Below are 144,179 nucleotides of genomic sequence, written 5' to 3' on the forward strand. Positions count from 1 at the left end.
TCTGCTATCTTCTTTGGCTGAGGTTTTTTCCCTTTGTTTGGGGTAAAAACTCGCACATCCTTTGTTACGTTCCAGACTTGTAGATTGGGATTTCTTTGTTGTCTTCCTGTCCCTTTATTTTGAAAGTCCATCATTTTTGTTTCTTTATTAATCCTAACTTCCTGCTTCTGAGTTTGGGTCCCTACACCCTTACTACTTGCTAGAATTTTTTATCCCTTATTCTGATGTTGACTATCACCATTAATGTTTTCTCCTTCATCATTCAATACTTTCAACTCTGGATGAAAGACAAAACACTCCATCTCTGTATGCCCTTGAAGCTTGCAAGTTTTGCAATACTTTGGCATATAATTATATTTTATGTTAATCCATTTTGATATGATTTCCCCCAAACTAGCCTTCTTCACTCCAATATTAATTCGTTTGGGAAAATCTCTCGAAAGATCAACCTCCACCTTGATCTTGGCACAACTTGGTCTGGATTTGTTTTTAGTTGCCATATCCACATGTAGAGGCATTCCAATTGTCTTAGCCATAGTAAATAAGGACTCTTGAACAAAGAAATTAGGGGACAAACCAGGAAACGAGATCCAAGCCAGTGCTGTGGTTGTTTCTGCCTCTGGATTAAACCATGGTTCCCACTTAAGGGGCCTCATCTGATAGAACCCATCCTTGGCACGAAGAAAGTATGCAGGTTTTGACATTATGTGTACGTAATCCTCCATGGTGGTGAGTCGAATTAAAACATATCTATCTCTTAAAAAATCTATTTTGCATTCTGCCTTGATCTCATACTGAAGAGGCACAATTTTTCGTATTTCCTCTAACTCGGGCCATTCGTAAGAGAATTTTTCGATGACAGCAAATTCCAAATCTTCTTGTATTAACATATTATCCACTTCTTCTTCATCCCATAAGACTGTTGGTTCACCATGTACATAAGTTATGTCCTTTATGGGAATAAAGTGTTTAGGTTTGGCAGTTTTTGGGGTTAAGGAGTTCAAGTACGAAGTTATTACAAGTACTGGTGGTGGCTCTCCACCTGGAAGAGGCGGCCATGGTACCCTCCACTAGGTTTTAATCGAATATAACTTATAGTTAAATTGTTTATTTTGGTGTAAATATACAAGTCAAGTGCAACAATTGTTTCAATTACCGTCTTAAGTCTCAATCAAGAATTAGTTTTTTTTAAAAAAAATTCTTTAATTTAATACATAATTATTTCTTAAATATTCTCCAACTATTTCTATTAATCATTATAAATATTTATTATAAGAATTGTGATTACATGATTATTTTAAAAAAATTTAATGGTTATAGTGCGGGTATATTATTTTAAGTGAAAAAATTATAGAAAAAAAATTCTGATGAGTTGAAGCTAGCGTTTGACCATAAATTTTCAAATATTTTTTGGCAAACATTATTTGGGTGAAATTTCACCATGTGTTTGGCCATAATATTTGGGAAACGTATTTCACTTTTTTAGAAAAATTATGATTTATATCCATAAGTTTTAAAAACTATCAAAACTAACCATAAGTTTGTATTACAAGTCAGTTGGATCTTCGTTGTAACAAATAACAAGTAGTGTCCATGACACTGGAGCAATGTGGTAGTTTGGAGTGCGTGCAACAAGAATCATTCCATACATCGTGAAGTAGACAAATCACATGACTTTGTTATCATGGGTCGATTGTTCATCATTTTCATCAACAACCATATCGTCACTGTCATATTCACTGAATATTTCACCACTACTTTGGTGTTCATATAAAAAATTATGTAATACAACGCAAACAACTACTATAAAGGGAGTTTTAGTAAAAGATAAAAGTTTGCTGTAAAATTTAAATTTTTAAAAGATCCCAAATAATGAGATTTGGCACAAATACTAGAATAAATTAGTGTTTAGAAATTTGGGATATTTGCCAAATAATGGCAAATTGTATGGACAAACACTATTTACTAAATTTTTGCCCAAATATTACTTGGAAAATCTATGGCTAAACGGGTCTGAAGTTTTTAGTTCACTCAATAAGAATCGGACAAGTACTAAATAATACTTTAAAAATAAAAATAAAAGTGAAAATTTTATAAATGATATTTATTAAACTAATATTTTCAAGTTATAGCAGTAGAATAAAACTTTCAAATTATAATAATAAAAAATTTCAGCTTGTAATATTTTATTATAAATTTTTTTTTTTTTAAGTAATTGTAAAAACTCAGTTTTGAAAAAAAATAAAAAGATAAAAAAGGATAAAAAATCGAATTTGAAAAAAAGAAGAAGATAAAAAACGGATAAAGGTGTATTAATTAATTTTGAATTCATTGATGATAATTGTTAATTGGCATAAATTTAGGAGATTCAAACAAATTAGGAATATTTATTTTGCTATATCGAATTAAACCACATGCTCCACCACTTGTGCAGTCACTCAAATTTGTTAACATTAATTAAAAAATCAGATTTTATTCATTTTGTTCAAACGTTTCTCTCTCTTCAATTCTTTTCTTCAGAATTTGGCGTCACTCACGAGTAGATCCAAAATTTTTTTGTTGAATAATCTTTATTTTGTTATAATGAACAACTTCTTATCTATATTAATTAAACATGGTGGTAGATGGCATCAATCTGGTTAGTATTCTTTACGATTTATTGTTTGTATTTGTATATTACTGAAACGTAAAAAAAAAGGACAATGAAACTGTAAATGACAATTTTTTATTTTGTTTATGTATACTAGATTTAAGTTGTGATGTTTTTTGTATGAACATTATTTTGTTCATAATACGTAATTATTATTGTGAAACTGGAGTTAATGTTGGTACGGTTGTGTTTGTTATTTATTTTTTTGGTTATTTTGTATACTGTTTATACCATGGATTTGTGCGATATTGGATTAATATCTGAATGATTTGAGCATAAGTGTATGGAACATTAATAGTATTAGCGTTGTAAAGTTATTAAATTTGTGACAAAAAAAATGTATGAAATGTGTTGTAACATTGTTATGAAACTGATATTTTTTTAGTCAATTTGATAATAATAATGAGATGGATTCGGTATGCAGTTTAAAATTATAATATAGGATACTATTTTTTTCTACTAAATATAAATAAAATGTGTAGGTTGGAATGAATTTGGTAGTGTATTTGAAATGATATTGGTATGAATAATTATTCACTATTGTGTGAAAAATATGAATAAGAAGTATGATGATTTGTATGAAATTTATATTAGGTTGGTATGAAATTTGAATATAAATACAACACATGTTTTTTATTTTTGTGTTATGTAAAACTGACTGTGATTTCGTAATGAAACAGGGAAATATCATGCGCCAACACAATGATGTCGTCAAGTGGGTCACAACAAGAAGACATGTTCAAATTATCCTGCGCCAAAACAATGATAGTTTATTTGTCTAAACTATACAAAAAAATTATTTTATTTTGTCTTTTAGAGTCATATTTTGTTTTGATTTTGATAATGTATTCATTGTTTTCCAATAATATTTATTGACAATGCATATTAAATATATATAGAATTGATATCAAATGCATTCTAGCTAAGTGTTTAATAGTTCATAGTTTATACAAGATTCATTTAGTAATCATACCAATTGCATATTGCTGAAATCAAATTCATGTCAGTTTAATATATAAGGTATTGTTCATATTAGTGAACATTATATAAGGTAATTATGATATGCATTTGGTATGCAACTGAATAGCCACTGATATTATTTAATGTAATTTAGCATGAGTATTAATTTTGTATCTAACTGGTGTCCTACTCTAAACAAAATAAAACAAGATGTAATTGATGTTGGTGCAAAATTTAATGATCGTTGTTTTAAATTGTCAAATTCATTTCTTCCAGTATTTATACAGATTGTATACCAACTTCATTGATAATATAAAACAAGATGTAATTGAGGTTGTTGCAAAATACAATGATCACTATTTTACATTGGCATAATTATTTCTTCAAGGTATTTATACATGTTGGATACCAACTTCATTCATTTTTTTTATTTTTTTTATTTCTTGTGTTAGAATATGAAGTAGAAATCATGTATGAATTTGGATGCCAAAAGTATACAGTTTGGATACTAATTATAAGACAAAGTTAGTTCATGAACTCTAAATTGGTGTTCGTTTTGTTAGACACTATTAGTTCATGAACTCTAAAAGTTGAATTCAATTGGTATGCAGTTTGTATATAAATGTTATCCCGAAAATTATTATATTCAATGTGTAATTTATCTTTTGAATGGGGTATCCAATTGGTATGTTGTCTGTATATAACTAGTATCCTGAAATTATAATACCTAATCTGTAATTCATATGTAGTTGGTATCTGACTAGAAGAAAACAGTGGATATTATATATCATCAAATACTTAAACTGTATCAAACACAAAAATATAGTCCAAAAGTTTAAAAAAACTTGTAATTCTAAAAAGTCTAAGTTGCAATCAACTATCTCAAATTAGATCTTTGTGGTCTTGGTGTAGGATAATTGCTGGTATTTGGAGCATGCTCTTTTGCTATGCGATGTCCACCAAATTTTCTAGCAACAGTTCAAGTTACTCCACTCTCACTGATCGCGCCATCATTGTTCTTTGTTTTTCCATAATGTCATATGATTATGGATACCTTTGACGATGGTACTTTGCATCGATATCAACATAATGCATATCAAAAACTCCATTATTGATGTATTCAGCAAATAGACATGTGTACAAACCACAATCACTGGAAAATTTTTTGAAAGAAAAATATTTTTAAGAAATAAATTGAGTTAACTTTTCATTCCACATATTATTCATGTTTCATTCCACATTCATATACATAAATTTTAGTAATACATCATACCAGATTTGAAAAAAAATTCACACCAATATTATTGAAACATCATATCAGATTCATGTGCACTGTGGCATTTAACAAACTACTTTCATAAATTTATCCAACTACAATCAAAATAATTTTCAAAACAACATTTAATATCAATTTATACCAATTTCATACTAATGTTAAAAATTGAAATACATTAGTGGAGAAATTGAAAAATAAACCTTCCTATTAGAAAAAAAATATCAATTTCATAGCAATATTAGTCATAATTCATACAAAAAAGATTAATTTAACAAACTGCACTAAAATCACCTAATTGGGCTACTGATATCAAACAAATTTCATACCGTCAAAACACATTTCATACCAATTGCATACCAATATTAAATCACATTTCATGCCATATTCATAAATCATATATTAAAGTCAGATTCATATCAAAACTATTCACATTTCGTACAAGTTTCACACCAATACAAGTTTCGTACCAACAATATGCATAATATAATATATATTTTTTAAAACCACTAATTTGAATAATTTGAAAATAAATTAGATATAATACTTACCCTAACCATTTTTTTTTTGCCTTTTTTGGATATTGGAATTTCTGAGTTCTCCTTCGTTGTTGCTCTTCTTCTTGATGATTTTGAAGACTTACCAATTTCGATATTTGTTGTTTTTTGCTTTTTTATCTTACTTACGAATTCGAATCCGAATCTGAATTAGAAAGTGGCAAGTTTATTAACTGCTTTCTCCACATTGTTCGTGTGTGGATCTCCTCCCATCATTGAATCATATACATGTGGAAGAGTTTGCTGATTTTCTTTTTGAATGAAGAAGACGAACGTTGAATATGGTGAGAAAGAAAAAAATAGTTCTCTATAAAAGACAAACGTGAGGGTGGGGGTGTGGGGTTTGTGTATGGATAAAAGAGAAAAGTGAGGGTGTGGGTGGGGGGTTGCCGTGTGAAGACTGGAAAAAAAAATCTATAAAATGGTGTAAGAGATAATGACAATTGATTCTCTAATATTAATGTTATTCCTGAAATGGTGTAAGAGATAATGACAATGTAAAAAAGGAAGATGAATCAATGTAATTTGGCGTGTAACTGTAAAAAAGTAACAAGAATCAATGTAAATCCCTATAATTGTGTAAGAGATAATTATGATGTATTCTTTATTTAAATAATCTAATAATGATATAAAATATTAATTATTTACTAAAGTAAAATCTAATTGATTTATAAATAAATAGTAATATGTTATAACCGGTAATTAAACTGTTATAAGCAAGAATTTTTTAAAAGTAGAATTAAAATCCGTAATATTATCTCTTAAATGTGTATGTGGAGTGATTTTTCCAAATAAAAATACAATTGTAATTTGTTTCAAGGGTATAAAAATGAGCGAAAAAGGTGAGTGGTGGAATATTTTTAGCAAATAGGTGGATGAAAAGTGTTTTTAGATTTTTCCTATAGTTCAACAGTATTTTTAAAACTGTCAATAGTTCGGGGACGAAACTAGTAATTCTTGTCAAGTTCATGGGCATTTTCAATACTTATCTCGTCTATTTATTAAGAGCACTACACTCTCACAAGAATTTGACACCACTTGCTATGGTCATGTGTATTTAAATTTAATTGATCAAGTAAAAAAATGCTTTTAGAGCTGTCAATAGTTTGAGGACGAAACTAGTAATTCACGCCAAGTTCAAGATTATATATTCATCACTTTTCTCTTTTTCTAATAAGCGTGTAAAAAAGGAACGTGAAACATAGATTCTTGATTCAAATACTAACTACTTCCTCCAAAAGCTCCCACCTTTGCTCCCTTGATAACTCGAACTCCTTTAAAGTTGGAAGTGAGACGCGAAACATAGATTCTTGATTCAAATACGTACTAACTACTTCCTCTAGAAGCTCCCACCTTTGCTCCCTTTATAACTTGAACTCACAACTTTAAGGTTGGAAGTGAGACGCGAAACATAGATTCTTGATTCAAATACTAACTACTTCCTCCAGAAGTTCTCACCTTTGCTCCCTTGATAACTCAAACTCACAACTTTAAGGTTGGAAGTGAGACGCGAAACATAGATTCTTGATTTAAATACTAATTACTTCCTCCAGAAGCTCCCACCTTTGCTCCCTTGATAACTTGAACTCACAACCTTAAGGTTGGAAGTGAAAGGTACTTACCATCTGAGCAACTTTCTTTTGTCAATGGAGTATAAAATTAATGCAGCAGTACACAAATAGGAAAAAATTTATCATGGTAGAGGCCCGCCCAACCAACAAAAGGTGTCTGAGGCTCCATTTATTTTTTGACACATGGACAAGCTAAGTGGGCCATTTATGTACTTTTCTACTTTAAAGCAAGAACTTTCTACAACTAACAAGAGAGAGAAAATATATTTACACATAAATTGAGTTGAACAAATATAAAAAATGCAAGAAAAACTATGTGTGTTTGCTACTTTTTTTTAATCATAATTAATATTATATTAATTTGTGGGATTATACTGGATATATTGTTGTTGTTGTAGTTGTATGTTAGTTTGACAAATTTATTTTGATATGATAATTTATTTGTGTATTCATGTTGTGTTTTTTTTTAAAAAAAAAAAATCTTTCATAATTATTGTGATTTTAAAATGTAGTCATTTTATTTTAATTGTTACGATCTGAAATATTGATTGTTAGCTTATTCTTAAATTAGAACTTTTGAAGGAAAGTAAAAAAAAGTTAATTATATTATTATTGTGGGGATGATCGTTTAAAACAAAGTATCACTACTCAAAGAAATAATTTTTAAAAAGTAAAACTTTAAACCTAAACTAAAATAACAAAAAGTAAAATAATATTTATAATTAATATATATCTTATCAGATATAATACAATTCACTGAATAATTATAAAAATATAATAACAAATGACCGTACGCTTCATATTTTATACTTGTTGAATGCTCATTTAATCAAATAACTTTTTTGAATTTTCTTTATAACGTTGTTTCTTAAATCAAATCATGGTCTTGTTAATTTTATTAAAAATAAAAATTACATATTTTGATGTTCAAACTAAATGTGTATTTTTTCTAATAAAAAATTATCGTTTTCGTTGATGTTTGAAAAAAGTTGACATCCTCGTTGATGTTGAAAAGAAATAAAAAATTAGTTTTTCAGATCTTGATTCTCTTTTCATATCTAGCCATTTTTAATTAAAATAAATTATTATTTCACAAATTTAACAATAATCATACAATATTTTTTAAAAATTAAAATAAACAAAATGTACTCGAGAGAATATTTTAAATATTATTTTATTAAAAAATTTAATGATCAAATTGTAATGATGATAAATCGTACATTCTACATCAACTGAAATTTTACACAAATTGAACTAAAAAAATGTTATTAGGATAACGATACTTTTTAAAAACTATTTCTTTGAGTAGTGATACTTTGTTTTAAGCAATCAGCCCCACAATAATAATATAATTAACTTTTTTTTTTACTTTCCTTCAAAAGTTCTAATTTAAAAATAAGGTAACAATCGACATTTCAGATCGTAACAATTAAAATAAAATGACTACATTTTAAAATTACAATAATTATGAAAGAATGCTTTTTTTAAAAAAAAAAAAACACAACAAGAATACACAAAAAAAATATCACATCAAAATAAATTTGTCAAACTAACATACAACTACAACAACAATAATATATCCGGTATAATCCCACAAATTAATATAAAATTAATAATGATTAAAAAAAAGTAGCAAACACACATAGTTTTTCTTGCATTTTTTATATTTGTTCAACTCAATTTAAGTGTAAATATATTTTCTCTCTCTTGTTAGTTGTAGAAAGTTCTTGCTTTAAAGTAGAAAAATACATACATGGCCCACTTGTCCACTCTATGTGTCAAAAAATAAAGGTCAAATACATATGCAGACCCTTAAATTTGTTCATAAATTTCATTTTGGCACTCCAATTCAATCTTGTTCCATTTTAACCCTTCAACTCCAATTTTTATGTTCCATTTTGACACTTCTTTCCAAAGAATCAACAAAGTAGGATGTGTGTACTTCACATGCCATTATTGTGTTAAAAAATAATGGATGAACATCGTTTTTTTTTTTAAATATATTTTTTGTAGAGTTTCTGTACATTATTGTGTGAAAAAATAATCGGTGAAAGTGTGTTGGTTTTTTTTTTTAAAACAATTAGTTAATTTAAATAACATCACATATTTTTTTTTCATATCTAGTCTACTTGGACTAACTCAAATATCAGCTTTCTAATTTTTCATTCAACTAAATACGAGTAAAAAAAACTCATGTTCATTGCTAATTAATAACACTACAAAAAAATGTTGAAACTCGATAGACTTCGTTGGGTTGTCATTGATTTTTTAAGAAAGAAAATCGATGCACTTTCATCGGTTATTTTTCACGCAAAAATATAGGAAAACTCTTAAAAAGAAATTATTACTTCTTTTATAAAAAAAAATGATAATCCGTCAGTTTTAATTTTTTACAATAATTAACGAATGATCTTTGATTTTTTAAAATGCAAAATTGCAGTTGAATAACATATATAGAAATAAAGAAATCATAAATTTAGTATTTTGTGTTAAATGGTACATAAAAGAAATAGAGTTGAAGGGTAATCTTTTATTATTTTTTAAAAAAATACTTTTTTTTTTGTCTTTCACTCTCTTAGAGAATGTGTGATGCACACTCTCTGCCACATCACTTAGAAGTGCCAAAATGGAACATAAAAATTGAAGTTGAAGGGTTAAAATGGAACAAGGTTAAGTTGAAGTGTCAAAATTAAATTTAGGGACAAGTTTAAGGGTCTACATATGTGTTTGGCAAAATATGAATGGAGCCTCACACACTTTCTGTTGATTGGGCCTCTACCATGATAAAAATTTTCCACAAAAAGGCAAATGCATGTTAAAAAAAACATGTCATAATTAAATAAAGCCACCACTTCCAGGAAGTTGCTTGAGACATCGAAAGACAGAAATATTTGTAGGGTGAGCATCAGTCTACAATTGAGCATAGGCTTATGAAGAGTAATTCCTAAGCATTGCACATTCAACTCATAATGACAACAAACATGTTAGTAATATCAAATTCGATGTCATTTATTCCTGCCAAACTTGCTTATGGTTTAGTGTGGCATATACTGGTGCTACTTGCTAGCTAGTGGAGTATCGTTCCGTTACTATTATCAAAGTGACCTTTAACTTGACTTCAACGGTCAATTATGATCCTTAATTTTGAATATGCACATGTAGACATTTAAACTTGTAAAAGATTAAATAAATAAACACATTTGTTTTATGTGGTGACAATACGTGGCGATTTTGTGTCCTACATGCATGACATCATACGTGTATTATCCCACATACAACGCGTGTGTCTATTTGTTCAATTTTATACAAGTTTAAGTATCTACTCATACACATACAAAGTTAGAGGACATAGATGTCAACTGAAGCCAAGTTAAAAAAACATATTTATGTATTATGTCATTTAATAATGTCGCGAAGTATACGCAGTTTCACTATCAAAGCATAAAAAGAAAAAAAGAAAAAGCTATTCATATTATTTTTTATTAAAGTTTAAAATGTTTGTAGTGGAAAAATGATATTAGAATCTGTTTGGATGAGTTCAGGTCAATTTTCATAGTATTTTTTTTTAAGAAATCAAATTGATATTCTAGGATATTTAGTGAAAGCCAAATAAATTTTTGTTTAGAAAAACTAGTTTGATGATTTTCTTACAATTAAATTATGAGTTAGGGAGGCATATTTCATAAGAAGATACCAAATCGAAGTTGTGAAAGAGATTAAGAATTTTAATGATAGCGTATCTAATTTAAATAAGATTATTGTGAATGATTGGTATCTAAGGATCTCTAAACACCATGTTGACTCATATGACACTTATTAATTTCCTATAGTTTAATTAAGGAAGAGATCTAAGTGGATATCAAAGTGACCACAATTGCCGGAACAAACTTGATAAAATAATTAAGAATCCGTTTGGATAGGTTTAACAGCTGTCATTATTTTATTTTATTTTGGATTGTTTGGTAAAATTTAGAGTAACTTTTATGCCAAAAGCAATAAGTTAGGATGCTCAATTTATTGCTTTTGTTTAACAATTGTTTTGCTTGGATTAATATGATAATTCCTTTTAGGCGGAATGGTCTGGTGAACCCTTATACTTGTATCAGTTTGTATTCTGAATCCTTCTACTTACACCTTTGTCATCTGGACCCTTAAACTCAATTAAAATGAGACTTTTAAGCCCCTCCAACCATGTGTGTAGCTCACTCTCCTTTATATAATTGGCATGTCATATCCACATCAGATATATTAATGCCACATCATAATTATTTCATAACTATTTTTTAAAATTATTAACCAAAATTATTTAATAAAATGTAAATTAATAACATTTTAATTTATTATTGGCATTTCTAATTCTCCCTATTTCACGACCAAAAGAAAGCTATCGCCGGCGGCGTCGCTATTTTTGCCGACGAAATCACATATACTTTCTCCCTCACCCATCTTCATCTCCGCCGCACACCATCACTATTTTTCTTTCCTCCTCCAACCTCCACAGTAACAACAACCTAAACCATTGCAAAACCAGATCTGGCCACCGCACAACCAGATCTGGTCAAACTTTTCGTAATCCTCACACCCCAAATTGGTTACAAATACAATTTCACACCAACCTATGCCGTGAAACTCGTCGAAATCTACCCATTATAGTTTCTCCCCTTCCCATTGTTTCATGGCCCAAACCATCGCCGCCGTCGCCATTGTTGTCAGCGAAACCACTCATATTCCTTCCCTTACCTGCCTTCATCTCCGCCACACGTCACGACCATTTTCCTTTCCTTCTTCAACCTCACAAAACCAACAACCTAAGCCAACACACTAGATCTAGCTGAAAAATAGATTGTGGAAAAAAAGAAAAAAAGGGTTGGGCAAGGGATGAATATGGCTGAAAATGAGGTGTAATGGGGGAAGAAGAAGGAGTTTTTTAATTAATGGTTTAAAATATTTTTTTTAAAAATAATTTTAAATATTTTTTAAGTAAAAATGCTCCTCACTCGCCTTAATAGGCGTGTAGTTACACATTTTTGCCAACTCAGACATCTTTCTGCCACATAAGCCTGGTCAACGGTCATAGGGGTTTGTTAAATTGTATTTTATTGAGTTTAAGGGTCCAGATGACAAACGTGTAAGTAGAAGGGTTCAAAATACAAACTGATACAAGTATAAGGGTCCACAGCCCATTCCACCTTCCTTTTATTATAAATACTTCATCTGTCCAATAATAATTGTTTATTACATTAATTTGATATAGAGATTAAGAAGCCGTAAACAATAGGAGTAGTTTTACCCTTATTAAATATAAATTATATAAACATTGAAAATGAATAGTAATATTTAATAACAATGGCAAAATAGACACAAAATGATAAATTATTTATTGATTTTATAAATTTGGGTTATTTTGCTGAGATACTTACCATGTAATTTCCCAAGTCTACTATAATAAAGTCAAGTTCCTACTTTTGGTTTCTTCGTCAAGATCCTACTTCAAGTAGGACCTTAGCCATACTTTTCAAATATTTTTTATTTTATTTAGAATTTGTGAAATCGAAGTTGAAGATAAATTGTGTTTTAGTTATAAAATAGAAAAGAAAATAGTAGCTCATTTGGAATTTATGAAGGTGGAATTGAAAAATAGATATGTTATACTTTTGAAATAGATCATTTTCGTGGCCTAATAACTTAGAATAGGTCATCCAATGGATCAAATTATCTCTCATAAATTTAAATATAACATTCGTGTGTCATAAAAGAAACCAAAAATTGAATCTCATCTAATCCTTTCACAATTGGTTAAATTGGCGCAGATGTGGTATTCCAAAAGGATGCCAGAGGATATACCCGCCTAATCCTTTCTTCATCGAATTTATCGCATTGAATTTGCCTAGCGTGATTTACAGTATGCAAAATTTTCCTGGAATTTCTGATGTCTTTTCTTATATTAAGTATATATAATATAAATAGTGGCCTAAACTAAGCCATTTGTGTAATTGCCCATTTCTCCTGCAAATCCGTCCTACAAAGTCCACCAATTCCATTTTTTCCGCCATAGAAGAAGAAGAAAATCCCCAATCCACCATGGCAACACCACCAATCTTCATCTCCACCGCCACACTCCACACCCTTTTCACCCACAAATCCCTCGTCGACCACCTCCAATCTTCCCTCCCCACCTTCACTTCCACCATTGAATCCCCACTTCGCCATGCCCACCAAACAAGCCCTTCTACCTCTCTCCTCCTCATGCCTTCTTGGTCTTGTTCCTCTTCACTTCCCTATATCGGAGTCAAGCTAGTCACTTACCATCCCAATAACTCAACCCAAAATTTACCTGGGGTTCATGCCAGTTATGTTCTTTTCAATTCCATTACAGGACAAACTTTATCCACTATGGATGCCACTGAGCTCACCGTCTATCGAACTGCTTGCACCTCCGCTTTAGCTTCAAAATTCTTATCACGACAAGATTCCGAGACCCTTTTGATGATCGGTGCAGGTACTTTAGCTCCGCATTTGATCAAGGCACATCTGACAGTGAGGCCAAATTTGAAGAAAGTGATAGTGTGGAATAGAACTGCTGATAAGGCGAAAAGGGTGATCGAGAATTTGCAAAGTGAAGGTGGTTTTGAAGGGGTGAGTTTTGAGAGTAATGGGTCTCTTGAGGAGGTTGTGGGGTTGGGAGATATTGTGAGTTGTGCTACGAATTCGGAGACGCCATTGGTGAAGGGGAAGAAGCTTAAAGAAGGGGCACATTTGGATTTGGTTGGATCGTTTAAGCATTCTATGAGGGAGTGTGATGATGAAGCTTTGAAGAGGGGGAAAGTGTTTGTTGATAATGAAGCTGCTTTGGTAGAGGCAGGGGAGCTTGTGGGTGCATTTGAGAGAGGGGTAATTACAAAGGATGAGATTGTTGGGGACTTGTTGGAATTGATCAAGGGAGAAAAGAATGGGAGAACAACTGCTGAAGAAATTACTGTGTTTAAATCAGTTGGTTCTGCTGTTGTTGATCTCCTCACAGCTCAATTGGCATATGAGACTTACATGAAAAGTCATTAACTCTAGTTTATTAGTTCTGTTCTCATATATTCTGTGTGGTTATACAAATAATAATAACAATAATAAGAGAAGATAAAGGCATATTTTCTCTGTAGTGCTTGTTCTATGTCTCAATAAGGTGGAAATGCAGTTTAATGTGGTATCAAACAGCCTTGACATCTTTTTATTGAAGTTTGTGATATGAAAATGTTACCTCTAACTGCTAATGGCATACGCTTCACATGAATCTAGCACAACAAAGAATTTTTTAAAAAATGTATTAACCAAAATTGCATTTGAATTGAACTTGAGTAGAACAAATTGAGGTTACAAGTTACAACAGTAGTAAAGGGAGAACCGAGTAGTTATGAACTCTACTGAAGAAATAATTCTAATGGGATGAATCAAAGAGTATATATTCTGTCTATATACAATTTTGAGCCAGAAGTATAACAAAATCTACAGATTTTTTTCTTCTCATGATTCAGCTTGGTGAGTTTCTTTCTTTTGATGTAACTTAGGGTGGACCCTTGGATACAGCAGATCGTTTAATTGTCTTTCGGCACTGTACTCCGAGGTTGCCTGTAAATAGAACATTCTATTACTATTTCCACACAGACTTTGAGCAAAAGCAATGGCACTAAAGAATCAATATGTGCTATGTTTTCATGGGGTCAAATTTTTTACTTGCTCAGATGAAAACAAAAGAGGTACTATCTTGGAACTTGGAAGTAGCAGAAAGTGATACTCAAAAACCAGAAAAGCTATAGGGTTTAAAATAGCAAGTATGAGAAATATGTAGAAACATCTTGCACTTCTATCCATTTGATTCAGAAAATAAAATTCCAGATACCCTGTAAGTGGTTTTACATGAACGCTAAGTCTGAATGTCAGATCCGTGTCAAAGACATAGTAACCCACATTGACAGCAATTTGTTTGAATGCAGCAAATATGCAGGGACACTGGAAAATGAAGTTCGAATCTCAAAAACAAAACATAAGTACTATAAGTATCATACCCGCTTTTTAAAGGAAAACCGCAGTGTCTGAATTTGTGCTCCAGAGCAAACTCTTACGTCAAAACCAAGGCTGTCTACACCTATCAGAACCACTTCCTGTCATACAAGACAAAAAGAAATAAAACGAATTACTCGGTGGGACATCACACTAAACAGTGATGTGGTTCAAGTCTTACAGTTCCATGTTAATGCATCAAACACACTGCAAGAGGGTATGTTCTCGTATTCAAAAAATAAAAATAAACAAATAAGCAACAAAACATCAGAAACAAGAAGTTAAATGATGTCTGCACACATGTGTAAGAGTATTTTATTCACAACAATAGCAACAAAGCAGCAGATTAGTTTCCATTTCATCAATGTATGGAACTAACAAAATCCCTCGGTTGTCTACTATAAAAAAAAAGATGGGTCCAATATTTGGGAAGTACCTACTTATGCAAGTTAATTCATCATTAGAAGGAAAAGGTTTGGGGAAAGGGGAGAAAGAGTTGCAGCTTTTGCTTTCTACTATTTTATTTGGCTGTTGACTGATGAAAAATGCGAACTATTTGATGGATTGTAAAGCATCAAATCTTCAAAAAGAAGGGAAGACAACAAAAGCTAATTATCTAGAATATAATCTAGGGGCATTGAGATTGGTCTTACCTCCACTTGAATTCCCTTGCATCTCCAACAGAGAGATCTGAGAGCCTGCGTGGTTTTTTCTCCTACAGCTTTAAGCCGTGATATAATATTGGCAGCCGAATGAGCTATTGCATCAGGCCTGGCTTGACAAAAATCTTCTAACTCAACTAAGATCTGTGCACACCATTAGAAAACATAAAATTGAATGACATGAATACTGAGGGTAGATTCACAGGAATCTCACAATTGCAAAATTTGTTAAGCTTTTCTAAGCCATCAAAAACATTCTAGTGTGAAGAATTGAAGATGCAGGCATGACATATAGCACACATGTGAAATACAAAAATAATGTGGATGATAATGACTAATGAGTCACTGTATTCATGTATATTAGCTGATTTGGCACTGACAAAGAAAGCATCCCATGGAACTTGTCCACATGAAATAGCCTGGTAGCCAATCTCAGAGCGCATCACCATGTCATCAAAAGTCTATCATGACACAGAACACTTCCAGTTCTGCTTCTGGTGTTAGATTTAAACTAACTTTCATCTTTGCATGTAACAACTGCATACAAGTGAAAAGAATACCCTTTTCTCAACTTGTTCAGAATAATAGTATGCTCTTTTCTCGTGATATTTTTCTTTTTCGACTTAATAAATAAGGTGTCACACACTTATATATGCTTCCCGTGCCACCCACTGTAACCCCTCTGAGATTATCAAGTCCAAAATTCTCTGTACTTAATGAAGATAAGTTTTGGGATGACACAAATGATTCAAATAAATTGCACCCAACGGATGCAGATTCATGCAATGCAAGTATTGTAATGCTGATCGACAAATTCAAGGTTGAACCTCATAAATGATGAACCTACAGAACTTACTTGCTGCCCATGTGAAGAAATTAACTGAATTTTAATCATCTCTAGCTTGTAAAATGAAGTTCCATTTCCAAGGGTTTCATCCTTCTCCAATTCCTCTGGACAACTTGGGTTATCTTGCGAAGATTCACTTTCATGTGTGTGGCCATTGACTTGAACACTGCCATTTTGCTTATGTTCTGCCACTTGTTCCATTTGTTCTATACCAGCATCGTTTGATTCATGTTCAGATATCTGCTTTGGAATGGTGGTGTGATCTTCAAGGAAAGCTGGCCTTAGAAGGCCATGAATAATAAGACCTGCTGGAGGCTGATCCATAAAATCTATAGGATCATCTGTCACAACCTGAGCAGCAAATATAGACCACAAAAATAAATGTTTGATTACTATTGTCCATGGCAGATACAAAAAGTTATATGCCACACATCTGGGAAACTAAATATAACATGATCTGCTGATTTTACTGAATAGGAACTCAAATTGATAGTTCTCACTCTTCTAACTACATTGCATAAATCTATCACAAGGACAATTACCTCACTAATTTGTTGGGCAAAGTGTATCGGATGAGAAGATCGCATCGTCTCTAATGTAGCCCAATCCTCCAAGTCAGGATCCCCACTCTGATCTTCTTCATCGTCAAGAACAGAAACCCAATCCTGCGAACAAGTATATTTACCAGTAATGATGGACAGAATAGCAGTTATATTTGAAAAGTAAACCATTTAAAACCAGTAATACCGCTTCATCATCATCGTCATCATCATCATCGTCATCATCATCGTCATCGTCAATGTCGTCTTCATCATCAATATCGATATCCTCGTCATCAAATTCATCTATATGGTAATCAAGTTGGGATTGACCTGATGACTCCATCTCACTCTGCATTTCGGATGTATCTAGGCCAATAATTACTTCCTGCATTTTATTGGAAATCAAGTAAGCCTTCGGAGAAAAGCAAATACTTTACTTATAGTTTATCTATGGAAGTTGCCATCCGAGAATCCCTTTTATTTAACTTTTCATTAGAGCGTTTCCATACAATTATGGAAAGTAGAATTATGCGGATTGATGGTAGGTTTTACTATCTGGGTGTAACACAGCTTCCTCACATTTTCTTAAGCGTTTCTATTTTATCTCTCAGAAAGAAAGAGCTTTTAAAAGATAAATTGGATTTACAATAAAGTGATAAAAGCAAAGTTCCACTTTAGAAACCAATGCAACAGAAGAATCTTTCCATAGGAAGATGGTCATAAAATTCATAATCAAGATACGACCATAATAAAAATAATTTTCTCTCTTCTGATGGATAACTTGTGAAGCATTAGATTTGGGCTTTATGCCTATTAAAGACCATGAGTTGTTATGTCATGGTTCATGTTTCCTGTATTTATCAAAATAGGGAAAATGATCGTGACATAATAAGGAAACTCAACAACAATTTAATCAGAATCATCAAACAGGAAAATGCCTACGTGATCTGGAAACAGTTATCCACTTATCCCCAAATGAAGCAGAATCATTTGAAAGGACCCAGTGGTGGCAGTATACCATGTCAAAATCAATTGCTAGAAAATAAAGAAAAGCAAAATAATACATCATTTAAAAAAATACAAAAACACCTAACGATGAAAATTAACTGAATTTCTTAGTTTAAATGTTCCATACCACAACGTTTTCTTCAGTTGTCGGATTTTTCAGAACGTCTTCGTCATTCTTCACTTGGAAGTAGACATCTGATAGAAAGGGAAAGCACAAAAACCTTCAAGGATTGAATATGCCACAGAACCAGTAAGAAGTAAGAAGTAAATTATTAGCCTGAGTAAAATATGCTAATAAAAAGAATTGTGCATCTTACTTCCAAGTTCATCAGTTGTGTAAGGCAAATCTGGCCAGAAAATATTTGCACGCATTACATCACTGATAGCACTTGAAAACATGAGTGTTGCTTTGCTATTTACCTAGGTATCAAGTGATAATAGCAATATATCAGCTACCATAGACAAATAGCCATAATGATCAGCAGCCTAGATTATATTTGCTCATGAGCTACAAAGAATATTGATGACTGAGATCCTGTGGACAATGTCCTGTCATTATAGTTCGTAAGATTCCATTTCAGACGATAAATAGATGCCTGTGAGCTTCATTGACTAAAAGCATAAGACAGGAAAGCATATTGCATAGTCAGCAGTAAATTCTATTCTTTTTAAGTTTATAAGGGGAGGAAATAATGTGTTTGTTGCAAAAAATCGCGGGTTTAACTGGCAGGAGAAGAATTAACTTAAGGAGTTAATGAGGTCCAGCCAAGCCTACATCCTTGGGGCAGAAGCAGAGATAGTTTTCTATTATGAATAGAAAAATAGTACAAATATCTCTAATTACAACCCCTTCTATAAAAATCCCAATGGTTTCTGCAAACCTACAAGGACATCTAACAAAATTTGGATTCACAAAATTCAAAGCACAAACAACAAGTTCACTATATCACCGAAATTAGCAAGCAACAATTAGAAGGCAAGATATACCGATCAACTCAAAGCTAATGTGTTTGATGAATAAGTTTCTTTTGCAAAAACATCATTTTTTAACCTCAATAATTGTCCTTGTACATTCAGCTGGCTTGAGTTGAGCTTCCTCATTCTCCATTAGTTCCGGCTCCCCAATGTCCTCAGATGGATGATAGCTCGACTGCTTCGCATTCTGTTTTACTGGCTCAGAACCCGAGCTGAAATGATCCTTTGCAGTTGCTTTGATTCCAATTTTTCCCTTGCACATTTTTCTTCCAGCATAATTATCCGTCAATCTTCCAAATTTATCTCTGCAACACAACTCTCAAATCAATAAAAATAATATAAAAATTGGGGGCAGTATATGTAACTGTGCAGCAAGCAAGAAGTAGTAGTACCGAGGAGGGATGAAGAAGCTGGGGGAATGAGATAACCGGCGGGAAGTGGTATCGAAGTTGACGGCGGAGAATCGGAGGGCGGCAGCGGTATGTTTTACGGTTAACATTTTCCGAATTGAAACAAAATCAAAGCTAGAGAAGTGCTGGAGTTGAGTATAAACCCAGCTATCTACTCGGCCGTGTGGTTCTCTCTCTTTTATCTATCCGCCTTTTTCTTCTTCTTTTATGATGCCTTGTGCGATAAAGATTCCCTGCTTACTTATGTACCTTCGTTACCCACTGGATATTTTACATGGATCATTATTTGTCACATTTTACTCGTATTATCATTTTGAAAAATCGACAATTCCTTAACGTTGTCCGTTAGAAGATGTTAATTCTAAAAATATGGATGTTAATATTAAAGATGTATGTATCATGTAAAGTAAGTCTCGTTTATTATAAACATGTTAAGTAAAGACTCCACTATTTGAAGTGTTAAGTGAAAGTTGATTGTCAAAATGGTCTGTCATTACTTCTTTGTCCTAATTTATGTACTACAATTCTTTTGAATTTTGATCATGAATTCAAATTTGATTTTTGTTTCAAAGCCTAAGTTTTAGTTGAAATATACTTGTTTATTTTTTTTATTTCGTGGTTGTTATTACACTACTAACATAGTTATTTGGCAAAAGTCGACTCAAAATCAAATGCACTATCAAATACCAATTGCCTCCCTAAATTAAGACATGACAAGGATAATTTAATTTAAAGATATTTTTAACTATTCGTTTTTATTTTAGTTACCGGGGCAGTAGTCAAAAGACCAACACAAAATAAAAGGCAAAAGCGGCAAATGAACCTCACAAATCCTACGCCCAATATATTGTGAAAGTTGGGGAAGCCCATTTCTTCTGATCCAATACTATAGGTCCAACATCTTAATTAATCAAGTCTGCTCTTACAACCGGTTAAATCATTTTCCTTCGCCATTCTTGCGAGCTTCGAGCAAACATCTGTGGAAGTCGAATCGAATAGGAACTGACAGAGAAGAAAAATGTTCCTACGGAGGATAGCAAGGCCATTGATGATGATGGCGAAAGTGAAGGAAACAACAGGTATAGTAGGTTTGGAGGTAGTCCCAAATGCAAGGGAAGTTCTGATAAATCTGTACCGGAAAACCCTAGAAGAGATCAAGGCGGTACCTGAGGACGAAGGATACCGCAAGGCAGTGGAAAGCTTCACCCGCCACCGCCTCAATGTCTGTGTGGAGGAACGTGAATCTGAAATGATCGAGAAACGGCTTGGTTGTGGTCAGGTTGAAGAGCTCATTGAAGAAGCCCAAGATGAACTCAAGCTCATTGGTCACATGAACGGTTCGTATAGTTCTACGTTAAATTCTTCCTTTTCACTTCGTTTTTTTTTCTCTAAATTGTATCTGCTTTGTGAATTAATGATCGGATGCAAGGGAAATTGAAGTTTTAAATTTGTCGGAAGGGAAACAATTGCTTTTATAGAATGGTTGGGATACCAATGATATTATATGAGAGTGAATGCTGTCCTCTAAAACCTAATAAGATGAGTGTGATTGAAATGCTGATTAATTTGGACAAAGCTTGGGCAACATTATTCAAGATAAGTAAAATGTAGCTATCGACCCTTCAACTAGTGAAGTAGTGAGTAAATCACCGTGTTAAATGGAGCATTGTGCCGCTTGGTTAAAAGATTACATTCCCGACCAGATTGATCCTTTCTTTTTCAACAATGTATGAATGCATTTCCAAACTGACAATTTCTTGTAAAGGTTCACTCTACTTAAGAACTCATTAAGGATCAGTAGTGGGAGAGAACAAAGAGTCAATCCCTTCTCCCAATAAAATAACTCTCCCTGCGTTTGTTCTCTTTTCTATGAGTATTTGGAAGTTCCTTGGAATTCGTTTTTTACAAAACGATGAGTGTTAGAATATGGTGTGATTCATTAGGTTACTATTTAATATGCATTAGGCAAATGCAGCATATCACACAATTACCTTGAATAAGACAGACTCCTTTGGAATTGTGTCCTGACATAAGTATGATTTTGTTATAGTAAGGCAACCTTACAAAAATATGCAAGTGCTAAGAGATTGTTCTATCATCAATGCTCACTGCCTTTATATCCAATATCATCAACCTCTTCCTTCTTTTGGAAAATCCCCTGCCATAGACATCTACCTTGCTCACACTTCCTGGCAGGCCTTCATTGGATCAATGTTTCCTTGTTTGTCATATTTTCCCTTTCTTTATTCCTTGAGAAAGCTATTGAAACAAACCACTATGATTACACTCCGGAATCTGGAAACCAACCTGATAGATTAGCAGCTTCTTCTGGAAAAATATTGTTGGAATTCAAGTGAGTCTCACATTGTAACTGGATCTGGAAGGCCAGAAATCTAGCCACTTCATCTTCTATAGAGTTAAATTTTCTTGAAATAAGAAATCCTTTGTCCTTCCCTGCAGAGATAGAACTACTTATGTGGTAAACAGATTATATGCTCTCTTTCCTTCAAATTCTGTCTAAAATTTGTGTTTATTTCTTTTTGACATGTTGAAAAGAATAAAAAGAAGGGAAAAGGTCAAAAATACCCCTCAACTTTGTTTTATTGGTTGATTATGCCCTTACCGTTAAAACGAAGTTATTATTACCCCTGTCGTTACCAAACTTGTCACATGTACCCCTCAATTGGATGGAAAATCCCAAATTAACAAAATTAACCCGATTTATTTAAATTAACCAATTTTAACCCGACTCGACCCATAAAATGATATAACCCATCTATGTTCATCTTCATTTTTAACCTAATAATCTGTCTCCCTATTTCCTACTTCCTACTGTTCATCTTCATCACTTCCTTGAGCTTCAAATCAAACATTCTTCTTCGCCTTCTTTTCCGTCTTTTCCGCAGCTCACGTCTCGGGCATCATTATGCCATTACAGGCATCTCTTCAATACCTCATTCTCTTCCTTAGAACCTGCCCTAAATCCGATACTTCCAGCAACGTTAAATTTGAAATCTCATTAACTATCGCTGATACTCTCCCTGATGGAGCCAACTTTGATTCGTGAGCTGATGTTGTGAAATTTGAACTGATTAACGGTTTAGTAAAGCTGTAGAAATGGGTTTCAGAAATTTTTTGAATCTTGGACTGTGGAATTGTGAATGCACATAAGGTGTTTGATATGTGGAAATAGTTCTGGAATGGTGATACAATGAATTAGAAATAAATCGATTGAAACATCTCATGATTATGGCATAAAAGCTTCTGACTGAATCGCTAGGGCTTTGTAATGGTGCCAGAACAGTGATTACGGCGACGATGGGTTTAATCGTTTGGGAAGTAGGAAGGTTGGGGAAGTTGAGGATTTAGGCTTACTTGTATTTACTTAATCCCATAAGGTTATGGAAATGTTATTCATGTCTTTAAAAATGTATTTTCCTCCATTATTTTTTGCCTTTGATGTTTATATCAAAAAGATGAAGATGAACAAAGCGGGTCATATATTAGATGGATCGGAATCGGGTTAAAATTGGTTAATTTAAGTAAATCGGGTTATTTTTGTTGATTTGGGGTTTTCTATCCAATTGAGGGGTACATGTGACAAGTTTGTAGACGGCAGGGGCAAAAATAACTTCATTTTAACGGTAAGGGTATAGTCAACCAATAAAACAAAGTTGAGGGGTATTTTGACCCTTTTCCCTAAAAAGAATGGAGAGTGAGGAGAGTTATTGGCTAAAATCATCCCTCAACTATGACTCAAATCTAATGTACATCCTTATATTATCTAAGTGAGCAAAAAACATCCTTATACTATCCAAAAAATAACAAGAATCATCCTTCAATTTATTTTTGTTAAAAAACTAATTGAACCAATAAAAAAAATCAATTTGGTCATGTCTTGGCCACGACGAGAATATCAAAGTTGCCTAAAAAGAATAAGGATATGGATCGGAAATGAATCTTCCATTCTCTGAATTTAAATTTTGTGTGTTGTTAGTTTATATGTTTTTTGCATCATCAAGTAAATTGACTTGCAACAATACATAAGTTTTGAAATATTTATACAGTAGGTTTCGATGGTTAGAAAGATTATGTAAAAAAAAATCATTTTAAAAGTATTACATCCAACTATTTAGGGATTTTCTTTAATAAAATATTTAGGGCGTATGTACTATATATACAATGCAATTCGCATTTTATACAATGTACAGAAATGCTGGAAATTTAGTGAAATTACGTAGGCGTTTAGTTATGAAAATAAAAAAATAATTATTGTATTTGAAAATTTTGAAATTGGAGTAGTATTTGGCCATACTTTTACAAAGAATATTTAGAATTTGAATATATTTTGTCTAAATATGATTTAAAACCCTCAATTTCTAAAAATAAAAAAAATCACTTAACTTGACTAGCTTAACCATGTGTACATAATTCATTCAACTGGACACATTTTTTGTTGGTGGCGTGAGTTTCTTTAAAAAATAGACAGAAGGATGAATCTTGCAACTTTTTGGATAGTTCAAGGATGTTTTTTGTTCACTTATATAACACAAGGATGTACTTTAAGTTTAGGTCATACTTCAGGGATGATTTTAGCCAAAAACTCAGAGTGAGGATGTGGTGGTCAACTATTGAAGGGAGTTTTACTTTTTATGTGAATTAAAAATTTTATTAAATACTTTTATTAATAATAATAGCACCAAGTAGGTGCCCTAAAAGCTTTGCAGAATAAGTTGGATACAGTCTCTTTTGAATATGCCAAAAGTCTAGCAAATCCAACATAGCATCAAAATCATATACATTTCTCATGTACCACCAAAATTTCAAAAACTGCAAGCTTCTGTATCTGAAACAGAAAGCTGTTGTTGCACTTCCTTCAAGCGTCTTCAATTTTCTCCTGCCACACTGTCCAACAATTACACATAGGAACTGTCTTATACAAGGTTTTTATCTGCTATGTGATCCTTTGTCCCTCTCAACTGAGTAGAAACTTCTTCAGGGGTTCCGCATTACACTGTTGTACCCAAAAAGTTTAAGTTACACCGTACCTGTCAAATTTGAGTTCAATGCAAAAACAATTATTTTGGTTCTCTTAGATATTTTCAAACATATAACACCTATTGCCAGTTCGAAATTTCGAATATACATCTACTGCATAAGGTGAATCCTCTCTTCTGCAGACTGTCTCGAGTTAAGCAATTTTGTTAATGGTTATCCAACCTAAGCAAGCCTCCTTAGGGGGTGCTTTTGTGTTCCAGATTCTTTCTTTATCCATGCATTATTAGTCCCTTTCAGCAGGAACTCGCTGTGAATCTGTCCTCTTGCCTTGCCCCCAAACACTTAGTATCTAAGTCTGAAGACAATTATCTTAGCCCACCTGTTTACTCAAATTTTGTATCAACCTTCCCAGTTCCCACCTTTTTGTCTTGAAAGTTTCTTCTGAGTTTTATGCTTTATCCATTCCATTTCTGCATTCTGCAAATGTGGCTCCATTATTTAAAACAAGACTACATATCAGGAAACAACTTCGTCCATGTTGACTGTTCCATTCATGTCCTGCCATACTCCTGCCTTTTGCTATTTCCTACTTTCAGTTTTACCTAGTTATGGTTCGCCCAGATAATTAAAAGATAATAACTGATTTGTTTTCATGGTGCCACTCCATAGGATGTTATTATTGGTCAAGTTTTGGGGTGGACATCGGTCGTTTCGGTTCGTTTTGATAACATTTGGTTTGTTTTTTCCATGTTCGGTTCAGTTTAATTGGTTTTAGGCCTGTCGAATCAAGCATTTTCTTGACCATAAATGGGTCTTAGAATTTAAAAATTGGAAAATGAAGCAGCGACTAGGAGTATCGGCAACTGGTAAGGTAGTGTCTTTGGTCATTGGTAGCAGAGGCACAAAGCACTGAGCGTGTTTTTCTTGAATACCCAAATGCCCACACCTTGAATCTTTTTCCACTTTCTTTAAGGACGAATAGAGGCTTTCAAAAGAATTTGAGAAATGCTAAAGAAGAAACTGAGTACATTCTCTAAGGGTAAATAACGAAAGAACCTGAAATACTCTCAAAATGGCAGATGATGAACTCTCGTCCTATGGAATCTTTCTTTTACTTCACCTTCTTCAATGCCGCATCTCTGATATTGTTCATGATTAGCACTATGGAATGGACCCTAGGAATATTATGGATTTGGGTTTCGGTGTGGGCATTTGGTTTTGGGCTGAAAGTTGGAAGCACCAAAGGATGGTTTTGAAACATAAAAAAAACTGAAAACCAAACGCATGAAAACGAAATTATGAAAAACATATACTGTGAACTGGCCGAATGCACCTAAAACCCGGAATTTTTTATTGGTTTTTCGGTTTTATGCCTGCCTCTATTTAGTGCACAATTGGCTCTACATGCCTTGCTTTGTTCAGATTATATTTTCCACTGCTCTTCCTCACTTTGAAACCTCCTTAGCTATTTGAAAAGTAAATTTTTCTTTTGTGCCCCCAATGTCTTCACCGTAGTTTCCCGTTCCCTTTAGATTTAATTACTGATGACCATTTCACCAGATGCATCTTGTGTCTTTGAAAAATGATTTAAACAATTTCCTTTCATTTTTGTCTAGCTGCTTGCTTCTCCACACTAGATGGCTGGTATAATAGTGACATTTAAGTATACAAATAATCCATCCAACACACAAATTTATTCTTCCTACGTATAAGTAGTGTTTTTAGGGAAGATAGTTTTGGTCCAAACTTGCAGTAAAACTATGCCGTACTTACACTGCTTTCCAGAAAGGTAATTTTCATCAAACTCATCATTAACACAGCACCATACTTTACAGATCTTGAATAGTATCTCTAACCTCATTGGAACTACTTTTAGCCAAATTAAAATGCAGGCCAGAGACTGCTTCAAATATGAACTGCACCACTTCAAGATACTTTCTTTTACATTCATCTGTCTGCTTAGAGTGAGAGCATCACCTGCATATACACTGTGGGAAATTTCTATTATATTTACATACACTACCAATTTGGAAGCTTTTCTCAATGAAAACCAAAAGTGTGATAGGTGATCACTTCGTTTCAGTCGTCTCTGTAAAGTGAAGAAACATTATGGGGATCTGTTTATGAGGTTGGAAGACCGATGGTAGATATACAAACTTTTATCCATATCTTCCCATAGCCCATTCATTGCATAGTCTTTATTAGGAAATACCGATTTACATAGTCATAGGCTTTCTACAAGTCCAAATTGTACACAACTCCCCTCCTTTTTTCTCATCTTTGAGTTTAATGTCTCATGTGTGACAACTGACAAGTAAAGCATATAGTATTTGTCTTCCTTGGCTGAGTGCATTTTGAGTACCTATGATTATTTTCTCTATCACCATTTTCCTTTCATCGAAGATCTTTGCCATGACCCATCATTTTATATGATCTGCCAAATAGACTTATTGGTCTGAACTCTCCTAGTTCTGTTGCTCCTTGAAAATTAAGACAATCGAGGAAGCATTTGGGCGTTTAATATAAGATTCTGACTGGGTAATTGGGAGTGACTTGATATAAGATTCTGACAGCAAAATTTGACCAACTTTATCAATTCCTTGAGTTGAAGTTCTTTTGTCAATTGGAGCTGCTAAAGATATATGTTATTATACTTCCCTTTAAACCTTTGAATCACTAACATTGTAATGCAGAGGGGTATGGATTATGGAAGTTTAATTTTAAAAAGTTATTTTGTTATGCAGAGTGGAAACCTTGGGGTATTCCTGATGATTATGAATGTGAAGTCATTGAAAATGATGCTCCAGTACCAAAACACATTCCGCTGCACCGTCCTGGTCCTCTCCCTGAGGAATTCTATAATACAATGGAGGCGATTACTTCTGGCAAATTGGATGCTGGTTCAAAGAAGGATGAACTAGCAATTTCATCGGGCGACTCACAGTCAAAGTAGGGTCTGGCTTCCAGAAGCTCATTTTGGTTATTGATCAATACATGCAAAGTTTTAAAACTGAACATGTGCTACTCTACCATCCCTGTTTTCTTTGTGGATCTTCTATACCTGTTTACTGGAGGTCGTGGACACAAATGCTTGAATCATTGGTTAATAAAACAGAAGTTCCTTTTTTTTGGGTGGAAGCTAGCAGACAGTTGCTATTTTCTTTTGTTTGTAAAAGCATCAACATGGTGTATTTGTTATGAGGGAAGTCATTTTCCATGAATAATATATCTTCTAAACAAAATGTTTTCTGGTGTGGTGTTTGGTTGATGAGAGAAAATACTTTATGAAAAAATGTATTTTATAGATAATGATGATATAAAATTCTACAACTCCTAAGAGAATGGATGAATGATCAACTAGTCTCTGTCCTCATTTTAGGAAGAGTTTCTGAAAGCCACTTCCCGTTTTCTTTTTACGAGCTTCCACTTTCTTTTCCACCCCTGTAGCTTCTTTTCTCCACTGCTTTTGTTTGTTCTTAATCAAAATGGCATTCCTTTTCCTGTTGGGTCGAGAACAATTCTCACCTATAATTTGCTCACGATGAAGGTGATATAATATTATGGGTTGCACTATTCACCTAAACACGATATGTATTAGTCTATTTTATATGTATCTCAACTTATTATGAAATTGGTGTAGTTAGGGATGACAATGGGCGGTACGGTTTGAGTTTAATCCGTAAAATTTTTAATCTTCCCTGCTTTGCATAACAATTTTTTTTATTTTTCAACCCGCCCAACTCCACCCTGCATAGAGCCGCCCTGCATGAACCTTGTCCCGCATAATTTTTTTAGTATTTTCTTTTTCTAGTTAAGTTGATACTAAAAATATAATCATTTTTTCATTAAGTTGCATTAATTTAATAGGATAGTGACTTAAAAATTTATTTCTTAGAGGTTAATTGTGAAACATGTAAGAAATTGTATTATTTTTTATTGAACCCTTTTCATTTACTATCTTGAATATTTTAGTAGCTTTAAAGAAATTATCTTAATAAATAATGGTCTATCACTCTTATAACATGTAAAAAGTTAAGATTAAGTTTGAACCAACATAAAAGGGATAATTGTACAGAATGGCAAACTTATAATCTAAAATAAATGGAGTAGCTACTGTTTGATTTAATTGAGCCCCGTAGCAAACGTTTGCCAGTCGCCTCTCTCCCTCCAAATTCTCACTTGCCACTCTCCCTTTCTCGCTCGCTCCCTCTGTGCTCGCCTCTCTCGCTTTATACAACAGAATTGTATAAATTGCGTTTTTGTTTGTATAAAGCGAGAGAAAATTGTATATACATATGCAAATACATATATATTCGTCTTATACACTTATAATTATACAATAAAAATATTTCTCTGCCCAGTTCGCTTTTGCCTTTCTCTCTTTCTCGTTTTATACAAACACAGATTATACAATATAATGTAAAATTTATGTTTGTATAATGTATAATTTATGTTTGTATAAAGCGAAAGAAAATTGTATATACACATGCAAATACATATATATTCGTCTTATACACTTATAATTATACAATACAAATATTCCCCTGCCCAGTTCTCTTTTGCCTCTCTCTTTTTCTCGTTTTATACAAACACAAATTATACAAATATAATGTATAATTTATGTTTGTATAAAGCGAAAGAGAGAGCGATTTTTGATATACAAATATTTTTGTCAACGATTTATACAAACGAGAGGCTAACAACAATTTATACAAATGGCCTGCCAGCGAAATTATACAAATCTAAAGAGGAGCCAACAAATTATACAATTGCTTCTTTTTGTATATATGTATAGCGAAATAGACATAACTTTCAATTGTATATGTATAGCAAATTATACATATATATGTTTGTTATGGAGTGCAATTATGCAAACTTAGCTATAGCATACAAATATGATTTTTTGTTTGTTATATGTGAAAGTTACTCAACATAAAATCACATATACTCACAACCCGTTCCACCCCACATTAGTTTTAAGAAAAACCACTTCGATCTGCATGCATCCCGCTCCGCTCAACCTTAAACCCGCACCCGCCCCGCATAGTCTTAAACCACACCGCCCCGCATCCGTCCTGCCCCATTGTCATCCCTAAGTGTAGTTTAATCAACGTTTTTCTTGCTTTAAATTTTAAGTTAGTAATTCTATTATCATAAACGGATACCTATAAAGCAAAATTTATTTTCGTTGTCTGTGGATTATGAGTTAAACTTATTACTTGGATCATGGATGAGGAAGATAAGGCGTCGATAGAAGAGGCCTTTATTAAGTGAAGATTACAAGCTTACTTCCACAAACTATTGAATGAAAGAAGGGGACATAAATATTATGCTAGGTAATTTGGAGCACTTTGGAAGATATTGAGATTTTGAGTATTGTAGGTGTATTAAGGTTAAAGAGGTTAAACGTGCTATTAGTAGGATGTTTAGGGAAGAGTGACTAGACTAGATGAGAACAAACAAGATATGAGTATTTGGAGTATGAATTCAGTGATGCAATGCATGAAGTAGACGTGTAAGTGAGATTTGACATACAAGTCATCCCCTAGAAAGATAGTTTCAAGTATCTTGGGTCTGTAATTCAGAAAAGTGAGGACATCAATGATAATATCAAACATCATATTAGTGCAGCATGAATGAAGTGATGCAAGCCTCCAGAGTCTTGTATGATGAAAATGTATCACCAAAATTTAAAGGTACGTTCTGCAAAGTGGTGGTTAGATCGAATTTGTTGTATGAGGTGGAATGCTAGCTAGTCAAAATTCCATATTCAGAAAATGCATGTTGAAGAAATGAGGATGCTGAGGTGGATGTGTGAGTGTACTAGATGCAATAAGATTATGAATTATGAAGATATCTTAGATAAAGTGAAAGTGACCTCTATTGTGGACAAGATGAGAAAAACGAGATTGAAATGATTCAGACATGTGAAGAGCAAATGTGCATGCATCCTAGTGAAGAGGTGCGAGGTGTTGGATATAATAGGTATAAGCAGAGGTAGAGGTAGGGTGAAGAAGTATTTGAAAGAGGTTATTAGGCAAGACATGTTGCAGCTTCAGATTGTCAAGGACATGACTATAGATAGAACGGTGTAGAGAACGCGTATTAGGGTAGAATGTTAGTAGGTACTAGAGTACGTGTTGTCTTGCTTTTCAAGGGTTTAAGTTTGTTGGTGTTTGTCGTTGTACAAGTCGTAATCTTGTAATCCTTTCTTTAGATATCACAATTTGTTATGTATTGTGTTTCATTTATCACAATCTTTTGTAGTTGTTGTTATTATTTTTGTTTTTTTTTTATAGGTTTTTACACTGTTTCTCTTAATAGTTTTTTGTAGTTTCTTCATTGTTATCTTCCTTTTAATTCTTGAATTTGTTGTACTTGAATCAAAGATCTCCAAAAATAATCTTTCTATATTTACGGAATAGTGATAATGTGTACATTTATAGTTCACTAGTATCTATTATCTACCTTTTTAAACTCATACTTGTGAAATTTCATTGATATATTATTGTTGGTATTGTTGTAAGATGTGTTTTTATAGAAGAACCAATAATATTGATAAAAGAGCTTTTTTATTGAAGTCAAAAGAGCAAAACCTAGAATGATCAATGAAGTTTCAGAAATTGATTGCTTTTATATTTTACTCCCTCCGTCCCTTTTTAGTTGTCCACTTTAGAAATGGCACACAGATTAAGGCAACAATGATTAGCACAGTGAAGTTACAATTTTACCCTTATGACAACTTTTCACTTCAAAATTACAACCACTTATTTGAATTCAAGTGAAATAAATTGGAGGGAAACAACATACACTTTTACAATTTTCAAGAAGTGTAAATAAGGGTATAATAGGAAAAAATTTGTTGTTCTTTCTTGATTTGTCAAAATGGACAACTAAATAGGGACAACTAAAAAAGGAAATATGGACAAGTAAATAGAGACGGAGGGAGTAAAAAAAATCTAAAAGAGGAAAATGACAAGGTGGGGGACCTTTGATAGAAAGCTGTCAATATAGACAGACAGTAGTACTCCAGGGAGACTTTGAAAAGTAAACAAGAAGGGAAATGCCGACATTCTTTTGAAAAGATTAAACCTTTTAATATATATACTACTATATATTATAATTCAACCATTAATGTGAACATATAAAAGTCGTTATGAAGCTAAAGTATTCATCACTCATCTGCCAAGTGAGCAGAGTAGAAATTTTGTATAGTAAAAATAATAGGTTTTTTAATATACTGTTAATTATTTATTTATTAGATCTTCAATAAATTCTTGTTGACATAATATATAATTGTGTCCTTTAATTTATTTTTTGCTGACATTTAGACTCTCAAATTTTGAGTGTATACAAGTAAAATTTAAACTTGTATAAAATAAACGAGTAGACATATATGTCCTTCACATCCTACATATTGTCTTACATGTATTATGACGCGTAGGATGTATGTGTCTACTTATTTAATTTTAATTTATATAAATTTAAATGCTTATTTATGCACATCAAAATTGAAGGGCATAATAAATTCGAATTAAAAGATACAGTTATATATTATGTCATTTTTAATTGTGAAAGAAAGATACTCCATGTATTCTTAATTACTTGTCCACTTATTAATTGACACACCTATTAAGAAAACAATAATTGACATAGTGAATTTAACATTTTACTCTTATTAAATATGAAGTGAATGAATTAAAAATTTAAGATTTTCAAAAAATTTTACCTTTTTCAAAATTAATTAACTAAGGATACAATAGGTAAAAAATAATTGTTAACAAATAAAAAGAGATAAATAAAAAAGTAAAAATTGAGCAAGCAATTAAGCACTTACTCATAAGTCATAAGTTAGTGTATCGCATAATTTTCAACTAATCCTAATTCTAGCTAGCACGTTGGAATTGGAGCAACAATTGATGGCTTAATGTGGTGTTTGTTAGGAATCTATTTTTTATTTTTTTTGGGTCAGTGTGAACCAATTAGCTTTAGTGTTTGCTACAATTGGTACGTGTGAACGTAGCTTAATTGATTGAGATTAGGTGCTAGATGTCATCATTATAAGAAACAAAATACAAACCCTATTATATCATTTGTGAATTTATATTCATAACATAATTCTAATTGAATCTTCTGTTTCACCCTATTATCTTTTTAATTTCAAAATTAAGTTCAATTAAATCTATATCCAAACAATTTTAAAAAAAAAAAATTACATCCACTAGGAGAAAGAATTACGAATCAAATTCACACCAACAAAATAAAAGTAAAAGTAATCAACCAATTAACCTATTAAGATCTCGAGAACACTTTAATAAGTAGTCTCTCTTTTCATTTGAGGTTGTTTGGTTGAGTACATAAAAAATAATGTTAAAAATGATATATTAGTAATGCTGATCATATTTCTTATACTGTATTTAGTTATGTGAAATAAAAATAACATGCATTACATAACTTCTAATGGAAATTACTTCTTTACAAAAATATTCTTCACAAATATAATGACAAGAATGTGAAAAAAGGTTTTAATGAACAACTGTAACCATGTTAATACATGTATCAAAACTTTTTATATTACTAATACTATAGATTTTTATGTATTAGTTATACATAAATTTAAAAGGTAAAACAAACAAAATATGAGAAAAGACATAAAGTTACATCGAAGCTGTCCCGAATTTTCAAAAAGGCACCTAAACTATGCAAGCGTCTTATTACCCCCCATAACAATTCTGAACTGATATTATTACATTATTTTTTGTCCACCTGGCATGGAGAGTGTATGCACTCTCTTAAAGAGCGTGAACAAATTAAAAAAACGAATATAATTTTATTTTTACAAGTATATTGCTATAAAATATATTTTCTCATTTTTCTTATTATTTTAATTTTTTTCCTTATTATTTTTTTCTTTTTCTTCCTTCCTTCTCCTTCAAAAATTCATTGTCATCTTCATTGTAGCTTCTCACTTTCAATGTCACTCTTTACCGCAACTCCGCCTCCCCTTTTTACTACTATTAGTTTAACTCTCTTCAATTTTAAAATTATATCTAAATATTTTATTACATTTCGAACAATTGATAAACCCATTAGATTTCAAGATGATTAGTAGGTATTGCTTAGTTTTTTTTTATCCAAATTTCAATTAAACTTTTTAAATTTTTGGAGAAATCTGATTCTTTTAAAATTATCATTTCTAGTTTTGAAGTTATATGAAAATGAGATAAATTAATTGATGATACCTTCAAAATTTTGATTTTTCTTAGAAAAATAATTAGTTTTGTTATCAATAACTCAACAAAGTCTAGAAAATAGTATAATTTTGAAAATAAATGAATTTGACCAAAGAAGAAGAAGAAAAAAGAAAGAAAATGGAGGGGCTCAACTTGACGTGGGTGAGGTGAGGTGAGGGTAGGAGGTGAAGAAGAAAGAAAATGAAGGGAGGGATTGCTTGAAAGTAGGTGTGGAAGATGAAGTAGAATACAAAATGAAATTAAAATTAAAGTAATAAAATTAAAATAAATCAAAAAGTAAGAGAGAGAAATAAAGAAAAACTTAAAATGAAAAAAAGAATTATATTTCAAATTAAATTAACACATGTCATACAATGATTGGTGTGTGATAACACTTGCCATTTAAAATTTGGAATTGATCGAAAAATGATGTAATTATATATCTTTGGAATTGTTTAGGGGGGGTAATAGGACACCCGCATAGTTAAAATGTCTTTTTTGAAAATTCGGACAACTTCAGGTGTCACTTTATGTCTTTTCTCATAAAATATTAATGATACACAAAACTAATGCTCCCTCTGTCCCAATTTAGGTGACACTTTTCATTTTTTGAGAGTTAGACAATTTAGGTTTGATCGGAAATTTGCACATGAAATTTTCAATTTTTTTGCAATGAAATTTATATATTTTTAGACTACGTAAAAAATATTATAAGTCACAATAATTGATATTCAAAATATTTATGAAAAACTTACTATTAAATATAAACTTATTTAAATCTCGAAATTAAAAAAGTGTCATATAAAATATGAAAGAGGAAGTACATATGTAATTTTTTCTAAGGGAATATTGTATGAAATAGCAAACTATTAATTCAAATTAAATGTTATAGCCATAGTTTATTTTAATTGTAATTCGCAACAAACATCCCCTTTTTTTGCCATCTGATTCGGTATACAATTAGTCATTTTATATATTTTGATATAAAATGCGTTTGTGTTTGTATAAAGCGAGAGAGAAATTTATATACAAATACAAATACATATATTTTCGTCCTATACACTTATAATTATACAAATATAGATCTAATTATACAAATTACAATGTATAAATGAATTTATACAAAACTGAACAATTTGAATAAAATTGGATATTTCTAACGAATTATACAAATCAAAAGTTTCATAGTAAACATACAATTTGCTATGAAACTTAATTACACAAACTACAATTATAATATAAAAATATGATTTTTATGTTTGTTATTTGCGAATGTTTCTCTCTTTTTAATGCACTTTCCTAAAAATTTCACTATTTGACTCATAGTTGAACCGATTCAATAATAGCTCAATAGACACGACTCAGTCAAATACTGTGAAGTTGTAGTTTTTAATTACAAGTAAACGAAGACTTGAGCTGTGTACACTGTACAGTCTTTAAATATTCCAATAATCATCTTTTAAAATCCCCTCCAATTCCATTCATTAATCATCCATTCCGTTCATCCCTTTTCCCTCTCTTGTCCTAGAAACTTCTTCTCATCTCAATTCTCATCCATGGCGTCCGATCTCGTAACTAAAGCTAAAGAAGCATTCATCGACGACCACTTTGAGCTCGCCGTTGACCTCTACTCTCAAGCCATTGCTATTACTCCTAATAATGCCGAGCTTTTTGCTGACCGTGCTCAGGCCAATATCAAACTCCGTAACTTCACTGGTAACTTTTTTGTTAATATGATCCCTTTGCATTCTCTTTATGTAGGTAACAAGAACAAACATAGGTATACTCTGTTTTTTTTTTTGGTTGCGTAAACAAATGGATCTCTATGGCATGCATTTGTTCGAAGTATTTTGGTGATTGTGATTAATTTTGAGCAGAAGCTGTTGCTGATGCAAACAAGGCGATTGAGTTAGATCCGTCAATGGCAAAAGCATGTATGCGCAAGGGGTGAGTATATCAATCATTTCTATTGGTATGCTTCTGTGTGATAATGACATAATCTTGTTTAGAGTTCTCCACTGGATTTAGTTTTCTATAGCTTTATTGTTTGGTGCAGGGTAGTGTTATTTTAAAAATAACTTCACGTGTTAATAGACTTAAATTGTGATTGGGATAGGATTGGAGTGAGATTTTAAAGGCATCTAGTTTTATAGAATCCCTAAATTATTTAACCAGTGGCAGAAGGAAATGTGCCTGAGTAGAGTGAATGGATTTCTATGATTATGGATCCTAATTAATGTGGTGTTGAGGTATGATGATGGTTGTTAGTATTGTTAAATTTCACATGTTATGGTCTTGTTTTCTTGAGCTGATAATGTTCAATTAGTCAAGTGCTAACTTCAAACCCGGCTGACGTCGGATTTCTAGGCCATTGTAATTCCTGGCCATATAATCATATTTGTCATTCCATGATCTGTTAGTTTGTTGCATGTAAAATGGCCTTCATTCTTCAATTTGGGTGCTGTTGCCTCAATTTTTACCCACAGCCAACCTTGATGAGTTCTCTTTTTTCCGTTTATTGTTGCAGTTATGATCATTGCTTTGACTGTTCTAATTTTCGGTAATTAAGTAGGAAAAGGCAGATATATCTTGTTGTGACAGCATCTGGATACCATTGTTGGTGTTTCTTTCATTATATAGCTTTTATGATGTCGTTGAATTGATTTTCCGGTTTACACTTACAGTTTGGCCTGTATGAAGCTTGAAGAGTACCAAACTGCAAAGGCAACTCTGGAAACTGGTGCTTCTTTAGCACCAGGAGAATCAAGATTCACTAGGTTAATCAAAGAATGTGATGAACACATTGCAAGTAAGGTTTTGCCTTTTGAGTTGAATTCCTGACTATTTGCACCAACACTGTCAATTCAAGAATCAAAGCATTCCATCCTTGCTGACTAGTTAATATATTTTAATGCATATCGTATCTTCTTCAAGGACAAGATTTCTGCTTACTGTTTGATATAAACTGAAGCAGTTCTTGTCTGTAACTTATCTCGAAACTATATGAGTCTTGTTATGAATAAATTGGTGATGTTTGCTGACTATATTCAGAGGAAGCTGAAAAATTGCCTAAGCATGCAACAGTTGAGACCACAGAAAGTGTTGTCCCTCCCACTGAATCAAAGTCATTAGATAATGTTGCTGCTGTTCCAAAAGAGACTCAACTGGCTTTGAACTTATCATATGAAGGAACACCTGCTGTCAAACCGAAGTACAGGTTATGTCAAACCCTTCGCCTTGTTAGGAGATTCAGCATTAGTTATCCCAAATATTAATCTAGAAGATATTATTTGCTTTTTTAATATAAGAAGATGTGGTATTCTGCATAATTCTGGTTGAGTCCCCAAGAGTCTATGGAGGTCTAATATAAATTAACTGCAGGCATGAATTCTATCAGAAACCGGAGGAGGCGGTGGTAACTATATTTGCCAAGGGCATACCTGCCGAGAATGTTTCAGTTGACTTTGGCGAACAAATAGTATGTTTTGTCATTTATCTCTTTGAGATATCTTTTATTCTATAATCGACTGATGGATCATATTCTGCTTTTCCGTTGGTTTCTTTCAGCTTAGTGTTAGCATTGATATACCTGGCGAAGCTGCATACTCTTTCCAGCCTAGGTTGTTCGGTAAGGTGAGATTGAACTTAAAAGATACATCTGATATTTTCAATACAAATGATATCTCTTAAGTAAATGATAAGATTGGTAATGTTGGTTGTTGCCTAGATTTTACACAAGTAACTCAGGTTATGTATATTGTGATTTGTGATGGTTTCTTTTTTTATAGTGTCTGAAGCATCGGCAGTTTATGACACATAACCTGTGATCTGTTGGTCCTTTTCCGATATGCAGATAATACCTAAAAAATGCAAATATGAAGTTATGTCTACAAAAATTGAGATTCGACTTGCTAAAGCTGAATCTATACACTGGACAGGCCTCGAGTATACTGGGGAAACTGCTGTAGTGCAGAGGCCAAGTGTGTCATCAGGTACCCTTTCACATACTTCTAAACGAATTATTTCTGGCTTGCCGACAGGCTGCTACCCCCTTCCCTTTGCTCTGTGTTCATTAGCTTCATTCATTTTAGTACATCAAGTTCTTCTCTGCAATTAAGGACAAGTTACCAATGACTTCCTATAGGCTATACATGTTGTGTTGTTTGACATCTTCTGATGCTAAGCTTACTTTCTGTTTCTGCATTTGACAGACAGCCATAAGCTTAGCTACCCTTCCTCTAATATGAAATCCAAGGATTGGGATAAACTAGACGCTCAAATGAAAAAAGAGGTATTGATAGTTTTGGCTGGTCTCTGTTATAAATCCTTTATTGATTGCCCTCACTGTTTAGTTTTTAGTCATTTGCCGGTGGTCTGTATTCCAGGAAAAAGAAGAAAAATTGGAGGGAGATGCAGCACTGAACAAGTTTTTCCGAGATATTTACAAAGATGGCGATGAAGATGCAAGAAGAGCCATGATGAAATCATTTGTAAGTGCATTGCTCGTTGAATACATAATGTTTGATTTGTCATTATTCTAGAAAAGGGGTCTGGGAGGGACGGAGGATTTTTATGGGGACATTTGACTCGAAAAGAATGAATTAACCGAAACAAAAAGTTTTCTTGACGTAGATAGGAATCTCTGACTTTTAATTCCTTTTCTCCCTTTTACCGACTCACAATAAGGGGCTGCTTCAGTTCTTGCTTGCCTTTATCGCACAAGTAGAGCAAGTAAAATTTGTTTTTAATCTGTGTTCTGCCTCACAGGTGGAATCTAATGGGACTGTTCTGTCCACAAACTGGAATGAGGTTGGTTCAAAGAAGGTGGAAGGAAGCCCTCCAGATGGCATGGAGCTGAAGCAATGGGAAAACTAGGAAATCCAGTGACTGTTTTCTTATTTCCCTTTTTGTTCTTCATTCTTGGTACTGGGTTGTCGTAGAATTTGTCCATAGTTTCTAGTGTAAGATGGGCAAATAGAAATTTTGATCTATGGGATATGGCAATTTCCTTGTGAACTTCCCAGTTCGCCACATTAAGGCTTGGCTATTCTGTTCTCTAGATATACCATTTCTTGCGTTCTCCCTGCTTCTGTGTTAGCGTGTATAGCCGTAAAAACTCAACAATGAAATAAATTTTTGTCATTGTGGGAGCAAAACAAGGAAGTGAAATATAATTTTATGTCATGAGGTAAAAGCATTGCATGCTCAAAAGATCATTTAAATGAAATTTCATCTCATTTGATATTCTAACACTATGAGCTGTACATTTAAAGCGTGGTCAGTGTAATATGGAATTTCGATATACTATTATCTTTTGAGGTGATATTGTAATTTTGGTAGAACTATAATTCTTCTGTCTGCATGTGATAATAATAATAATAATGGAGTAGCATCATCATAAGATGTTTCCTTCACCAAGAATCCTTTCCTCTGTATAAGACAACTTTGTGCATTAAAATTAACATAACATATAGGGTACTCTGATATAAGTGCATTAATATTAACCTTAATAAAAAAAAAAATGGAGTCCTGAGAGCATATTCAAGAAACTCCAAAATATTTGCTCCAGTAATCTTTACTTTCACCAAAATTTGGCAGGAATAAGTGAAAATATTAATGATGTTTGTAAGTGGTGTGATTAAACAAAGAAAACGTTCACACATGCCAAATTATTAGCATTATCATTATTATTACAAGAAGAAAAAGACAAGGTTACGGCACAATTGACGCCGTGAAGAAAGCATTATTCCAAAGTCTCAATTCGTTCTCCCATTTATACTCGCGCAAAGTAAGTCGAATAGAGAACTTTTTTTTTTTTAAAACGCAAAAGGTTATGCACAAAGTGTTTGTATCAACTATCAAGCCACTATGTACGCCAAAATAGATACATCATACATGTGATGAAAAAACGGGGAGTTGATTATAAGGTGGAGAATAAAATCTTCCCCAATAAAGTGAGAGTCCTAATACTTAACTAATTGAGTTACTAAGATACTCAATCCATTTAGTACTCTTCTTAAATAAAATGACAATTTTATTATATCAGACTTTGAATATAATAAATTTAATCCTTTAAAATATATATTGATAAATGATTATAGTTAAAAATAAACATACATCATGAATAAATTATTATTTTTTAAATTAAACAAATAAAAGTGAATATTTATTTTTAATATAGTAAAATTGGATAAAGTGAATATGCGTTTGTGCATACACTTTGTGAGTCTGATTTGATTGACTTATATGCCAAAAGACATAAGTTAGAATTTTCAACTTATGACTTATTTTTATTATTTTAGTTTTAAAATAAGTACTTATAAACATTTTTTTTTAACTTTATTCAATTACCTCCTTACTGCTTAAAAAAAACTGACACTTAATTAGAATTAATTAACATACGTCTCAATTTATTAATAAGTTTACAGCGTAAACATTAGGTGGAAATAAGTATTCACATACATATCTTCCTTTCCATTCAATTGATTTATATTTACCTATAGGCTATAAATATACATTATTCTTTTCAACTCTTAAATAAAACTAATAAGTTAAAATATAGGGGTTTTTTTTCCTACCATTCCAACAAAAATGTCCAATCAATTTTCTCGAAACACAAAAAGATAATTTCCGTTCATTGATTTGCGTTATTTACGAGCCACTTGGTTCGGTAGCAAGCCTCAGGCTCGTAGCTCTCTTATTTAAGGCGTTTTGATATTTCATCATTCCCACTCATATTCAAGCGACAGGAAAATCTCTCGCACTCAAAAAGCGCCCTTTCGTAACAGCATAAACATCCCCATTGCCGGCGGCGAACCGTTCTGAGATCGGAGGTCAACGCGATGGCTGATCACGCCGGCGAGAACGACTCATTTGTTGATTCGGTAATGGACAAGGTCAACGATAAGTTGCACAGCCACGATTCTTCGTCGGATTCTGATGACGACAAGGGCAAAAAGTCGCCGGTTAACGCTGTTAAGACTAAGATCTACCGCCTTTTCGGTAGAGAAAAGCCCGTCCACAAGGTTCTAGGCGGTGGAAAACGTACATTACTCAAATCTCTCTCAGTATTTATTTTAAATGCAGATATATGTAGGTTATTCAGAATGTCTGTGATTTTGATTCATTTTTAGATGTATTCCAAACAAATTAATTTTATCATTAGTTTACTTCCAGATTCTGAAAATAAACCTCATGTGAATCAATAGGATCAATATTGCTTGTTTAAATCAACTCGATAGCGTTTACCATATAAATCTCTTTATCTGTGAAGTTCCTATTGAATAATTTTTTTTGATCATGTGAGCGTTTTTTGTATTTTTATTTTCTTAGAATAAGTAAATTCTTTATTGAATTTATTTTTGGTTTCTCGATGTTGAACTGATATTATCGATTTGAGTTTCATCACGGTTTGCTTCAAAATTTGGATCTTTTTCCTAGGTTATTTAATTGTTAATTCGCTCCTCTCCTCGTTGTACCATTTTAGTGTTGCAAAGTGACATAAAACGTTCTTTGGTTCAAAATGGAACGGTTTTGTTTTTTTAAAAGAGGTTTCCATCCACAAAAATATTTCATATATATGAACACTTTTTGCAATTTTCATTGTTGCTCATATTGGACCCTAGGAAAAACAATATAGACAAAGGTTTGTAGCCACTTAAGCTTTGAATTTTCTTTAGAATAAAAGAATATATGGTATGAAATCTGACTTTCGCAACATGGATTTGTACTGGCAAAAGGAAAAGCCAAGGATGAAAGTGCAAAAACTTAAGGCGGTATATGATAGCTTCATTAAAATATCTGAGACGTATTTGAGGGCTAAGTAATTTCCTGCTGAAGAGTTGAATTTATTCATGAAGAATTTGTTTGAAAAGGACAGAGCTGTTTCTTTTTAAGTTGAAGGATGGAGCTGTTTCTTTTCTGCAACTGCTTTTCTCTGTATTGGGATTTGGATCTAAGGGCATACTGCCGGAGTTTGATTCGACTGTGAAATATAGTGAGACTTTTGCAAAGTTACCTAGTTTTTTTTTTTTTTTTTTGTCTCCACTGGGATTTGAACCTAAGACCTCATAGTTCTCAACCACTTCATTGACCTGTAGGCCCCATCCTTGGGTGTGACTTTGCGAAGTTATTAAGTTTTACATTAATGACTTGTTTATTTTGCTTTAGCTTGGAAAGCCTAACTCCTTCATCTTCTATGCTTCAGTATCTCCTGCTAGGCTCTCTAAACGTATTTGTAGAACTTCTGTGACCACCAAATCTGTGTGCTTTTACAGAAACCTTCTCTCTTTGTATTTGCTTGTTTATGTAAATACACTAAGTATGTCCTATGGATGACAGCCGCTGACATTTTCCTATGGCGGGACAAGAAAGTTACAGCTGGCGTGCTTGGTTTTGCCACTGTTATCTGGGCTCTTTTTGAGTTGCTTGAATACCACTTGCTCACACTTGTTTGCCATATTCTAATTGTTGCTGTAGCAGTACTTTTCCTGTGGTCCAATGCATCCGCGTTCATCAACACGTATGTATATTTTAGTAATCTTTACTTATCTGTCCATCTAATATTTACATGAAGATTCACATTGAAATCTGTGACCAGGGCTCCACCTCAAATTCCAGAAGTTGTTCTACCTAAGGATATTGTCCTTGGTGTTGCGTCTGCATTGAGGATTGAAATCAATCGGGCCCTTGAGATCCTACGGGATATTGCATCTGGGAAAGACTTGAAGAAATTCCTTGTTGTATGTGCATCTAGCTTTATAACCGAAGTTCATAGCTTGATAGTTGTTTTAAGGCTCAAGTTTCTTCCCACTGGTTCACCTATTTGAGTTTTATGTTTCTCACAGCATAGATGTTAAATATTCGACATTGTACATGCAGGTCATTGTTGGCTTGTGGGTAGTTTCTATATTGGGGAATATCTGGAACTTCCTCACCTTGTTTTACATAGGTAAGTAATTAGTTTTAATTTTGCTAACTGGGACTTTCATATTTTTCAATGCTCACTGTGACCATATTTGCTTATTTGATTCTAATTTGCATCCCCCTTTTTCTCTGCATGCAGTTTTTGTATTACTGCATACTGTCCCTCTGCTCTATGAGAAGTATGAGGACAAGGTCGATGCTTTTGCTGAGAAAGCAGAGGCAGAGATCAAGAAGCATTATGCTGTTTTTGATGCCAACGTTCTTAGCAAAATTCCAAGAGGTCCACTTAAAGGCAAAAAGCAATAGAGACTAATAAGTCATGTTACTATGTTCATATTGGAGTTTTCCAGTTTTCCAGATCTTGCGACTCCCTTTGTTAGAGCCCTTTAGTTACTGGATTTGCTTTATTACGCAATTTATATTTAAATGAGAATGGCAGTTTGTGAGGTAGTTTTGATTTCCACATTTAGTTTTGGCTTCCTTTCTAGTTAAATTGTGAAAGACTGCTGTATGATCTATTGGCAGTCATGGACTGCTTTGCCATATTCAAATTTGAGTTTTCAGCCCTTCTATTGAATGATGGTAAAGGAAAATACTCGAGTTGCAATTTTCACTTATGCCAAGTTGAAACACATCTTTGGTTTCCTAAGATTCGGTGCAGTTACATTGTTAGCAACATTTGACATTTTTCAGAATCAATAGGTGAGAGATTCTCACAAAATGTTCAGTGTAATGTACATAGTGGCACCTATAATTGCCAGTCTCCTTGGCAAGGGCTCACTTGAACTTCTCAGTATCAGTTACAGTTCCAATTTCTGAACAGGTTTCTTGTATTTTCTTCACACTAGTAGGACATGCTTCAAAAACATGAAATGGTTTGACGATGATGTGGTGTCTTTTCTGAGATAGTCTATTTACTCCAAGTGTAGCGATGTTATGTTAAAGCATCAAAATGTAATCATGTTATCCTGGATTTTTTTTTTCTTTTCAAAAAGTACCTTTAGAAAAGGGAATAAATGAATTTGTAACTAGGTATTTGATCGAATTCGAGATGGAACAACTTCTTGAAAAAATTCTTTTGCACCTTGTCCTTTATGGGTAAAGATTTTTTTTGCCACTACCATACAATATTTATTTTTACGTGGTGATAAAATAAGCATATCCTTACCCATAGTGGACTCAGGATTTGAAACTCACGGGGGCACCATTGTTTTAACATAGATACTAGCAAAACTTTTAATGACAACTGAGGAATAATGTTAGTGTTCAGTGTAGAGTCAAAATTTCATCAAGGAGTTCAACATATAAACAAGTAAACACAAAAAAAAAAAAAACCAAAGGAGATTTGATCAACATCTACCATATAAACATATAAGCAATATAATTTTCTATCAAAGGGGATTTGGATGAACCCTTCGATCCTACTTGGCTCCACCTCTGATTGTGTCAGACTAGTCATTGGTGGTGTGAGTAGGACGAAAATACAAGTATATATGTAGGTTAATATGGGTGATTGGGTTCTAGTCTAATACTTAGAGTTTACCATTGTTGAAATATCTAAGAGTGGTAACTTAGTAGTGAATGATGTACAAAATGTACGAACTATTGTAGGTTCGATTTCACGGTACATCGATTGCATTATTTCAACTTTTAGCCTCCATTGTTATTTGATAGAAAGCCTGGAGGTGAGGCATGAAAGATGTGAGACAAGAAAGGAAGTGTAAGCCAGTTGCATATACAATATTGTTGTATAAAAGAGTTCCAATTTTCAGGAATGTAGTTTTTTATTTGTTTTAATTTATTGAGTTTGTATACTTAAAAATAACTGTACACTTATATTCCAATTTGTTTATTTTGACGATAAATGGATCACACCAAGGTAAAATCCAATTATAAGTTCATCTTTTCCAATTTTGACAATCCACAGCCAATTGGGAATTAAAAGATATAGTAAAAAAGAAATAAAAACAACAAAAAGGAATAAAACAGAGAAACCAAAAGTGTGCACAAAGAAGAACAAGTCACTCCCTATGCAGCTTTGTTTACTGATGGATAGAAGCATAGGATTACATTAGTGTAAAGGATAGATATGCTCTATATTTTGGACGGTAAGAATGTTGATGTCTGAATAGTATAACAAATGATATACGTATATCATTTACGATAATTTAAGAGTAGATTTGTCTTTTTCCCTTAAACTTATAACTGAAACACATATTTAAGTTGTGATAGTATCAAACAGAAAAAAGAAAGTAAAAAACTATGTATGAGGTCTATACAAATGTTAGATGTTTGGAGATACATAATACATTCATTAATATTAGTCTGAACTCTCAATAGGTCAAAATTAACCTTTCTGATGAGTTTTATTCAGTATACATCTATAATTTATGTTGACTTAATTACCTCCCTCAACTTCACAATTTAATAGTCAAGACTAGGGGTGTATAAAACCGAACCGAAAATCGAATCAAATCGCAAACCGAAAAAAAAATTCGACTAGTTGATTTGGTTTGACTTGATTTGGTATTGGAAAAAAAAACCCGACTATATTTGGGTTGGTTTGGTTTTAACTAAAAAAAACCAACCCAAGACCAAACCAACCCGACATTATATATGTAATTTTAAAATTTATTTTATACATAAAAATAATTACTTTGATATAATTTTAAAATATTTCTTATACTATTTCATAGTTTTTATCTTTTAATTTATTATTTCAAGTTTAAAACTTAGAATTTGAAATGGTCCAATAAAGATGGTAGTTCATATATGTTGATAATTATAATAAAACTTAAATCAAAATCAAATTAATACGAATGCAAAAAGAAAATCAATTCAACACTAAGAATGACAATAATATTGAATATTTTTTCTTTAGTTTTACATTGGTTTAGACAATTAAAATACATAATCTAATTTTAATTTTTCTTAAATATTTAGTAATGTAACTAATACTTATTAAACTTATTTTAGCATGATTTAGTACTTTTAAATTATGATCATTTTCATTATGACTTTGCAATATTTATTTTATATGATGATTTCATTATTATTTTTTATTGAATATTTTAGTGTCATCAGTACTCATCTCATATTTTGTGTTATTTTCTTAAGAAACACCTTAGAGAATTGTATTTTGGTTGGACTAAAGAAATATTTGGAGCACAAGTTAATCGTATGTTTGTATGCAAACTTTACCGAAAAAATCTAAAAATCTGAAAAAATCCGAGGTTTATTAGTTTGGTTTGATTTATAAATTTAAAAATTCGACACAATGGTTTGGTTTGGTATTTGAAAAACCCGAATCAACCCGAGGTTGAAAAACCCGAAAAAATCTGAATTTTATTAGTTTGATTTGGTTTATAAATTTAAAAAAATTTACACAAATGGTTTGATTTGATATTTGAAAAACCTGAATTAACCCTGTCATGTACACCCCTAGTCAAGACCCTTGTAGACGCTAACAATCCACAAAAATGTGACACACGTACTGCCACGTGAACTTTCTTGTTTGAGATTCTTACAAATCAATATGGTTTAATGGTTCATAGATGATGATTTTTTTCTTGTAAAATGATGGAAAATTTTGTAAGACCCCTTGAACACATAAATTAAATTGATCTAATTGCAAATAATTTGTTATGCTTTCTCCTTTAAACTTTTGAATAAAATGGCAAAATATAAGGAAAATAAATCTATGGCTCGGAGATGCTTAGAGGAATTTGACTCATTACAAGTAGCGCGCGGATGTATACAAATGTGAGTTCACTGTTTAACATAATCCCGTGTTTTAAGGTCATAAAAATCGAATATAAATATAATTAAATATCTATACATTTCAGAATTTATTATCTCAATTCAAAATTCACATCTAAAATTTGAAATCGCCACACGACTCATAACTCTCTTTCTCCAACAGAAATAACACATAATTTATTGTATTCAAATATTACTTTCATTTAATTTCCAGTTCTACTGTTATGACTTCCAGCCTACAACCAGCCCATTTCAGATTCCACTGTTAGACTTGGTCATCGATCGTACGAAGGAATTCACATTCAACTTTGTTAAGGTAAGCGTTTGATAAACTCGACTTTTAAAGTTCTTAACATTAAAGTCACACTATATTCGAAATTAATTCTTTACAATTTGCATATTAAGATAAGATCTCATGAGAGATTTAAGATAAAACCTTTTCTTGTAATTGGCACAAAAACGTATATAAAATGCTGGATTAGATTAAACGTATAGCTAAAAAGCTACATCCGCCTCTAATCTTATGTTGACTTATCTTTTTCGAAATTATTACCAAACTCAATACAGTATTATTTTATTCTCCGTTTCTAAAGCATTATACACCTGTATTTGCGTGTTTAACTTATAGACAACATGTTTTCCCTTGTTTTACGTACTTAAATTACGGTGCAGCTCCTAGGATTAAACCTACAGCTAAGATCCTATTAGGATTAACTATATAATTACTTTGTTTAATTGTTATAGTTTGAGTTGATATATAATATTTAATTAAATAAAATATTTTTTTAAAAATTTGTGATCATAAATATATGATATAATTTTTTTGAAATTTATAGTTTTAAATATGTCATTAATATTTTTGTGACTATAAGAAGTTATAGTACGTTACCGCGCCGTCAATGATTTTTTTTTTGTTTTTTTCGATTGGTCATAATCTCAAGAAAAGCCGTCGATTGCCCTAATGAACCATCTTACACTTACTGCTGCTACTATTTCGTTATTTTCTTTATAATTAATTACACTTGTAATAGTTTAATGATTTTAAGTTATATATTTTAAAGTAAATTACGGCGAAAGAAATGCGGTTCCTAGAACTAAATTAAAGTGGAAATTCAGTAGTACATTCATTGTACAAACTTATTTTGGACGCAGTTCATGCAGAAATGTGAATTCTTGATTTTTATTAATTCAAACTCTGCCTGAATATGCTTTTTTGATGCATTCTCAAGAAAATGTACACAATTAAAAGGAAAAAATAATAATAAAAAATTGCTTTTGCAAGTTAAAAGATTGAAAGTGAGATCTCTTGACCTTTTACGATTTGAATAGAAGAAAATAAGTTTTTCACATTTTAATGAGTAAAAGTAAAAAATCTCTTATAAAAGGACATAAGTCTAAAAAATGTTTGTAATATACTTAACATGTTATAAAAGGTTATTTGCCTTATTTGTCCGAAGTTCTTTAATATAGTATTCTTTTAAGGCCATTGATAGTGTAAAGAAAATATTCTTTATATAATCTCAGTTTATAGAAATTGAACTTTTAATTATATGGTCCTTCATGCAAAAATTACAGTGATCATCTCAAGAAATTAGTTAAAAGTTGTGATTGTCCAAATGAACCATCTGATTAGACGATCGAGGTTGCTTAAATGGTAAATATCCTTCACTATTAACCTTAAGAAATCGTTTGGTATTAGGGATAGGGTAAGATATTCCATATTCTAGATGGAGATTTTTTTTTATTTATTTTTTTGTTTTCCAATTGGTGTCCGGTACCCACATTGGAGCCTGACTAAATCCGAATTTGCGCCGGGAAGTCCCACATTGAGGGGTAAAGCGCTCCTTAACAAAGGCGACTCCGTATTCAAGGGGAATCGAACCCTAGACCTCTTGGTTAAGGATGAAAGAGTAATTACCACTCCACCACAACCCTTATTGGTGATTGAGATTGTTTTATCTCATCTTCAAAATGAATAAATTAGTCCATAAATTATAATCCATATACGTATTGAACGACCACTAAAATTATGAATTTGAGTCATGGTATATAGTATGGAGGGGCTCTTTCAATACATTACACATATATTGTCGTGTTTGACTTAAAGATGTATCATTTTAATGGTTTGGTGTATAATTAGTGCTAGGCAGTCATTTAATCGACGGCTTAAAGATGCTTTCCTTTATTCCAGGCCGTCTATTTTTTTTATTAATATAAATAACAATTTGACTTTTGATTTCCTCATGTTCCTTCTTCATTCTATATATATAATTTTTAATGCAGCTAAAAAAAATATATATCATTGTGAGCCTGGAATTTTATATCATATCACTTTTTGTGTGTATGTATATTTTATATGGAGCTGAAAAATATATTGGAGTATCAATCAATTAGTGGGGGCTCTTATTTTGTTTAATTAATACTATCAATTGGTTTCTATTTTATATTGTAAAAAATAATAATTATGAAGCCATTTGATATTAATAGGTCGGTTTATATTATATTACGTTATGTTATTACTCGCTTTTTTGGAGAATTCTAAAGTAAATTATTCTGTCGAGAATCTCCGTTGTGTTTCTGTTAATAAAATTAGATATGAGTGGGTAGCCAAAACTATATGTGAGTGGAAATTCATGACTTCATTAATTTTACTTACAAAAAGGACATAAATATAAATTATTACATTTGGTTAGACTAATTTAGATTTACTCTAGGTAAGCCTACCCTCTAAATTAATGAATACTATCGTAATGTGTATCAACAATGTTGTTCTGTTTTATTAGCAGTCAAATGTGTCAAGAGAATGGAAGACAAATATTCAAGCTTGTACCTGCTATTTTTCATTTCTCTTGGTTTCATATGTTTACATTTTTCTTTTAACTAAAAAGGATATTATTATCTTCATACATGGCAGCTGTATCCATAAAAAATATGGTGTGTGCTTCCAAGAACATAGCATGAATCATCCTATTTATATATAATGCTTCATGTGTCTTGCAGACTAGTGTTTTTTCTCTCGATCTTGATTGTTACTAGTTGACCTTGATCAATCTTTCTTCGTTGTTAGAGAGAAAAGTTACATCCTTTGGTGCTACAAGCTGAAAGAGCTTCATTCAATCTAAGTACTGTGGCTGATCAAAGGTCTACATTCCAATTGCATACGAACGAAATTAATGTTTATCTTTCCTGTGTTTGTAGCACATATTTACTAATAAGATTATTGTTTCCTGTTGTATATATTTATAGCCATGGAAACAAGTGAAATAACTAATTCTGCTACAAATGATTCAATTGAAGTACTTCCATCTCTTATCAAATTTATTTCCGATGAAATGGATGACTTTGGCATCATAGTAGATAATCAGCTTGAGCTAACAGGATCTAGTTTTGAGAACTCACCTGTCGTGGTAAGTCGTTCTTCTAATTAGTAAGGCTGCATTCTTCATTTCTACTTGATTCTATCAACAATCTAGATAAATCATCACATCTTGCAATTGTTTGTGCCTTTTTACTATGCTTACAATTTATAATCTAGATGTTCAATCTCATGTATGTAAGAATGACCACTAGACTACGGTTGTACGGTTTTACTTTCTAGCAGCCTCAGCTTCCTAGTTCGTTATGAGCCAAGATGTGCCTATAATGTACAGCTATAGATTAACGTCATCAGAAATTACCTTAAAAGCCTAATTTTTCGACTCTCTTGAGGTCAAAAGTTGCTACCTTTAGTGAGGATAAACTAGCCTGTGAAATGTTACAAGTCAAGAAAAGAAAAACTAGTAGAAATGAATATTGTGTTGGGAATTGATCATGTAACTACGCCTATTTTTAATACGTTGCTAACATTTCACTGGCCTAATAATACTCTCTATTGATCTTTGTAGGTAACTGAAGCTGCTACTGAACGACAGCATAGAAGGAAGCATTCGGTTTCCATTAGTTTGCCACCCTCTCCTTTGGCAGGTTACTCACCACCAATTCAAAAAAGAGTTGTTTTCAGTGATAATAATGAGATTATATTCAGCAATGTTGGCTCTTCTGATTCGGCTACTGCATCAACCGATAATAGTACTAGACGTAACAAAAAGGTCAAGTTTTATTCTCAGACAATGCCAAGACATACCGCATTTCCTGAGGCACCCGCTATGGGGAAACTTCTCAGCTATTCAGACTTCCCATCAAGGAATCCCAAGATCATTAAGCAAAAGGATTCAAGGTTCGACTCTTACAAAACATGGTCTGGTAAACTTGAGAGACAAATTTCAACTTTGCGCGGAAAGAATGTGGAAGGACAGCAAGAGTCAAACTCTCGACCAACTGCAGAGATGGAAAATATTCCTGTGGACCGGTACTTTGCTGCCTTGGAGGGACCAGAGTTGGATACTCTACGGGTAAGATTTTCTCCTTGGTTTCACCATCCATTTTAGTGGTCTCTGCAGTAATTTGCTTCAAATGATCAAAAAGATAGTAGTTTTTAAGTATTACTCACATGTGGATCATGAAATTATGGATGCACTTGCAGTTTGAAAAGTCTTTACTTTTTCTTTCCTTATTAGTCCGAGATCAAGATGGTAATGTTGGTAACACATGTTTTTTCCTTTACAGGCTTCCGAGCAAAGTATTCTTCCGGAGGACAAGAAATGGCCTTTCCTTCTTAGATATCCTATTTCCTCCTTTGGTATCTGTCTTGGTGTTAGTAGCCAAGCTATTATGTGGAAAGCTCTTGCCACTTCTTCCTCAACAAAATTCCTCCACATAAGCTTAGATGTAAATCTTGTCCTTTGGTGCATATCTGTGGTCCTTATGGCGGTTGTTGCTTTCACCTATGCTTTGAAAATCATTTTCTACTTTGAAGCAGTTCGTCGTGAGTACTATCACCCCATACGTATTAACTTCTTCTTTGCTCCCTGGATATCGCTTCTATTCTTAGCATTAGGAGTTCCACAATCAGTTACTAAAACACTTCCCACAGTTTTATGGTACATTCTTATGACCCCAATCTTTTGCTTAGAGCTTAAGATATACGGACAATGGATGTCTGGAGGACAACGAAGGCTCTCAAAGGTAGCCAACCCCGTAAATCATCTCTCTGTTGTTGGAAATTTTGTTGGTGCTTTGCTAGGTGCATCCATGGGACTAAAAGAAGGCCCAATATTCTTCTATGCTGTTGGATTAGCTCATTATGTGGTCTTGTTTGTGACTCTTTACCAAAGACTTCCAACAAATGAGACGCTGCCAAAGGATCTTCACCCGGTCTTCTTTCTATTTGTTGCTGCACCTAGTGTTGCTTCTATGGCATGGGCAACAATCCAAGGGTCATTTGATTATGGATCTCGGATTTCTTATTTCATCGCTCTGTTCCTTTATTTCTCATTGGTAAGTCATTATGCTAGGCAGAGTTTTAGCATTCAAATACGCCCTCTCTGTCTATCATAATGCAGCTAATGCTTAAGCCAGTGCAAGAGTTATCTCAATATTGATAGATAATTGAAGATATGATATATGATATCGAGTTTCTGAGCTTAACGAAAATCATATTCCTTACTTTAATTCTGAAAATGTTTGACGTTCAAGTGTCAGCCTAATCGTTTATTCTTGTCCCTGTACAGGCTGTTCGTATTAATTTCTTTCGAGGCATCAGGTATGTGTAATCTGCCTTTTGTCCTGTAAAACATCTCTTATTCCTCATCATCTTTGTCTTAGTTTCAAAAAGCTTGTGTCTTTTGTTAACTTCAGGTTTTCGTTGACTTGGTGGGCGTATACTTTCCCCATGACCGGAGCTGCTATTGCTACCATCAGGTATTCCGCTGTAGTTACCAACACTCTCACAAAGTGTCTAGTCGTCATACTTTGCTCGCTTGCCACACTCACAGTAACCGCACTTCTTGTGACAACTATCATCTATGCCTTTGTACTAAGAGACCTCTTCCCAAATGACATTTCAATTGCAATTAGTGAAAGAAGGCATAAATCAAGTGGAATATGGCATCTTAGTAAATTTGGTAGCTCAGACACCAAAGATATCGAACAATATCTTAAATATGTAGATTCTTCGGATGAAAAAGATATTGAAGCTTCTCTTGCACATCCAAATTCTAGTACCATAGAGTTGATCACCTCTGACTCAAACGAAGTTCGTCAACAATGATTTATGCAGTTCCACAACCCTTTATGTTCTTGAATTTTTTTGTAAAATTCTTAACAAGTGTTAATCAAGTGAGGAACAGCAAGAGTTTGACAGTTCCTGTGAACTTGATATAGAAATGTATTAAGTGAAGGTTCTTCTATGGAGATGTAAATTTGTTTTTTGAGTGTCTTTCCAATTTTTTCATTTGTATAAACTGTTCGAGTTGAGTGTTCCTAATGTTATGAAGGTTCTTATATTTGTTCGAGTTAGTGCATTGCTTCTAGACTCTAGTTCTAAGGATTCTAGAATTTTTCTGTAAGCTTATCTAACGAGGAGCAACTCCTTCCTTTTATTTTGATAAGTTAGAATGTAAGGATGCGCCACCTGACTCCTACTGGTCAGGTTTACTCCCCCATAAAATAAAATAAAATCAATAGAAAAATAAAAGAGAAGCTAAGAACAAATACTCACTAGTTTTCATGCATAGCTACATGTGGCCTTGTAGATAAGATAGACCCAGAGAGTGAATATAGCTTTTGGCCGAGCCTCATTTGTGAACATCAAGTTTTTCCAGGGATGATGAACATCGAAGTTTTCATGGCTGATGATATAATTATTTCATGGCCAAATTATCAAGCCCTTAAATCAAGTTCAATGCGAACTTGAATTAATTGTTCATGGTGCTTGAGCAAATCCAAATTATTATTATTACTCAAGTGTTTATGACAGATAGTTCAGATTTAAGATGAAGCTCTAAAACTTTAAAATCAAATATGACAGTCTGTTAATATTCTTCCTGTATTTGATTATCACATTAGAAATCAAATCAAAACGAAAGCCAAATAAAATAAAATCAATAGAAAAATAAAAGAGGTAAAAAAAAACTTTCAATACAAGGTAAAAAAAAAGTGTATTAACTTAATTTAAATACAAGATAGAGAAAATAAAATTATTTTTAAAAAAAAATTAAAAAAATTAATTTTTTTAAAAAAAATAATATTTATACACGTGGCAGACGAGTGTGTACAAACACAACCAACTTGGGTGATTGAAGGTGCCACATCAGCACAAAAGGTGCACAAAAATACAAACAAATGAGTTCAGTGGGGTCAGAGGCGTATCCAGGATCTCAAGAACATGGGGGCACCATTATCTTCAAAATAGACAATTAATTCAATTATATAAATTTTACGGTGAGAACAAGTTGACGAGCAAATAGGTAGTAGCAATCTTTATATAGTAATCTATTAGCAAAAAACATCATTCACTTACAATTGTCCTCGACGAGTTTTCATATTTTGAAAACGGTCAATAATGGCATCATTCACTACAACACAATCTATTTTTAGCTACAAATTCGAAAATCATGGCTATTATTTAGTAATAGCTACAAAATTTTTAGTTTTATAGCTATTTAAAAATTAGTAAATTTTCTTAGCCACAAAAATTAATTTGGCGAAGTTAAATCCTCATTTTTGTTACAATTGCTAATAATTGTGGCAATAATTATATGAATAGCTACAACTCTATTGCTACAATTCAATTTTATAGCTGGTTAAAAATTTTTACCACACAATAAAAGTTATTGTAGCAATAGCAACTTTTTAGTCACAATAAATTATTTGAAACAAAATGATGTAGCTAAATAAATATTTTTGCTTCAAGGTATAAAAATTTGTCGCAATAGTTAACTGCTATAGCCACAAGTATTTTGCTATAGTAAAATTTTGTAGCTAATGATTTATTTTTGCCACGAGTTGAAATTTACCATAGCAATAATAATCTTTTAGTCACAATAAATTATTTAAAATAAATTATTATAGCTAAATAAATATTTTTGCTTCAAGTTGTTAAAAAATGTGGCTAAAGTTAATGATATAGCTATAGATTTACTGCTTTAATAAAATTTCGTAGCTAATTTTTTTGGTATTAATGATAATTATTTTATCCATAAAAGCTTAATTAAAACAAAATATTATGGCTAAGTAAATATTTGTTTTGCGTACTAAAAAACATGAAAATGGTTGGTTGAATAGCTATAATTATTTGTCATGACGAGATGATATAGCCACAAATATATCATTGTTAAAATTTTGTAGCTTATAATTATTTTTTATCATGGGTTAAAATTGTTGCAACAATAATAATCTTTAGCAACGTCAAAATATACCTTTCTTGCATCTAAATATAACTGGAGTTATTAATCATTCAATTCAATTTTACACAGTCTTATTTGTAAGTTTCAAATATAGTTCAAATAAATAGTTAATTATATTTAATTGATTTTAATTAATTAGTCATATCAAATTTAAACAAAATTTCTCGAAGTCTCGCCTTAAACTTCATTTTGATCAAGTGCTTCCATAATTATTATTTGTCTCAAATGTGTTTCATTGAAGTAATACATTTATCGATCTATTGTAATTAGTTGCGTCAATCATTCAATAAAATTTAATTTTATATATGATTTAATTTGAATAAATAAGTGATTATATTAACTTTGATTAACTAATTATAGAATATTTAAACAAAACTTTAACAAGTCTACTCAAGCTTCATCCTGATCAAGTGATTCTAGAATTGTTATTTGACTCAAACATGTTTCATGAGAACATTATTCATCAATCTAGTGTAAATAAAGGTATTAATAATTTGATTTGATTTTATGGGCATAATTCTAATAAATAGGTAATGATATCTAACAATTTTATTAATTAATTTATCAAACTTAAGAAAAGGTACTTCACTAAGTCTCGCTAAAGCTCCATCTTGATCAAGTGCCTCCAAAATTACTATTTTTTTGAGAATTTTTCTTTGTAATTAGTTTTGTTAATCATATCATTCGATTCAATTCAATTTTACAATGGCTTAATTGTAAGTTTCAAATATAAATTAAATAAATATATGATTATATTTACTTTAATTAATTAATTATATCAAATTTAAGCAAAACGTCAATAAGTCACACTTAAGTTTCATCCTGGTCAAGTGTTCTGAGAATTATGATTTGACTCGTATATAATATTCTGAAATAATACAATTATCATTCTAATTTAATTATAGTTGATCATCATTCATCTCAATTCAATTTTAAAGAATCTTACTTGTGAGTTTCAATTATAATTTAAATAAATAGGTTATTATATTCGATTATAAGTATTTTGATAATTTTAAGTTTACTCAAGCTTAATCTATATTTATGATACCTTTGTGATATACTATTAGTTTAAATTAATTAATAATTTTTATAAATATAATTATAACTAGTTGACCTAAGAATTTAATAATTGAATATAGTTAATATTTTAGTGTATGTATACCATTATTTATATCTAATACAAATTAGTTTTAAATAATACTTCATCTGTTCACTTTTACTTATCACTTATTTCTAAAATAGATTTTAACTTTTACTTGTCACCTTTGACATATCATAAAAGGGAATAAATATATTATTATTTTTTCATATTTTACCCTCAATATTAAATAATTATTTTCTAAATTATTTTTCAAGACATCATTTAATAGGGGATAGTTTGGTAAAATACTTATATCACTAATTATTTTCTTAATATATTGTCAAGTCAAACTATGACAAGTAAAAGTGAACAGAGGGAGTCATATATAATAATTTAATAAGTTGTAAATAAAATGAGTAAATGTGATTGTATATCGAATATAGTAATATAATAGTTTTACGGTTTTACCTAAAGAAAATTAAAACCAAAGCTTCTTTTTTATGAAATAATGAGGAGGGAAAACAAATTTAAAAGAATTCATGAAAAATATCCCTCCAAATCGTTTCCCTCTATTTTTGGGGCCTAATTACAGCCTTCTTTTCCTATTAGAGAGCAAAAATAAAAATGACAAAAAGAATTGGAAAGCCAAAACCCTAAATTCTCTAAATAGATCCAAAATCCATTCATGAAGAGAGGAGCATCAGATTCCTTTATCTCAAATTCAGAAAACAAAGGTACTGAATTTCTATTGTTTCTTTAACTTATATTTAAAAACACTATGAGTATAATGCGTATTATACATTTCAGTTTTAATATCACTATGAATATTCTATTAGCAAAAGTTTCTTGTAGCACTTGCAATGAAAATTCAGTATGTAGTATGGGTTAGAAGTTTTTGATTATCGAATAAAAGTAAAACTTGGATGTGAATGTGAAGGATATTTAGGGGTGAAGATTGAAGGGTGTTAGGTTTGTATCTAATGGGCAAATTAGTTCAAACATATGTTTATATATTACATCTGATGTCCAATTTATATGGTGTAGTTTGAGTACTTGATTTGATGTTTAAGAAACAAAAATTGAAATTTGTGGTCTAATATTTTTATAGGTTACAATTGTAGTGATATAGAAGTATTGCATTACAAAAGTAAAGTAAAATTAGAAAGCTAATGATGAATTCTGTAATGAACTCCGTAGATTTATTTTATAAGGGAAAAAGGGTATAACTTTTGATATCAACGATGCCAATTTCTAAATCGTTGTTGCTAAATGGTTTATTATTTTCTTTATATCTCTTAACAGATTTTGGACTATATGATACTTGAGAAATATCTTTTAGTTTTACCATTGTTGTCAAACAAGAAAAATATGCAAATTGGCCAAGTCAAAAATCCTCAAAAATTGGTCATAGAAGATGTTAAAGGAAATTTTAGTAAAACTAATGTTTTTAGGTAAAATATATGATTATATGTACTCCTTAAATTCTATATATAATGTATTATTTTTGTCTTTTGATACTATTAATTTACTTTATCGAAATTTTGCAGGTAAATTTGTAGAATTATTAGAACAACTTGGAGATAATGGCATGAGAAAAAGGAGAAGACGATGCCACTTAGAGCCTTAAGCAAGATACTACTATCGTAATAGCTCTTATAAAAGAATTATGTATTGTAAATGTTCTAAAATTGAAATATGTAATTATGTGAAACTTGAAATCTATTTTGGAATTTAAATTTTGTAATTTTGATCCTATAGTCGAAATTTTTGTGATTAATAATTCTTATGGAGATATCCTTCATTTGTAGCAATGGATTTTTATAGTTGTGGCTAAATCTATATATAGATTATAAAAAAATATAACTATACATTTTCATCTTTTAACTTTTATAAAAAAATAAACAAAAATAGCTAGATAATTGTATATTTTGTCGAAAAAGTTGAATTCTTAGCCATGTATAAAAAAAGTTGTGGCAAATACTTTAATTCATAGCTATAAGTTATCTAACTCGTAGCTAAATACAAATATTATTGCCACGAGACTAAAATATAATATAGCCATGAAGTAAGATTATTCATAGCAAACAAATCAAGTGTTTTGCCACAACAAAATATATTGTGGCTACCATATAAAAGATGCTATGTCGTGGCAAAAAATTTAAATGATTTGCTATAGGTATATATTTTGTAGCAAATTTTCTATATCATTACAACTACAACATCATTATTTTTGTAGCTATAAGTGTTAGTCCTTAGCCACAGATCATGTAAAGTCTGTAGGTAACTTTTAGCCACGCTACATCTTGCTACGAATGCTAGGAAACAAAAGTTATAGCTAAAGTGTTTAGCCACGGACTTTTTAATATTTAGCTACGATGTATTTTGTAGCTATATATGCATTTTCTTGTAGTGATTACTTACATTTTTAAATATACTACGCTCTATATAGCAAACTAAACAACCATTCAAAAGATCTTCATCCATCCTATTACGCAAATCATTCTTTATGTACTTCATTGATGAGAATGCTCTTTCCACGCTTGCGGTAGCAACAAGAATAATCAAAGTTAACTTCACAAGTAGATACACAAGTGACCAAGTTTGATCTAGTTTTGTCTCTATCATCACTTTTGCAAGATCCTTGATTCCCTTCAAGTTGAGAAACTTGCTATCACACTTTTGAGCATAGACAATAAAATCATCAAGTTGAAAATTGAGTTCCCGAAGCTCTTTATCACCAAACTCACTTGGGTAGTACTCGGCTAGTTTCATTATCCTATCCTTGTGAAAATTAGCAAATGAATCAATCGGACTCAAACTAGCCATACCAGTGGCAGAGCCAGGATTTTCGCCAAGGGTGTTCATACTTTAGGACAAGTAAAAAAATAAACCTTGCTAGTCAAATTATAAAGATTGGCTTCAAAATAGTCATACCTCAATATCAAATTAACCAACTATCCAAAATGAAAATTCTTAAAACAGAAACTTACAAAATATCAATGAATAAACTAAGGAAGATGAAGTAGGACAAATATATTGACGGATAGTTTCATATACACCAAAATATGTAAATTGTAAAGTGGTAACTACAATTGCACTCGACGACACTTCATCTCTTGAAATGTTTTCATAATACACTCATTAGAAACATCTTTAAATACTTTTTCCTCTACATAAGGTACTATGCAACCATCTAAGAATTCATCATCCATTCGATTTCGCAAGTCATTCTTGATAATCTTCATTGCCGAAAAAGCTCTTTCAACTGTAGCAGTGGCAACAGGTAGAAGCAAAGCAAACTTCACTAAAAGAAATACGAGAGAATAGGTTAAATGCTTCTTTGTCTCAACCAACTTTCTTGAAAGTTCTCCAAGTCCACCCAAATTGGAGAACCTTTCATCAATATCACGAACATCAATAATGTAATTAACAAGTTGATTCTCAAGAGCTCTCATGTTGGACCCATCAAAATCATCAGGATATAATTCAGCCATTCTCATTATCTTCCTTATGTCAAAACTAGAAAATGAATCAATTGGATTCAAGCAAGATACTCCATTAAGCAAATCACTTGTCACCTCATTGAAACGATCATTAAGTTCTTGTAGTTGCCAATCAATGATTTTATAAAACACATCCACACGATAATGATGCAAAGTAGTACAAATAACTACTTTACGTCGTGATCTCCCAGAATTAGCATATGGATCATCAAAATTGGGTAATGAAATGCCATGCTTGATACGAAATGCTTCTACCTTTTCTTTAAGTGAATCCCATCCAATATTTTTTTTAAAGAGAGGATCCCATTCATTATCTCTTAAAGCTTGCAACCTTCTCTTTGCTACCTTTACAAGAATCATGGCATTTGCAATGTCTTGCTCCTTTTTCTGTAATGAAACATTAAGATCATTTGTGATTCCTAAAACATCTGTCATCAAATGCAACAAGAAAATAGTCTCAAACGTTTGACAACTTCTGAGAAATCCCGATGCGCTTGCTCTTTCTTCCAAAGTACTTGCATTTTCAACAAGAGTATCAAGTACATCAACAATAGAGTCAAAGCTACTAATAAAGTTTCCAAATGACTTGTAGTGAGATCCCCAACGAGTATCACCGGCTTTAACAAGACCAAGTTCTTGATTCAACCCTCTACCCGTTTCTAGTTCACCCATATCCAATGCCATTTGGAGATGCTTTTTTTGAGATTCTCGAAAATTATCCACGCGTTTAAAAGAAGCTCCCAACACATTCAAAATATTTGAAATTAATAATACAAGTTCACCTACTTGAACACACTTTTTAGAAACCGCAACAAGAGTTAATTGAAGTTGATGAGCAAAACAATGAACAGAATGAGCCGATCTACTTTCTTGTCTAATCAACGTTTTAAGACCACCTAGCTCACCTTGCATATTACTTGCCCCATCGTAACATTGCCCACGTACATTAGATAAAGTCAAAGAATGGTGAGCAAGTACATCTACAATTGCTTTCTTTAGAGATAAAGCATTAGTATCTTTAATGTGAACAAGTCCAATAAATGCCTCCATCACAAACCCCATTTTGTCAACATATCTTAGACAAATAGCCATTTGCTCTTTGCGTGACACATCTCTAGATTCATCAACCAATAAAGCAAAGTAGTCACTATTTATATCGTTTATTATTGCCTTAACTGTTTCAATCTTACACGCAGTCACAATATCTTTTTGGATGTCATGAGAAGTCATTTTATTATTTTTTGGAGCTTTTTCTAACACAAAAGGTTTAATTGCATCACATCTAGCAGCTAACCAAGAAAGAACTTCAAGAAAATTACCCTTGTTCAATGACGATTCACTCTCGTCATGACCACGGAATGCAAAACCTTGATCCAAGAGAAGTCTTACCACATCGATTGAAGTGTTTAACCGAATCCGATATTCATACTTACTTTTATCATCCAACTTGTAAAATGCGGCTTGAATGGATTGTTGTTCTCGCATGAGATCTTCACACTTTCTTTTGGATTGATTATGAACGCTATTCGGTAGACCAATATGTGTAGCAAAACTATCTTTTCTATGCCAATTTGTAAATCCCTTAGTCGAAAATACATTACCACCACCTTGATTAATGTTTTCTCCTTGAAACAAATAACAAGGTAAACAATAAGCAGCATCCGCACTAATACTGTATTCCAACCAATCACGATATTCATCAAACCATGTATAAACAAAACGACGTGGTGTTCCAAAAAAATTAGTTTGAGGAAACTGATGATTTTGAGGTTGACAAAGACCTTTAATGATATATGCCCTCCTTATCTCATCACGAAGGTTTGGATGATAATTCAAAATTGGAGTTCTTTCAGCCGGAGCAGCCTTTAAATCATTTACATCAAATTCTTGTCTTTGGGAAGAGTGAGATGATATTTCTATTTGGTTGACATTTTCATCTCGGCGTAGTTGATTTTGATTTTGAGGCGCCAAACTTGTTTTGGGTACTCTAAAAAAATATTTCTCCAAACTCATTGAACACCAAACTGAAATAGTAGTCAAATTCAAGTATACCAAACTTATTAAAAAGCATCCACAATACACCAAATAGTTGATCGATACTCAAATAAATAAAGTAGCTTTTAACATAAAAACTAAGATATTCAAGTCTTTCAACACATGATTAGAAAAAACTAAACTAAAGGAAAAAAAGAATTAAGAAATACCTTTTCACACTTCAATGGCGATTGAGGAAGAAATATACAATGATTAAAGCTTCCAATTTCTTAAAAACTTGCAAATATGTATGAAAGTTGAGAAGAGAGAAAGGTAAGAGTAAAGTTGTTAAGGGTTTTTGGGAGAAGAAGAAGTCAAAAAACTAAAAGGAAAAGACAACTATGAATCTATTTTTTTTAAAAATTAAGAAAAGTAAAAAATAGACCTTTTATTTCCTTTTGTTTTTCTTAACTTAAAAAAGGTAACTTTTGTACTTTTTCTTAAGAGAAAAATGGAACAAATATTAAATAAATGAATTGTTCAAGCCTGGGATCGAACCCAGACTGAATTTTGCCTTTTCTAAGAGAACAAATGGAATAATGAAAAAATATAAAGAAAACGCCAACGCTTGGGCTCGAACCCGGAACGCTGAGGCATCTTTGCACAACCTTAACCGCTGGGCTGTCAACCTTTATTGTGTCAAGGTTGTGCAACAGTTAGTATATATCCAAAAAATTCGATATTTAGTATATATACCCGTAAAAAATTTTCAACGAAGGTTGTTCATCTGACCACCCTCGCCATGTCATAGCTCCGCCCCTGAGCCATACCGAGAAGCAAGTCACTAGTCACCACATCAAAACGATTATTGAGTTCTTGAAGTGCCAAATCAATGACGGCATAAAATACTTCCACACGAAAGTGATGCAAATATGAAATATTGGACCTTTTACGCTTCGACTTCCCATTAGAGTAGTCTTCATTCATTTTGGGAATTGAAATTCCATGTTTACCACAAAATAAGCTAACCTCATCCATCATAGAGTCCCATTCATCCTCTCTCATCATTTGCAATCGTTTCTTTGAAAGGTCAAGCAATCCCATAGCATTAACGATATCTTGATCTTTCTTTTGTAAAACTTTATTCAACTCATTCGTCAATAGCAACACCTTAAACATCAAGTGCAACATAAAGACAAATTAAAATTCATGAATCTTGCTCAAAAGATTTTCCGTCGCAAATCTATCAAGATGATATGGACAATCACGTTTCATATCCTTAAGCACATTAACAATTGAAGAAAAAAGAATCAGGAAATTGTCCAAGGTTTTAAAATGAGACCCCCAACGAGTATCACCCGGTCGTTGGAGGCCACGTTCTTGATTCAAACCTTGCCCTGTATGAACTTCTCCATATTTAAGCAACTCTTCCAACTTATCTTCTTGATGTTGTCGAAGTGAATCTCTGCATTTAAATGAAGCTCTAATAGTATTCAAAATATTAGTGAGAACATAAAAAAAATTATCCACATCCGAATTCTTTTTGGAAAGACCTACAAGTGCCAATTGCAATTAGTGAGCAAAACAGTGAATAGAATATGCAGATGACGTATCTTGTAAAATCAAAGACTTGAGACCATTTATTTCCCCTTGCATATTACTAGCCCCATCATAACCTTGACCACGTATTTTGGATGTACATAATGAGTGATCCAAAAGCAAAGAATAAATTGCCTTTTTTAATGATTGAGAAGATGTATCATTTACGTGGACAATACCCAAGAATCGCTCTATCACCATTCCACTTTTGTTGACATATCTCAAAATTAGAGCCATTTGCTCCTTATGAGAAACATCCTTTGATTCATCAACTAATATTCCAAAATAATCACCGTCCAAGTCTTCAATGATAGCCTTAGTTGTTTCTTTAGCACAAGCCTCCACAATATCTTTTTGAATTGTCGAACAAATCATCATATCATTTTGTGGAGCATTACCTAATATTACTCTTCCCACATCAAAACTTCTATCCCCATACCATTTCAAAAGTTCAAGAAAAGCACCCTTATATTCAGAACCTTCACTTTCATCATGCCCATGAAATGGAAATCCCGATGTCAAGAGAAATCTTGCTACATCAATTGAGGCATTTAAACGCATCCGATAATCACTTCTTGCCTTTTCACTTTGCTTGTCAAAAGAAGATTGGATCGATTGTCGTTGGTTTTTCAAATCTTGCATCCTATTGAAACATTTATGATGGATACTATTTACCTTACCAACATGTTTTTTGAATCTTTCTAAAGCTTTGTTCCAACACCTAAAACCATCTCTTGTAAATGAATCTCCGACATTTCCACGACTTTCAAGTTCATTCTTGAACAAATAACAACACAAACAAAATGCCGCGTCTGCTTTAATGCTATATTCCAACCATTGAGATCTTCTCTTAAACCAAGTTGGTCGAAATTGACGCATTTTTTCTCCAAACTTAGTTTTAGGGAAGATATGATCAACAGGCTGACATGACTTTTTTTGAATGTAATACCTCCTTACCGCATCTCGAATATTAGGACCATAAGATGAAATAGGCATTCGATCTTTGGGATCTGCTTCAAGAGATTTAAAATCAAGCATATTATCCATATTTGAAAGTGGAAAAGAATTTGTATGTCTTTGAACTTCCGGAGCAACTTGTGAACTCACAAATGGTTGATTAGAGCTAGAACTTGGTTGGCCATCTTTTGGCTTTGGTAACTTGATGAGAAACTTATCCATTTGTGATTTGATGAATTGATTGTAAGAATTATTTTACCTACAAAATTATATATTCACCCTTTTATTCAATCTTATAAAAACAAAATAATTTTTAAAAAATATTAGCACAAATAACAAGTTTACTAATAAAAGAATCACAATTATTAGATAACTATTTAGAAATCAAGAAATTCTTATAAATTTAAATATTCAAGCAATCAAATAATGGAACCACTTCATAAATCAAGAAAAACATATAGATAACTATTTAGAAATCAAGAAATTCTTATAAATTTAAATATTCAAGCAATCAAATAATGGAACCACTTCATAAATCAAGAAAAACATATAGATAACTATTTAGAAATCAAGAAATTCTTATAAATTTAAATATTCAAGCAATCAAATAATGGAACCACTTCATAAATCAAGAAAAACATATAGATAACTATTTAGAAATCAAGAAATTCTTATAAATTTAAATATTCAAGCAATCAAATAATGGAACCACTTCATAAATCAAGAAAAACATATAAAACAAATGAAGTACATTAATAAATAATATTTTTTTTAGATAACATACCTTGTTACTTGTTCTCAAATCTCACTTCTACTTCACCATGAACAACAAAGTGGAAATGTGGAATGAAGCCAAAAGAATAACAATATGATGTCTTTACTCCTTTTTACCTTTTAGTTTAGGGCTTTGAAAAGTCAAAAGAAAAAGTAAAAAAAAATAAAATAAGAAAAACGTCTAAGTAAAGAAGGAAAGGAGAAAAAGAAAGTAAAAAATATAATTTGACTTTATTGACACTTTTAGCTTAAGGTCTAGACATAGCTAATGCAACCTAAAAATATGGGTAATTGAACCTCTTTTTATTTATAAATTATTAAAAAGATCTATGAAAAGTGACACATTTTATTATATTAATTAAAAATTAAAAATGTTAATGTGGATAGAAAAATTTGAACCACAAATCTATAAGTTATGCACCCCCTATATGTACTTACTTATCAATATACTAGAGTATTCTTTTTAACCTTGGGTTCACCAATACAAATTTTAAAAAATAATTAGAAAAATAGTAGTATTATATAGGGGTTAGGAAGGGGAGGATGGGTGCATGTGAACCCCCTCCCCTTCATGTGAATACGCCTCTGAGTGGGGTAATAGGTCCCTAGTGATACCAAACTGTCACGACCTAATTTCTCAGGTCATGACGGCACCTACTACATCCCACCAGTAGGTAAGCCTAACCCTTAGCCTGAAGCCATAAGCAACGAGCTACCAAGCAGAACCCAACAATAAAAAGCAAAAAATCTTATATCAAGCTAAGAAATGATAATCAACAGAAAACAATATAGGAACCATTCCAAGACCTAACATCAGTCAGTAGTTGAGCATCTAATCCAAAATAAGAGTATAAGACTTTCACAAATACAAGGCAAGTACATAATGTCTCTGAATACAATATAAAGACTAAGCCTAGCCAAAACAGATGAAAACCGGTAGCTCCAGACACCAGAAGCTCACCCTAATCTACGAAATCCCAAGCTACTCCGCACGACTCCAAAATAACGATGATAAATCAACTACAATCTGAAGGGGGTAGAAGTGTAGTATGAGTACCAAAAACGATACTCGGCAAACAACGAGCGACTGAGCTCAAAGATAACATAAGAGATACTAAAGAAGCCAAGAAATAAAGAAGAGAAATAGGAAACAAGGGGTAAGAAGTCGAGTCAAGAATGCACCTGGATTGCAAGCCAACAACTTAATTGCAAGCAACTAAAATACCAAGTCAACTACCTAGTGTCAGGAGGACCCACAACCACAATTCTAAAGTCAAAACCTACCAGGTAACAATAAAACAATAGCATAGAACAAAATGTAGTCAAACAATAACCTAACCGGACCCTCATAAGCCCGAAAGGTACAAACAACAAACATAACCCACTCGGCCCCTATAATCTGAAGGGTACAAACAACAAACAAGTATACTAGTGATAGGTAATGCATATGAATGCATGATGAGCAGCACCATCCAAACCTCTAACTAGAGGTAACAACCTCGAACCACAAAACACCAACCTCAGACTGGGAATAACGACCTCAAACCGTCAACATCATCCTTGGTCTAGAAATAGTGGCTTCGAACCATGAGCATTGGCCTCGAACCGAAAGAAACGGTCTTGAACCGTGAATAACTAATAATGGGGCCGCCTACCCGGTTAGTAAAATCCCAAGGGCGCCAGAAAGACCAAAAGCATGCATGAAAGGGAGTCGACGCGCCGATTAGTCAAGTAAAAACTGAGCACATCACAAATGCCTCTAATATCTCAAGTATAAAAAGGAGCACGTCCCTGACGCTCGTAATCTCAAAATTCACTAAGTCAAGTGATCCAAGTGGTATGACTCCCGTTAAAATCAGTTTAGAATAAAAGCTGAGTAAGATACTTGATAAATATGCCAATGCATGGGCTGGGATCGTACCACAAAATTCGTGAAAATGTGCAAACAATGCAAGCAATCCATCACCAGCATTCAAACGAGGCACTTAAAATTAAATAATTATATGACTGATGTAACCACACTACCAAGGTAGAGAGTACTAACCTGGAATCCAACTAGTCCTCACATACGTCCTCGGGCCCAACAATATAATCATAAGCTCAATAAGGATATACCATGCCCACCGCAAATCAACAAGCAAATGGATCAAGAAGAGATTTCAAATCTATAAAGGGGGGAAAACTCAAGGGACAATATCCTACCCCAATCACATCGCTCCAGTCCCAGCCTGAGCACAATCATGACTAACACACGACTATGACAAGCCACCAAGGTCACAAGCATCATCGCAAGGAGAATTACATAAAAACAAGCCCTAAAGGGAACAAACTATAACTACGAGGCGAAAAAACACAACCTAAAGAATCTAATGTCCAGCCTAGTCTAAGGCCGCCACGAATCAATCCTAACAAGGATAAGTGAGATCATCTACACCATAAGCGAACCCACAGTCTAAACTAAGGATTCTAACACCTACAATAAGCCCAAACAGAATCAAGAAAGGATGAAATAACAAGAGAAAAGCTAAATATCTTTAAAATACCATTCGAAATTACATGAAATCTAAAAGGACGACCTAACGATCGAACTGCCAGTCTCAGCAAGTCATAAATGACTTGTGGTCGCTACAGGAAAGCTCTAAATGCTGAAAAAACTTAAAAAACGAAGAAAATAACCTGAAGGGTCATTACAACATCCACTACTAAAAGGACTTTCGTCAGCGAAAGTAGAAGGACATACAAAGCCTAAAGGTAGAAAAAAACGAGGATACTGAGGCCGTATGCTCCGCCAGACCCTTGGACAACCTCTCGGATCGAACAATGCCATCACGAAACTTAGCTAAGAGGAAAATCCTCAAATTCACTTCAAACCACCAAACACTCCTCCAAATTCATTTTGGTCTCCAACTCTCACCCAATTGAACTAGACTTGCCTAAAAGAATCAGATTCATCTGAAAAGCAAACACCACACCAAAACAACATAATTGAGCAAACGCAAGACCATGGCAGATGCAACACAACTCCCAAATAAAAAAAACTAACCTTATGCTCCATATCTAACATCTTCTAACCACCAAAAGCGTTTTATCGGTCCTTAGCTATCCTAAACATTTCTAGCACCAATTGAAACCTTCCTACAAGCCCACACAACATCAACCTTAGAAGAACAACATGATTCTCCCAAATATCGAGGAATGACTACTGCCCAAACAAGGAACTCAGCCCAAGGCAAAACCCCAAAATCCATTTCTAACCCTCAAAACCAACAAACCCATCTGAAACACGACCTTCTAAATCTAACCACACTAATCCAAAGGACGATCATCATGTGAACGACAAGGTAGCATTGAGCCTCACACTAGTGACCTATTCTAACCAAAGGAACTTCTGAAACACCGACACTATGAGCTCACAAACTGCTCTGTCACTGCAAATTCGAGTCAAACACCCCATCTTAAGAGAAACCAAGCCGGAAGGCGGTGTATCAACATAGTCAACTGGCTGATAGTGGCCCAAGTGTACCAACCCTATCACGAACCATGCAATCTACCAAGCAGGATAAAAGCAAACCATGCATCCTAAACTAGAGCCAACTCCAAAATCCCACAAATTACCATGACCCCATCATGAAGATGAATCTTCTTAGTAAGTTTTCATTTCCCAACAAGACTAAGGCCTGAAATCACCGATGAGCATCACCTTTCCAACTCTAAATCATACACTCACCTTGAGGGCTATAAACGAAACAACAAAGAACCAACACAATAACTAGTCCAAGCACAACAAGGGATCATACCTCCACCTTCCAGCTAGCCCGTGGCTGACCTATGTAGTGACTTATGGGTGCTTAAGCACCTACTGCCTTTTGTGACCACATTATTATTTATGTACATAATTTAGTAATTCATTGAAATATATTAACTGAGCACCCATTATATGCAGCAATTTCCGAGCTAAAAATAGTTGACCACCCAAGATACAAAATTTTTGGATCCACCACTGCAGCTAGCCATAACCAACCTCCAAGAATACAAGAAGCAGACAAATCCAAAAGACTAAACGAGCGAAAGCAATCTCCCAACTACTACCCAAAAGGGTCAGTTCACAACTAAGCCAACCTCCTAAGCCAAATAGGCTCTACAATGGGATTTAAACCATAGTTTAGGGGATATTGTGCCTTATCCCTTTTCACGTAGTATTAAAATCAATCTATTGGTAATTTCATTTTTACATTTCTTAAGTCTACATTAAAGTCCATGTATGAATATTAATATCGTGTTACACGGGTGGGAAGATATTGAGTTACATAATTGCATCACATTGGTTGTCTAAGAATTATTTTTTTCTCATAGTTTATCAAAGTTATTACGTTACTCTATCTAATTCTGTAAGATTTTGAGTTAGGTGTTCATATTATTTCGCATTCTTTTTCTCAGCCACAGCAGTGAATCATCCAAACAATAAGAAAATTGCTATTCTCTGGCACGTGTATTTTTATAAAAAAAAATTGGTACATAATTGAATTCGAATAATCACATAAAATTATTGAAACATAAATTTCTGAGTAATCAAAATAAAGATCAACAACTATTTTAACTTAAGGATATTGCTTAAACAAAGTTCAATATATAAAAAAGGTTTCACAATGAAAAAAATTGAATACCTTGAGCGGAAAAGGGCCTAAAATAGCCCTCAACTATTTGAATTGATATAATGTTGCCCTTCATCTACCTTTTGAGTGTGAGCAGTTAGAAATAAGGATATTTTAAGCCAAAAGTTTGAAGTCAAGGGTATCTTGGGGCCAAAAGGTGGATTAGGATAGTTTTGTACCAATTCAAATAGTTAAGGAGCATTTTAGGCCCCTCTCTGTATGTTGAAACTTAGATAAATTTGAATTTATTCAACCACATTTATAATTTACACCAAAGAAGAAAATTAAAGTGACGCAGAAAAATTATACCAAAAGATATAAATCACCATGCACTCAATTTATAATGGGTGAGACATGATTTATCATCCATCTTATTAAGTCACAGAGAAATTAAATCAATATGCTTTACTTCATCATTAACTTATACGTATAACTAATATTGACTGATTTATATTGGCGCAAAACAAAAAATAGGACTATAAATTAAAGGGAGAAATTCTCAAGCAGCTAAGCCAAATAAAGGATTCTCTAACAAAAAGGAGTTTCAATTTTCTACCTAAAGAATTTATTTTAACCATGTATTAGAAGAAAAGTGACTCCTTTTATAACATATTTTCAAACTCACTTTTTTTTAATCTTTCAAAAGCAGAGGCGAATTTAAGATTTGAAATTTTTGATGCACTAATAAATTTAAAATATATTTTTAAAAATAGGGCTCTAGTTGGATTTAAACCCTGGTCTCTCAGGTGGTTTCTTTAGCTTGTACCAACAACACAAGGGAAATCCTATACTCCCCATGGGTGCAATGTTAAATTCTATCCATATATATATATGTGTGTGTGATTTTTTCCCAAAGTTAACGAGTGCACGTGCACCCCGAATGTGGGTCCGCCTCTGTTCAAAAGCATACTAAGGAGCTTTTGTTACTTAGTCATTGGTGCAAAAGATGAGGATGACCAGTGCCCTTTTTCGACAAATAGATTTGAAATATAATTTGCATTTTTTCGGATTACACTTTTATTATAAATTAATAGAACTTTAAGTCCTTTTCGCAGATAAAAACAATTCACTAGGCGATCATATTCCACAATCATGGTTGTTAAAGAAAATAATTAGGAGGAACGTCAAAAAAGGCAGAGGGAGACCTGATTTGAAGTTGATAAATATAATATTATACTTTTTAAAATTTATTAAATTATTCTAAATTAATTTTATTTAAATTAGGACCATACATTGGGATTCTTTTACCCTCATCGCTAGCCAGTCGGGATGCTATCTCTCTTCTCCTTCGTCACTCAACCATCAAAATATGTTATTGGATAATAAGATGTTTAGAAATCCTTTTTTATATATCTATTTAATAAATTTTAAATATAAATATTAAATTTAGTCTAAAGTTACTGATTTGATCGAAACCATAATTGAAGCGCTATGCTCCTCCGTTGGTTCAAAGAAACAAAAGTCAATCCACGACCATAGTCCTTATGCTAGAATTTCATGCTTTGTAAAATCTTTTTGAAAGGTCCCCACAATATCATCAATCATCATTTTTTGAAAATTATGATGCTTCATCCTTCGCTTTGAAAATTTGTAGATACATGTAACTTTTTCTAGTTATTTTAGAAGCTTTATAAAAAAAATATTATTTTTAAAATATCTATTTAAATGAATCAATATTCTTGGTTTTTTGGGGACATTTTTCATGTGAATTTCATTTGCATATTGTTTATGTTGGGCATTAAAAAGGGAGGAGTTGAAATTACTTAGCCGCATACAAAATGAATAGGAAAAAAAAATATGCACAATCTTTTATAGTAAAGTTCTATTTTTAAATATTAGGAAAATCGTATTAAAGAAAAACAATTTGATTTTTCTAATAGTAACATTATCAATTTTTTTATGATGATGATATAAAATGAACTCCAAAATTCAAATTTGTTTGAATTCAGATGCATATATGATTGTTGTCTCATCATATATCGACATCTTAAGTTTTAAAAGTCTTCTAGATATACAAATATTGTGACACCTTTAAAATTATAAATTTTAAAAGTTTTTTTTAAAAAATTTTCATATTTAATAAATAACATCATATAAATTAAAACCAGAGTATAAATATATCATTACATATATGACTTTACAAAGCAGAAAACAAGACATTTTCCAAGTCGGAACGTGATTGTTCCTTGAGAGAAAAGAGAAAACACAAGGACAAACAATGTGAGTCATTAAGATTCTTTGTCTCCTCAAAACTTCTCCTCAAAACTTTCAACAACACAAACAAAATATTTTTCATACATCTCTTGTCTTTTTTTCTTCTATATATCATTCAAGTAGACTTTCATTTCTTCCTTGCTAGTACTGAAAAAAACCTTCACTTATTACTCATCACCTGAAATAGACGACAAATTAAGTTTTAACTATCAGTATAATGAATAAAGGAGGTATGTTAGCGGCAATTATTAAGCAGTAATAATATGATCTGAATATGTACCACCAACATTCTAATATAAATGTCGTTAAAGGTTTTAGTAACTCTGAATATAATGACTTGAACTCAATTATCGCTAAATGTTTGTAAAAAAAATCTATTGCCACTAATGTATCTTTTATTGTAGTGTATAATAATTGTAGTTTATATGCATTAACTATATATTAATACTTCTTAATACCAAACTAATAGAGTAATAGTATAAACTATCAAGAAAATGCTTTTTAGACTTATAATAAACTCAATCCAAAATTTTAGTTCATGAGATAGAAAATTGTAAAAGAATGTTCATACTAGAGATACAACAACTCATTCTTCTAACATGTCCAACATGTTCAAAACTAGACAAATAAAATTTACTACCAATATTGTAAAGTAAATAAATTGCCAAATTTAACTTATGATATGAGAATTGTTTAAAATCATATAAAGAGAGAACACACAAGCAAAAACAGTTATGAATTTGATTGAGGAGCACTAAGAAGAATGGATCGGAGATCTGGATCAAATTAATTACTAAAGAAAACCTTACTTTTTATTTAAATATAGGGCCAAATTAATTAAGTCATTAATATAGAGAAGAAGTTGATGAGTATGAGATACCATTAATAGTTCTTTTGCAATGAAGAACAGCTTCATAAATAGATGCCTCAGAATCACAAGATCTGCGCCAATCCTCTTCAGAATAATTAGCTATACTTGTCCTTGGAGTCAAAGATGTCCCTTCAGAACTTTCCCACTTCTTCATTAACATTGGTCCCTCCAGCACCTTTGTACTAGTACCACTTTTGCACCCAAAACTCATTTTCTTCAGAAAATCCAACAATTTCTGAAATATCCCAACCCCTGAAGATATCTTATGTTCATCAGAATTCGAAGGCTCCGCCATATTATTTTTCATTATCAATTCCTCCTCATCAGATATCGGAAAATTGAAATCATGTCGATTAACATTAGAGAATCTCTTAGATGGAGAAAGTGAAGGATCCATTTCAATGAACGCCGATTCTTCTTCTTCTTCTTCTTCTTCCATATTGCTATTGAAATTATTAGCTAATATCTTCGGGTAATTCATGTCCATCTCCACTCGCTTTGATTTTTCTGCATACAAACAAGATCAGACACAAAAATAAAAAAAAATGGTGAAGGGGTCTCAACTCTCAATCTCATCAAGTTTTACATGGAAAGTAAGTTATATGGGGTCACACTACGTAGTCAATAACGTGTGATATAAGGAAGTTTGTTATTATCTACTTAATAAGATGAAATATTGTATAATTATACACAGCCAATACATCAGTACTAAATGATCTTTTCTTATTCCATATATAGTAAAACCTCATTAAATTAAATCAATATAGGTGAGACCATCAAAATCATTATATCTTATTAAATTATGTATCATATTTATTGAATTTATATTTTAGAAAAATTATTATATATAAAGTACAATATGTGTGTGATTCATTGTAAAAAAAAATTTGTTAAATGATTCATTGTAAAATAAAATAAAAAATTTAATGATTCATTATACATAATGTTCGTTGTTTCTTAATAATCAAATTAATATTATTCATTGTATCTTTACTAAAAAATATATATATATATATATATTCAATGTATGATGGTGAGAGGATAAACTATAAGAGCAACAAAGGAAATTTATTTAAACATTATATCCAGAAATGACTTCTCATTTAAAAAGTGTCATGAAATCAACAATGACATATCAAATACGTAAATCATTATGTGAGTACAAAAGAGATCATTCCTCGCGCACTTAAAAAGATTTGCAGTCGTGGCAACATCGAAATTTTTTAATGCAATAAGAATAGTTAGAGATGAACTTTAACTAGATTTAAATATTAATTAAAAAAACAAAACAATAGAGTCATATTTTACTTACTTGTCTTAGACATATTTATATTTTAAAGAATTATTAATTTGTATTATTAATGAAATCATATATTTATATAGGTGTTTTTTGAAAATAATATATTATCTTATTATCTTATGGGAATGAGTGATTTTTTTCATTGACTCAAGTTGAGACCGAAGAAAAATATTATCTTAGAAAGATTATTAATTTATCGAGTATTAATTTAGTAGTTTTACTGTATTACTGGTTTTGATAATAATTAAATTTATTTTAAAATATATAAAATTAAGAAAAATAAAAAGTCATTTATCAATGTTTTTTTTTTTCCAAAAATTCATCCTTATTACCCAATTAATGAAATGTTACTTAAGTGAGATGTTTTTTCGAGAAAACATAAAAGGTAGTTTAGAAATGATTTGAGATTATTAAATATCTTCTAAAAGAATGTGTAAAAATAAAAAAGACAGATAATATGAAGAAAAAGAAAACCGTATTATTTTGATCGAAAGACTCTAATCCTTTTGCTAACAATAATATTTTTGTCTGGTTGTCTGCTACAGACCAATTCCATATATTAAGCAACATAAAATATTATGTCACGTAGTCTAATAAATAATATTATATTAAAAAAATATTATATATAATGTATCAATCTTGTAATAAAAAAATACAATAATATATAAAATTATACACAAATATTGGCTAAACTGAATAACAAACTCAAAATATGAGTTATGTGGATAAATATTTTCTCACAAGAAATATAAAGTGTATTAATTAATATTAATAAAATAAAATAAAATAAAATGAAGGAGTAAAGAAATAGATAAGCAAACCCCACTGGCCACTTGCACTCATGAACATGCATTATATTACATCTAAAGCTTACTCTTAATTATACTAATTAATTCTAGTATATTTACAACAACTAAACTTCATAAAGAAGCTATGACTTTATTGGAATGGACAATAATAGCCAAGAAATTAAAATGTCTGTTAGTAATAAACATGTTGATGCACTCTGTCCACAATCCCCAAACTAAATAAAGCCATAGAATAATGAAAATTGTACCACAAGCTTACAAATTACACATTATACACAAATCTTCTGATTTTGTAATTAGTGTTAAACGAGTTAATTACATCATATTCTTACTCTTTTCAAATTACAAAAATTTCTTAAATTTGTTGGAATTCGAATACATTCCAAAACGTCCTAATACATCACATCTCGGTTTGGATACATTGTTCAACGTCCTGATACATCGCCTCTCAGTTTTGGATAAATCACTCAATGTCCCGATACATCGCGTACGTCTCGTAGTGATGTATTCGATCTGTACATTGCGTAAAGTGATGTATCCGAAGCGTTTCGATACATCGTGTACATCCTGATACATTGTGTATAGTGATGTATCCAATCGATACATCGCGTAAAGTGATGTATCCGAAAATAGGAGATAGTAGGGATTTTTGTAATTTTTTCAAATGATAAGAATTTTAGAGAATATAATAAATAAATTGTGTATTTAGATAATTTTCAAGTTGGTCCTAACGAAAGCACCCGAACAGATAAACACGTCGCACACAAAACTTCAAAGTCGATATAACGTCGCTAAGTATTTTAAATCTCCAAATTTGGGCAAGTTTTACACAGAAGTATAGTTCCACAATTTAGTTTGATAGTTCCATTTAGTATGTTTTATGAGTTAACCATCTACTAGTGTAGTCGTGGTATATTTACGATACACTATAAAAAAAAATAGGTATATTTTATTTTTTAATTAACTTGGCTAAAATTAAATGACTTTTACGCGATAAAAGTTAGAAAATGAGTAATTTTAGTGTGATAAATTTTAAATTGAATAACTTTTATGTGACAATAAGTAGAAATATAACTTTTGTGTGATAAATTCAGAATTAGATGACCATCAGTGAAATTTACCTTGAAAATTTGTATGCAGATTTTTGTGAAATATAAGGTGCACATAAATGTGGGATTAAAATAATTATCAAATTATATCATGGCGATTGATAACTATTAGGTTAGGGAGATCCTCAATTTAGAATTGAATACGCAAAAGCAAAAATAGAGAAGAATATATAAATTAGAAATAAGGATATGCGAAATGTGAAGGAACAACTCAAGAATATTCAAAAAGAAACATGATGTTCAAAATTCTTGACTAGATTCAAGTAAAAACATATAGATTTATGAAAAGAAATTTAATGATTTTACTTGAGAAAATGAATCAAAATGATAGATCTTGATCTTGACTATTTTACTAGTACATTAAGACAATAATTAGTACGTAAAAAGTAGAAAGTAGAAAGTAGAAACTAGTCGTTTTATAAAAAATATCAAAAAAAAACCAAAGATATATATCACAAAAATAAATTACCTTATACGTAAAGGTTGAAACGGAAGCATGTCAATAATCAATAAAACTTATATGATATCTAGATAATAAAAACGTGATTGAGAAATTACTAACCTCTTGAAGTCATTGCAGAGTTCATTCAAAGCAAAGCTATTTAAGTCTGCAACTTTCTACTAAAATCAGATCAATTTCTCCAATGAAGGAACCTTTTTCTCCAAAAAGGCTATGTGCGTTTTAAAATTTTATATCATTTAAAACGTTACAAATCTGATTCTACAAAACCAGTTAAATACAGTCAAAACTTGAAGATATTAGTGCTTTTAAAATATTTTTTTCTTTTCAAAATTTATTAACTAATCATGCATAGTATGGATCACAGATTTAATAATAGAGTCTTCCAATTACGTTATTGATTCGTACATGAATTAATTCTACCATAATAAATTACAGATTATTTCACTAAATATTCGTAATTACACGCTCAATTTAAGCTTGAAATCAAACATTATGTTTTATTTAACTTCCTATGTTAGAATTATCGATATCAATCAATTAGATTAAATGAAAATTTAATGGGTGAAAATCATTTTCACCCCAAATTTTGCTTTTAAAATAAAACTCTCCCCCTCAACTTTAAACAATAATCAAACTCCTCCGTTGATCCTAATTAAAATTTTAAAATGTCTATCATACTCTTTCATTATTAGCTTTTTTTAGTTCTTTAAAAATCATGACATTATCATTTTCTTGAATTCATGTAACAACTTTTCCATAAAGCATAAACCTTTTCCCTTGGACGAAAAAAGTGAGAAATATAAATTAAGTATATAAGCTAATGATGTTTTATAATGAAGTAAATTAGCATAACGAAAAAATAATATTTTTATTAATAATAATCCAAACTCTAATATTTATTCATATAAGTGAAAATATCAGAGAATAATAGCTATACAAATATATTTCGGTGTAAGAAATACAAAATAATTAATTTAATTAAGGTCAATTTATATAGATTTTAAACTATAATTTATGTAACACTCCATTAATGTCAATCAAAACGTGTTTATTTATATATGCAATAGAGAATGTCCCCGCTATTTATATTATTTGACCTTCATTCTAAAAATAGTTGTTTCGATTTACTTGTCCAATTAATGAAATCAAAAGAATTTTTAAATATTTTTATTTCTACCCTTAATATTAAATAACTGCATAAAGTAGTAATAGTCGTAAAATATATGCATACATACATATACACACGCTAATGCATATTATATATATTGAAATAACAGTCATAAAATAATATTACATTTTGTAATAAATTTATAAAAATATTATTCTACTTAAATGTTAACGAACTTAAAGATAAAGTTATAAAAACCTATGTTAAAAAATAAATTATATACAATATAAAGAGGTATTACATATATGTGGCATAACAAGGGTAAAATGAGCAATACACATAATAAAGGGGGAAGTTTGATTATTGTTCAAAGTTGAGGGGGGAGTTTGATTTTTAAAACAAAGTTGGGAGATGAAAGTGTTTTTCACCTCAATTTAATTTATTGATTAATTTAATTCCTTATTATTATACTTAACTTATTTCATATGATGGATATAAAATCCAGATACATAATTTTCACATGAAATTTATAAGCAATCATAAAGAACATAGGGTTTTTTGTAGCTCCTAGAAATTAACTTTAGTTTTTTCATAAAAAGAACACCAAATAATTCACGAATAATCACTTATGGATTATGTTATTCGGACTCATCAAAAATATCATTGGATGCTTGTCGGAACCTCTCAAAAGTGTGCATTTTAAAAGAATTTAACACGCTACGACTGTAATTATAAAAAGTCCAAGCAATATAGCTTCTACATGTAGAGTTCAAATTCAATTGCCATAAGTAAAACTATTTTAATTTTACTTTGACATAATATATAAACAAACTTTTAAACTTGGTCTTTGACAAGTAATTCAATTATGAGTGTGCATATCTAGACACTTTAACTTGATATCAACTAGTAATAAAATACTCCAATTTGTTTTTACTGTGTCTTGTGGACATCCAACGTTACCGGAGCATATAAATTTTGAAAATATCTAAATGATTATTTTGTAAGTTGACGTGTTCAATTGATACAATAAAGATGAGTTATGAGACCAAATTTGAGTTTTACCCAGAATACCTATTTGTTGCTAAATGCTAATGGCAAAGTGTGAAATCAAGAATTAACATCAGTCTAGTTGGACAAATTCAGTTATTTTCAATCCTTTTACAGTTTGAAAGCAACAAAGAAATTTGAACAAGACACGTGCCGCCAAATGGCAGAACCGACTATTTTAATAATTTGATCATTTGTCAACTTTGTAGTTCACCTTCACTCACCAACCACCTTTGTACACTTGTTCTGAATTATAATTTCTTCTTCACTTCCCCACACACTTAACTTCAAAATTTGAAAATAAGGACCCCGAAGTCCATTAAATTGTTAAGTTGATTTTCTTGAAACAGAATCATATTTCCAATTTGCAACATATGGCTCTCTGTTTCATTTCCTCTGTTTTGGCTCTGCTGTTACTGTTTGTAGCAGAGCTTCATGTCTGTGTAGTGTCTGGCAGTGTTATTTTGGGTTCAAGATTGTTAGCTAAAGAGAACCAAGCATGGTTTTCTGACAATGGAACTTTTGCTTTTGGCTTCACTCCAGCAGTGGGCTCTAATGATCAATATCAGTTGGCAATTTGGTTTGCACAAATACCAGGAGACACAACACTTGTTTGGTCTCCTAATATGTAAGTGTAAAACTCCTTCTCAACTAATGATCGAATTTGCTTAGCTTATCACTTAGGTGTTTAAGTTGTATGCACCTTATAAGTAGTGGTGGAGTCTGAGTTTTCACTAAGGAGATTCAAAATATACAGAAACGAATAACACAAAGAAATTAAAGAGATTTAATATTTGCTATATATACCTAAAATTTAATTTTGACGTTGTATATGTGGTGTAATTTACCATCGAAGGCAGTTTGCATGAACCTCCTTGTGTCCTACAAGCTCCCCTCTTACTTATAAGGTTTTGTTAGGTAGTATATCTTTATTGATATAAGCTTTATATTTTCGACACAGAACATAGATATATACGTGAAATTCTAGATCTGCATATGTTAGTAGGAGGAAAAGTTGCATGATCAAACTGTAGCTTCTCTTCATTGACTTTTCGACACACACGAAATCCATTCCAGCTTTAGGGGTTGCTTTTCTTTCAAAGTTCAAGATTTGAGATTTTATGGTGAATAACAAGTTCTTGAAAATATTCAAGAGGTAGATGTAAGTATGGAATTATAGATTAGCAATGTTAAAGTCTGATTTTAGAGAAGGAACAAAGAAGAAAACATACCTCCACCTCTAGTTTTTAATAAAGATTTTGCAGGTAATATAACTTTTTGGCCATTTTGTGTCAATCCTCTAAATAGAAATTCCCCAGTCAGCAAAGATGCAGTCTTGGAGTTTGGCACCACAGGAAATCTCTTGTTGATGGATGGAGGCACCACAGTGTGGGCATCAAACACCTCGGAAGCAGGCGTTGAGTTGGCTGTCATGTCTGAAAATGGCAACTTCATTCTCTACAGCACCAATCTAAGTACTATTGCATGGCAAAGCTTTTCACATCCATCTGATACTCTCTTGCCTGGTCAATCCTTAACAGTGTCACTAGAATTAACATCATCAAAATCACCTTCCCATGGTGGTTACTACACTTTAAAAATGTTGCAGCAGCCTACTTCACTAAGCCTTGCATTGACCTATAATGTCCCCAACTACTACGATTCATCGCCTGAATTTTACAGCAATTTTTCTTATTGGTCAGGACCTGACATATCAAATGTGACTGGAGATGTTACTGCAGTATTGGATAAAGCAGGAAGCTTTGGTATAGTTTATGGCTCATCTTCAGATGGAGCAGTTTATGTATATAAAAATGATGGAGATTATGGAGGACTATCATCGGCTGTAAATCAAACGAATTCCAATGTTCCATCTATTCTACGTCGATTAACCCTTGAGGTCAATGGGAATTTACGTTTGTATCGATGGGATAATGATGTGAATGGATCAAGGCAATGGGTTCCCGAGTGGGCAGCTGTGTCTAATCCATGTGATATTTCTGGAGTTTGTGGCAATGGGATATGTAATTTAGACAGAAGCAAAACAAATGCTTCTTGCACATGTTTGCCAGGGACTTCTACGGAGGGAAATGATGTTTCATGTTCGGGAAATCCTCCAGTGACAGGGAAATGTGGACCTCAGCATGAAAACTTGATGTCCCAGTTCAAAATTTCTACGGTTCAGAAAACAAATTATTATTTCTCAGAATCATCTGTTATAGGAAATTATAGCGATAAAGGGACACTGTCCAAATGTGGTGATGCTTGCTTATCAAACTGTGATTGTGTTGCTTCTGTTTATGGACTTAGTGAGGAAAAGGCTTATTGTTGGTTACTCAGGAGCTTGGAATTTGGTGGATTTGAGGATCCTGTTTCGACCTTATTTGTGAAGGTTGAAGCCAATGCCTCGGTATCTGAAAAACCTGGGAATTCATCAGATGAGTCGAAGAGTAGGCACGATAAGGTTTTGGTACTTCCTATAGTCCTGAGTATGACTGTTCTCATTTTGCTTCTCTGTTGTTTATTGTATATCAATATCCATAGGAGAAGATCTATGAGAAGGGCACTTGAGGGCTCTTTGCTGTTATCTGGAGCTCCAATTAGCTTCAGTTACCGCGACCTGCAATGTTGGACTAACAATTTTTCCGAGTTACTTGGAACAGGTAAAGATATAGAATTTTTATTACTTCTATGATACTAACCTCTCAACTAAAGAAATAACAAGCACAGAAAACTGTTCTCTTTCAGATAAGGTACGAATATGATCAGTAACATTGCTGCTTTGACAGGTGGATTTGGAAGTGTGTATAAAGGAAGTTTAAAGGATGCAACATTGATTGCAGTAAAGAAACTTGATAAAGTTTCACCTCATGGGGAGAAGGAATTTATAACAGAGGTCAAAACCATTGGCTCTATGCATCATCTGAACTTGGTTCGTCTATGCGGTTACTGTTCTGAGGGAACCCAACGGTAAGTTTAACTTTTTTTCATTGTAATTTGTGATGTATAGATTGGGAAGTATGTAGAATTGTAGCATTACAGTCAAGGACTAGCACAACTTTCACTAAAATTTTCACTCTTTGGCAGGCTACTAGTGTATGAGTACATGAAAAATGGCTCATTAGACAAGTGGATATTTCATTCATTTAGTACAAGAAATAGACTACTGGATTGGGCGTCACGTTTTCGCATAGCAGTTGGCACTGCACAAGGGATAGCCTATTTTCATGAGCAATGTAGGAACAGAATTATACATTGTGACATCAAGCCAGAAAACATACTTCTGGATGAGAATTTCTGCCCTAAAGTATCTGATTTTGGACTAGCTAAGTTAATGGGAAGAGAGCACTCTCATGTTGTCACAATGATCCGAGGAACGAGAGGTTATTTAGCTCCCGAGTGGGTCAGCAATCGACCTATCACTGTAAAAGCTGATGTTTACAGCTATGGCATGCTTCTTCTAGAGATCATTGGTGGTCGGAGAAATCTTGATATGACTTGTGATGCAGATGACTTCTTTTATCCTGGATGGGCTTACAAGGTACACACGCAATCCTCTAATTGTATTCACAGTGTTCCCTCCTTTCTGGTACATGTTCTCTTCACTATCTTTCTCCTTTTTTTCAGGAGATGACTAGTGGAACACCCGTAAAAGTTGTAGATAGGCGACTTAGAGGAGCAGTAGAGGAAAAAGAGGTAACGAGAGCACTGATGGTCGCCTTCTGGTGTATTCAGGATGAAGTGTCAAACAGGCCTTCCATGGGAGAAGTGGTGAAGATGTTGGAAGGATCAGTTGACATGAATATGCCACCAATGCCACAGACAGTTTTGGAGTTAATAGAGGAAGGCTTAGATCAAGTATACAAGGCAATGAAGAGGGAACTCAATCAGTACAGTTCTTTCTCCATTGCTACTCATCCATCATCTAATGCTACATGCAGTCACTCCAGTATGTCACCTAGATAGTTGAAGGTGAAATCGAACACAGTTTTTCCTAGGATTAAGTAATCGTATCATCATTGATTATTCATTCCCCGTCTCCCAAAAGAAGTCCCGGAAAAAGAATAAGAAGGGAACACAACCACTTTTGTATCATGTGTTGCTACAACACCATACACGTTGCAAGAACTCACTGTCTTGTTTTATTGTTTAATTTCACTCAATTCCTCTGGTCTCTAAGATATCTCCACCATTTCCTCTGTATAAATCGTCACTATCTCTTTTTCGGTTTCTTTTACAGTAGTATATGAAAATAACTGCAATAAGATCATATCCACTACCAAACTATCCAACAGCAGCTAGTAAGTAGTGATTATATTTAACCAGAGGTCTGCTCAAACCCGGCTGGGAGTTGCTTGTTGGAGAGCGCTTAACTCCCAATGTGGGACTTCCCAACTGAAATTACCAGCTGAATCCTAATCAAGTTTAGGAGAAAAGTTAAATTTGATTCACTGTTGAAGATTTCATAGTGTATTATGGAGGATTAGAAAAATGAGTGTGTTTAGAGAGCAATGTAAAAATAGGATTAGAGGTGATTTTTTGTGTGTTTAACAGCCAAAGTGAAGATTGGAAGGTGCAAAGAATTTCATTTCATAATACTGGAGGATTGTACATTTATGACCCTGAAAAAAAGACTTTGCTAGCATGCCTAAATAAAACCTGTTTACAAAATCAAGAAAATCGGTACGCTAAGGCTAGTAAGCTGCAGTTGGTTTAGCCCACTGCATACTGAACCTTCCCGATGTCAACAGCCTACAACAAGTTATGCACTAACATTTAGAGAAAGATCACATATCCATGCCATAGATAGACCAACATTGAGTTTAGTGATTCTCTCAATGGACTGATTGGGGTTGCAATTAGGCAACGTTTGTGAAGTTTGATGCACCACAGAATGTGTTACAGATCAGCACTTTACTTCAATGTGATTTCGCTGAGTGATAATGAGACCAGTACTCCTTAACAAGCTTCCCAAAGAGCGAACCTTCATTCTTCATCAGCTTCATAGGCTTATCATACTCCACTAGTTTTCCTGTATTACAGCAACCAAAAGTAAGTCATGGGGATAACATTTTGGGGTTGACATTCTCTGAACTACTAATATGTTTGCAAGTATTCAAAAGTAAACAGATAGATCCTACCGTCACTAATGGCCAGAACCATTGTACAATCCATTACTGTGGGTATTCTATGGGCAACTGTAATAACAGTACAGTTAGCAAATTCCTCCCTGATAGTTTTTTGCAATATCATGTCGGTGGCATTGTCAATTGATGCTGTTGCTTCATCAAGCACCAAAATCTTGCTTTTCCTCAAAAGAGCACGCCCCAAACAGAACAGTTGTCGCTGCCCCATGCTCCAGTTTGACCCGTCTTCTACAACTGAAATGAGTCCATGGTCAATAAGAATCCACTGGTATAAAACAACCAGACATGTTCAGAAGATTACCCAAGGAATCAAGCCCTTTCGCTTTTTCCTTAACTGCCTCGTGTAGCTGACATTTCCCAAGAACCTTTGACAATGAAGATATAAATGATATAAGTGAAAAAAAAATTATATAAGTAATCAGAAAAAATCTATGCCACTAATGCTAAAAATAGTGGTGAAGTACATTACCTCCCAGATTTCGTGGTCGGTATGCTGACATAGGGGATCTAAATTGCATCTCACTGTTCCATTGAAAAGAGTAGGATCCTGAGGTATTACCCCGAAACGGGACCTCAAATCATGAAGACCAATTTTACAAATGTCTACTCCATCAACCACAATCCTTCCACCTGCAGGCTCCACTAGTCGAAATAGTGCACTAATCAGTGTACTCTTTCCACTGGCAGTTCGTCCAACAATACCAACTTTATGACCTCCTTCAAATGTACAGCTGATCCCTCTAAGAACAAGTCTGGAATCCTTCCTATATCTTATCTACTTTGAGGCATGCTCATTAGTATGTTTAACATCTCAAAAGATTGAAAATTAGTGCAGATGATGAAGTTTACCTGCAAATCTTGAATTTCGACCTTACCCCTCGAAGGCCAATTGACTGGGGGACGGCTCTCTTCTAAAATTTCAGGAGCTTCACTTGGTATATGCATATACTGGTTAAGTCTTTCCACAGAAATGATATAGTTCACCAAAGTGCACTGATATTGAATGGAAGAAACAAGGGTTATGTTTAGGGAAAGACCATAAGATAAAGCCATCCCAATAAATCCTGCAATAACATTAACAGGTATTAGGAAGTAAATTATGTTTTACATAATGACCAAAGGTAAAGAAAAACAGAAATATGCGCTTTTCTTTCCAATTCCAAGCATATAATGAGTTGATTAACGTGCCAGAGCTGAAAGTCCCAGGAGGAAGTAAAACCATGCAAAGTGCTGAGGAAGCAAGAACAGTTGCACTAATAGTTTCCAGCCGTTGAACCAACCACTCATTTGCTGCAAAATTGTGGAAGAAAGGACTGGCATTTATATCAATTAGTTCAAATGTTTTCACGAAAAATCTCTCTTCCTCCTTGAATGCCCTTGTAGTCACAGCTCCAGCAATGGATTCAGCAAGATGGTTGGTCACAAATGATTTGGTAGTTCCATTGATCCGCATCAACTCTTTGGCAGATGCAAAGTAGTATCTCTGTGGAAAAAATAATGAACCAAAAAAATACTAATTCATGATTTATCAGTTTGTCAGCTGGAAGCACAGAATCAAACTTCCTTATTCCCCTAATATAGCTAGTACCTGTAAGAGAATGGCCACATAAACCATTGGGATGGAGACAAACAAAACTTGCCAAGTAACAACACCTAGTACTGTAAGATTAGAATAAAAGTTTGTGGTAGATGCAACCGCAAAAATCAAGTAGAATGGGATGTCAAGATCAACTATACTCAAATCTGATGAGACCTGCAATAATGGGACGGGAAATGAAAATGTAGGAAAAATGGTTAGCTACATGAAAATACTTAATAAGTATCATTTTTCTCTCAATTGTCACGTTTGAGATAATTACCCTGCTTAGTATCCTTCCCAAAGGTGTGGAGTCATAAAATGACATAGGGGCACGGAAGAGAGAATTTAGTAGCTGTGAGAACAAGGACTTTGAAGATTGCAAACCCAAAAGAACAGTTGATAGAGATCTAGAGAGCAAAAACAGTGTGGATACGAATCCAATTAGCAAGTAAACTGAAATCAGTCTCAAAGTGCTAACTTCAGGATTTTCAACATTTGCAGCCATCCAGGAGTTTTGTAATATCTGACCGGCCACAAACGCAAGTTGCGAAACAACAGCTATGGCAAAGAACAAGTATCCTTTATTTTGATTCAAATACTGAACATAAGACTTAAATCCAGTGTCTCCAACTTCCCTTTCCTCTTGCTTGATCAACTGATCTCCTCCAGAGGTTTTTGGTTGTTTACCACTATCCTTATTTTTAATTTCTCTTGAACAAGTATCACTTCTTGGCGAATAAAAAGCCTCCGAAACCCTTTCTGAACCAGCAGTCTCTTTGTGTGCATTAACCAAGTTTTGAAATTCTTTGCTCGAGGCCAATAACTGATCATATGAAGCTGAGCGTAAAATTTCTCCATCTGACATTAACTGCAAACCAAAGTAGATATATATATGCAACAATTTCATATGAACATATAAAAAGATTTGGTTTTCTATTGAATACAAGCATGATAAATTTTTTTATTTTTATTTTTTTGATAACCGAGAAATCCATCTGTGACCTGCCCTTTGGACCAATCACAGCCTTCTAAACTCGGTGGATAATGGGCCCGCCCCTCTATCCTTCTCCACTTAAATACCGGGCTTTGCTTTGCATGGTGTGGGGCTTGAACCTGCGACCTAAGCCACAAATCCTCCACCTTTTGCCACTTGAGCTAGGCCTTGGGGGCAATACAAGCATGATAATTGTACACATAATTTCAAAAGATCAATTCAACCAGAGGAGACACACTAGAATAACAGAGAGACAAGAGAGAGGAAATGACAAAAGTCAAATTGGAAAGAGAACTGCATGGATAAAACTCACCAGAACCATATCGAATGCAGGAAGAAAATCAACTTGATGGGTCACAAGTAAGATAGTCTTCCCGGAAAGAGCTCCCATAATGTATTCCTGCATAGGATCAATTGAGCTTGCAAATGGAAAGAAACGACAAGAATCACATCACTAAAGAAATGCTCACATTGAATAGGCTTGTCGAGGTATGGGCATCTACAGCACTAAAGGGATCATCCAAGAGAAAAATATCCGCATCATGATACAAAGCACGAGCAAGTTGAATTCTCTGCTTTTGTCCACCACTAAGATTGACTCCTCTTTCTCCTATTTCCGTGAGATCACCAGAAGGTAGTATCTTGAGATCTTTTAACAGTGAACACTTCTCCAAGGTTTGCTGGTATCTCTGGCTATCCAATGGAGAACCGAACAAAATATTCTCTCGTATTGTCCCTGTCTGAATCCATGCTGATTGAGAGACATAGGCAGTTGTTCCATATACTTGAACCTGCAGATAACAGATAATATTAAGGATCAGTCATAGATACTGAAATTTTTCTCAAACTTTGGTAAACCGATATTATCATTATGCTTGCAATGAAAACTTTAATCCTGCTTCTTATTACCTAACCCACTAGGAAAGAAGGAACCAGCCATTACAACTTACTGTTCCTTGTATACTTGGAACCTCTCCCAGAATTGCTGACAGAAGAGATGACTTTCCTGAGCCAACTTCCCCACATATAGCAATCTTCTCACCAGGTTTAACCTCCAAATTAATGTTTCTGAGTGTTGGTCGCGATGGACTCTCTTCCCATGAGAGATTAGCTGATTTGATGCATACAGCATGATCTGTGCTTCTGATGCGTTCCCGTCTCATTTCCAGCTCAGATGCCTCAAGGAACTTGACAATCCTCTCAAAGGAGACCTTTGCTTGAATTAGCACACCAATAACATCCGGAATTGTTCTAACGGGCTCCTGAACCAGGCGTAAAGTTGCAACAAAGGTAAAAACGTTGCTCGCATTTAGTGGAATACCAAGGAAATAACAAGTCACAAAAGTAGCAGCAGAAACCAAAACAGGAGATGACCAGAAAAGGAAGCTATTATATGATCTACGTAACTGAACAGCTGATAACCACCTTTCTTCTACTTGCCTCAAAATCTGGATAACATTTTTGAAATGGGCTTCCCATGCATATAATCTTAGAACCTTCATACTAACAAGAGCCTCAGAAATAGCTTTTAGCCTATCATCTTGTGCAACCATTAACTTGGTCTGGAACTTATGCTGTAACTTTGCAAGGGGAGTATTGCACAGCACAGTGAGTATAATCACTACCAAGGATGCAATAGTTGCAACACCAACAGTGTGAAAGAGAATTATAAGTACGAGGCAGAGTTGGACAGTTGTTGTCCAGGTTTGATGCAGCCAAAAAGGAAACTCTCCAATACGATAAGCATCCACAGTAACATAGTTCATAATCTCACCACTGGAATGCATCAGTTTGGCGGCATTAGATAATTTAATTTGCTTCCTATAAATAGCTGCTGTAAGTAAAGACCTCACTTTTAGACCAATTAGTCTGCACCTGAAATACCACTGTCTTTGTGCTACGGACTCCAAGCTCTTTGAAGTGAAAAGCAGAATGGCCAAGAAAAGTCCCTCATTTCTGAAACTTGCATTTCCTTCAGCAACCTTAATAAAGGCATTAAGAAGCAAAGGACCTGCTGACACAGTGACTACTTTCAACAGTGCAAAGAATCCTGAAACAATAATCTCTTTCCGGTGACATATGAAAATTGTCTTCAAAACTAATGGCTGGGAAGTGGGATCAACTTGTTTCTGTTTGTTCAATAGCTCCTCAAATATTAAGTAACATGATTCTGCACGATCTGCCTCACGCAATCTAGGTATGTCCTCATCCTCAAGAGTTTTCTTCTTCCCATTCTTCATCAGCGAATTCAACCACCAAAATGACATTTTACTCAAGATTCCAGCCTTAGCAAATTGAGTGATGGAGCTAACAGAGTTACTTTTACTGATTCCATTTAAGGGAGCATAAAAGGTCATTTCCAATGACATCTTCCTGCTTTAGCTCTTTATATGTGCATAACAACAATAAACATGCTCCTAAGGAAGACAATATATCTAAAGCTATCTTCAATGATGCCCTTTTGACAAAAACGGCAGCAAAGAGAGAGAAACTGCAAGAAACCCCAGCAAAGATAAAAGCAAGAATTGACAAAAGCCTCAGAGGGGTTTTTGAGAAATATTTTCCTCGAAGACTTGTGGTACAACTTACTAATAACCATGTCGTTCCGTGAAACATGATTAATAACCACCAGTGTAGAGGTAATGAACTGTGGGTTTTCATCACCTTATCTTCTAAAATCCAAATGCCAAATGCCAAATATAACAATCCTAGGAAGCCATTAAAAATAGCAGAAATCAACTGCAAACGTGAAAACCCATGAAAGCGAGCAGGAATATTGGTAGATCTTAAGGATGCCTTGGAAAACAGATTGAATAAGAAGACGAACAAAAGTATAACATCAAAACAAATTATCAACACATGATTGATACAGGATGAAGGATCTGTCATTGACCCAAAATCAGTATGGCAAAGCTTTCCATTGTTGTCCGAACAACCAGATGCCCCACAAAACACAGTCCAGAGGTCCTTCATTTCCTTGTCCAATTCCTTTTCCCTGCAAATTTTACTTTCATTTGTATAGACTCAAGTGAAAAGACAATTCACTCATGATGCCAAGTATGTCTACCAAGATCATATATACTAATGAAGAGCCACTCTAGTATAACACAATAACCAGTACTGTATAAATAAAGATTACAGTAGTAATAACATTGTAGGAAGGAGAGAAGATATACTTCATGTAATGCATTTGAACTGGTAAAGGGGTTAAGGAGACAACTATCTCCCAAATTGAAAAATCATCCTTAAACAACTCCAAAATCAATTATGACTAGAAAGAATGTTGTGAACAGTAATTAAGAGGTTAAAAACTTAACATGTTAGGTACTTTTTGTCCATCTTTTATATGTGTGGATAAAGCTTATCACTGTGAAAGAGGACCACTCTACCTCTGGCGCTGCTATTATAAGCTTAAGGTAAGTATGAGAAAGACAAGAAAGATTCATGGGGAGTGTTTAATGAGTTTAACAAGTTTAACTTCTATTCTATACACTGACACATATTATTGACATGTCAAGTCATATCAAAGATAATTGTAACTGATCCCTATAAGTGTGAATTAGTTACCTGAAAAATAAGGTAATTAACCGACCTGCGACACTTGGTTATAGCATGCACTGATGGTGTATAAATTCTTTAATTATATTGTTGGTGTATATAAGTTAAGTTATTGTTTAATTAGTTTATATGCTTAAACGTAGATGTATACATACGCGACTAAATCATGGTCATAAGGTACTCGGTATACAGTGGCCGAGCCACTCTTTTCCAAGGGGTGTCTTGGATGGAAAATTGCACTATGTAATTAATAGGAAAATTAATAATATATGTAAAGTATATGTTGAATCCCCTTTTCACTTCTTTGTGTTTTTATTTTTTTACTATAGTTTGACTACCCTGGATGAAAATCCTGATTCCTTCAATGTTTATATGTATGGAATAATAGAAATTCAACTGGGAAGAACAAATTAAAATTCAACATGCAACAGCATAAATAACAGCAAATCACAACTTTCTGGAGCACTTGACAAAAAAGAAATGAATAAATTCAAAGGTAATCAATTACAACTTGGAGGTAGGAAATAAAAAGTTAAATCCATGGACATGCAAGTGTTCTTAATTAATTAAAGAGGATACCATGCAAGAACATAATTGCAGAGTGAATAAAGAAAAGGACTGACCTGAAGAAAACAAAAACAAGCTAATGGAGTCTCCAAAATACTGTCAAACAAAAACAATCTATCTACTCCTTATCAAGTACTGCGAAATATATTGTTATTCGTAATTTTATTGCGTTTTGATGATTGACAAATTGTTGTTCAAATAGTAGAATGACTGTTATAATTTGTTTGGGGTATTGTGAAGGTGATATTTGGTTAATTAGAGGTTAGCAGAGAAGCAGCATTGCTAATGTCCCGGACGAATATTCTCTTTTCTGTTATTCGTCCTCTTTATGTCTTCCTATTTTCCCCATTATATTTCACCATAACCACCAAAATCGGATCTGGGGATTTCCAGTTCAAGCTACACCTTTTAAACTCTATACATATTTTTTCATAAAATAATATACAAGTTAATTAGCACCCTTAAGGACCCGACTCAATGCTATGGGGAAAGAATCGTCAAACAGAGAAAAATACTCAAAAAAGAGCATACAATATACATATTAATCCTCCTTTCAATGAGTAAACAATCAACAATCAACAATCAAATAAGCGAATAGAGTAATTCTATTGAAAAGGGAATTTCATATCTTGTAGTACAGCAAGTCAAATTTGAAACGGGGGACAGAGCATTTGCGATCCCGAATTTTGTTTTGAACCTCTCTCTCATGTACCAAACCCTCTGAATCTTTCTTGTTTCTTCTTCTTGAATGCAGCAATCTATAGAAAAACCCTTTTTCATGATCTGCCCCTCTTTGTCTCATAATACAAGCGGCGAGGAACCTAATACCCTTCAAGAGAGACGCCATTCTATGATGAATCCAACGAGTAACAGTACCAGTATTACTTGTTGAAAGTGGAAAGAGTTTTTCTGTTAAGCAAACAGAGCAAACTCCTGAAGACTGACGATGCTTGGGATGTTTCTTGCAGAAAATCATAGAGTAATGTGCCTTTGATTTGCCAATGTGTATCTGTTTTCTAGAAGCATTTTTCACTGATCTGTACTTCTTCATGTTTTCTCTTCTTTAATTTCTTGGAGAAGAAGATACTATAAAATACTAGTGGAAAGCCAGTACAACTTCTCCGAATATAAAGGGAAAAAAAAACTCGTGGGATTTGAAAAGTCCGTGTACAGCTGGAAACTATAATATTGTTGGCATTTGGGGTCGGTGACTCTACCTATTGGAGTATTAAAACACTGTTACCCAAATAAAAAATTTGAGCTCCCAAGATTAAAAAAAAAAAAAAAAAAAGTAGTACGTAGTACTTTATGATATATTTATTTATAGTAATGTATTTAAAGTGAAATAATATTTTATTTTCAAGTGAAATTATGTTTAAATACAGTTTCAACATTCAATTTTTTTAAAAGAAAGTATCATTCAAGTTCTGTTAGATTGTCATATTTTTCAGTGTCACTTATTATAGTATTGGGTATCCATCTTGAGAATTGAGATGATATGTATGTATTTGTATGTATACACAAATTCACTTTCTAAAATTTATTTTTAAATGATGTAAACTCATTTCATATAGTATAATCAATCTTATGTAGATTAAAATTATTTAATAATTTGAACAAATTAGCTAATCCGTTAAAGTAAGGTTCAAAAACAGTAGCAAAGCTAGGATTTTCATTAAAGAGAGACAATTGTAGTAAAATAATAATTATGAGACTAGAAGCACCAAAACACACAATCTCAAAGAATTTTCGCAACACCTTAACCACTAGACTAAACCTTCAATTTGGGTCAAGAGGTGTCAATACTTATTAAATCAAAATTTGACATTTATATACAATGCAATTTTTCGGCAAAGGGGTATTTTTTGACAACCCTTAGGTGTGGGTGGTATATATATATAGTTAACACAATATTTTTTTAATATATTTTAATTGATTTTTAAAAAAGGAGATATCGATGCCACTTTAGAGACGAGACTAGTATGGCTAACAAGGCGGAAAAGTACATAGTGGATGTCACAGTTGGAATAAATTAATTTATATGGTCTTTTAACCTTTAACCTTAATTTTTAATCTAATATTCATTTATTTAAATTTTCCACAATAATTTTTTTTTTAAGGAATAAGGGTCTGAAAATATCCCAACTTTGGTTGGATTTGCTGTTGCGATACTAAACTTTCAAAAGGACCTATTACCTCCCTAGACTATTTAATACCGTATTTTTTACCCCTGAACTATTTAATAGTGTATTTTAAAGGTATATATGTGTCCACGTGGACACATTACTATTTATAATTTTGCGTTATTTTTTATGTCCACATGGACAAATATATATGTTTAAAATACGGTATTAAATAGTCTAGGGAGGTAATAGGTCCTCATGAAACTTTAGTATCGCAACAGCAAATCCGACCAAAGTTGGGGTATTTTTCAGACCCTTATCCCTATTTTTAACGTGAAGTGTCACATGACAGAATTTTTAAAGAAAAGAGAGTGTAGTACACACATCATCAGAAATTAGTCGAGGTGTGTTTCTGATAGTTCATGTAGGAAACTCATACTCTCAATAGTTTAGGTGTGAAACTCAAAAAATTGTTATAGGTGGCATGACTCTCAAGGTGATCAGATAGGTATTGAATAAGTTTTTCAATTTCGAAAAGTTTGACTTAAGTCAACAGGTCAGGTAAATGGGCTCAAATGGAATTCTGATAGTTTGCTGGATCTGAAAAGTATTTTTTTTTTAATAAGTTGGATAATTAGTTCAGATCCTGAGGAATTCAAGATTATTCAATTGTTGGTTAATAATTTTGAAGTTGATTTCGGTCAAAATGACCTTAGATCGATATTTTAATGATTTCAATAGGTTTGAAATGTAATTTTTAGTCCAGTTACTTATTGAGTTTGTCTCCGTGGGATTTCAAAATGATTTAAAGGGTGGATTCTACAGTAGGTTTATTTTGGAATTTTTGGTTGGTGTACCAGTGTCGAATTCACACCATGAATATCATCTCACATAGATGAATGTGTCATGATGAAGTATTTTTTTCTTCATGACCAGAAACAAATGCATATTATATAATTATACATCGATATCAATGTTATTACTATTTTATTTAGTATTTGAGATTGAGTATTACTTAGACACTTCACTAGAAATAGGGTCAAATGAGATAATTGAAAGCAACAAGTAACAATTAAATATTGGTTGCTATCGTTAACAAAGTTCAATTTGAACTTTCAATCTCTTAGCAACGCTATAAAAAATTTTGAGAACATAATTAACTAATTAAAGTGTGTTTTCTCTAACAACTTAAGTTTTAAGATGAGATGGTTGCACACTTCAACAATATGGTATCAGAGCAGAAAAATATAGTATAGTTTTTTCCTCCTTTTATAAAAAATTTCTCCATCTTTTTCATCAATTATGTATTTAATAATGTCACAATATGGTCGTCACTTTGTTAAAGATCATATATATATTCTTCAAAGATTCTTCATAGAGATGTTCACATTAATTTGGTACAAGTTCATCAAAATGAAGAAGGAAACTTAATTATCTTGAAAGATTTATCAAAAGAAATAACCATATTAATATAAAAGTTTGAATGATTTCCAAATATATTGAAGATTTATTAATGTATTGTTTTGATTTCAATTAATATAATTCTATTCTTTTTATTTTATTTGATCATTTGAAATCTATCTATCTAGTTAAGGAAAGTTATCCGAAATTATGAGATTAAATGAATTTTGTTAATATCTAGGGGACTAAACTGATTTGGTTCAGTTTTACAAATTCTAATTTACGCTAGTGTTTTTTAGAGGAGTTCAAGAAGAGGAGAAAAAGGAGAAAAGTCAAGACGTTCATCAATTTTCTTGCGAATTGAAAGTTGTTTCGCCGAGGGTTTAATCTCTAAGAGGTATGTGAGTTCTAATAGTGTTGGGTTCGTTCACCCGCACGTCAATCATGTTATTTTCAACACAATTTCGTTCTCAAAAGTGGAATGATTTGAGTTCTTGATAAGTGTTGTTGAAGTATTGTTTCTGTTCTTGAATTAGGATGATTTGATGAGTTTTTGATGTAATCAATTCGAGTTTAAGAGTTGTTTTTTAGTAGATTCTTGTGTACTTATATTGGGTAATTGAATCTAAGGAAAATTTGAGAAAATCAATCGATTAAAAAGGCTTTAGGATCAGAAAACAAGTAGACTGGAGGCTTGGGCGGCACACCAGCAGTGCGCCCAATCAGATCCCAATAAATGAATGCCTAGGAGTGTGTGACAACAGTGCGCCCAATCAGACCCCAGTAAATTGAGGCCTGAGGCGGCACACCAGCAGTGCGCCCAATCAGACCCCCAGTAAATGGAAGACTGGTGCGGCAAACTAGAACACGCAAACCAGCAGTGCGCTAAGGTTGTCGGCTTCCACCCTTTTTCTATCGTTTGCTCCGTCTAAGTCCTTTTAAAGTGTACCATTGCTCCTTATAGATTCTAACTACTCTAAACTACTTCTAAACATCTAGAAATCTTTCATAACATGAATCATAACCTTAAATTCATAATTAATATTTAAGGTAGAGTTAAAAGTCAAGTTTTAAAAGTTCATTAGAGTCATTTTGAGAAGTCTTTTACAATCAATTGAAACTTGTTTTATGACTTGAGCACTTGAGTTTGAGAAAGAATAGAGTTGAGTTCATTTTCTTTTGTTAGCTTTACCACGCTGCTTGTTTGCTTTTACCACGTTGTATATTAGCTTTAACCCTTGATGCATCAGTCAAATTGTAACCACTTTGCCGCTAGGCTACATGTTACTATTGGTTTAAGTGGGTCAAATTAATTATATACAGTGTTTTGTTTCAAAAAACAGATTGAATTTATATGTATATACAATGTATTTTTTTGACGAAGTTAACCCACTTGCAACAAGGTCGGTCCGCCCCTGATCATAATACACCTATTTGATTTGCACGGCTATTTTTTAATTTGTCATTAAAATAACTTTGGTTGTTCCTTGTTTTATTTGATTAAATTAATTCCTTTATATAGTAATTTAAGAGTATAATATTGATTGATATTCAACAATCTTGTATTAGTCAATCTGTTAGATATTAGGCTCATATAAGATTTAATTAAATTTAATTAGACTTGATCAATCAGTCCCTAATAGCTTGGTGTGTTAATTAATTGGTTTTAGTAACCTCGACATGTTAATCAATTAACTTCAATAATCATTTTGTAATTGTAACATTATAATCAACTCATTTAATCTGATAAGGGTTGTTGTGTTAATATCAATTCAATATATGTAATTTGAATGATAATTAATTAATCAGATTCTAATAAACTCGAGTAAGTCAATAATCAAGCTAGCTTATAGGAGTTTATCCACTTTAGCGTGTTAAACGGCTTGGAAATTTTAAAACTGAACAATTTAAACTGCATTTACTACTGCCCGTTTGACTAGCATGTTTAATAATTAATCTCTTCTGCTACTTAAAAATCAGTTAATGATAATCCTTTGTTGCGTTTCTTTTCTTAAAAGCTGCTACCTTAGATATTCGTTGCCCCGATTAATTCATGTCTAAAATAATTAACTTCTGCATTAATAAATCGTTTTGCCACTTAAAATAAAATTTTGTATTAATAATAAAATATGTTAATGCTATAAAACATTTTTGCATTCTGTGATCACCTTTCTGCTATATTTTAAAATCAAGTAATAAAATCTGCATTATGTCATAATTTTGCCCCTCTGAAATTAATAAATAAACTGGTATAAAATTGTTATGCTTGTATGCACACACTTAAGCATGAAACCTTTTCACAATTACTTGTGTTTGCCAGCATGTCTAATAAAATCTAGAGGCCAATATGAGATTTTATGTGTTAAGTGCTCATCCAACGTGTTTGACTTGGTGTCTAGGGGGCCTAACTAGGACCCTATATTTTATTTTGTCTAAAACTATCCCAACAGTAGTTCAACGCCTCTTGGACCTTAAGCAGGGACGATAGGCACCTGTTAGGACGAAATGCATGCGGAAGGTGGGGAAGGGGTAGTTTAGGCCCTACAGAGATGATGACATTGCCTCGAGCTGTAAATGACAAACATTTGTTTTGTATGTCCCTATATATATAGAAGTCGAGCGTTAATCCGTAAAGTTGTCATTTTTAGAGTCTCCCTTTCCTTTTCCCTTTACTTGCTTTAATTATAATTGTTTGGGGTAGTTTAATAAAATAAAAAATTGATTTGCCTATTTACTTGTGTATATTCTGTCTTCTCGCTTATCTATAACTATTTGTGTTTATATATTTAATATTATGTTATCACCTAGTTTCGCATGCTTAAATAAAGAATAAATGAAGCAACCTTAATTGTTTAATATTAGTTATCACCTAGAAAACATGTTTAATTTAAATAACCAAGTAATGAAGTGACCTTAATTGCTATTTGTAACACCCACATAAATTGCATGAGATACGGTCGGGACCCACATTTGTGGACCTCAAGGGATGCCTAACACCTTCCCCTCGAGGTAACTTGAACCCTTACCCGATCTCTGGTTCGTTGACCTTAGTTAGATTTAGTTAGGTTAGATAAGTGCCCTAATGAGCCTTAACTCGTTAGGTGGCGACTCTTCGATCCAACCCAAAGCCCAAAAGAGTTGTTAGGTCGTGCACCGAATATCAATTTTTGGCGAAAAAAGGGGGACGACAAGGTTCACACAATCTATGGGATTGCAAGTTGCATTTTAGCAATTCTGACTTATCGATCGATGCTAGTGCACTACACTATAAGTATTTTGGAGATGCTCAAGAATTGTTTAAAGTATTGTGCCAAATTAAATCTCTCTATGTCACAAAGCCACTTGATCTTAGGAGATGGGGAAAAGGGCAAGGAATTGTTATTGTGGAAAAATACTTCCCTTTAGCGATTGGTTGAATGACACAAAAAACCTGGCATATGGAAGATTTTTGGAGATAGTCGTACTTAAATTGGATTCGGATATGTTTTCCGGAAAAAAATTCGACAAATTATGTGGGGATTGGAGGCCATTCACAAAATCTCATACAGCCATGGAAATTTGATCGATGGAATTTTCATAGGAAACAATGAGAATATTCAATTGAGCAACTTTTGGACCTTTGATAATGATATTTAGACAGTTAAACAAGACTTCTAAGATTTTTTAAGCTTAGTTGAAACAACCACTTCAACCCATTTCTTATCTAATTCATTTTTACCCAACCCATTTCTTACCCAAACATTTTTATCCATATCAAATATGGGTGGGTTGAATTATTACCCATTTTATGTTGATCCATTTTCAACCTGCCCAAATTTTACCCAACTTGCCGTTTGCCACCACTAAATGTGATCAATAGTGCAACATTTGTATACATACATGCATTAGCAAATACTAACATACATCACACAAACATGAAATCAAACCATTACCTACCTCGAACAAAGCTTGAATCCTCCTAAGAAACTTGATTCTTTCCTTTCCAGATTCTTTCCATTTGTTCTTGGTCTACAAACAATTAATACAACGGGAGGATCAATAAACGACTCCCAATTACCCGGATTACAATCAACATTATCAACCTTAGGCCAAACCCATGATCCTAAGGTGCAGTTAGGACTTTTTCCCACCATCCAATTCAGTCCAAAAACTCTCCCCCCAATAATTAATAACCAAGAATCTAAGTTCTACGGATCGAAAATGGATTAGGGGAGTAAGAATCTTACCTTTTGCACCAAAATAGTGGAAAACTGTCAAGAAATCGTTTGGGGTCGTCTCCTAACTCTTAAGAACGAAGTTTGTAGAATAATGACGTTTTTGGGGTTTATTTCCGACTTAAGTCGCGTTTGTCCCGCTATGGCGGACCCTATCCCGCTATAGTGGCCCCGCCCTGGTGGGATAAATCCCTCCCTAGCGGCTTGCATGGAGACAAAGAGTCCAATTAAGAGTTCCAAACCCCCATTTCACAACACACCTTCAACCCATGACAATCAGAAACTACCCATTCACGCTAAGGTCAGTTTCAAAAGTTCTACTCTCCCGAATTCGATTCCGTAAATTCGTACGGTTTCCTTAACGTCTTAGTTATCTACTCGTGTGATCAAATTCATAATTATATCTCTCATTCATTACCAGATTTCCCTAGACCTCACTGACTCCAATTTCGTCCAAATCTGGACTAGGCTAGGAATTCTCAAGTTACTACCAAAAAGTTTTTCGGCCCAAAAACTTTCCTCGTTGACTTTTCTATAACGACCTGAGCAGGTCGTTACAAAACATTTACAACAAAAACTCTTCATATTGGTAGGAGTAACTATCCATAACTCACACCTCTTTAATTTCTACTCTTAATAAATTTATTTATTTTCCATTTATTTTTTACCTTCTTCTAGTTGTTAATCTAATATATCTATATATCTATCTGTCTATATATAATCTAATAATAAAATTAGAAATTAAAAAAAAAAGTGATATGACATGCTTTATTGAATTAGAAATATATTTATATTTTTTCTTCCTATTTTTGGCTTTTACCATTATTCTGTTTAATTTTCTCTTTTTTATTCATTCATTTATGTACTATACCTTAATTTCACATTATTCTTGCTTTATTATTTCAATAAAATCTGAATAGTTATGTTCCACCCTCTTCTTTAATCGTTTCGAAAATATATGTTCATTATTTCTAATAAATTATATACTTACACTTTGTATAAATTATATGCTTTTAGTTTGTATTTGGAGGAGATGATTTTGTGTCGTTTGTTTGGATAGAAAATGCAACATATAATATTAGGTTTCTTTTTTTCTTTCTTCCTATTTCATAATTTTCATTGAGGTATCGACTATTCTTTTGTAATTGTTTATATGATATAATAATTCCTTACATGCTTATCTTAATTTGATTTTTTTTTCTTCCTAATTTTATGAATGACAAGTGTGATATTGATCGATCCAATTATTTATGAGTGAACCTTTCATCTATGTTGTTATATATAAGTTGAATTTAATTTCTTTTTTTGTCATACTTTACCGCGTTGATAACAATATAAATGAAAAGATCAAGAAAGCTTAAAGAGGTAAATTATCATATTATTTTTGTCCAACATTCATTATAAATAATGATATCTTCAATTTATCTTTTGATATTTTTAATAATTGGAACGTCGGAAAACAAGTCTACTACCAGCTTTTAAAATTTTTCTATTTCATAATTATTTTGATCTCAAATTCAAACGTTCTTTTCTTACTCCATGATATGGATAGCATGAAAAATTCAGATTTTTTTTTATTAATATGGATTATTAAGTTTTTTTTGCATTTATAATTTTGTCAATTATTTTGATGAACTCAAGAATCAATAAAATTATAGTGTCAAATTAAATCAAGGTATGATTACTTAAACTGTAAAAATATTTTTTTTGGTTTTTTTTTGTCACATAAAAGTTACAAAATATTATTTTAGATGTTTAAGGTTGAAAAAATCATATAAACTATTTATAGAGTAACTAACAATTTTGTTGATTTGTGCTTGTAGGGATAAAGGAAAAAGTTGAGGAAGATTAATGTAGAAAGTGGAATAAATTGAGAAGAAAATAATGTAGAGTCTTAAAATTATTACTATAGTAATTTAATCTCTTTTGTTATAAAATATTATGGTGTGGATGTTCACTACTCCAAGAAGTTATTATGACTAATTATCTTCATTACTTTTTTCCATTATGAAGATAACATCCACCTTTATGATCATTATTCTTGTAACCTTTCACCTCCACAACCTCCTTCATTATATTCATGTTAATGTCATGTTTATGACTAGGGGTGGGAGAATGAGTAATTAATATGGGTACCAACTCATATTTACTCATTTTAAATGGGTTGGGTATCCAACTCATTTAAAATGGGTAAAAACAAATAATACCCATATTACCCATTTAAAAATGGATAGTTAAATGGATAAAATGGGTAAAAGATGTTCATTCACCCAAAAAAAAAGTGATAAAGGGTGGTGTAGTAAGAAAGTCTTATTTTTTTTAAAAATAAATTCTATAAAAAGAATGAAACTTTTTTTTACATTTTTTTGGGATAGGGGGGCGTGGGGGAAGGGGGGTATGGTAGGGGAGTGGGGTGGTAATTTTGTTAATTTTTTTAAAAAAAATTTGTTTACTTTTTTTTGGGATGGGGATGGGGTGTGGGGGGGGGCAGATAGGGGGTGGGGTGGTAAGTTCTTTTTTAAAAAAATTTAAAATTTTGTTAATTTTTTTTTTTGGGGATGGGGTGTTGGAGGGGGGGGGGGGCAGTAGGAGGTGGGGTCGTAGCAAAGACTTTTTTAGTTTTTTTCAATAAAAAAATTGAATTCTTTTACTACTTTTTATTTTGGGATTGGGGGGGGGGGGGGGGGTGGACTTTGAGGGTCGGCGCATGGGGTGTAGGGGGTAGGGGGCATTCGGGGGTGTAGGGCGGTAGGGTGGTAAAAAAAATAATTTTTTTTTATAAATAGAATTGAATTTTTTTTACTTTTTTTTTTGGAATAGAGTGGGGGGAGGGAGGTTGGGTGATAAAAAAACTTATTTTTTTTATATAAAAAGACAAAATTATTCTTTTAACAAGATTTCTATTATAATATGAGTAAATATAGGTACTCATATTATCCATTAGGTAACTCGTTTTTATCCATTTAAAATGTGAGTTGAGTCGAGTACTTTATCCATTTTTATTTAATTCATTTTTGATCGACTCATATTCGACTCGACTCGCTCGTTTGCCACTTCTATTTATGACTAACCTTTTGTATGCCTCTATGTTACACTATAAATAAAAGCAAAAGAGTTCATATTGTAGACACTTGAAGATTTAATAGACACTAAAGAAAAAAATTATCTTACATTATTTCTCTTATATTATATTCTTCTTATCTTCCTCTTTATTATATTGATCTTTTATTCTTAAGTTTTACAACTTCTTTAACTTTTTCTCCCACTGTTTTTTTTTTTTAAAGTTAGATGTAACACCTTTCTATAGGACATTCTTATTTAATGGCATTTATTTATTTTCTTTGCGTTTTTTCATTCATTTCTTTGATTAAATTATTTAAATAAATCACAATTATTCTTTATCCTACATAGTTAAATACATTAAAATTTATTTGCACTAAAGTCTAAATCAGTTTTTTTTTCGCATCTTCATTCGATACGGGAAATCTCACAATACTCAGAAAGGCCACTCAGCGAGAAGCTCTCTATCTCCTTGAAGAAGAGTGAACAACTGATCTTTCCTGATCCTTATTCGAATTAGTCTTTCTAAACTTGGAAAAAGACTTTGGCTACGATTCGATCTCAAAAGCTCAAACTTCATGAAAGGCGACTGACTATTTCACTGCTACATAAATCATCCACTCCTTTTTCGATTCTTCTTCTATATAAGTGAATAGATCTTTGTGATTCAATTGATTCAATGATAATTATACTACTTATTTGTAACCGTTTTTCACCTGTTCATCTATGATTACTTTATCAATTAATGTAGAAACATGGATATGCTATGAAACGATAAAATATGAAGAGGTCTAACACATTTATAATACCCTTTTTAATTTTCATCAAAATATTTTTTTTTCTCTCTCAAATTTGTGAATTCAAAACATGAATATAAAATAAGAAGAGATTTAGCTTTGATAGTCGGATAGGTAGGAACAATGACTATGCTCTTTGATAGTGCACTTAATAACAAATTGAGAATATAAAAACTACAATAGGCAATGCGTCTTTTTCAATCATCTTCTCCTTACCTTTCGATAATTGTTGTTTAATATTTCACGTTGCATTATTATTTCATTGATTCGTGTGAATATTTTTATTTTTGACTATATGGTGAAAAAAAATTGAAATATTTATTATATAGAGATTTTATTTATTTATTTTTCTTTAAAAATATCTTAAATATATTTATAAGTTAAATGAAGTTTTATTTAGATAGGATATTTATTATAGAAAATGTTTGATTTTTTTAACATTATAATGGGTGTAAGTGTAGTATAGGTAACCGATTTAAAGTGGGTGGGGGATAAAAAATAATTAAGGAGTTTTCATAATACAATTAAAATAAGTAATAATGTTACAATTAAACAATAGAGTAAATATAAGATTGATCAAAATAAAAATATTAATTCTTTAATAATTGGCGCCATCAAGTTCTCTAGTTAAATAATAAAGACAACTATATATATATTTTTATTTTTAAGAAGGAATGTATGTCGATGGATAAATGTAAGAATAAAAGAACAAATATGATTTTTTTCAGCATAAAGTGGGTCAAATTATAAAGGAGTAAAATATTTGTTAGCAGGTCAATGCACAAAGTGTTTTTTCCTTAACATAGCATGATGCCGTGCTATTTAAGTAATTGAAGGAGTCCCCCCTTCTGGAATTCAAAAAGCTGCTCTCAAATTTCCTTCTATGGCATACGATTTGAGGAACAGAACGGAACCGTCTTACGGTACGCAATCGCCCATATACGGCCGGCCGGCCACTACTGCTCCTCCCCTTCCCAGCCATCACCATCCGATGTACGTTCAACCATCCAGCCTTTACCCTCGGGTCGGTCAACACTCCGGCGGCAACTTCCCCGGGCGTTTTAACCCCACTCCTTCACCATCGTCCACTAGTATGTCTTACCTCTTTGATTGTTCCCTCACTATAACTATATGTGTACTTGAAAGCCAATATCTGTTTCGATGGCTAATATTGACTTGTTGATGTCTAATTTTGTAGCCGGAATCGGCATCAGAGTTGCTATAAAACCAGAATATCAAATTACACCTCCGGTATGAAACCTGTGATTTTTGTTGTATTAACCGCCTCTAATTTCTATATTTAGTTATATAGAAGTTAGAACACATCATGCCCATATTGATTTAGTGTGCAGAAGTATTTTCCTTGCATGTCCAGTCCAAACTAGTTTGTGATTGTGAATCGCGATGTAGTAATAGTTGGTTGATTAATGAGGAATTTGAAGAACATATTTGGACCTGACATAGTTATTTTGGTTCTTATAGCCCCCATTGGCTCCACAAGGAGACGTTCCTCAATGCACATTTCAGTTTGATTTTGACCTTGAGAAGAAGATTTTGGCTGAAGCAGATCAAAAGGAAAGCCAAATCTGGAGCAGGTTACCTCTCGAGAATCTGCCACCTAGAGGGTCAGACTCAGACCAAGCTTCAAAGGTGTTAGTTTCATTTGATGATTCTGTTAATCTTACTTTTAGTTTAAGTTAAACAGGTGCATTTTAATGTGAACCTGTAATGTGTTACTCGTCAGAAAGAGTATATAGTTGGGTCTGATGGCTGTTTCTATCTTAATGGTTGTATGGACTTGTCACTAAGGAAATAAATTAGAGAAGAAGAACAGATGGAGGTGCTAACACCTTACTGTTAAAGTAGCTCGAGCATTGAGATAGTGTACATCATTTTATATCGGTGGTCTTACACTCCTCTCAATAGAGATACAAGTTCAGATAATGCAGGTCTTACTTCAAGTTTCATGTCTTCCTTTCTATGACCCATGCATGGGGAAAATGTTCGATCTTATTCCTCCCTTGGAAGTTTTCAAATCATAATATTGCTTTCGAATAATAGAAAAAAGGTACCTCAAAATGTGTCCATCCTTTGACATCTTGGAATATGCCGAGGACACATGAATGATATGTTTGCATCTGTTGTCAAAAGGCCCTTATGTGCTTTTTTTTAAAACTGCTTTTGCTGATACATTCCCTCTAGGTATCAGATTACAGTGTGTTATGCCATAAAGAAACTAAATGTGATTTCAGTTTCTTTGCCTATACAGAACACTGATTTGTTAGAGATTTGCTAAGTGTTATCTTTAATTTGAATGTAGGCATCCCCTGGAGATCCTGTTATGAACAAATACATTGCATTCGGTCTCAACAGAGAGGCTGTGCCTCTTGCAGTTGCAAATTATGGAGACAATCCAAACAAGGTATTCTTTGTCATCTTACATGATTCTTGTAGCCTGAAAATCTAGAATTTTATTTTAATGAAGCTATGGGTAATAGATATGTATCTTTGATACTCAAAAAGTATATCATGTAATTTATTTGGGGCGGAAGGAGCGGTAAGAAACTAAACAATATTACTAATTGTTCCAAACATTATTGCAAATATTAGAATGAGGGAAGATGATGTTCACCAACTTTTTTCAGGTCACGGAATTTGCTGACGGTTTTACTTACTTAAAAGAAATGGGATTCTCATCAAATAGTGCTGCAGATGCGTTGCTAATGAATGACAACGACACAAACAAGGCAATCCAACATTTGCTAAACAATCCATCTTACTAATGCCGGGAGTTGTGGTGCTATTATAAGCCACATCAATAATGCTATTGTAAATGTGTTTATAATTGTTTTAACTTTTGATAATGCTATATTCAAACTTATGTAATTAGAGACCATCTTCTGATATCCCGGTTTGTAGTAAAAATAACTTTGGATATTCTATGTTTGGTGTTTTAAAAAGGTAGTTAAAAAGTTGCCTGAATACTTGCTATTACTTCCACTGCATCATCTTTGCCTCTGCCGCCATTCTTGGTAACTTAAATTTCTCTGCTCTATCAAAGAAGTTATCAGAAGAAGAAAAGGAAATGATGTCTTCCATAATCGAGAAAGAATCTAGTGTCCATTTCCATGACATTGTAATATTTGAAAGACATAACGAAAGAATGGAGGACACAATAAACAGACGAAATGAAAGGAACCTATTATCTGAAGTCATGTGACGATGGGGCTCAATTAACATCCAATAGACTATATATTACAATTTTGTACAAGTTAAATTGCAGTTACACAAAAATAAATAAAAGAAGAAGAGCTTGGAAATTTGGCAACGAGCCATGCAAATGAATAGGTAGGCCGGCATAACAAGAGAAAACATAACCAGTTGAACGTGATGAAAAAATCAATTTAATCGGTTCAATTCTCAATAGAAAGATAATCAATCACCTTTATACATGAAATTATACCAACTGATTCCTCCTTGGAATGGCAAGGTGGTACGCTAGCAGTTCATGTTGTCGGACACTCGGACTGCTACACTAAAGGTGCAACTCACTTCCGCACAATTCTTGTTCTCGCACCCTCTGGGATTCAAAAGATATCTCACAACTTTAGAATCATGAAAAAATACTTAGCTGAGGGAAGAAGAAATAATGATCAAAACAAAACCTAGAACTGATTTCAGTAAAAGTAAGGGTACAGGAAGAACACAGAGAGAATGTCGTAAGCTTAAACTAACACTGACCTTCAGTTTCCTCAAAGTCAATTTCTTTTACTAGTTCGGAAGTTGCATTGTACTCAAATCTGCAAGATGAGAGTATAAATGTATGAACAATGACATAAGACATATTTCCCAAGATAAAACTTCTAGGGAGAAGAAAACAGGCAAACTTAGAGAGGTAGAGGGGAGGAGAAAAAGAAGCAGATAGTGCATCATAGGAATAAAAAATAAATAAAACAACAAAAGAGCAAACATCTACTGAGATGCTCCAAACACCCTCTCTCTTTTTATGTTTCCGATCCATCATATCATCTACATACATGTCCCAAGATTAAGATTTTCTGGTCATCCACAGCTTGCATAGGGCTGTCCATCGAGAACTCATTATTCTAGCTAGGCATAGAGATTAATTTGCTTCATTGTAACACAACTGACACAAAGGAACAAATCAGTGTTTTCTCTACAACAATAATTGAATCCTTAGTATGAAAGCAAGACAAAGTATTCACTAGTGTATATGCTGGCCTGAAATCAAGCCAAAAACTTTCTTTGTCTTGGCCCCTTGATCATTTTCTCATACACAGTTCTTCAACAATGCACACTAAGCTACTTCAATAATATCTGCAGATGCATCCGTTTTCAGCTGAAAACTTTTTAAAATACTGATAAGCCAGATGAAAGAACAATTGAGAGTTCAAAGTCAATAAGAAAATTGCACTGCACTTACCTATTAGAGAGTAGCACCTCAAGTTCGTAGTCGGATTGACTCCTGGTAGCATCTACTAAGACAGATACAATTTCCGTCTTCCGAGTACTGGCTATCAGTAGATCATATTCAGTTGGGATAATAATTGCTAAGAAATTATCACTTAGTTCACTCAAACAGAGCTTTTCAACAGCTGCCAGGGAAATCCGCCTTTTAAGTGCATCAATGTCTGGATCCACAATGTAAACGGCAAAATCAGTTATAAGAAGAATGCGCCTCTTCATCTTCCCTGTACTTGTGAACTTCAAAACTTTGTCTGCAAAGAGGACTTTCTTGTCACCTGCAAAAGAATATACAGATCAGCACAGGTTTATATCTTTGTTATGAGAGATGAATCATAAACCAGCCATAAGTAATCAACCACACCAAGTGAAAGTCCTAAAAGAAAAGCACTACCACAAAAACAACAATAACAGTAACAAACCTAGTGTAATCACCACAACCACAACTCCAGATGTGAGGTCCGGGGAGGGCGGTGTTTATGCAAACCTTACCCCTACCTTAGAAAGTTAAGAGGTTGTTTCCGAAAGACCCTCGACTCAAGTAAAGCATATCAGAGAAGGTTTGGAAAAGAAATACAGTAGTGTGCATTACTTGCGGCAAAAAGAGCATTGAAGGATAGTTTCAGTTTCTCTTTGTCTGGGATGAAGAATTGTAAGATGGTTCTTACTGAAAAGTGTGAGGATTACTTAGTGTGCATTGTACAACTGGATATATGCATACATGTCTCCAGCTTATAGTAGATATATTATGAACTCATCTCCTCTGAAAATTCTTCAATAAATACAACTTCCACCAAGACTAACTTTGAGAACCTTTCTAAAGAAATAAGGCTCTACCTCAAGATGCAAACAGCGGTGAACGATGTTAAAGCCACTAAAGGTTGTAAAAACTTCTACGAAGTCTGTTTATACTTAAGTTTCCATCTGTACTTCTTAAAATCATGCAAACAACTTGAAATGCCATTCTACAATAAGAGATGACTCGACTATAATGTGGACATTCAAGAAAATCAAGCATGGAAAATGCAGACAAGAAACACAGTTGAAGACTCATAAATCTGGAGAATGGTAATCAATTGTGAAACACATAACAAGTAATTGCCGAAAAATAGGTTTTTAAAACTCAATGACAAAGAAAAAAAGAGCACAAAACATTGAATTAAACCAAGAATATCCCCAACTTTTTTTGGGGATAAGAACAAAGAAATCCTCAACCCAACTACAATACCAAGTAAAACAAGGACTATTGGGTTGAACTGCAAGCTACAAATAAAGATTTTCATTTTGACGTGAGCTCCAAAGTTCTTAAAAAGTTTCATTGAAAGAGAAAGGTTACTTCCAAAACAGCTACACAGGTTCAATCCAGCCCATGGTGCAAATAAATACTAACATTTCATTTCTTATATTTTAGTAAAAGATGGGAAAAGAGAAAAAAACACAACGTCCAACTGAATATCACTAGAGGGATGATCCAACTACATATTTATTCAACAAAATACAACTTACAGCTCCTACAGCTTTCCTAATTTCTCAACCTCAAACTATATTTCGCCCATAAAAGCTTTTGAAAGCTGTCCAGAAACAATAAACATGCTGTTTAACTTAAAGTAAAGTGTTTTAACAGAATAAAAGAAAACATATTCACAAAAAGAATAAACTACCAAATGTGTCGTTTCAAATCAAACAAAACTTATTTCCGTAATAAGTGAAAAGCCTTTAAATGTTATCATGCCGAGTCTTTTTTTAAACAAACATTTTTCCTTTTAACTTCTCACCTATTCTTCTTCCGTATTATTTTTAACAAAAAATTATTTGTAAACCACTTAGGCTTATGGTACTTTTTCAAGCATGAAATTCATTATTTACTTTTGTTAGTTTTACATTATTTTATTTACAAGCTTACTATTGGTCTAGTACATGTTGGTTTAGAAATAATTCAGTGTTTTTAAAAGAGAAAAGCGAAAAGAAGCGATAAGGTCCTTGGAACTTGGAATGAAAAGAGAAAATGAAGTGCACATTTCTTTGAAATAAAATGCACTATAAGAGAAAACAAGAAGTACTACTAAATACAAAATATATATGGACTAGTGCAGTAGTAATCAATTTGCAATTAAAACAACCAATTTCAACATTCAAATACAATAACGCCAACTGCCAACACTAAACAAACTCCACAAAGTTCAAGATTCAAAAAACCGATTGATTTTCATTCGGATCATCTTGCAGGTCATTGTTTGAAGCAGACATTTCTATGAACCGCATGGCTTCGCCTATGACGATTGCCCCTCACTAAGCATCATTCCACAAAGGCTTTCAATAACATTCAAAAAAACCATTGTAACGTTTAAATAACATTGATGAAAACATTATTCTAACCAACTCATACAACAACTAAAGTTATTGTAGTACCTTTATAATCACAATGCAAAAATTTTTTTTCTTTTGATAAGGTAAAGGTTTATTGACCAAGTACCAAGAAGGTACCAAAACCAAAAGTTACAAAAGACCGCTGGGAATGCTAGAGGTTAAAAATAAGCTTCTTCCTCTGTTCTATTTTATAGATTACTTCTTAAAGAGTACACATTATATTTGGAAATTCTTTAACTTTGAACTAGTAATTTTATACCTAATACCATACCCCTACAGCCATATTAATGTCATGACATGTTTAAGGCAACAGGTTGAAAGAGTACTTTCACCAATAGATACTATATGAGCTAATTTTACATTTCGCGAAAAAATGTAGCATTGTTCCAATGCTATTAAAATTAGGCGTCTACATATTCAGTTTTAACCCCAAAGCATCAAATCAAAAGTAGAACGTAAATTTCAAACGTTAAGATTATGTAATCAAACTAATGATCAAGTAATTGTGCAACGGAAATCACCTGTACAGGAATAAATAAATAAATTATGAGAATTTTAGGATGTGGCTTTGACCACAGAATTACCTTGTTTTTCTAGAATCTTCATGAGATAGGGTCGAGAAGGCACGTCAAGGTAATCGCCGATGTAGTTTCTATGAAACGAAGCTTTTCTCCGTACCTTTACTCCCATGAAAGGATCTCGATTTTGATCTTCCGTGACATTGCTATCCGTGGGCGTCAGCTTCAAACTTTCAGCATCTTCGTCATCGTTAGCGATCCGTTCGTCATCGTCAAGGACCGGCCGGGTTTGGGCCGGTAACTGGACTTTTCGGTTTGATGATTGAAACCATGCCATCGCCGGCGACGGAAGGAAGGAAGGAAGAGGTTGGCGAAAAGTGCCGATGTGCAAAGATTGTTGGTTGGTGGAAACAAACGTGTCGTGTCTGACTGTTACCTCACCTGGATTCTCACAGCAGGACCCAATTGTCCCCACTTCATCATTTGAACAAAATAATATTCTTCATAATTTGTTCCAATTTGTATTTTAATTTCTAGGATATTTAACCTATTATTCTCTGTTAACTTTTGTTATTTCTACTTCTGTTTCAGTGAGACTTTTGAATTTCCAAATTTAAATAAATTTATCTTTGACCGTAAATCTTTTACTATATAGTATTTCTAAACTGTAAACTTAAATTCTTTAACTCTCGAAAAATGAAATGTGTCACCTAAATTGGAATATGATAGTACTATTTAGACTTTGCGGTTTGCACCTAACTTAAAACGATAATAATTGTTATAAATATTTTATTAATAATATTCATATTAATTTGACGAATAAGTAAATTAATGTTAAAGATAAAATATGAAAATTTCTATTCTCATTTTTATTTGTCTATTATTTTAAAATATATTTTTATTTTCATTTATCATTTTTAATATATCAAGAAAAATTATATTATTGTTCAAGACAATATTAAACATATTTTAATAGAATAATATAATACAACCATTGTTTTCTTAAAAAATAAAAAATATATCAACTACTCCCTCCGTCCAATAATACTTGTTCACTAGACCAAAAATAGATGTCTAATAATACTTGTTCACTTTATGAATAATTTTACATTTAATTTCTAATTTATCCTTATATTACATTTTTTAAGACATTATATTTAAAGGTGATAAAAGTAAAAAATGAAGAGAGGGGAATAATTGTTTTTCTAGATAGGTTAAAAGTATCCATCTATTTTTGGAAATAGTGGTTTGAAAAAATTGAAGAGTAGGCTTTTGGAATATGGACAAGTGGATATGTCATATGCCATATCATTAGCATATCTACTTCACTTCATTGCTTGGTGCGAGTGATTTTGAATAAGTGATTGAAAAAGAAGAAGAAAGATGACTGCAGCATTTGTGATGAATGAAATCATTAGCCCCTCTGCTGATGATCCTTTGCTGCCGGTCTGCCGGATACTGCACACAGACAGGACCAACCAAGAGACTACAGCAAGGAGCTGAACCCCCACAAGTATGCCATGGACAAACATTGGGTTTGTCATATGTATGAGGGGACGGCCTTTTTACTTTCAAGTATGTTAAATATTTGCCTATTATGTGTGAATTAATAGTGGATTTTTTACTTTTGAGTTGCAATTTGATAAATCCATGTCTTCTTAGGAGGGGAGGAAAACCATATATACTGTGTCAAACTTGAGATTTGAAGGAAACTAACTGGCCTTCTTCGTGATAACTGTATTTCCGATTTTATTTGCTTTGTTGGTTTGTTTCATGACCTGTTTTTTCTGGCCGCTAAACAGAAATTAGGATCTAATAGAACAGGTAAGCAAAATAGAGGTGATAGGTCTAGAGACTGGAAACAAATTCTCTTCTGTTTTGTGGTCTGTCAGATTCTTCTGGTAGTCCGAAGATCCCCCAATTCCTTAAAATCGGACCATGGTTCGCAGAATGCAAGATGTAATCTTTGAACTTGTATATGGCTACTGTATACAGAATTGCATAATCATAGAAAGATTGTGCTTGGAGGATTAAAGATACACCCTAAAAAGGGAAGTTTAATTGCACATCAATCTGTTGATAATATGAAATGGGTCTTTTTCTTGAACTAGTATATGGTGTTATGTTAAACGTGTTACACATATATTGCCCTTTCATGCTACAACAACAACATACCCAGTGAAATCCCACTACCTCGTGGAAGTAGAGAGGTTGTTTCCGAAAGACCCTCGGCTCAAGTGCGTCAAATCCAAGTAAAAGAAGACAATGAAGAAAACATAGCAGTTAAATAAGAAAAGCAAGTGTACAGTCGATAAAAAAGCAATAACAACAACAAAATAGTGGGGTCATATACCCTTTCATGCTACATGAGCAAAAATACCTTGAACTGCATTTTATTTCATTAGAATCATTGCATGTTCTTGCTATTATTGTGAAAAAGACTGAGTAGCCATAATAGGTTACAGGAAAAATACTATTTTGTCTTTCTGGGATGCGCTACTTAGGAATATGTTCGTGTTTCTGAGGCCAGTTTATGCTGCAAAGACACCTTTTTAGATTTCATAAACCATACCAACTTGAAGTGTTTTATCTGGTGGAATTTGAAGTGCAGAAATAGCTGCCCTGCTATTCTTCTGAAGAAACCTGTACAAGTACTCTATAGTGAAGCGAGCAAACCAACCTTTATTTGTTTTGAGAATGGTTCTTCCTAAAACAAAAACGGGTCCTCTTTCAGCAGCTGCATCTATTTTTCGTTTTTCACTAGTAGACTCGGCTTGGTCTTGGAGTTTTGTGATCATTAAAGTAACAAAGTCATCTCCTTCCATGCTTTGAGAATCCTTATATCCAAACTGAATCAAACACCGATAAAATCCTTCAACTCCCGTCTTCCCCACATTGTAGCGTTCCTCCACCAGGACGGTTTTGATGGGAAGAGTTCTAACAGTGACAATTACCAGGATTTCTCTTACAGAATTTGTGTGCTGAATGTAATGACAGATTATGGGTGGAATGCCATTTCCGAGATCAGTGAAAAAGAAGCAAATTCCTGGTGCTCGGTATGTACTATAGCTTGATAGCATTTGGTCTAGATCAGGTAAACTCATCTTTCTATCTGCTTCATATTCTTTTTTCTTACTCCTTCCATATGTCCAAGATAGCATGATAGTCAAGAAGAAAGCAGAAATAGCAAATGGCACCCATCCTCCTTGTGGTATTTTATTGAGCAAAGATGTCATGAAACAACCTTCAATTATTATATAAGGCAAGAAAAATGCCAAAATGAGAATGATATTTGTCTTCCATATGATTAGCATCACTAATGCTGTCAAGAATGTTGTTATGATCATGACCCAGATGACCACCACCCCTGTAGTTGAAAAAGAAAAGTTAGTTCTATTTCTCAGCGAAGTACGCTTTATTTGGACTTCCAGTTGTGGTTTAACTTAACAACAACAACAACAACAGATCCAGTGTGATCCCACACTTGTCTGGAGAGGTGGGTGGTACGCAGACCGTACCCTACCTTTGCGAGGTAGAGAGGTTGCTTATAATAAGACCCTCTCGGCTCAAGAAAAGCGTTTTTCAAACATTTTCATACTATTAATTTTACTCGTTTGGAAACAGACTCTCTACCTCCACGAGGTAGCGTAAGGTCTGTGTACACTCTACCCTCCATAGACCTCACCTGTGTGATTACACTAGGTATGTTATTGTTGTTGTTGTATTAATAATAATTTTACTGATTATAATAGGTTATTTACCATTGTTACAGATTATTAACCCATTCTTGCAATAAAAAGTTGCATATAATTGGTTATTTTAAGTAGCATGATAGTATTAGATTTTTTCAAGTTGTCGGTGTACAAAAGAAATCTGAGTGATGCTTACCATAGGCATTTGCTAGTTCAACACCTCCTTTGAAACCAAGAACGAGAGTAACACAAAGAATCATGAGGATGTAGTTTACCTCTGGGGAATAGATTTGTCCTTCATGCTTGGATGAAGTATGTATAATGTTTACTCGAGGGAAGCATCCAAGAGCAAGTGATTGCTTTACAATGGAAAAAGTTGCTGATATCATGGACTGGCTAGCAACCACGGCAGCTAGAGTTGAGATTACAAACATTGGCCAGTAAACAGGTTTTGGTAGGGAACTGTAATAAGCGTTGTTGATATTCTCCGGATACCTCACTAGATAAGCTGTTTCTCCGGCATAGCTGAGAACTAGGGATGGATAAACTATAAAAGAAAATGCCAACTGCAAGACTCATTGTACAGAAATGCCATCAATCAGATTAACTTTTCTAATGGTAGATTAGAGTTCTTTGTTCCTTACCTGAATTGCTCTTTTATTGAAATGACCTAAATCAGCAAACATGGCTTCCGCTCCTGCATGACAGTTTAAAACATGTCGGAAGTGAACTAATTTTCTCCTATTTCATATGCTTTTCTTTTATCTTTTTTTTTTCCCTCAAAAGTAGTTGTAAAGTTAAACCTGTAATGCTTAGAAATACTGCACCGAGAAGATTCCAAGCAGTCTTTCCATTTCTTGAAACAAATTTCACTATGTAGTGTGGAGAAATGGCTTTAAGAACGGATGGATAGTACTCCAAAATATTGTAGATACCGACTGAAACATTGGTAGCAAACCACAATAACATTACGGGTGTGAAGCAGAAGCTAACTTTGCTTGTTCCACAGCGTTGAAAAGTGAAAAGTGCAATTAACATAATCACAGACATGAAAACCACATGATCTGCAGCCAATAGAACTTTCATTAAACCTCACGTTTTGGTGAGTAAATGGAAGCAGATCTGAACTAGCAATGGAACTGTCTTTTGAAAATTATTTTGACTTTACCTTGTGTTATCTTGGAAGAGAGAGATTGAATTCCTTGCAGGGCTGAGAGAACTGATGTAACAAGTGTATGGACATGAGGCAACGTCGAAAGGAAATATAACTTGGAGAAAACAAAGGAAGAATGTTACCGCAAGTAGCAGGAGTGAGAGCTCCATCACCAATGACCATACAAGTTCCAAGTAAAACAACAAAAGTAAGAACATTTTGAGCTGTGGAACTTCTCTCCAGGAACTTCTTAGTTTTTGAACGCCTAGAACTTCCACTCTCTTGGCTGTAATAAGCCATGCTCTCATCAGATTCCATCCTAACGTTGTGGATACTAAGTTTGCTTTGGAAATTGATATGGCGACAGAGATATGAATAGAGAGCAAAAGTACCGCCTTCTCCATGATCATTAGCATGGAGGACGATGAAGACATATTTGACTAACACAAGCAACGTTAGAGTCCAAAAGATTAGGCTGAATGTCCCAAGTAAATCATCTTCAGTGAGATTCGTCAAGCGAGTAGAGGAAAAGACATTGACAGGAGAAGTGGCAAGGTCCCCATATACAACTCCAAGAGATTGGTAAGCCAACAACAAGGTCTGCATGGGTGGATATTCCTGAGAAAAATACTCAAAATCTCAATATCCTATGAAGTGACTTAGAAGTTTCAAGACAGTAACAAAAAAAAGTGTGATGTTATCAGATTTTATCGAAACTGGTAGTAGCACTAGCACACATCGAGGATAAAATGAGAACAGGTTGCTTGTGATGATTTCATCATGTCCTATGTCAACCTTCAGATGCACCGGTCTGCAGGAACCATGATGACTTAAGGTGTTCAAAAGGAAGAGGTAGTTATTGTTAGCATGATTGGACAGATTCTAAATATCTGTACATATTTATGTTATAACTCTAAATGTTTGTGTAATGATGATAGAAGATAGCATAGATTAATGTAGTATATTTTCAGAGATATTACAATTAAGAATAGCATATATTTAGGGATATATAACAGATTTTTAGGCATGTAAATCAGAATTCTTTCTATTTAATGGTAGAACTCTCATTTGAGAGAACTCATTCAGCAAAATTGACATGGTATCAGAGCCAGGCTCATCCCAATTGTTGTTCACCGATGTTGGGCCCCCATTTAGAAGTGTTCACGCTCCAGTTGAGGTTTGGGCGTGCGGGGGAGTGTTAAGATGTCCACCATTGGTAGAGGGATGAGAATTTGGTCTCCTTATATGGACTTGGACAAACCTCCCCTCATGAGCTAGCTTTTGAGGTTGAGTTAGGCTCAGGTGTCATATCTTTACATGATATCAGAGCTACACTCTCTTGAAATCTATGCAAACCTAGCAAAAGATCTTTCACAATGAAAGAAAAGGATCTATGTGGATGATACTAGTTAGTTGGTTTAAGCTTTAATTATGCTAATATGTTTACTTTCGATCCCAATGTTTGTTGGGAGTCTTTTGGTCTTGTTTGAGATTTCATGCGTGGGAAATGCAAACAGCTTCTAGTGCTACAAAAACTAATTCTTTATTATATTTGAACTTAGACAAAGCTTAATGGAGTGACATGGACAATGAGAATTCATATAGCCGAGGATTCACATAGACGGTCTTACCTTAGCTTTGGTTAAGGGAGACTGGTATGTCTGCATAACTGTCATATATGTTTCCATAGCAGGTACTGGTTCTGGAACAACTCTCCTGCTGTTGTTACAAAGGTCAATACGGTTACTATCTCCAAGATTGCTTCTACTTTCAATATCATAGTTCTTTATGCTGGAATTGTTGCTTTTAACATCTTCCATGTTTTAAATGCAGGACACTTCCAATATTCTAGTTAAGAAGTTGCCGTACATTGTGTCATGTTTATATAGCTTCAAAAAAGCCTCAAGGACTATCGATTTGCAAACAGGGATATCGATTTGGTTGATCCTAAGAATAAAACAACAGATATAAGTTAGTGCTGCAAATTCTAAATGCCACAAGTTGCTGGAGAGGGAGCAGGTAAAGAAACACATCATCATATATATTTTAGCAATAATTCCACCAATTTGCATACAAATTTATTTCATCATCCTGTTAGAGCACTTATCGATTCGCAAACAGGGATATGAAGATAAACTATTGGTACATTATCTTGTTGACATTATATTTTATACAAAGGAGTGACTACACACTCACAAGTGACATATAACCAGAAATTTTTAAAAATCTGCCACTGTTGCTTTGTTGGATGAACCTTATCTAGTCTAGTCTAGTCTAGTTAAATAAATCAAGCTTAAATTTTTACAGTAAGTTGATGACAAGTGAAAACTAGTAAATCCTCTGATTAAAAAGGTAAGCTTGATTAATGAACAAAATCTCATATGCAATTTTGCTGGCTTATGATTATTTTGATTATGAAAATTTTGTTTTATTATAGGTATATATATCAGTGTTGACACATCTTGACCTAAGCTAGTCCAGTGTAATGGTTAAGGTATTGCATAACTTTCTTAAGCTCGCGTGTTCCGTCCTAGCTAGCGATATCATTATATATTTTTTTAAACCTTTAATAAAAATCTTAACTCCGCCGCTATCCGTCCACATATGTACATGGAGGACGTAGGTATTGCCGAAAGTGTTAAGTGAGAAGGATGTAAGTTATTCTAAAAGGGCTAACTGACATACAAATATGTATACTACTTTGGAGTCACACTGCTTATTAAATTTAGTCAAAGACGTCGACCTATCTGTCCAAAATACTCTTATGAGGTATTTAACTTTAAATTTTATTGGCTTTACATGTGAGTAAATCAATTTGATTGCAATTTGGTCACTATTACATTGTTCTTATCTTTTCTCTATCGTATATTCTATTCATATTTACCTCTAAATGATTAAACGTGCATTGGTGGATCAAAATATCAAATAATAATAACACACCAAGTATAATTTTAGAAAGTGAGGTATGGAGAGGATAAAGTGTATGTGGATCTTACTTGTACTTCAGGGTGGAGAGACTCTTTTTGATAGATCCTCAACTCAGGAAAAAAAAACAGTTCAAAGCAATCTAGAAAGGAAGTAACAAAAGTACAAGAAATATCATATAGTAACAAAAACAATAGATAGTTATAACAACTCTTTTTGAGGGTTTTTTCAATTGAAGAAATTATTATTTTTTTATTTAGAGTCGTCACTTGAAATTGAGTTATGATGTTCCAAGTCACTTTTTTGGATCTCTAATCAAAAGAAAATACTCTTTTATTTTTTGTTTAGCGAAAAGAAAAGACCAGATAAGAAATTTTATTGATCGAGGGGAAGGTATGAGGCACTCTTTCAGTCACATGGTTCTAGCACGTTCGCTTTTATTAACTTATACTCAACTTAAATTATTTTTTGGATTATTGTTATAGATTATGATTTGCTCGCATTTTATTGTTGGACTTTTATTGATCTCAACCTAGATGTGTCACTGCATTCTTGATCTTGACATACACATGCTTAGAGAGATAAGTCACTCTTTTCTAGAGTGCATTGCACCTAATAATCTTTGGCTACCCGTTTGACTTGAATTAATGAAAATTAATTATTAGAACAATTTGGGTGACTTTCTTTCAAGTGTTTCAGAAAAAATGTCTTATCACATTCTTAATTGAAACCAAATTATTTTTAAAAAAAGATGTGTCTAAATTTGCCTCCAAAATTAGTTTGTCAATTTTTTAAGTGTGGATCAAGTGGTGCCAAACTATAACCGTTCAATTAAAATTTGTCAATCTATCGTTATTTCCAAAGCAATATCATCAAACTTTTTTTTTATTTTCCATTTTCGGTGTTTGGTGCCTGACAAAATCCGAACTCACGCATGGACATCTCACATACAACAACACTTGTACTCTTGGAAAAGGGTTATATTTATTCTTTGTTATACTTTTTGGTTATATTTGCTCCTACCACCCAACTTTGGGTTTATATTTACCCTTGAGCTGTTAAATTCCACATCACTCCCTTTTATTATCCTACGTGGCACCTACATGGATATAATCTTCTCTAATTTAATTATTACACCTCACCCCCAAATAATTGGAAACTTTTTTTTTTTCACTTGGTTCCTTTCAATTCTTTGGGGTGAGGTATAATAATTAAATTAGAGAAGATTATATCCATGCCGGAGCCATGTAGGATAATAAAAGGGGGTGATGTGGAACTTCACAACTCAAAGAATAAATATGAACCTAAAGTTGGATAGTAGGGGAAAATATAACCAAAAAGTATAACAAAGGATAAATATAACCATTTTCTAAGAGTATAAGGGCAAATATGATCTTTTTTCGATAATAATATTAATGATGATAATAATAATAATATTTAATAGTATTATTATTCATCTTAAACATGCACATAGTAGTTAGTAAACTTGTTGAAATTTTCTTATTAATTTCTTTTTTTGAAAAAACAAACTAAAGCTATGTTAGCACCCAAAAGATCAAAGCAACACCCATATATAACTTATCACTTATCACACAATTGAACAAAGAACTCATCCAAATTAGTAACACCAAAAATTTTGATAACTGATTAAAGAAAAGAGTGAGAAATAGACTTTTAAGCATGCAAGAAATAATCACCATGTTACACCAATTTTATTTTAAATTTAATGATATAACAAGTTTAAATATATTTCAATATTATAATGTTAAAGTTATACCTACATAAAATTTGAGCAACTTCGTAATATTGGAATCAAGTCTTATATAATTATGAAATTGAATCATATAATAAAAATTAAATGCTACCTTTTGTGAATATTAATTCACAAGAAGAAAAACGACCATAATGAGAAAGCACGAACCCGAAATCACAAAAGTAGACCTCAAAATCCTCCTTATTTTCCTTTTCTTTCCCTTTATGTGTGAGTTTTGGTGCATAATAGTATATTGATTGTGTAGTAACAGTGTTATAGATGTAAGATGAATGGATGTGTGTAAAAGGTTCAAATGTGAAAGTGATGTGTGTTTTTTTTGGTTGTTGTGCATAAGGGTGGCAACGGAACCGGGAGGTTCCGGTTCCGGTTCCGGTCCGTTCCGGTCCGTTACCGGTTCCGTCTCGGTTCCGGATAGTGCCGGTTAATTCCGGACTTGTTCCGGTCCGGGAGGGGTAACGGGACGGAAACCGGGATTTTACCGGTCCGTCCCGGTCCGGTTAGTCCCGGTTCCGTCCCGGTCCGGTCCGGTTCCGGTCCGGTTCGGAACTTTTTTTTTTTTTTTTTTTTTAAATCAGAAAATTTAAAAAATAGCCGTTGAGAGCCGTTGGGCAACGGGTTTTGGGCCCCACCAACGGCTCTTTCACCCCATAACCCCCCATTTACACCTCCCTACCCCCCAAACTTTTTTTAATACCCCAAACTTCTTAAAACTACATTTTCAACCTTTTTTTTAACTATAAATTCCCCTAATCTTTCATTCTTTTCACTCACAAAAATATCTTATAATCTCTCTACTCTCTAGTCTCTACTCTCTAAATTCTCTTATTCTCGACTTCTCGTTAAAATTACGAATTTGAACTTTGGAAATTGGAGCTTCAAAATTCAACTTTCAATTTTCGCCTTCCGGTCATACACGTCTACTTTTTTAAGTAGACGTTTGGTACATTCGTTCCAACTCACTTTTCATTTAGTTATTTATTTGTTTACATTTAATTATTTATTTTGTGAGTAATTAATCTCTAGTCTCTACTTATTTAGTTGTTTATTTGTTTAAAACTTTGCTAATCATTTTCGTATTATATATAATTTGCTCACTTTTTATATTTTGAATATGGATTTTGGAAAAAACATTATTGAAAAGGGTAAAACAACCATAGTTAATTCGTTCACTAATTTATCTAGCTCAAAATCCAAGAAAAATAAAAAAACCGGTAGTACTTCTCAATCTAAAACTAAAAAAACTTCTCAATTAAGAATAAATACGGATGATTATACGCATGTTGATGAAACTGTTTTTAATATTGATAGTAATAGTGGATTAGATCCTTATCATGAACATTTACAAAGAAGATTTGGTAATTTTGAAGAGGAATTACCTGAAGATGATGAACATGATGTTAATGATTATGTTGATAGTTTTGATAATAATGTTGATGAATATGATGATGATGAAACTGAGCCACCGTCGGCTACTAGTCCCCCTCCCAATCCCTCTTCCCCGGCTCCCGCTCCCTTTCGTTGTCCTGCTCCCATTCCCCCCGTGCATCCTAGGACTAAGGTAGAACGCGCTAAAAAATCAGTTGTGTGGCAATTTATGACTCAGAATGAAGATAAAACACAAGCTATTTGTAATAAATGTAAACATAGAATGAATCATAAAACTGTAGGAAAACAGGGTGGGACGGGACATTTGAGTAATCATTTAATGTCATGTTGTAAAAATGAATTTTTGCATGCTAAAGCTGTAGCCGAAGCTAAAAAAAATGGTACCACCCTTCCTGAAAATGTAGGAGTAGATGGCTCTAATATGGTCCAAACACAATTAAATCCTTCTAATGTTTCTGGTTCTAGTATACAACGGTCATATAGTAGAGAAAAAGATCTTGAAGAATTAGCTAAAATGATTGTTGTTATGGGTTTGCCATTTAGTTTTGCTGAAAATCCCGGTTTTATTCATTATATTCAAATTGTGTATAATCCACATTTTAAAGGTTTTACTAGAAATACAATTAAAAAGGCTATCTTTGATTATCAAGCTCAACATTTTCAATATCTTCGTTGTTTATTTTATTATAACAATTGTAAAATAGCTATTACTTCTGATATGGGCCATAGTGTAAATGGTAATGATTATTTCACAATTACTGCGCATTGGATTGATGAAAATTGGACTTTGCAAAAAAGAATTTTAGGTTATAAATGTTGTGAAATGCATAAAACCGGTAGTTATATAGCTCAAACAATTATAGATGTTTTGCAAAACTATGGAATTTGTGATAAAATAAGTAGTGTCACATTAGATAATGCTTCTAATAATAGTAATGCTGTTGAAATACTAAAACCGTCTCTTTGCCCTATTTATATTGATGGTTTTCATATTAGGTGTGCTGCACACATATATAATTTGATTGTTAGAGATGGTATAGCAATATATGACGATGGTTGCACAAAAGTTGAAACTGCATGTCATTTTATTTTTAAATGTCAAGTTAAGTCTAGACGTAGAGATTTTGAAAATCGTTGTCGTGAATTTAATCTTCCACCTAGAAAAATTCCAAAATCAGTGTGTACAAGATGGAATTCTTTATTTGAAATGCTTGAAGTTGCTTATGAATATAGGAAACCTTTACAAATGGTTTGGAATGCTCATAATTCAAATATGACATATAGACTTGATGATAATGATTGGAATGACATAAAAGAACTTATAGAATTCTTAAAAGTTTTTTATTTAACTACAAAAAAAATATCTGCACTTTATTATCCAACTATTTGCTCTGTTTTACCTAATATTTGTGCTATTTCTAATAAATTTTATAAATTTAAAAATAAACCAAGATTTGAACAATCTGTTAAGAAAATGATTGAAAAATTTAAAAAATATTTTATTCCTATTCCTCAAATTTATTTAACTGCTTGTTTGTTAAACCCACATTACAAAGATGAAGGTGCAGCACGAATGGTTGATAAAATATATTTTAATTTGGGTATTGATAGTGAAGATGATGAAACACCTAGTTGTCAAGATGTTAAAGATAGTATAAAAATTGAAGCTAGAAAATTGTACGACTTGTATAATAATTCTAATATAAGGAATGTAGTACATAACGAAGAGCCTCAAAGTTCTAGGAGTAGATATAATAATGAAGATGAAATTGATGATATGATAGATTGTATTATTGAACTTTCTCATAATGATAGAAATGATTTTGATGCATATATTAATCAAAATACAGAACCTACTACTATTGATCTTCTAGAATGGTGGAGCAATCGCGGCAAAGGATTTCCAAAACTACAACCGGTTGCTCGAGATGTGTTAGCTATTCAAGCATCTTCAGTAGCTTCGGAAGGCGCTTTTAGTGCAGCAAGATTTCAAATTGGAGAGCATAGATATTCATTAGCAGCAGATAGCTTGGAGATATCCGTACTATTTAGAGATTGGATTAATGGCGAGAGAAGGAGTTATGGTCGTCCACCTCTACCGACCAAATTTGAAAATGACGTTGATGAAATAATGCTAGATTTTAGTGATGATGGCATTGATGCAATGGAAGAACTAGCTAATCAACCAATTCCAGAGCATGTTACTAGAGAAATGTTAAATGATTTAAAAAAAGATTTCCTTGGTAGCATGAACTATTAAATTTAAATGTCTATTAGTATGAGTATAATAATTCGAGGTCTAATTCAAACAGAACCCTTCCTAGAAGGTGGCTGTGTAGATTAGATTTTTTAATACTCTACTAATATTTTGTAACTCAACTTGTACTATTTAATTAATATTAATAAAAGTATAGGCTATTCGCCTTAATTTTTTTTTATTATTGTCTTCAAAAGTTTAAATTTAACTTTTAATGTGTGAAATTTAAACTTTTATAGTTTTAAAGTTTTAAATTTTCAAATTTTTAAAGTGTGAAATTTAAACTTTTATAGTTTTAAAGTTTGAATTTAAATTTTCAAACTTTTAAAATTTAAACTTTAAAGTGTGAAATTTAAATTTTTATAATTTTATAGTTTTAAAGTTTATAATTCAAATTTAAAATTTCTAACTTTTAAAGTGTGAATTGTGAAATTTAAACTTTTTATAGTTTTAAAGTTTGAAATTTGAATTTAAATTTTCAAACTTTTAAAGGGTGAAATTTAAACTTTTATAGTTTTAAAGTTTGAATTTAAATTTTCAAAGTTTTAAATTGTGAAATTTAAACTTTTATACTTTTAAAAGTTTGAAAGTTTGTATTTAAAACTTTAAAAGTATAAATTTTTAAGTGTAATATTCCTAATTTTTTAATTTTAATAAAAAAATATAATTTATAACGGTTGGACCCGGTTTCCGGTCCGGTCCGGTCCGGTCCGTTACCGGTCCGTTACCGGTCCGGGACGGGTTCGGGTATTTTTTTCCGGAATTACCGGTTCCGGTCCGTCCCGGTTCCGGTTCGGTTCCGGCCCGTGGTGCCCGGTTCCGTTCCGGTTCCGGAACGTCCCGGTCCGGTAGTTCCGTTACCGGTTCCGTTGCCACCCTTAGTTGTGCATGAGTCTGTGTAGTTAGGTTTGTGTTTGGGATTAGAGGGAGATAAAGGGGGATATGGGCAGTGAGTTCAGGATTCACTACAACAATATGTATTTATAGCTATGAATTTAAGAATTGTAGCTATTACTTACTAATAGCCACAAAATTTAATTTTTATAGTTATTTACAAATTCGTAAGAAAATATGTTAGCCACGAAATCAAGCTACCAAAGCTAATTTTTTCATTTTTGCTACAATTACTAGCAATCGTGACAATAAGTGCCTAAATAGCTACAACTTTATTGCTACAATAAACTTTTGTAGTTGATCATAGGATTTTGCCACGCGATTAAAGTTATTGTAGCAATAGTAACCTTTTAGCTACAATAAATCATTTGAGTCAAAATATTGTAGCTTAATAAATTCTTTTGCTTCAAACTATAAAAAAATGTCGCAATAGTTAAATGATATAGCCATGACTTTTTTGCTACACTAAAATTTCGTAGCTATTAATTAATTTTTGCCACGAGCAAAAAATTATCATAACAATATTAACCTTTTAGTCACAATAAATTATTTGAGATAAAACATTGTAGCTAAATAAATATATTTGTTTCAAGTTACAAAAAATTGTTACATTAGTTAAATATAGCCATAGAATTTTCGTTGCGATAAAATTTTGTAGCTAATTATTAATTTTTGTCACGGGTTGAAATTTGTTGTAGCAATAGTGACCTTTTAGCCATGAAAAAAGGTTATTTAAAACAAATATTATATTCTAAATAAATATTTTTTGCTTTGAATCCTAAAAAATTTGGCAATAGTTAACGTAATAAAAATTATAATTATTTATCATGAGGAAATGATTTAGCCACAAATTTATTATTGTAATAAGAATTTGTTGCTTATAATTATTTTTTACCACAAGTTGATTTTTTATATATAGCAATACTAATCTTATGTAGTTAGAAGTGTCAATTATTTGATCTGATTCAATACTACATAACTACTTGTGAATTTCAATTTCAAATTTTCAATAAATATGTGATTATATCTAATTAATTTTAATTAACTAATTATATCGAACTTAATTATATGTAACTTCACTAAGTTTTACTAAAGCTTCATCACGCTGAAATGCTTCTAGAATTGTTATTTGATTTAAACTTATTCTATCTGAATAATATCTTTATTGATTTAATGTGATTGAAGGTGTTAGTCATTTGATTTAATTCAATTTTATAGCTTGTGAGCCTAATTTATAAGTCAATATTTTATCTTATTGCAAAATGTATTTTAAAGTGTTATAAGTTGTACTTTTCTTTAAAAGGTATGATCAATTTATCTTTTGATAAATATTGTCATATTTTATTCAAATATATAATATGAATTAGTCTAAAATATAAATAGATAAATCAATTGTTTAGTGAATATAATTAATATAAGTACATTAATAAAAAAAACAAATAAAAACTTGCCATTTCATTTATTTTTGCTATTGATATTTTAATTTTATTTTTGAATTTTCTATTTTAAATTTAACATTTTTAGCCATTTAATTTTTATTTTCAATTCAAACTAAAAAACTAATTCAAAATTCACATCCTATTTAAATTCAAATTGAAAGAATCAAATGTTGTGGAACTATAGTTCCACTATAGTTGAGCGATGTAACTTGAATTTGAATTCACATTGTTGATAAAAAATAATTGAATTAACTTTATTTGTTTTTTTTGAAATTCTATATTAAAATAATTTTCAAACTTGAACTATATGGTAATTGAACTTGTCATCACAATATTATTTTGCTTCTCTAAATAATTGAATTAACTTTCTTTTTTTTCTTTTGAAATTCTATATTAAAATAATTTTCAAACTTGAACTATATGGTAATTGAACTTGTCATCACAATATTGTTTTGCTTCTCTGATACTATATAAACCGAATAGATAGATTTTGCAATATTGACAATTTTTTATTATTTTAAAACTATTCTATTTTTCATTTGACATTCTAATTCATAAATTATTTTAATTCATATATAACAACAATAAAAAAAATATCCAGTGTAGCCCTACAATGTGGGGTTGGAGAAGAGTAGAATGTACCAAAATTTACCCCTACCTTAGTGGTAGATAAATATGTTTTGAATTTATATAATTTTATATTTTAAATTTAAACTAAAAATAATTATTCAAAATTAAGTATAGTCATAGATTTAACTAAACACTACTCTCTTGTCTCATATTAATTGTTCATTTATCCCTTACACAATTTTAAGAAATCATAAATAAAAATGATAGCTTTAATAATTTATCTTTTAAATTTTTTTTGGAACTTCATAAACTTTTACACTTTCAAAAAAAATTAATTGTAAGAGTAAAATGAGAAAATGTAATTAATTATATCTTAATATCATAAAATTGACAAGTAATATAGAACAACTATTTTTAGTAATGTGGACAACTAATATGAGCCGAGGGTCTCTCAAATCCAACGTTTCTACCTCTATGAATAGTATAAGGTTTGTATACACTTTATCCTTCGCAGACCTTACTTGTGAAATTTCACCAAGTATATTAGTTATTGTTGTTGTTAATTGACAACTAATATGAGATAGAGAAAGTATAAGTTAAAAATTTACTTTTAAAAGGAGAGTAGATAACAAAACTAACAATATCATGGAGGACCAAGAAATATATATTTTAGAATAATATTTATTTCATATAAATAATTGACCTTTTTCATTAACATAAAATAAAGTATATATCTATATTTATTACTATTATTATTGTTATTTTCACTTTCATTAGATAATTTTCTTTGATATATTTATGTTTTTTTAGGGGACGAATTGTTGTATTGTATCTGTTAGTTATATAGTAGTAGTAGTAACATTTGTAAAATATATAAATTTTTATATTATATAATATAATAAGAAGTAAAGGAAAAAAACACCCTACTCCCTCTTCACTTAACACACCACATTCTGTACGCCTCCCTCCCATTCCAATTTCTTTTCTGTTAGTCCCTCTCCCCTCCCCCTTCTTTATCTCAGTTTATAATTTGATTTGAAATTTTTATGTGTGATGATTTGCTAAATTTTTTTATAGGTTTTACAATATGGAATTTTTTAGGTCGATCAGATAAGTTTTTACAATATGAGTTTTTTTGCTTTACTCGGTCTTATATATTAAAGTTCTTGTTATACGTGAATTTGGTGAAAGATTAAACCATAAATTTATTATATGTAATTTTATTTGCAATAAGTTATTTTCACAGTTTAAATCGGTGAGTATTGTATTAGAATGTATATATTTTTGTTGATGTAAAGATAATTTTCTGTACGAGTTTTATAATTGATATTGAAATTTGCGATCTATATCTATAGATTTTGAGAACTTCAAAAAATTATAGATTTGTTTATTTCTTTGCTTACTTTGTATTTTTTCTTATTAGTTTTTATTTGTTAAACATTTTAGTAAAAGAATTATCCAAGACATATTTTTTCTCCTTGAAATTATATATACACAGTTGCACATATAATTACTTGGTCTTGATTTTGTTGTGTAACGACATGTTCCCGTCGTTATAGAAAAGCCAACGGGGGAAAATTTGGGGTCGAAAAAACTTTTTCGTAGTATTTGAATTTTCTCAACCTTGTCCAGATTTGGACGAAATCGGAGTCTTTGAGGTGTAGAGAAATCTGGTAACAATTGGGTGAATCATTTATGATTTGGATTTCATGAGGGGATAGATAACTCGTTAAGGAATCCGTACGACTTTACGGAATTGAATTTGGGTGACCGAAATCGATCTTAGCGTAAAGGGTATTTTCTGGGCGTCGTGGGTTGGAGGTGTATTGTGAAATGGGGATTTTAGAATTCTTTAATTAGCTCACTGTCTCGCGTAAACCGCTTTGGCGCTGGGTTTTACCGCTCTGGCGGGGACGCTGTAGCGGGGTGGTAGTCGTTGTAACAGGCTCAACGCGACTTAAGATCGTTAATAAACCCCTAAACGACCTTATTTGACACTTTTCAATCTAAGGAACAAACCCCAGGCGACTCCTACTCATTTTTCACCATTCTTGAGGCTAAAGGTAAGTTTTTCACTCCCCGAATCCATTTTTCAATCGTAGAACGTAATAGAATGGGTGAATATTGATGGGGGAAGATTTTGTTATAAATTATATGGTGGAGACAACCCTAATTTGGATAATTAGGATCATCGGTATGATCTAGGGTTCATAGAATTGTTAGTAATTCGGGCAATTAGTGAATGCTTATTGATTTCTGTGTTATTATGATTGTTTGTAGACCAAGAACAAGCAGAACAAATTTAGAAAGGGAAGGATCGAGTTTCTTAGGGTTTCAAGCTTGTTTCGAAGTAGGTGATGGTTGTGATTCTATGATTGTGTGATGTATGTTTGTTCTTGCTTCATTATGATACTTGTATATATATGAATGTTGCAATGTTGATCACACTTGTTGTAAATGAGATAGATGAATGATGATTGCCATGAAATCATGACTTAAATGTATGATCTTGATGATATACTTGTGATTGTGATTGTGGTTGTAATTGTGGTGTGTTGAATGGATCGGTTGCCACGTTCCAGCATAACTAACTTGGATCGGTTGTCACGTTTCGGCATAACTATGGGATCGGTTGCCACATTCTGGCATAATTATGGGATCGGATACCACGTTTCGGTATGCTAATTATTTGGGTTTGGGTCCCATGAGAGGATCAATGATTTAATATAAAATGTGAAGTTGTTCATTGTTCGTAAATGTTGATATATATGCATGTGATTATAATATTGTCTTGACTTGCTTATGTTACACTTAGTGGGATAGCCGCGTGATCCTACCAGTACACTATGGTTGTGTACTGATACTTCACTTGCTCTTATTTTTGTTGACCACATGGCATTTTCAAGCGACTACTGATAGACCTCGCTTAGGAGATTAATGATTGTCGTTCAAATTCAAGGGTGAGCCAATTCTTCCGGGCTGCCATGAAGTTCTCTTTCGTCTATGTCCACCATTTCTAGACTTAGACTATGTTTTAGTTAGTTGATTAGTTCATTAGATTGGGGTTGCATCCCTTCTTGTCTAGACTTGTTGAACTTTAAATGTTTTGGTACATTGACTTTCAGGTTCTAGGTTATTTCTTCCGCATTGTTAGTTGTTAGATATTTTGTTGAAGTTTATGGGAACTTCAGTTTTGGCTATTATTTCTTCTTTCATATACTTAAATGCCTTAGTTTTGATTTAGTTGCTTGGTTTGGGTTGTAGTAGTGGTTCTCCCACCGGAGTGTTAGTGTGGGTGTCAATCATGATGATCTGGGTCGTGAGAAAGTTGATATTAGAGCCTAGGTTCGTTGATCTCGATGTACAAAAATGAGTCTAGTAGAGTTTCGCAGAACGTTACGGGGACACCTTTGCTTTTCTTCGAAAGGCTATAGGACTTTAGGAAATCTCTCTATTTTCTCTCATCTCCTTCGTGCTATGACTTGATTCCAATTGGTATTTGACGATTCAAATTGGTATCTAACCTTATTCACTCTTCTATTCGTAGATGATTAATACTAGATTCAACGACGTTAGGCCCGTAGCTCCCATCAATGCTCCGGTCGAAAAATCTGCAGCGAGAGGTCGCGGTCGAGGCAGAGGTAGAGGAAGAGGTAGGGGTAGAGGTCATGGAAGGGTAGCACCTGTTGGAAATGAAGCTCCTGTGAATGAGAACCCTCATACGCATCATGAAGAGATTGAAGAGGAGAATGTTGATGTTGAAGATGTTGAGGATGTGGGACGAGAGGAAAAGGTGCAAACTGGGACTACAAGTGTTCCTCCTTTGGATTCAGTGTTAGCTCAACATAGTATGTCGTTCTTAAAGGGATTGGTTGGTCCTGGAGTGCTTTCTTCAGCTCAAGCAACTCAAGATCTTACTAATCCTCATGTTGCTAGCACTGCGCCTTAGGTGGGTGGGACTGGAGGTAATGATGCTTTGTTCCGTCATTTGTTGGGTTCTGTCATGACTGATAATGAGCATGAAATATTGACTAATTTTCTGAAGCTAAAGCCTCATGTGTTTCTTGGTTCTGAGAATAAAGATGCTTATGAGTTCATTCTGGATTACTATGAGAGGCTTTATAAACTGGGTATTGTTCATCAGCATGGGGTTGAATTTGTGTCTTTCCAACTTCAAGGTGAGGCTAAGCAGTGGTGGAGAGCTTATATGGAATGCAGATATTCTACTTTACCTCCACTTATTTGGACCCAATTTCATGCTTTGTTTCTAGAAAAGTATGTGCCTAGGACTTTGAGGGATCGCAAGAAAGATGAGTTTATGGCTTTAGAGCAAGATGGTATGACTGTGGCTGCTTATGAGGCCAAGTTTCATGCTTTGTCTAGATATACTACTCAATTGGTGACTACTGAGGAAGAGAGAATTCAGTTATTTATTAGGGGATTAAATTCTGAGTTGCAAGTATAATCTATTCGTATGACTTTTGTAGGGAGAAACTTTAATGAAGTGACAGACTATGTTAAGAAAGTGGAGGGGGTGAGGCAAGACGGTCAAGCTAAGGCATGGGCAAAAAGGGCCAAGAACTCGGGTAACTTTCAAGGTTCTTATTCCAAGGAGTCCGGAAGGCCAACGCTTGCAGCCAAGCCAATTCAGTCTGATATGCCCGCCTCTGCAAGTAGTTACTCGGAAGCTCCATATCATAATTTTTAGGATAGCTAGGGAGTCGCGTCTTCGATGGGCGACATACTATCTTTTGATCGTACTTGTTACAACTGTGGGGGAACCTAGGCATATGAGGAGAGATTGTCTCACCCATGTGTGTTAGATTCCACGCAACAACAGTCTAGAGCAGTGGTACCCCGCGGGGAATGTGATAATGGTAGAGGTCGTCCACAAGGTGGGCGATGAGGTAATCAACGAGGCCGTGGAGGTAGAGAAAATGGTAATGCAAGCAGAGCTAATGTGCAATCAGGTAGGGAAGTGGTTCGTCAAGATGATAGGGCTCAGTATTATGCCTTAACGGGCAAAAATGAGGCAGATGTGTTTGACGCGGTGATCACATGTACTATTTTTGTCTGTGACCGGATAACTAATGTGTTATTTGATCTGGGTTCTACTTATTCTTATGTATCTGTGCGATTTGCCTCAGAGTTTGATATGATTTGTGATATACTTGATGCCCCTATCCATGTTTCTACCCCAGTTGGAGAGTCAGTCATAGTTACTCATGTCTATCGTGTTTGTCCTATTTTGTTTATGGGTTTTCAGACTTGGGTTGATTTGGTGATTTTGGATTTGACTGACTTTGACATAATCTTAGGCATAACTTGGTTGTCCCCTTATTATGTCGTACTTAATTGTAATACTAAGTCCGTAACTCTAGAAATTCCAGGAAGGGAAAAATTATAGTGGGAAGGGGTATACAAACCTAAGCAAGCTAAGATTATTCGGGCTAGTAAATTAGTAGAGTAGGGTTGTTTGGCTTATTTGGCTCATATTAGGGATGTTGAGATTAAGGCTCCATCCATTGGGTCTATTCCTGTGGTGTTAGAATTTATAGAAGTGTTTTCTAATGATTTGTCTGGTATGCCTCCGAATAGAGATATAAATTTTTACATTGATTTAGAGCCTGGTACGCGTCCCATTTCTATCCCTCCATATCGCATGACTCCGACAGAATTAAGAGAGTTTAAGGCTTAAATCCAAGAGCTTCTTGATAAGGGATTTATTCTTCCTAGTGCCTCCCCATGGGGTACTCTAGTTTTGTTTGTTAAGAAAAATGATGGTAGTATGAGAATGTGTATAGATTATCGGCAATTGAATAGGGTTACTATTCGAAATAAGTATCCCTTGCCCTGAATAAATGATATTTTTATCAATTGCAAGGTGCATCAGTTTTCTCTAAGATTGATCTAAGACCCGGTTACCATCAAATGAAAATTAGGCCTGAGGATGTGCCCAAGACAGCGTTTAGAACTCGCTATGGGCACTATGAGTTTTTGGTTATGTCGTTTGGTTAGACCAATGTGCCTGCAACTTTCATGAGTTTGATGAATGGGGTGCTTAAGCCGTTTGTTGATTCGTTTGTTATAGTGTTTATTGATGATATTTTGATATATTCGAAAAGTGAGAAAGAACATGCCGACCATCTTCGTAGTGCTTTGGGTGTTCTTAGGAAGCAAAAATTATATGTTAAATTTTCTAAGTGTGAATTTTGGTTGAAATCGATTGCATTTGGTAGATCCCCAAAAGATTGAGGCGGTTAAAAATTGGGCTCGACCAAGTTTTGTGGGTTCGCTAGCTATTATCGTCTATTTGTGAAGAACTTTGCTTTTATTGTCACTCACTTGACTAATTTGACCAAAAATGAGATACCATTTAAATGACCTGAAAAATGTGAAGAGAGCTTTCAAAAGCTCAAGACTCTTTTGACCACCGTACCTATTCTAGCATTACCGGTTGAAGGTAAAATTTTTATTGTTTATTATGATGCTTCTCATTCTGGATTGGGTGCTGTGTTGATGGAGAATAAGAATGTTATAGCTTATGCCTCGCGTCAATTGAAGGTGCATGAAAGGAATTATCCAACACTTAATTTGGAGTTGGCAGCGGTAGTGTTTGCTCTTAAGATTTGGCGACATTACCTCTATGGTGTTAAGTGTGAAGTGTTTACTGATCATCGTAGTTTGCAGTATGTGTTCACTCAAAAGGATCTGAATTTGAGACAGCGAAGGTGGATGGAGTTACCTAAGGATTATAATGTGACCATTCAATACCATCCGGGTAAGGCTAATGTGGTGGCAGACATTTTGAGTCGAAAAGCGGTGAGTATGGGTAGTTTAGCTTGCTTAAGTGTAGCCAAGCGACCTTTGGCTAAAGAAATTCAAACTTTAGAGTCTAAGTTCATGCAATTGGGCATCTCAGAAAGAGGTGGGGTGTTAGCTAGTATTGAAGTGAAGGCCACATTCATTGAGGAGATCAAGGCCAAACAATTTGAGGATGAGAATTTGGATGAGCTTAGAAAGAAGACTGTGAATGGTAAGGCACAAGAGACCACTCTTGTTGCGGATGGTGTGCTCAATTTTAAAGGAAGAATTTATGTTCCTAGAGTAGATGACTTGATTGAGAAATTGTTGGCGGAGTCTCATGGTTCGCGATATTCTATTCATCCGGGTGTGACTAAGATGTATCGAAATTGAAGCGAATTTATTGGCGGTCGGGCATGAAGAAAGACATAGCGGAGTTTGTAGTGAAGTGTCAAAATTGTCAACAAGTGAAATATGAACATCAAAAGCCTGCAGGTTTACTTCAAAGATTGTCAATTCTGTAATGGAAGTGGGAAAAAACAGCCATGAATTTTGTGGTTGGTCTTCCCAAGAATTTGGGAAAGTTTGATTCTATTTGGGTAGTGGTTGATAGATTGACCAAGTCAACCCATTTTATTCCGGTAACAACAAATTATAATGCTGAACAATTGGCTAAATTTTATGTGAAAGAGATAGTGAAGTTGCATGGGGTGCCCATCTCTATCATCTCAAACTGTGGTACCCAATTCATATCCAAGTTTTGGAGGAAGTTGCATGATGTACTGATTATACTGAAATGTGGTCAATGCAATGGAGTCTGATTGAACTGTGGGAGCTACTAATAATCGATAATAAAATCACATGAGCTAAATGTTAAGTCCGATATATACGCCCCATCGAGAGGACCCAATACACCCGGCCAAAGGTATAGAGGCATGCTGGCGTGATCACTAAAATGATGCCCACAGAGGGGACTTACAACCTACGTGGCTCGTAGTTCTGGGACTATATGGGTGACTGACCCTAATCCAACTCGATATTATGTTACTCCCAATAGATTAAATGTTCAACACACTAAGACTGAATTCTATGATATACTGGATAGCTCAAAACTAACATGCAAACTGAGAATGCACATTTATAAACTGATAATAATACATTCAAGACTGAGGCATGTATATCTGAAATACTGAATTATCTGACCTAGCATGTGCAATTCAAGAACTAAAGAAATACATAGCTAGGGTTCTGAAATTCATGCAATAAACGAAGTAATAATATGATAATATGATTTGAAATATATAATTAACTAATTCATGAGAAATTACTCAAGTTCTAGAAACCCTAGGTCTAGTTAATAATAGGGAATCAAGAATCTAACTGAATTCTAGGGACCTAATGGGCGAAAGGAACCCACTAGTGAAATCCCACATACCTGGTGACGAATTCCACAAAGAAATCTTTCGATTTCGGGGATAGAACTGATGGAACCTTCCTACGTTCTTGAACTAGGGTTATTCGACCTTTTCTGCTCTTTCGCTTCAAATTTTCTAAGTTTTTGATACAAGATCTGACTTAGATAAGTTCTAGTTATGTTTCTAGGCTAAAACTAACCAAAACCACGTAGTTTAGGGCTAAAACGACGTAGTTTAAAGGTCCAACAAAATAGGAAAAGACCAAAAGACCCCTGACTTAAAAGCTGCAGACGGGCTGACCATGGCCCCATTCACGGACCATTAAAGGGACCACGGACCGTGAAGGCCCTCGTGGTCTTCACTTGGTCCTGTGGTTTTGAAGGCTTGGTCTACCAGCTACTACCACGTCCCGTGTGGAGGACCACGGACCGTGAAAGTCCCCGTGGTCCTCACTTGGGCTGAGGTCTGAGGGTTTATTGGTTGGCCTTCACGGACCCTACCACGGGTCGTGTGAAGGTCCTCGTGGTCCTCACTTAGGCTTGAGGGTCTGAGGGCTAGTCTAGGGGGGATACTGCCTAAGTCTTCATAGATGCCCCCACGGCCCGTCATCAAGACCACGGACCGTGAAGGTGCCCGTGGTCTGATGTCTGGGCCTGGTGACTTCCAAGTCGTGACCACGGGGAGGTCAACAGGCTGTGGACCCTATCACGGTCTGTGAACCCTGTTGTGGTTCACAACTTCAGGTAAGTTCTGCAAATTTTTTCTAGGTTTGGTTTTCGAGGTGTTACAATAACTGTGTATCTTGAGAAATGTGAAATTGTACGTTCGTAATTGATGATGATATTGTATATGTTCAGTGTATGCATGTTATTATTATGTTTTATTGACTTATGTATGTTGCACTTAGTGGGATAACCGCGTGATCCTACAAGTACATTGTGGTTGTGTACTGATACTGCACTTGCTCTTTATTTGTTGAGTACAGGGCATCTTCAGGTGGCTATTGACAGACCTCGCTTAGAAGATCAGTGATCGCTTCGAATTCAAGGGTGAGTCGTTTCTTCTAGGCTGCCATGAGTTCTCTTTCGTCTGTGTCCACCATTTCGGACTTAGACTTTCTAGTTAGTTATTAGTGCATTAGTTTGGGGTTGTAACCCTTCTTGTTAGACTTATGGATCTTGTTAGATGTTTTGGTACATTGACTCTCAGGTTCTAGGCGTATTTCTTCCGCATTTGTTTAGTTGTTAGACGTTTTGTTTGGAGTTTATGGGATCTTTATTTCTTTCCTTAGCATTTAACTTGCTTGCGTAACCTAAATGCTTTAGTATGTTGATTAAGTTGGTTAGCTAATTAGTATAAATGCTTCTCCCACCAGAGGATTAGTGTGGGTGTCAATCACAATGGTTTATATCGTGACAACAACCTTCTTTTTTTATCTCTAAATTCATCGCCAGGAGTTTATAATGTGTTACAGGTTCTCACCTGGAATAACCATGTAGTCTTTATAAAAACTTTTATTATCCTTCATTGAAATATTCTCCTACGATTACATTTATGTATTTAATGGTTATACATGTTTGGTGTTTACAGGTTGAATAGTATTACTACTTTGTCCATACTTCTCAGTTGTATGTAGGCCATGTCTACAACATGAATATATGCAATCAAGATCATTTTCTTGTTATTTGTTCAAAAATAATGTTCTTACACTAAATAATATTAAACTCAAAGTATTTATATGTGTTAATACTCCTTCCGTTTTACTTATATTTTAGTTAATAACATTTTAAATTATTCTAAAACATAAACATAAACAAAAATCGTGGAATTGAATTCTTAAACTGATTTCATATTGTTCATAACTTCATAGAACTACACAAGAATTAAATTCATTTTTATGGAAAAAAGAAATTAAAGAAACATGTACAATGTCGAAATAAATAAAAGATATCCTTAAGGATTAGTAACAAAACAACTCATGTCTTTATGGTTACAAATAATTTACCTTAGATTTCAAAAATATTATTTAGCCTAAGAATAAATTAACAGATTAAAAATATTTGTAGAAATATCAAGAAAAATAATCTTGACCTTTCATATTCATTTTGTACACGTGGCCTACCTCTACCACACCATGGAAGAGTAATAGAGAAAATAGTAACAGAGGATTCTTTCCAAAAATGATATATAGTGTATGTATATTAGCATAATGTATGTCAAATAAATAGATGTTATACATACTGATATACATTAACATGTATACATATTATTTTAGCAATAGATGAGTATTGCCTACCGAATATCAACTCCGTATTCTTAAGCTATTTTTTGCCATTTAATAAGCTAATTATCCTACGATTCCAAATTCTCTTACATATTGATTGGGCCTATGGACGAATATACAAGCATACGATACGACCAACCAGGCAATCACATTATGAAATGTAAACCGAGCAACGTCCTATATTGGGCCTTGGCCCATTTGCTTTCTTGTTCTGGTCCAACAAGTCATTTTCAGATGGGTTCTAAGGCCATAATAGCAAACTCAAAGAATTTTTTTACATTGGTAGCCTACTTTTAAGACTTAATTAACAATTTTATGGTAATTTATTTAATTATAAAATATAACAATAATTTATATTTGTGCAGAATATCATATTAAATGATATAGCTACTGTTTAGTAAAATTATAATTCCGCAGCTATAGTTTCGTTCAATCTTGCTATTTGCATGATTGTATAAATTCAGAAGTTGTATAATTCGATTTCTGATTGTATAAATCCAGAATTTTGTATATGCTTATCCTAGCTATTTATATACTATTTATAAAAAAATCATAATAAATGTCCTATTTGAATATTGACAAGCGAATATACAAATGGTGTGCTGAAAAATTCCTAAATTTATAAATGCAGAATTTGTATATACTTACCCTATTTGTATATTCGCAAGTGAAATATAAAACCGCAACCTCCATAGCAAACAAAACTATAGCTATGGAGTGCAATTATCGAAACTATAGTTATAAAGCCTTATTATGTTTATTATGTTTACTATTTCTGAAACTTTCTCCTTTTTTTCGTATGTCTAATGTATCACTAGACATAAAGTGATATACACACGACACACAAACACTACTAGAAACAAAGATCTTTCCTAGCATGAATCAGTATTGGAAATTTTTGCTATAGAACATATTTTTTCCATTCATTTTCCACCGAAGCTCACTAGAAAAATGTAAAGTGGAAATAAATTCTCACTGAAATAGTGGAAACTTCCTAGTTTTTCCGTAAGAAAACATTACTATTTGAAAAATAAAAATATGATTTCGTTCGTCAAACTTAATAAATAAGTTGCATTCCCGTCTTTAATTGTTTTTATTTATACCATTACAAATCATAGCTATTCAAAAAGCTATGGGGTCACTTCTAATATACCATATCTGACAATTATAGAAAGATTAGTAGGAGTATTATTAATTAATGACACACAGATCTACTACTAATTAGGCTCATCAGGGGTCACTGCAAGTTGATTCCTCACCTCCAAGTCAAATCCCAAATAGTATCACTAATATAAGTGTTAATATATCAATTATTGGCACTTAATTCATGATTAAATTAATTGTTAAACTAATTCCTATAACTCTCTACAAGAAAGATACCATGTGATATTTATTACTTTGATTTTCTCAACAAAATGCATATACCTTTTTTTTCTTTCTATATATGCATGAAACATGCAACTATATATATACATGAAGCGCTAGCTATTAGGACCACTTTATTAATTTAATTAGATTAGATTAGTGATTATCATTATCCTTAAGCTCAGTTGCATTAATGACACGAATCTACAAACGTATTCCCACTAGCTAGTTGTAGCTATTCAAACACCTCAGAGGTCGATCTGACTCCCAAATTAAAATGCATGTATCAATTAATCACTTATCAATAAACTGAAATTAATTACACTAAAGAATGATTAGGGATACTGTTTAAGCATGTTCAACGTACAGAATTAATTCCCTTTATTTTTGTTTTTTTTCACCTTAATTACCAGTATTGCATGATACAGGAGGTCAGCTTATACAAATTTTGCGTGAACAGTCACGGATTAATTCATGATATTTACATGCATTATATATAAGAAAAACTACATGATCAGACACACTTCACTACTATATATCTATTATTACTTATACTTTCAAAATATTACGTATTTTATCACTAATTAAGAGTTTTTCTACCACATATCGAAGAAAATACACTTAGATACATGTATTTTTTCTATCAAAGACACGAAAATAGGGAGAGAGGCGAGCAAGATTTGTATGTATCGCAGATACATGCGAATCACACTAGATACATGTATATGTATGTATCATGTGTGATTCACATGTATCTGGGATACAAGATACATGGGAGAGACTCAGGGCCGACTCAACAAGATCGGGGGCCTAATGCCAAACCTTAAAGAGAGGCCCTAATATTTTGAGAAGTATTTTGTTTCTTTAATCTCTTTAATAATTTTATTCTTGACTTCACTTGCCAATAAGTTTAATAATTCACTTTGTATATTATGTCCAAGATAATGACTATGAATTTCGTCATGCTTATTCTTCAAATATGTTCTTGCATAGCTGGATCAAATTTATTAATCATTTCAATTAGGCTTTAAAAATTACCGTTACTTTCTTGATAGATCTTTCCATTTGTTCCCCTAAATGCTAAATTACTTTTCCAAAGAGTTTTTATCACGTCAATAATTCTTGACATTATATACATTTTTCCATTGCACTTTATCTCTATCAATTTGTTCCTACACAACATTATCAATTATTTGCTAATGCAATCTCATTTCTAAATCAATACACGGGCTCATATTATTAATAATATGTTCATCCTTTACTTCATGGACTTTGAGCTTAACACTAAGATTTCTTCACTCATTACTACTTGCACTAGCTAGTTTACTATTACATATAATAGAAGTTTTGCTAAATAATTTACAACAAAAACAAAAAAATTATCCAAATCTTTAGAGTAGATTAATCATTTTCTTTCATGCTTTTCTCCATTTACTATTTTTTGAATATAGTGTGTTGTCTAAAAATGTCGTACGTATTTATCTTGTGTAGAAAATTTATATCAATCATTCTAAATGGTCTATTTTCTACTAATAGATCTCTCAATTTTGTATCTACATTATTCCATTGACTTGGATCATATATATTTTTAGGGATGCAACTATTTAAATTATTTAGGAGTTCTTGATATCGGAAACAATGTCACATTTTCACCAACTTCTTCTAGATTTTATTCTTGGATATTATTATCATCTAACTCAATTCTATTGGTGACTTGTTCATTTGAAGAACATCCTCCAATATTTTTTATTCGAAATATTTATTATTTGTTAAAAATCTATCAAGGGCTCTTTTTTAAGATTTATTTAATTCTTCAAGATTTCTCTCTTTTTGCAAAATCGGAATCATGTTTTCTAGTTGACATATTAAAATTGAATAAATTTTAATAATAATTAAAACAATTTTACATATACTTAAGAATATCAACAATAACAATTTTTCAAGAAAAACTATAAAACCCCTTACACGTTTTTTTTCTTCAAAAATTAAAATAATCTTTTTAATAATAGTATAAGTACTTTTTTTTTAAATGGGGGCCCCAAGCGATGACTTTAGTGGCCTAGTGGTTAAGACGGCTCAGAGTGACGAGGGAGATGGGAGAGAGATTTGTTAGGTATCCCAAATACATGTGAATCTACTTAGATACAATGTATCTCAAACAAGTTACACTTAATTTTGACCTCATGTATCTGAATGTATCTGGACACACCAAAATCTGATAAGATACGTAATATTGCAAACTAAAGTGTATCTAAGTAATTAACTCATAAACTAGTGGGATTTATATAAGTTTTCTCTCTCTATATATATACTTGGTATAAATTTAGTAGCAATTGAGTGTCATTGCATAGAATCGGTAAAGTCGCCTTGAACGATATTTACATAGAGCACTGATTATAAATATTTATATTTATTATTGTTACTAAATATAATATAATAACAATTATATTATTATCGTCAAATCTTTATTTGTTATAATGAAAGTGACTAGTCTTTTTATTTTCGAGAATCAATCCTTAGTAAGTAATATATGAGAAGCTCTCTTGGACTTTTGTGATGGTATCTTACTTTTTTATTTTTAAACTTTCTAAGTGACTACTATTATTTTTATGGAAGTTACGTTGAAGGTTCTGCTAGCTATAAATGCCAAGCTTTCTCCCTGTCCCAACAACTGTAAAACAAGAAATTTCCACCAAATGTTCCCTTTTTAGGATATTTGTCGAATTAGAGTATTATTTTTAATTTCTCTTGCAATTTATGGACATGGTCTAAAGATTTGATTTTGCATAGACTAAAAATCTTAAAACATTATGCCTAGTCTAAATTTTGTCAGTTATTACAAATGTTAGATGACAATTTGATATTTTGTCTGAAATTTTGAAAAATATAACAACAAACATCAAACTCAACTCTAACATGGTTCGAAAGAGTAATTTTCTAATGGATATATTTGCACAACTTTTAAAAATAGAAACAAACTATATATAAGGGCCTATAAAGAGGGGACTTTTGCCGACTTTCATAAATGAGCCACAAAATTATAGAACTATCAATTAATTATGAACGTTTACGACTAACCGTATTTTGAGCTAAATTGATGAATAATAGTCAAAAGTTTTACATTAATAATTATATCAACGAATAGATCCAATTATTAGAAGTTAGTAGTGCAGGATGTTGATAGTGGAAATAAAATTACGAAAACATAATATCCGAAGGTGTGGTCTAATAGTTAATAAATTACCTAGGTATATCAAATTAAATTATGAAAAGATTCAAATTTTTTATATTTCACCAAAAAAAAAGATAATTTTTTTTATATGTATCTAACTCTTAGTGTAGAGAACTATCCTATAATTATAGGACGAAAACAATAAATTTCCGGTAATACTATTGTCTAAGTGAGGGGGGAAATGATTAATACTATTATACAATTGAAAAGAGAAAATTTATTAAAGAGAATGACTGTAGGAAATATACATAAATTCCAATTAAACGTGAGAATGAAGCAAAAAATGTTGAGAGTCATCATTACTTAATATCTTCGTAAAGGACTCAAAAAGTGAGTTCAAAGTACCAATTAATTAATTAATTAGTTAATTAGTTAATTAATCACTACATATTATGTGTCTTTAAGATGTTTCCACAACGCAATCACCAACTTTGTAACCTCTCCTTCAAAATTAAATTAAAAACAAAAAAAGATTAATTATTTGTTAATTGTAATAGGACATGGTGACCCATGTCTCGTGCACTGTCTGCCTACTTTATTTAACTTAATGACAATATTTTAATTTTTTTCCTTAATGAATTACACGTGTCGAGTGGAGATCGGCAGAAGCATCTGAATAAGAAGCTCTTTTAATTAAAAATTAATACTAAAGTAATAATAATATCTCTGATATTAAATAAAAATTAAGACAAAAAGTCGTGCCCACGAGTGGGAAGAAGAAAGGCAATAAGGCATGGACCCTCAATATCAGCTTCATTTAATTTTAAACCTAACCCTGAATAATAATAATAATAATAATAATAATAATAATAATAATAATAATAATAATAGTATAAAATAATACAATACTAATCATAATTAAGAAGAATAATAAAAATTACTTAATAATTGAGTTGCACGTACTTGGAATCGAAGTTTTTGTCTTTAATTGAAGACAAGTTTGAGAGGGACAAGTTGATCCCCCACTTAAATTTGAAGACATATCTAAGTGGAAAATGACTATGCTTGACCTTATTAGCAATAACAGACAAAAAAAAATGAGATTAGGTGCATGATTTCTATTTATTTCTTTCAAAATCATAGTAGTAGTTATGAATTATTATATTTAACCCTCCATGCTCTCTTTTTCATGTGCTAATTTCCTTTACCTTGATGACTCTAATACTGAATAAACTATTTCAAGAGTTATATATAGGAAAGTGAATTTGCTTTCAAAGATTGATCATGACATATTATTATCACGTCAAGCCGTTGAATATTGTAGTAAATCAAATAAACTTTTCTTTTTGCCAGAATTAATGGAGAGTCAATTGGATTAAAACAAATGGAGACCGAAAAACGGGAAATGCATTATTTAGGGACGATTAACAACACGATAGGGAACCTATATACCAAATCCACTATTTTAGTGAAAAACTTTACTTCCTCATTTTAAGGCATAAAAAAACTGCTTTTTAATGGTCTATTATCTCCACCTTTTTTATGGTTAAAATTAAATATTATCAAAACATTGGACCAAAATAATATTATATTAGTGAGGAAATTAAATGTCTCACGAAACTCCAAAACAGTCCACTCCTAACAAACAGAAAAAGAGATATTTTCAATAAAAATAGTGAAACATTTACAAACTATTCACATACTTTACGGTCTTCAATTCCACCTTTAACTTAAAAACCTTTAATTTTTTGCCGCATATTACTCACACGATTTAAAAGAGAATGATTTGTTTTGACTTGATATCGAGATTAAAATTATTTTTTTCTATCCTTAATTATTTATTTATTTTTTTGTTTTTACTTCTTAATTTTGACAAATTAAGAAAGGATAATTTATTTTTTCCTATTATATCATTAATTAATTACTTTTAAAATGGTAAAACTTCTTGAAAATCTTAAATTATTAATTAATCTACTTCATAATTAATAAGAGTAAAATGATAAACTCAGTATATCAATCATTGTTATCTTAATAAGTATGTCAATTTAAAAGTGAACAAGTAACTAGGACAAAGTGAGTAAGAATAATTTTGAATCCTGTGATTTAAATAAAAGTTATGTCCAATCTATCAAAATGTCATTCAATCTTGTAGCTTTAAGCAAGTTAAATGAAAATTATATTTAAAGTAATTGACAAAAAAGGAAAGGGTGACCTCTTTTTGAAACAGACAAAAAAAGACATTTTTTTTAAACGGAGAAAATATTAAATAAAGTAGGCCCAAAAATCTCAGTAAATGGAACACAATAATAATAATAATGAAAAAAAGGACCGTAAACCCACGTGCAGTTAGCCGGAAGGCCGTGAACGGCGCCGGTGACCGGCGGTCCAGACTGAGCTCGGGGAATAGTCAAAATCAGCAGGTGGGACCCTAAATGTCGTCAAGTCCCAAGACAAATCCACCGCCGTGAACGACGGCCTACGTGGATACTACAGTCGTCGCTTTCCCTTTTCCGGCTTATTACTAGTCCTTTTCTGCCTCCGATCAACTCATTTTCAAATTGTTTATGTGTATTTAAAATAGAGAACTATCTAAATTTGATTCATTAGGCAATATTTACTCCATTATAATTGAACTCAACCTGATATATTTACCTGATTTAATCCATAATTCCAACTATTTAACTGACTGACCCTTGTTGGCTTGTTCGTCATGGGTTCTCGATTTTTTTAATGAATCCTAACTATTACCATTTTTTATTATGGAGATGTGTGTAGAAGAAACAGTATATTGATAAAGAAAGTTTTTTCTGAAGTCAAAAGAGCGATTGTCCCTACCTAACTACATGGTAGTGGTCTAGGGAGCGCAAATGCTAGAGCACGGGAGAATTAAGAGTAATGATTTCAGCAAGAGCAGCCAGACGGACTACTATAGTGAGTCTATTGACTGAATCACTCTTGATATCATCGACTATATATATATATACTCTGATGACATCAAATAGTAATTAAAAAGTCTTTTCAATGAAAAATTACGCTTTCGTCATTGATGTCATCAGCGTATATATATATATATATATATACACACACTCTCTCTAATGGTATCAAGAAGTAACTGAGTAGTGTTTTTACTGAAACACTGTTTCTTTTTGTTTAATATCATCAGAGTATATATATTTATTGATGGTATCAAACAGTAAATGCTAATTAGTAGTTAAAAATAGGGGTATGAAAGTAAGAATGTAGCCGCTTGTAAATAGTTTCCCTTTTTGGGGTACAAATGTTCTTTTCCCTTTAAAAAAGTTCTATAGGAAAGCTACTTTCTAAATCGGTCTTATAGTGCGTAGATTCAAATTTAATCGAGTCCAATATTAAAACTAATAGTTAGGGGTCGTTTGGTAATTGGATAGAGTTATGAAAGTATTAGTAATGTGGTATTAGTTAGTATAATTTACATAAATCTCATAGTGTTAAGAGCTAATTACATTATTTCCCTACTTTTTTCCAAATTATAAAATTCTCTCAAAATTTATAGATTTCGTATACATTACTGGACTTGCGTATACGTCACTGGACTTCCGAATACATCACTAGACTTCTGGATACATCAGTAGACATCCGGATACATAGGTGGGTGATGTATCAGAGAGGGGAGAGATGTATCATAGAGCTAGGGGATATGACATCTGGATACATAGGGGATTGTTGTAGCCAAGATGAGGAGGAATGTATCAGAGAGGGGATAAGTTCTGTATATATAGGGAAGGGATGTATCCGAAAGGGGAGGGATGTATCCGAGAGGGATAACGATGTATCAGCGAAAGGGAAGTGATGTATCCGAGAAGGGATTTTTTTTTTTGAATGGTAGGAAAATTTTGAGATTATGATAAAATAAGATGTGCATTTGAGTAGTTTTTCCTATTAGTTATGCATGGTTTGGTTATACGTAGTATATTAATTATGCGGGATTTAATTATACATGTATTAGTTATGTAGGTATTAGTTATGCACAGTTTAATTATGTAGAGATTAAAATATATTAGTGAGCTAATTTTTATTTCTTAATTTCAAAAA

At 32.7% G+C, this 144,179-nt stretch overlaps 14 protein-coding genes, 2 long non-coding RNA genes and 1 pseudogene across 18 annotated transcripts; 9 read left to right on the forward strand and 8 right to left on the reverse strand.

Moving 5' to 3' along the window:
• Window positions 1-12,997: 12,997 nt before the first annotated feature.
• LOC125834442 (protein SAR DEFICIENT 4) lies at window positions 12,998-14,210 on the forward strand. The gene has a single exon (XM_049513597.1). It carries the CDS (start codon window positions 13,093-13,095, stop codon window positions 14,068-14,070), a length of 978 nt encoding a protein of 325 aa, XP_049369554.1. The 5' UTR covers window positions 12,998-13,092; the 3' UTR covers window positions 14,071-14,210.
• A 119-nt stretch (window positions 14,211-14,329) lies between these two features.
• LOC125834360 (uncharacterized protein At3g49140-like) lies at window positions 14,330-19,706 on the reverse strand. Its single transcript, XM_049513515.1, has 10 exons — window positions 19,490-19,706; window positions 19,174-19,402; window positions 18,440-18,542; window positions 18,250-18,317; window positions 17,320-17,499; window positions 17,115-17,237; window positions 16,582-16,923; window positions 15,717-15,869; window positions 15,069-15,164; window positions 14,330-14,631 (listed from the first exon to the last, which is right to left on the reverse strand). The coding sequence occupies exons 1-10, from the start codon at window positions 19,594-19,596 to the stop codon at window positions 14,527-14,529; spliced, it is 1,506 nt and encodes a 501-aa protein (XP_049369472.1). The 5' UTR covers window positions 19,597-19,706; the 3' UTR covers window positions 14,330-14,526.
• A 693-nt stretch (window positions 19,707-20,399) lies between these two features.
• LOC125834434 (probable NADH dehydrogenase [ubiquinone] 1 alpha subcomplex subunit 5, mitochondrial) lies at window positions 20,400-27,849 on the forward strand. The gene is made up of 2 exons (XM_049513587.1): window positions 20,400-20,844; window positions 27,250-27,849. Exons 1-2 carry the CDS (start codon window positions 20,526-20,528, stop codon window positions 27,456-27,458), a joined length of 528 nt encoding a protein of 175 aa, XP_049369544.1. The 5' UTR covers window positions 20,400-20,525; the 3' UTR covers window positions 27,459-27,849.
• A 7,340-nt stretch (window positions 27,850-35,189) lies between these two features.
• Window positions 35,190-38,876, forward strand: LOC125834326 (protein SGT1 homolog). Its single transcript, XM_049513477.1, has 10 exons — window positions 35,190-35,454; window positions 35,616-35,685; window positions 36,423-36,547; window positions 36,790-36,955; window positions 37,120-37,216; window positions 37,306-37,371; window positions 37,592-37,730; window positions 37,950-38,029; window positions 38,124-38,228; window positions 38,506-38,876. Exons 1-10 carry the CDS (start codon window positions 35,295-35,297, stop codon window positions 38,611-38,613), a joined length of 1,116 nt encoding a protein of 371 aa, XP_049369434.1. The 5' UTR covers window positions 35,190-35,294; the 3' UTR covers window positions 38,614-38,876.
• Window positions 38,877-40,415: 1,539 nt separating this feature from the next.
• Window positions 40,416-43,216, forward strand: LOC125834436 (reticulon-like protein B2). The gene is made up of 5 exons (XM_049513590.1): window positions 40,416-40,782; window positions 42,079-42,259; window positions 42,338-42,479; window positions 42,619-42,688; window positions 42,803-43,216. The coding sequence occupies exons 1-5, from the start codon at window positions 40,581-40,583 to the stop codon at window positions 42,967-42,969; spliced, it is 762 nt and encodes a 253-aa protein (XP_049369547.1). The 5' UTR covers window positions 40,416-40,580; the 3' UTR covers window positions 42,970-43,216.
• A 6,237-nt stretch (window positions 43,217-49,453) lies between these two features.
• LOC125834445 (S-type anion channel SLAH2-like) lies at window positions 49,454-52,578 on the forward strand. The gene is made up of 5 exons (XM_049513600.1): window positions 49,454-49,829; window positions 50,307-50,813; window positions 51,028-51,798; window positions 52,032-52,063; window positions 52,159-52,578. Exons 1-5 carry the CDS (start codon window positions 49,671-49,673, stop codon window positions 52,568-52,570), a joined length of 1,881 nt encoding a protein of 626 aa, XP_049369557.1. The 5' UTR covers window positions 49,454-49,670; the 3' UTR covers window positions 52,571-52,578.
• Window positions 52,579-58,176: 5,598 nt separating this feature from the next.
• On the reverse strand, window positions 58,177-58,653 carry LOC125834396 (uncharacterized). Its single transcript, XM_049513543.1, has one exon. The coding sequence runs from the start codon at window positions 58,651-58,653 to the stop codon at window positions 58,177-58,179; it is 477 nt and encodes a 158-aa protein (XP_049369500.1).
• A 221-nt stretch (window positions 58,654-58,874) lies between these two features.
• On the reverse strand, window positions 58,875-61,304 carry LOC125834398 (uncharacterized). The gene has a single exon (XM_049513544.1). The coding sequence runs from the start codon at window positions 61,302-61,304 to the stop codon at window positions 58,875-58,877; it is 2,430 nt and encodes an 809-aa protein (XP_049369501.1).
• Window positions 61,305-62,837: 1,533 nt separating this feature from the next.
• On the reverse strand, window positions 62,838-64,043 carry LOC125834399 (uncharacterized). The gene has a single exon (XM_049513545.1). The coding sequence runs from the start codon at window positions 64,041-64,043 to the stop codon at window positions 62,838-62,840; it is 1,206 nt and encodes a 401-aa protein (XP_049369502.1).
• A 7,458-nt stretch (window positions 64,044-71,501) lies between these two features.
• Window positions 71,502-72,819, reverse strand: LOC125834453 (probable membrane-associated kinase regulator 6). The gene is made up of 2 exons (XM_049513609.1): window positions 72,342-72,819; window positions 71,502-71,639 (listed from the first exon to the last, which is right to left on the reverse strand). Exons 1-2 carry the CDS (start codon window positions 72,817-72,819, stop codon window positions 71,629-71,631), a joined length of 489 nt encoding a protein of 162 aa, XP_049369566.1. The 3' UTR covers window positions 71,502-71,628.
• Window positions 72,820-78,487: 5,668 nt separating this feature from the next.
• Window positions 78,488-82,353, forward strand: LOC125834444 (G-type lectin S-receptor-like serine/threonine-protein kinase At5g24080). 2 transcript variants are annotated; one of them, XM_049513599.1, is made up of 5 exons: window positions 78,488-78,796; window positions 79,434-80,831; window positions 80,958-81,138; window positions 81,256-81,709; window positions 81,796-82,353. In XM_049513599.1, the coding sequence occupies exons 1-5, from the start codon at window positions 78,682-78,684 to the stop codon at window positions 82,132-82,134; spliced, it is 2,487 nt and encodes an 828-aa protein (XP_049369556.1). In that variant the 5' UTR covers window positions 78,488-78,681; the 3' UTR covers window positions 82,135-82,353. The 2 variants fall into 2 exon arrangements, with proteins under 2 accessions (XP_049369556.1, XP_049369555.1); XM_049513598.1 differs by having other exon boundaries at window positions 79,477-80,831.
• Window positions 82,354-83,087: 734 nt separating this feature from the next.
• Window positions 83,088-88,979, reverse strand: LOC125834443 (ABC transporter C family member 10-like; annotated as a pseudogene).
• A 13,421-nt stretch (window positions 88,980-102,400) lies between these two features.
• Window positions 102,401-104,550, forward strand: LOC125834451 (uncharacterized). Its single transcript, XM_049513608.1, has 5 exons — window positions 102,401-102,699; window positions 102,807-102,859; window positions 103,091-103,258; window positions 103,929-104,030; window positions 104,254-104,550. The coding sequence occupies exons 1-5, from the start codon at window positions 102,492-102,494 to the stop codon at window positions 104,389-104,391; spliced, it is 669 nt and encodes a 222-aa protein (XP_049369565.1). The 5' UTR covers window positions 102,401-102,491; the 3' UTR covers window positions 104,392-104,550.
• Window positions 104,551-104,825: 275 nt separating this feature from the next.
• LOC125834450 (uncharacterized) lies at window positions 104,826-109,350 on the reverse strand. Its single transcript, XM_049513607.1, has 4 exons — window positions 109,045-109,350; window positions 106,053-106,371; window positions 105,350-105,408; window positions 104,826-105,188 (listed from the first exon to the last, which is right to left on the reverse strand). The coding sequence occupies exons 1-4, from the start codon at window positions 109,313-109,315 to the stop codon at window positions 105,157-105,159; spliced, it is 681 nt and encodes a 226-aa protein (XP_049369564.1). The 5' UTR covers window positions 109,316-109,350; the 3' UTR covers window positions 104,826-105,156.
• A 1,954-nt stretch (window positions 109,351-111,304) lies between these two features.
• LOC125834454 (potassium transporter 26-like) lies at window positions 111,305-115,544 on the reverse strand. The gene is made up of 7 exons (XM_049513610.1): window positions 115,455-115,544; window positions 113,967-114,441; window positions 113,839-113,889; window positions 113,474-113,734; window positions 113,315-113,367; window positions 112,867-113,236; window positions 111,305-112,345 (listed from the first exon to the last, which is right to left on the reverse strand). Exons 1-7 carry the CDS (start codon window positions 115,509-115,511, stop codon window positions 111,531-111,533), a joined length of 2,082 nt encoding a protein of 693 aa, XP_049369567.1. The 5' UTR covers window positions 115,512-115,544; the 3' UTR covers window positions 111,305-111,530.
• Window positions 111,941-114,158, forward strand: LOC125834455 (uncharacterized). Of its 2 annotated transcripts, none has more exons than XR_007443353.1 (3): window positions 111,941-112,072; window positions 112,872-113,772; window positions 113,857-114,158. It is a non-coding gene; the product is annotated as an uncharacterized LOC125834455 (long non-coding RNA). The 2 variants fall into 2 exon arrangements; XR_007443352.1 differs by having other exon boundaries at window positions 113,879-114,158.
• On the forward strand, window positions 115,461-115,929 carry LOC125834456 (uncharacterized). Its single transcript, XR_007443354.1, has 2 exons — window positions 115,461-115,556; window positions 115,657-115,929. It is a non-coding gene; the product is annotated as an uncharacterized LOC125834456 (long non-coding RNA).
• The last annotated feature ends 28,250 nt before the right edge of the window (window positions 115,930-144,179 follow it).

The sequence above is a fragment of the Solanum verrucosum genome, unplaced genomic scaffold, assembly GCF_900185275.1.
Source record: "Solanum verrucosum unplaced genomic scaffold, falcon-dt-bn FXZP01000279.1, whole genome shotgun sequence".
In the NCBI taxonomy this organism is placed as follows: domain Eukaryota; kingdom Viridiplantae; phylum Streptophyta; class Magnoliopsida; order Solanales; family Solanaceae; genus Solanum; species Solanum verrucosum.

Excerpts from the sequence above, each read along its gene's own strand:
- LOC125834450 (XM_049513607.1), bottom strand. The coding sequence starts at position 109,315 with ATGGCATGGTTTCAATCATCAAACCGAAAAGTCCAGTTACCGGCCCAA. Across the intron at positions 106,372-109,044 it reads GAAGATTCTAGAAAAACAAG|GTGACAAGAAAGTCCTCTTT; the intron begins GTAATTCTGTGG and ends ATTCTTTTGCAG. Across the intron at positions 105,409-106,052 it reads GAGGTGCTACTCTCTAATAG|ATTTGAGTACAATGCAACTT; the intron begins GTAAGTGCAGTG and ends CTCATCTTGCAG.
- LOC125834454 (XM_049513610.1), bottom strand. The coding sequence starts at position 115,511 with ATGGAAACATATATGACAGTTATGCAGACATACCAGTCTCCCTTAACC. Across the intron at positions 114,442-115,454 it reads CTCCCTTAACCAAAGCTAAG|GAATATCCACCCATGCAGAC; the intron begins GTAAGACCGTCT and ends TATTTTTCTCAG. Across the intron at positions 113,735-113,838 it reads CTCTTCCAAGATAACACAAG|ATCATGTGGTTTTCATGTCT; the intron begins GTAAAGTCAAAA and ends TATTGGCTGCAG.
- LOC125834360 (XM_049513515.1), bottom strand. The coding sequence starts at position 19,596 with ATGTTAACCGTAAAACATACCGCTGCCGCCCTCCGATTCTCCGCCGTC. Across the intron at positions 16,924-17,114 it reads TTGCCCAACAAATTAGTGAG|GTTGTGACAGATGATCCTAT; the intron begins GTAATTGTCCTT and ends TTTGCTGCTCAG. Across the intron at positions 15,870-16,581 it reads TTTCTTCACATGGGCAGCAA|ATCTTAGTTGAGTTAGAAGA; the intron begins GTAAGTTCTGTA and ends TGGTGTGCACAG.
- LOC125834398 (XM_049513544.1), bottom strand. The coding sequence starts at position 61,304 with ATGAGTTTGGAGAAATATTTTTTTAGAGTACCCAAAACAAGTTTGGCG.
- LOC125834326 (XM_049513477.1), top strand. The coding sequence starts at position 35,295 with ATGGCGTCCGATCTCGTAACTAAAGCTAAAGAAGCATTCATCGACGAC. Across the intron at positions 35,455-35,615 it reads CAAACTCCGTAACTTCACTG|AAGCTGTTGCTGATGCAAAC; the intron begins GTAACTTTTTTG and ends AATTTTGAGCAG. Across the intron at positions 36,548-36,789 it reads ATGTGATGAACACATTGCAA|AGGAAGCTGAAAAATTGCCT; the intron begins GTAAGGTTTTGC and ends GACTATATTCAG.
- LOC125834451 (XM_049513608.1), top strand. The coding sequence starts at position 102,492 with ATGGCATACGATTTGAGGAACAGAACGGAACCGTCTTACGGTACGCAA. Across the intron at positions 102,700-102,806 it reads TCCTTCACCATCGTCCACTA|CCGGAATCGGCATCAGAGTT; the intron begins GTATGTCTTACC and ends CTAATTTTGTAG. Across the intron at positions 103,259-103,928 it reads ACTCAGACCAAGCTTCAAAG|GCATCCCCTGGAGATCCTGT; the intron begins GTGTTAGTTTCA and ends ATTTGAATGTAG.
- LOC125834399 (XM_049513545.1), bottom strand. The coding sequence starts at position 64,043 with ATGGATAAGTTTCTCATCAAGTTACCAAAGCCAAAAGATGGCCAACCA.
- LOC125834396 (XM_049513543.1), bottom strand. The coding sequence starts at position 58,653 with ATGAACACCCTTGGCGAAAATCCTGGCTCTGCCACTGGTATGGCTAGT.
- LOC125834436 (XM_049513590.1), top strand. The coding sequence starts at position 40,581 with ATGGCTGATCACGCCGGCGAGAACGACTCATTTGTTGATTCGGTAATG. Across the intron at positions 40,783-42,078 it reads GGTTCTAGGCGGTGGAAAAC|CCGCTGACATTTTCCTATGG; the intron begins GTACATTACTCA and ends TATGGATGACAG. Across the intron at positions 42,260-42,337 it reads GCATCCGCGTTCATCAACAC|GGCTCCACCTCAAATTCCAG; the intron begins GTATGTATATTT and ends ATCTGTGACCAG.
- LOC125834445 (XM_049513600.1), top strand. The coding sequence starts at position 49,671 with ATGGAAACAAGTGAAATAACTAATTCTGCTACAAATGATTCAATTGAA. Across the intron at positions 51,799-52,031 it reads TGTTCCTTTATTTCTCATTG|GCTGTTCGTATTAATTTCTT; the intron begins GTAAGTCATTAT and ends GTCCCTGTACAG. Across the intron at positions 52,064-52,158 it reads AATTTCTTTCGAGGCATCAG|GTTTTCGTTGACTTGGTGGG; the intron begins GTATGTGTAATC and ends TGTTAACTTCAG.
- LOC125834442 (XM_049513597.1), top strand. The coding sequence starts at position 13,093 with ATGGCAACACCACCAATCTTCATCTCCACCGCCACACTCCACACCCTT.
- LOC125834444 (XM_049513598.1), top strand. The coding sequence starts at position 78,543 with ATGGCTCTCTGTTTCATTTCCTCTGTTTTGGCTCTGCTGTTACTGTTT. Across the intron at positions 80,832-80,957 it reads TTCCGAGTTACTTGGAACAG|GTGGATTTGGAAGTGTGTAT; the intron begins GTAAAGATATAG and ends CTGCTTTGACAG. Across the intron at positions 81,139-81,255 it reads TGTTCTGAGGGAACCCAACG|GCTACTAGTGTATGAGTACA; the intron begins GTAAGTTTAACT and ends ACTCTTTGGCAG.
- LOC125834453 (XM_049513609.1), bottom strand. The coding sequence starts at position 72,819 with ATGGACATGAATTACCCGAAGATATTAGCTAATAATTTCAATAGCAAT.
- LOC125834434 (XM_049513587.1), top strand. The coding sequence starts at position 20,526 with ATGTTCCTACGGAGGATAGCAAGGCCATTGATGATGATGGCGAAAGTG. Across the intron at positions 20,845-27,249 it reads GCTCATTGGTCACATGAACG|AGTGGAAACCTTGGGGTATT; the intron begins GTTCGTATAGTT and ends TTTGTTATGCAG.